The following is a 121,805-nucleotide window of genomic DNA, read 5'->3' on the forward strand; positions in this document are numbered from 1 at the left end:
AAAAAAATTTTTAATATTTTATTTTTAATTCTTTATTTATTTGATAGAGAAAGAGGGAGGGAGAGAGAGGATGGGCATGCCAGGGCCTCCAGCCACTGCAAACAAACTACAGACACGTGCGCCCCCTTGTGTATCTGGCTAATGTGGGTCCTGAGGAATTGAACCTGGGTCCTTTGGCTGTACAGGCAAACACATTAACTGCTATGCCAAACATCCAGCCCATTTTTTTTTTAATTTTTAATTTTGTTCTTTTGAGGTAGGGTCTCACTCTAGCCCAGGCTGACCTGGAATTCACTGTGTCGTCTCAGGTGGCCTCCAGCCCCACCTCTACCATTTTCTATCTTGTGCTCTATTTTCTTTTCCCTCCTCCTCTTTTTTTTTTTTTTTTTTGGTTTTTCTGCAATGAAAGGTGTGTGCCACCATGCCCAGCTTCCTCTTCTTCTTTTGACATATATGGATATGTGGTATATGCTTGAATATGTGCAGATGCATGCACCATGTGCACATGCATGTGGAGGCCAGAGGACATCAGGCATCGTCTGCTGTCACTCTGCTGCTGTATTTCCCTCAGACAGAGTCTCTCCCTAAAGCTGGGGCTCACTGTGCTCCTGTCCCCTCTAGACTGGCTGGCCAGTGGGCCCATCTTCCTTTCTCCACACTCCTCAGCACTGGGGTTACAGGTGTACATGGTCACGTCCAGCTTTTTGTTTTTTTAACATAGGGTCTCACTCTAGCCCAGGATGACCCGGAAATAGTCTTAGGCTGGCCTTGAACTCACAGTGATCCTCTTACCTCTGCTTCATGAATGCTGGCATTAAAGGCATGCACCATCATGCTTTTTATTTTTTTAATCTGAGACAGAGAGAGACAATGGGCACACCAGGGCCTCTAGCTGCAGGCCAACCTGGAATTCACTATGTAGTTTCAGGGTGGCCTCAAACTCACAGTGATCCTCCTACCTCTGCCTCTCAAATGCTGGGATTAAAGGCGTGATCCACCCTGAGACTATATAGTAAGTTACAGATCAGCTGGACTAGAGTGAGACCCTACCTCAAAAAAACTGAAAACAAAAAGAAAGAAACTTTTTAAAAAATCTTATTTATTTATTTGTAAGTAGACAGAGAGAGAGATACAGAAATGAGAGACAGACTGGATGGTCACGCCAGGGCCTCCAGCCACAGCAAATGAACTCCAGATGCATGTGCCACTTTGTGCATCTGACCTTACATGGTTCTGGGGAATTGAACCCAAGTTGTTTGGCTTTGCAGGCAAGCACCTTAACCATCTCTCCAGCACTCTCAAAACTTTTTATTGACAATTTACATGGCCGTATGTAATGTATTTTGATAATAAAGCCTTTGATTACTTTCTTCTGTCCCCACCCTCCAGTCTCCTGTCCCCCTTCCACTGAATCCCTTCTTCTGTCCAGTAGTTTCTCTTCCGGTTTCATGTCATTGTTTTTAGCTTTGCCGTCTTCCATCACGCTTTAGGAAATGTTGATGGGCCAGGTCCCAGGATTATTCCAGTCTCCTGCAAGTAACAATAGCCACTATGAGGCTACGAATGCAACAACCACTCTGTGTTTGGAAGACAGCATTTCAAAACACTCTGACTCTCTTCCCTTTCCGTTGGTTCTTCTTACATGCTTTTTCTTTTCTTTTCTTTTCTTTTTTTTTTTTTTTTTTTGAGGTAGGTTCTTGCCCTCACCCAGACTGACCTGGAACTCACTATGTAGTCTCAGGGTGGCCTCAAACTCACAGTGATCCTTCTACCTCAGCCTCCTGAATGCTGTGATTAAAAGCATGTGCCACCACGCCTGGCTGGCTCATACATTCTCCCCACCACCACTTCTGTAATGTTCCCTGGGTCTTGAAGGAGATGATAGACATGTCTCATTTAGTGCTGACCACTCAACTGTCACTTCTTCTTAGTACCATATTGATTGTTTATTTTATTTATTTATTTATTTATTTATTTATTTATTTATTTATTTATTTATTTTGAGAGACAGAGAGAGGGAATGCACACGCCAGGGCCTGTAGCCATCGCAAACGAACTCAAGATGCATGTGCCACCTTGTATATCAGGCTTACGTGGGTACTGGGGAATTGAACCTGGGTCCTTAGGCTTCACAGGCAAGTGCCTTAACCGCTAAGCCATCTCTCTAGCCCCACCTTACTTTTTGAGACAAGGTCTTTCACTGAGGAGAGCTAACTAATTCTGATAGACAAGCTAGCCAGCAGGCCCCAGAGATCCTACTGTCTCTGCCTCCCCAGCGCTGGGATCACAGGCACAGAGTAACGCCCAGCTTTCAGGTAGGTGCTGGGGAGCTGCGCGTAGGTGTTCCTGCTTGTGCAGCAAGCACTTCATCCGTGAATCAGTGTCTCCAGCCCCTCAAGTATTATTATCACTGTTGTCATTGTTTTCAAGGTAGGGTCTCTCTCTAACCCAGCCTGACCTGGAATTCACTTTGTAGTCGTCTCAGGCTGGCCTTGAACTCCCAAATGCTGGGATTAAAGGTGTGCATCACCACGCTCAGCTACCCTAAATTACTTTCTGAAGGCACTGTAGGCTCTGCCTAATTCAGTGGCTCTAGGAGGAGCCACTCAGGCGCGGGCAAGCATGTGGAAAACGTTTTGCTGCAAGTGATCCTTGCAGCCATCCCTAATTGCCCTCTCAAGGTGACCGCCTGCTTCGCCCACTGAGAGGTTAGTTTAGGATACCTCTGTAGATGTTTGCAACTGGGGAAGTCCCTAGGAAGCCTTACGTGCGATATAAGCGGAGTTACCATGTCAGGAAAGAACGACAGGGATAGATTGACATGGCTATTGTCATAGAATTCCCAGAGAGTTGGGGTGTTATTTTCTACCCCATCTTCTCAGCACAAGGCCCGAGACCTAGCAACAAAGAGTGACAAGTAGTCTTCATTCCATTGCCATCTCTGGCGATTAGCAGCAGCCAAAGGAGGGGAGTGTTAAGTAAGTCAAGGTCGATGGGAAGAACAGTGTCACCCATGAGCTGGATCTGTCCAGGATGAGAAAGAATTAACAGTCTATGAGTCACAAGTTCGCCATCCCAGGAGTGAAGCTGAATGAACTAATGGGCATCATATTACTGGTAGAAAACCTATTCTTTACGCTATTTTCTTTCTTTCTTTTCAAGGCAGTGTCTCACTCTAACTCAGGCTGACCTGGAATTCACTATGTAGTCTCAGGCTGGCCTCGAACTCATGGCAATCCTCCCACCTCTGCCTCCCGAGTGCTGGGATTAAAGGCGTGCGCCACCATGCCCGGCTCTCCTTTATCTTTTAATTTCCTAAAATTCTATTTTAGCCAGGATGGAAGAGGGTGCAGAGAAAATATCCATTTTGCACATGAAAGTACATCATTACACTATAATGAAAAGGTCATTGCAAATTGCCAAAATTAGACTTAGATTTTTTTTTTCTTTTTCTGGTACTGAAGATCAAAACAAGGGCTCTCACATGTTAGGCAAGTGTCCTACCATCGAGCTATATCCCCACTCCAATACCACACGTAATATTCTATAGTTACGTCATGGCTTTCACAATTGAACTTAAGTGTAAAGAATTTACTGAAATACTAATCTCTCAGGTCCTTATTTTCAATTTTAGAAAAACTTCATTCAGTTCCTATTTCTTTTATAATTGGTGGGTACTCTTTTTAGATCTTTAAAATAAATTGTATAAAATTATCAAATTCCGGCAATTTAGGAAAAAAAAAAAAATGCTGAGCTTTGAAGCTCTTAAGAAACCACTGTGCTATAACATAAGTTTGTTATTCCCCAGCCACGGTACAAGGTTTGTGCTATGACTTTTGACTTTTATTTCCTTACAGCATGCAGGACGAGGGCATAGAAGCTTCCATGTCCGTTTCCCAGCTTCTGAGAGAAAGCTACTTGGCTGAGACCAGACATCGGGGAGACAACGAGAGGAGCCGGGCCGAGCCTTCCTCCTCCAACCCCTTCCACTTTGGCAATCCTTCCAGGGCTGCAGAGGGCGGAGGAGGAGGCCAGGATGACCTTCCGGATCTTTCAGCCTTCCTGAGCCAAGAAGAGCTGGATCAGAGCGTCAACCTGGCCCGGCTGGCCATCAGTCACGACCCTCTGGAGAAAGGCGACGACGCGAAGGCCAGAAAGCGTCTGTCTGCCGACCCGATCCGGCCTTCGCCGGCACCGGGCTGTGAGCCCGGCTCGTGCCGCGATGGGCCCGGCGGCGGCGGCTGCAAAGAGCGTCCCGGGGAGGCGAAGGGGCCCCCGCGCAGCTGCGAAGCGCAGTCCAAGAAGGTGTTCCTGAACAAGGCGGCGGACTTCATCGAGGAGCTCTCCTCCCTGTTCAAGGCCCACAGCTCCAGGAGGCTCAGGCCTCGGGTCTGCAAGAACCACCGGGGCCAGGGGGAAGCCCGGCACAAAGAGGCGCGGGAAGGCAGCGCGGCCCTCTCCGAGCTGGCCGAGGGTCGCGAGCGGGCCTCGGCGCCCGTCCCCATCGCGGCCAGCGCGGCCAGCGCGGCCGACGCCAGGGACAACGAGGTCAACCACGCCCTGGAGCGGGCGGCCGGCGAGGCGGCGGCCGGCGAGGACGCCACGCCCGGCTCCTCCCCGTCGTCGTCCTCGCTGTACTTCGAGGAGCCGCTGGGGCAGCCTCCCCGCTTCTCGCAAAAGCTGCGCAGCCGAGAAGTGCCCGAGGGCACGCGGGTCCAGCTGGACTGCATAGTGGTAGGAATCCCACCGCCTCAAGTAAGGTAAAAACGCCCCACGGGTGACGTTTGCCAAGGCTGTCCGTCTCCCATACGTAGCCAAAGCACTTGCCTTTTTTAGGTTCGTGTTGCAAAATCACAGACTCCCTTCGAGCAAAGGCAGCCGTGATCAACAGAAACGTACCGTAGCTATGCACGCCGTTCAGAATTTTCTAGGGCTGAATGGGGGCAGCTGCCTCGCTACAGCGCTTGCCTAGCAAGGGTGAGGCTCTTGAGTTCAATGGCCAGCACTTCAATATATCATCAATCAATATGTAGGCAAATGCATAGAATAGATAAGTAATGAATGAACAAAGAAATAAATAAATAAAATTTCTGGAGCTGGGCTCAGCTGGTAATGCTTGCCTAACATGCATAAAACTCTGATGTTTGATCCACAGCACTGAAATAAAATCAGGTGGAGGGCTGGAGAGATGGCTTAGTGGTTAAGGTGCTTGCCTGCAAAACCAAAGGAACCAGGTTCGATTCCCCAGGACCAATGTAAGCCAGATGCACAGAGTGATGCATTCATCTGGAGTCCATTTGCAGAGGCTGAAGACCCCAATGAACCCATTCTCTTTCTCCCCCCCCCCACCTTTCTCTCTCTCTGAAATAAATAAAAATAAAAAGTATATACATATGAAAGCACTATTTAAAAAATTAAAAACCAGGTGTGGTGGCCCATGCCTGTAACTCCAGCACTCGGGAGGTGCAGGCAGGAAGATCAAATAGCAAAACCAGCCTGAGCTGCCTCAAAAAAAAATTTTTTTTTCTAAAGCTATATATTTAAAAAAAATAGTTTTACTTATCAAACAGAGAACGACAGAGAGAGAGAGAGAGAATAGAGATGAGCCAGGGTCTCTTGCTCCTGCAAACAAAACCCAGACGCCTGCCACTTTGTGCTCTGGCTTTTACATGGGTACTATGTAATCAAACCTAGGGCCGGCTGACTTTGCAAACAAGTGCCTTTAAGCACTCACTGAGCCTTGTTCCCAGCCCTAAGCTATATATATATTTTTTAAATTATTTATTTATTTATTTGAGAGCGACAGACACAGAGAGAAAGACAGATAGAGGAAGAGAGAGAGAATGGGCACGCCAGGGCCTCCAGCCTCTGCAAACGAACTCCAGACGCGTGCGCCCCCTTGTGCATCTGGCTAACGTGGGACCTGGGGAACCGAGCCTCGAACCGGGGTCCTTAGGCTTCACAGGCAAGCGCTTAACCGCTAAGCCATCTCTCCAGCCCTAAGCTATATTTTTTAAAAATAAAAAGGACTAAGTAAAACTTAGGTTAATAATCTACCTTATCTAGATGGCATATTAAAATTTTTATTTTTCTGGGCATGGTGGCCCATACCTTTAATCCCAGAAGTTCGAAGGCTGAGATAGGAGTATCGCTGTGAGTTCAAGGCCACCCTGAGATTACATACTGAGTTCCAGGTCTGCCTGGGCTAGAATGAGACCCTACCTCAAAGAGAGAGAGAGAGAGAGAGAGAATGGGTACACCAGGGCCTGTAGCCACTGTACACAAAGCTCCAGACACGCACGCCACCTTGTGCATCTGGTTTACGTGGGTTCTGGGGAGTTGAACTTGGGTCCGTAGGCTTCACAGGCAAGCACCTTAACCACTAAGCCATCTCTTCAGCCTCTCAAGGTCAATTTGAAAGACCCCTTTTACATGTACATTATAAACTTTTGTCAATAAAAACTCTTCTCCCTTGTTCCCAAGCCTTTCCTTTACATGTCTGATGAGTAGAGTGGATATTCATCCTTGACATGTCTGCCACAGTCAGATGTTCCATGAGGCAAATGGAGCATAGTTTCAGGGCTCCTGACTTACATAGATAGTACCTAGTTTTGTGTTCTAACTGTATGGGTTGAAGGATTTCTTCCATGTTTATGACCCTACCAAAATCTGTAATCTGCCTTAGCCTTCCAGATGAAAAGTACTACTTCTGATATTACAGTCTGATAATATGGGAATAATGTCATTGAAATATACCTTTGTAGAACATTGTTGGTATTTAGAGTCCTTTAGGAGTTATAGTTCTTGGGCCCTTGCAGAGATTGTTCAGTGGTTAAGGTGCTTGTCTGTAAAGCCTAAGGACCAGGGTTTCATTCCCCAGTACCCATGTAAAGCCAGATGCACAAGGTGACACCAGAAAAAAGAAAGTTACAGTGCTTACTTAATCACTTATTTACTAGACTATGACTTCATGACTACTTAACTCCTATACTTTATATCAATAGGGCCTATCTTCTTCTAAGATAGTATTCATATTACAGGAACATCATAGTATTAATATTAATAATGGTGTTGTATTTATAGTTGCATTCAAAGATATATTCATATACTGATTTTTTAAAATATCGTATTTATTTTTATTTACTTATAAGTAGAGAGAGACAGAAAAGAGAGACAATGGGCACACCAGGGCCTCTAGCCACAGCAAACAAACTGCAGATGCATGTGCCACTTTGTCCATCTGGCTTTATGTGGGTGTGGGGGAATTGAACCCAGATCGTTAGGCTTTGCAAGCAAGTGCCTTAATCACTGAGCCATCTCTCCAGCCCCACACATATTGAATTTTGTTTTAAAAGGCAACCTAAGGCATATGCATATTATTTTGCAATGACTATAAACATGTTACCAATGGACTGAGTGACTTTGAATCCTGAGCATTGGACACAGCTTCTGAATTCTTCTAGTCACTCAGAGAGGTTTTTTTGTTTGTTTGTTTTGTTTTTTTCCTAGGTAGGGTCTCACTCTGGCCCAAGCTAGCCTGGAATTAACTATGTAGTCTCAGGGTGGCCTTGAACTCACCACAATCCTCCTACCTCTGCCTCCCAAGTGCTAGGGGTTAAAGGTGTGTGCTACCACACCTGGTTAAGATGTTGAATGAATTTGTGAATAAGGAGATGGGGGGGGGGGGCTGGAGAGATGGCTTAGCAGTTAAGGGGCTTGCCTGCAAGGCCTAACTAAGGACCTATGTTGGATCTCCAGATCCCACGTAAGCCAGATGCACAAAGGTGAGGCAAGGGCAAGGTGGTACATGCCCATTAGTTGGCGCAAGCGTCTGGAGTTTGATTGCAGTAGCTGAGGTCCTGGCATACCAATTCTCTCTAACATTAAAAAAAATTTTAAAGAAAAAATAAATAAAATAAATTTAAAAAGAAAAAAATAAAGAAACTGGAAGGAGGAGACTATAGTTTCAAGGATCATTCCCATAGTTAAGAAGTTTCTCTGTAAGCGTAGAACACTGGGAACTTTGAGATGAAACCCTACTGCCTCTTCTGAGTATGAAGCCAGTTTCTGGTGTTATCTTACCTCAGCAACCATGAGCCATTGATGGTTACTCATGTGGGAGAGTTGGAGTGTTTTAAAAATTAAAAAAAAAAAAAAAAAAAAGAGGGAAAGAGAAAGGCAAGAAACTGACCTAAGATTTATTTTTTTTTTCTTTTCTTTTTCTTTTTCAAGGTAGGGTCTTACTCTAGCCCAAGCTGACCTGGAATTCACTATGGAGTCTCAGGGTGGCCTCAAAGTCACGGCGATCCTCCTACCTCTGCCTCCCGAGTGCTGGGATTAAAGGCGTGTGCCACCACGCCCGGCTGACCTAAGATTTAAATCAGGAGTGAGCCAGGCATGATGGTGCACGCCTTTAATCCCAGCACTCAGGAGGCAGAGGTAGGAAGATCATCGTGAGTTCAAGGCCATCCTGAGACTACGTGGTAAATTCCAGGTCAACCTGAGTTAGAGTGAGACTTTACCTTGAAAAACCAAAAAAATAAAAAAGAAATAAAAACAGAACTAAATCAGGAGCGAGCTAGTTGGCCTAAAATACGGGATGAGCTGGACAGCAGAGCACAGGGCAGTGCCTGACCTTCTGCTCTAAATATGACTGATGACACTCCAGGGACTCTGGGATAGTGAGATGTCATTCCAGGGGAAGAGAGATGCCAGCCCATGGCATCTGGTTGGTCTCAGTAAGCTGGTAAGCTCCCAGATGATAACACACACACAATTTATAAGTCATCTTGTCCCATCTATTGGTTTCCAGACACAGACTAGTTTAAAAATAAAAAGAACAGGGGCTGGAGAGATAGCTTAGCAGTTAAGGCGTTTGCCTGAAAAGCCAAAGGATCTCGGTTCAGATCTCCAGGATCCATGCATCTGACGTTAATTTGCAGTGGCTGGAGGCCCTGGTGTGCCCTTTCAACTCTGGCCAGAATAGTCCATCAAGCTGTACTTATAGCACTGCAAGGCATCTCTTAGGCCAAGGTTTCAAATCCTTCCACATTCCTCTTGAAAATCAGCTCCAAAAGGCCAAAGCCACATAGTCAGGTGTTTAGCAGCAACCCCACTCTCGGTACCGCTTTTCTGTTGTAGTCAGGTTCACATTGCTGGTAGAAATCACCTAACCAAGATCACCTTGTGGGAAAAGAGGTTTATTCTGGCTTACAGGCTTGAGGGGAATCTCCATGATGGCAGGGAAAACAATGGCATGAGCAGTGGGTGGACATCAGTCACCCCCTGGCCAACATAAGGGGGTCAATAGCAACAGGAGAGTGTACCAAACACTGGCAAGGAGAAACTGGCTATAATACCCATAAGCCCACCCCTAACAATAAGGAGGTGTTAATTCCCAAATATCCGTCAGCTGGGAACCTCGCATTTAGAACACCTAAGTTTATGGGGGACACCTGACTCAAACCCCCACATGCACTAAGTAGCCCATGCACCTGGAGTCAGTTTGCAGTGGCAAGAGGCCCTAGCTATGTCCATTCTCCCTTATGCACTTCTCTCTCTCTCCCAGTCTCTGCTTGCAAATAAATAAATAAATAATTTTTTGGTGTGCCGCCATGCTTGGCAATAAATAATATTTTTTTAATTTTTTTATTAACAACTTCCATGATTATAAAAAGTACTCCATGGTTAAATAATATTTTTATGCTTCTTTAAAAAATTTTTTATTAGCATTTTCCATGATTATAAAAAAAATCCCATGGTAATTCTTTCTCCCCCCCATTCTCCATCATATTACCTCCCCATCTCAATCATTGTACTTACATATATACAATATCAACCTATTAAAAAGGAAATTTTCTAGATAAAATTGGTATTGCTACATAGAAGTATATATTATTGTATTACTTTTAAGTTCATAGATTTGTGAACTCTATGAAAAGCCAAAAGAAAAAAGAAAGGAAAAGAAATAAGTAAGGCTGAGGACATAGCTCAGTTAGTAGAGAGCCTGCCCTAGCATACACAAAACCTGGTTCAAGTCCCAACATCATAAGCCCAGTGTGGTGCTTCTTGCCTGTCACTTCAGTTCTTGGAAAATAGAGGCACGTCGGGCAGGAAAGATGGGTTACCAGTTAAGGCACTTGCCTGCGAAGCCTGAGGACCCAGGTTTAATTCCCCAGTCCCCACCTAAGTCAGATATGCAAGGTGTCGCATTGTGTCTGGAGTTTGTTTGCAGTGGCTAGATGCCCTGGCATGCCAATTCTCTCTCTATCTGCCTCTTTCTATCTCAAATAAATAGATGAATAGATAATTTTTTTTAAATTTTTATTTATTTATTTGAGAGTGACAGACACAGAGAGAAAGACAGATAGAGGGGGAGAGAGAGAATGGGCGCGCCAGGGCTTCCAGCCTCTGCAAACGAACTCCAGACGCGTGCGCCCCCTTGTGCATCTGGCTAACGTGGGACCTGGGGAACCGAGCCTCGAACCAGGGTCCTTAGGCTTCACAGGCAAGCACTTAACCTCTAAGCCATCTCTCCAGCCCGATAAATTTTTTTTAAAAGAAGGAAAATAGAGGCAGGGGAATCAGAAGTTCAAAGTTATCCTCACTCCATAGCATGTTGGAGGTTAGCCTAGGCTACATAAGACCCTGTCTCCAAAAACAAAAAAAGACCAGGCATAGTGGTGCACACCTTTAATCCCAGCACTTGGGAGGCAGAGGTAGGGGGATCACCACGAGTTTGAGGCCACCCTGAGACTACATAGTGCATTCTAGGTCAGCCTGGGCTAGAAACTAGAGACCCTATCTCAAAAAAAAAAAAACAAAAAAAGTAACTGGCCATGGTGGCACACACCTTTAATCCCAGCATTTGAGAAGCAGAGGTAGGAAGCTCACTGAATTTGAAGCTAGCTTAAGACTACATAGTGAATTCCAGGTCAGCCTGGGCTAGAGTAAGACCCTACCTCAAAAAAACCAATGTATATAAGAAGTATATATTAGATGCCATGGAAGCTCAAAGGCAGGTGTGTTACTACGCCTGGAGCGCAGGATGAATACAGCAATATCTCAGGACTTAGAAGCTCAGAGGGGGAACCAAGTAGAGGCCCAGAGGCAGGTGTTTTCAGGGAATCACAAGCACCTGGTAGAGAACAGGAACAGGTGAGGAAAGATTAGGGTTGTGATTGAGGAGGTGGGTAGAAGGAGTGAGTTCTTTCAAGTCAATATGTTTATATAAGGCCATAGATGCTGGCATCGTAATTTTCTATGTGGCAGGGAGGAGACTGACCTGATTGGAATGGACAGCAGAGGCAGGTGTCTTTCAAGAGTCTTGAAACAAAGCAGAAGACTTCAGAGTTGGTTTCCACACAAAGTGGAAACCCTCTAAGGCTGTGAATAGGGAAGGAGCAAGATGAAAGAGAACAATTGGGGGAGAGTGATTCTGGAGTGATGGGTTAGATCAAAGGAGGACAGAGCCCCAAGGCTTCTTGGAGAACTGTGGAAGGTGTCCTGGGTGTGGGATGCTGTAGCGGGTCTGGGTTGGTGCAGTGAGAAACAGAAAATGTCAGTGACCTGTATTTAGATCAAGTTGAACTTGGTGGCTGACTACACGGGAAGAATGATTTAACAAATGACTCCAGGGGCCAAAGAGATAGCTCAGTGGTTAAAGGCATTTGCTTGCAAAGCCTGAAAGCCCAGGTTCCACTCCCTAGTCCTACATAGGCCACATGCACAAAGTGGCACATGCATCTGGATTTCACTTGCAGTGGTGAGAGACCCTGGCGTGCCAATTCCTCCCCCTACCTCTCTCCAAGTAAATAAATAAATAAGGCATGGCTCCACAGGTCTGAAGATTGGGTACCTGAAAAACCATTATGGGGGTCACTGGCTAGAACTAACAAAATGGAAGAGACAAGGTGATTTGTGGAGGATGTTGAGGGGCATTTGAGGTTGAAGGAATGGAGAAAGTATAGTAGGCAGTCAGAAATGCAGTATTGAGGGCTGGAGAGATGGCTTAGCAGTTAAGTGCAGTCAGAAATGCAGTATTGAGGGCTGGAGAGATGGCTTAGCAGTTAAGTGCTTGCCTGTGAAGCCTAAGAACCCCGGTTTGAGGCTCAATTCCCCAGGACCCACGTTAGCCAGATGCACAAGGGGGCGCACGCGTCTGGAGTTCGTTTGCAGTGCCTGGAAGCCCTGGCGTGCCCATTCCCCCCCTTCTCTCTCTGTCACTCTCAAATAAATAAATAAAAATAAACAAAAAAGAAAAAAATAAAAACAAAGAAATGCAGTATTGAGCCGGGCGTGGTGGTACACGCCTTTAATCACAGCACTTGGGAGGCAGAGGTAGGAGAATCACCATGAGTTCAAGGCCAGCCTGAGACTATATGGTGAATTCCAGGTCAGCCTGGGTTAGAGCGAGACCCTGCCTTGAAAAACTAAAAAAAAATTTTAATTCATTAAGGACTGGAGAGATGGCTTAGCAATTAAGCTGCTTGCCTGTGAAGCGAAAGTACTCACGTTCAGTTCCTCAGTACCCATGTAAGCCAGACAGGCACATGAGGTATGTGTCTGGAGTTCATCTGCAGTGGCTAGAGGCCCTGTGTGCCCATTCTCTCTCTCTCTCCGTGTGTGTGTGTGTGTGTGTGTGTGTGTGTGTGTATAAAATAAATAAAATATTTTTAAATTTGGTCTGGCGATGTAACTCAGTTGGTAGAGTGCTTGCCTGGCATGTACAAGCCCTGAGCTTGATCCCTGGTACCACCATAATGAGTCATTTTGGTTTGCTAAATAGAAACACCACAGTCAATAGGGAAATTAAGCTTGTTGCTCTTATAGCAAGACAATATAAGTGTATTGGAAACTATCTCCATACTCCAGTATGTAATCAATATATATAGTTTTTGATTTTTCAAAATAGAATCTCACTTTAGCCCAGGCTGGTCTGAAATTCACTATGTAGTCTCAGGCTGGCCTTGAACTCATGGTGATCCTCCTATCTCTGCCTCCCTCCTGAGTGGTGGGATTAAAGGCATGTACTTATAATCAGAATTTGATGGATGTTCTTGTAATTCTATTTCAGCAGATTGAGAAACATTTTTGTATGCATTATTTGTTTCCAAATAATGTATGAGAGAGGTAGGAGGATCTGTGAACTCAAGGTCAGCCTGAGACTACAGAGTGAATTCCAGGTCAACCTGGGCTGCAGCATGCCTCCACCTCAAAAAAAATTAAAAACATAAAATGAAAGTAGAAGTGAAATTGTCTACGGGAAGAAAAGAAACAAACAGGAAAGAGGAAGGGCAAGCAAAGAGTGGACAGAGGAGAGAAGGTGAGAACCGTGCTCAATGTACAATGTAGAATTTTTTTATTAGTAGAAGTGGGATCCCTTAAGGCTGAAACTGACATTTATGAAAGCCTGTTAGGCTTGGACATCATCTTAGTTCAAGTGGTCTTAGAATTTGGAATGCGCTCACACTGTGTCCACAGATGAAAGCGTCTACGGGAATTCACAGCAAATGGCTATGATCCCTTCTCTATCCTGACTCCAAATTCTTTCCCCAGGAATGTCCAGCTGGGTCACTCCGTGTTTGCCTGGCTGGACACAGCCTTCTGAGGCAGCACAAATTTACCTTTTTATAGCTGTCAATGTTTGCTATGGCAGTTAAATTCTGCTACTACTGTCCCTTTTGTCCATAAGTAATCTGCCAAGGAAAAACAGTTATAAAGAAAAAGGATTTAGGGGCTGGAGAGATGGCTTAGCGGTTAAGTGCTTGCCTGTGAAGCCTAAGGACCCCGGTTCGAGGCTCAGTTCCCCAGGTCCCACGTTAGCCAGATGCACAAGGGGGCGCATGCGTCTGGAATTCGTTTGCAGAGGCTGGAAGCCCTGGCGCGCCCATTCTCTCTCTCTCCCTCTACCTGTCTTTCTTTCTGTGTCTGTCGCTCTCAAATAAATAAGTAAAAATTAAAAAAAAAAAAGAAAAAGGATTTAAAAGGGGCAGGGGAGATAGCTTGCTGGGTGTGGGGTGGCTTAGGCCTGTAATCCCAGTTCTTCGGAGGCTGAGGCAAGAGGATTGCAGTGAGTTTGAGCTCAACATAGGTTATAGAGTAAGACTTTGAACAAAAGAAAAAGGGGGCAGGAGCCAGACATGGGGGTGTATGTCTTTAATTCTAACACTTGAGAGGCAGAGGTAGGTGGATCACTGTGAGATTGAGGCCAGCCTGGGACCACAGTGTGAATACCTCTGCCTCCTGAGTGGATTAAAGGTGTGCACTGCCACGTTTGTCTTGGTAAATAATTTCTATGTGGTTATAAAGGGCATATTTTAAAAGAATTATATGATATGTTTATTATGTATAGCAATGCATCTGACTTTGATATCCTTGCCAAATGCATGAAACAATTGTCTTTTGGGAAATTTTCCTCATTCAACAAACTGCAAAACCCATGGCAGTGTATTTACAAAGTTGTTTTTTCATGTTTTTCATTTTCTGACCCTCATTTTATACTTATTTTGTTACCTGTGTGAGCTGGCTAAGCCTTTGGTACAATGTTGAGGAGTGTTAATACTGTGTGCTCTAGTCTTACTTCTGATCTTAATACAAATGTCAGGGGCAGGCACGGTGACACATGATTTTAGACATGGTGCTTGGGAGGCAGAGGTAGGAGAGCTGTGAATTCGAGGCCAACCTGGGACTACAGCGTGAATTCCAGGTCAGCCGGGGCTAGAATGATACCCTATCTCAAGAAAACCAAAAAGAAAAAAAAGAACAAAAGAAAAATATCATTTTTTTTCTGTCATTTGTGGTTCCTGGATTTTATATAATCATATGTATATATAAATGAAAGTAGGACTGGAAAGATGGCTCAGCAGTGAAAGGCACTTGCTTGCAAATACTGACTGCCTGAGTTTGATTCCCCAGTACCCATGTAAAGCCAGATGCACAAAGTAGTGCATGCAGTTGGTGTTCATTTATAGTGGCAGGAGGACCTGGTGTGCCCATTCTCTCTCTCTCTCAAATAAATAAATATAAAAAATTAAAGCTGGGGCTGGAGAGATGGCTTAGCGGTTAACATTTGCCTGCAAAACCAAAGGATCCTGGTTTGATTCTCCAAGACCCACATAAGCCAGCTGCACAAGGTGGCGCATACTTCTGGAGTTCATTTTCAGTAGCTGGAGGCCCTGACAAACCCATTCTCTCTCTCTCTCTCTCAAATAAATAAATATAAAAATTAAAGCTAGGGCTGGAGAGATGGCTCTTTCTCTGTGAAATAAATAAATAATTTTTAAAAAATTAAAGCTGGTGCCAAGCATGGTGGTGCATGCCTTTAATCCCAGTGCTTGGGAGGCACTCTGTGAACTCAAGGCCTCCCTGAGACTACAGAGTGAATTTCAGGTCAACCTAGACTGCAGCATGCCTCTACCTAAAAAAAAAAAAAAAAATTAAAACATAAAATGAAAGTAGAAGTGCAATTGTCTAGAGGAAGAAAAGAAACAAACAGGAAGGAGCAAAGGCAAGAAAACAATGAACAGAGGAGTGCAGGGTGAGAACCATGCTCATATACCTGTAAGAATTTTTTTTTTAATTTAAGGGGATCAGCCGGGCATGGTGGCACACACTTTTAATCCCAGCACTTGGGAGGCAGAGGTAGGAGGAGCGCCATGAGTTCAAGGCCACCCTGACGCTACATGGTGAGTTCCAGGTGAGCCTGGGCTAGAGCAAAACCCTACCTCAAAAAAACAAACAAAAAATATTTAACGGGATCATATCAAAATGGTAAACTGATGGTATGAAACTATCTTACCTTCCATTAAATTTAAGGAGATTATATCAAAATAGTAGACTGAGGATATGAGCCTATCATCCCTTCCAATACCCCCAAAACCTAGTGAAAAAAAATAGCATAGAATGCCATCTATAGGGCGTGGTGGCACACAGGAGGCAGAGGTGGGAGGATTTCTTTGAGTTCAAGGCCAGCTTGAGACTATAGAGTGAATGCCAGGTCAGCCTGGGCTAGAGTGAGACCCTACCTGGACAAACAAAAAGAAAAAGAAATTCTATATGGAGCAATCAGATCTAAATTTTTGGATCTTGAAGTGCATATAACTGAGGAAGCCCTCTTTAAGATAAATAATACAAACTTGTAAATTAATATGGGCCTTGAAAGAAAGTCATGGAAGTCTGGTTTATTTTTATTTCTTTTTTTTTTTTTTTTTTTTTTTTTTGAGGTAGGGTCTCACTCTAGCCCAAGCTGTTTTGGAATTCACTATGTATTCTCAGGGTGGCCTTGAACTCACAGTGATCCTCCTACCTCTGCCTCCCAAGTGCTGGAATTAAAGGCCTGTGCCACCACATCTGGTCTCTCTCTCTCTCTCTATCCCAGATCTTCATTGGTCTCTTAGTAAATCTGAACCCTAAACAGAAGCAGCTTAAAACCCCAAATCCCAATCTTATCTCAGGAAAGGTAGCTGTGGATCAAGGAAGGATCTGGGCATGTTCCCAGCTCAGAGGCAAAGGACACAGGGAGTAGGAGAGCTCTGTGGGGCAGCCAGGGCTGTTCATCAGGGAACTACACTCAGGGCGGCTGGGTAGGTTCAGCCTCCAGCTTCCCTTTCCTGGGCTGAGCAAGAACAGCCCTATCCACTGGAGCCAAGAGCAGCCAGTGTGCTGGGAAGGCCAGGGTAGCCTTCCAGGGAGCGAACAACAGCCAGGATTACAGAGCTGCCTGTACGCAGGGTCCACCCACCTGAAAGCAGGGCCTGCCTCTCCCAGGTGGTCACCGGAAAGAAACAGAGCCCAGACTCCCAAGCCAGCAAGGCTTTCAAATCCTTAGGAAAAATCAACACCATGAAAGACTCCCACAGAAACAAAGAGAAGTTTTCTTTTTTGTTTGTTTGTTTTTTGGTTTTTTGAGGTAGGGTTTCACTTTAGTCAAGGCTGACCTGGAATTCACATGCGCCACCACGTCTGGCTCAAATAGAAGACTTAACAAAGGAAGAAATTATACTTTAAAACGTATAATGGAAAGATTCAGTGCCATTGGTGGCACATGCCTTTAATCCCAGGCAGAGGCAGGAGGATTGCTGTGAGTTAGAAGCCAGCCTGAGCCTGCAATAGTGACTTTGTTAAATTAGTAGCAAACAGGATGTCCAGTACACCAAACAGAGCCAGGGATGCAGATTACTTGGCAGAGTGCTTGCTTGGCATGACACCCTGGATTGACTCACCAGCGCCACATAAAACTGGGCATGGTGTTGCACACCTATAATCCCAGCCTTTAGGAGGTAGAGGCAGGAGTATAAGAAATTCAAGATCTGGCCGGGCATGGTGACGCACACCTTTAATCCAGGAGGCAGAGGTAGGAGGATCATTGTGAGTTCAAGGCAACCCAGAGAGTACATGGGGAAATCCAGGTTAGCCTGGGCTAGAGCAAGACCTTACCTCACAAAAACTAAGAAAGGAAGAAAGAAAGAAATCCAAGGTCTGGGGGATAAAGATGGCTCAGCGGTTAAAGGCGCTTGCTTATAAAGCCTAATGGCCCAGGTTCAATCCCTAGTACCCACATAAAGCCAGATGTATAAAGTGGGGCATCTGGAATTCATTTGCAGCAGCAGAAGGCCCTGATGCACCTATGTGCTCTCTCACTCTCTCTCAAATAAAATAAAAATAAGTAAAGTATAAAATAAAATTAATTAAAAAAAAAGAAATCCGGGCTGGAGAGATGGCTTAGTGTTTAAGTGTTTGCCTGTGAAGCTTAAGGACCCCGGTTCGAGGCTCGATACCCCAGGACCCACATTAGCCAGATGCACAAGGGGGCACATGCGCCTGGAGTTCGTTGGCAGTAGCTGGAGGGCCTGGTGTGCCCATTCTCTCTCTCTGTTGCAAAGAAAGAAAGAAAGGAAGGAAGGAAGGAAGGAAGGAAGGAAGGAAGGAAGGAAGGAAGGAAGGAAGGAAGGAAGGAAGGAAGGAAGGAAGGAAGGAAGGAAGGAAGGAAGGAAGAAATCCAAGGTCATCCTTGGCTATATAGCAAGTTAGAGGCCAGCCTGGAATACATGTGACCCTGTCTCTAAAAAAATATCATCGTGTCATAAAATCCAACACAACTTTGAGCTTGGTGTAGTGGCACACGCCTTTAATCCCAGCACTTGGGAGGCAGAGGCAGGAGGATCACCGTGAGCTTGAGGCCACCCTGAAACTACATAGTGAATTCGAGGTCAGCATGGGCTAGAGTGAGACCCTACCTCGAAAAACCAAAAACAAGAAACAAAACAACTTTTGAGTTAGCCATTGTGGTCTTCATGTGTAGTGAGGAGAGAGAGAGATCACACAACGAGCCTGCAAATAAATGCATAATTGTAAATTATAGTTTCTGTGAAAAAAGAACAGGGTGTAGGGAGAGAAAGTAATAGAAGGTGGGACTTTGGAAGGACTAGGGGCAAGGTTAAAAAAGGGCTCTGACTCGTCATTCTTTTAACAAGCATTATAACGTGAGTCAGAGTAGTGCTTCCAAATTACCTTTACACATGTCAATGTGCTAGACAGTGAGTCATAATAATAGTTACCCAAACCATATTTGAGATGGAATAATAACTGACCAGGAAAATGGTGACAGGCAGCCCCCCAAAAGTCTAGTGAAATCTGAAAAAGAAATGTGTCTTTTCAGTGACTGAAAGATACGGCCCTTTAAGTGTCTGGTCTTCATTGCTTGAGTGTCAGCCAAATCAGCAGATCGCGCAAATGACCTCAGTGCATCAGAGGTGGGTTTGGACCTGCCCAGCTTCCCCAGCCCAGTGACTCATTTCTGCTGAGCCATGTGCTTGAATCACATCGGGCACCTCCTGCCTGCCAGTCTGTAAGTGTCATGAGGGTTTGGCATCCTGAAACCATGGAGGTGATGAGCTTTCTATGAAAGCATGCCCTAACATGGAGACGCTCTGAGGAAAATATATTTTCTGCTTTCTCTCAGTGACATCTTCCGAGCAGCTGGGTAAATTTAATAGCCTTTCAGGATGCAGCCTGACTGGCATGTGATTCCTGAGTGGGTCCCAGGGCTGAAGTCAGAGACGTGGTTCCTGACTGTCCTCTGGGCTGGCGGAAGAAGCCACCCTGGCCCTTTGAGTCAGGACAAAAAGGCTGTGACAGACAACTCAGGCACGTGAGTCATTCCACTTAACCTCCTTCTGGCTGGCCAATTATACAAGGGCGATTCCACTCACATTTTGGACACTTTTTTTTTTGTTTGTTTGTTTCAAGGTAAGGTCTCACTCTACCTCAAGCTGACCTGGAATTCACTATGTAGTCCCAGGGTGGCCCCGAACTCACAGTGATTCTCCTACCTCTTCCTCCCCAGTGCTAGGATTAAAGGAATATGCCACCATGCCCAGCTGAGAATGCATTTTTAAAGAACCTATATAATCCTATAATGTTTTGTGAGGGAGGATATTTCTTTGTTTTGAAATAGCCATTTCCATTAATTTTAGCAAATAAAGTTACATTGCTCAAAAATCAAATATTAAGAACAGACTATTTTTGACCCTCCGTGGGCTTTCCTTATTATTACCCTCTAGATTTTTAAGTAATATTCCTATTATTCTCTCTTTCTTTCTCTTTGTTTTGGACCCTTTACAGTCTTAAACATCACTAAAGGAGGGGCCGGAGAGATGGTTCAGCAGTTAATGGCACCTGATGGCCTGGGTTCAAGTCCCCAGTACCCATTAAAATTATTTATTTATTTGAAAGAATGAGAGAGAGAGGCAGATACAGAGAATGGGTACACCAGGGCCTCCAGCCACTGCAGACGAACTCCATATGCATGTACCACCTTGTGCATCGGGCTTACACGGGCCCTGGGGAATTGAATGTGGGTCTTTTGCAGGCAAACACCTTAACTGCTAAGTCATCTTTTCAGTCCCCCAGTACCCATCTAAAACCAGATGCACATAGTGGTACATGCATCTGGAGTTTATTTGCAGTGGCAAGAGGCCCTGGCATGACCATATTCTCTCTCTTTTCGCCCTCTCATTATAAATAAAAATATTTTTAAAAATCACTGAAGGGGCTAGAGAGATGGTTCAGCAGCTAAAGGTACTCTCATGCAAACCTGACAGCCTGGATTCAGTTCTTCAGTATTCCACATAAAGCCAATGCACAAAGTGGCACATGCATGTAGAATTCATTTACAGTGGCTGGAGGAACTGGTGTGCTTACTCTTTCTCTCATGGTTTCCCTCTCTATATATGATTATGAATTTAAAAATGTATATATATATTTTAAAAATTAAAAAAAATCATTGCTTGGGAGGCAGAGGCAGGAGGATTGCCATGAATTTGAGGCCACCCTGGGACTAGTCTCAGATAGAAAGGAGACCCTGCCAAAAAAAAAAAAAAAAAAAAAAAGATTGAAGTCCAAACAAATAGTTTTGGGGGGCTTTTTTTTTTTTCTGGTTCGAGGTAGGATCTCACTCTGGCCCAGGCTGACCTGGAATTCACTATGTAGTCTCAGGCTGGCCTCAACCTCATGGCGATCCTCCTACCTCTGCCTCCCAAGTGCTGGGATTAAAGGCATGTGCCACCACTCCCGGCCAAAAAATTAGTTTTTTGTTTCACCTTGCATCATTTTTGCTTTTGTGCTGAGCCAGGAATTGAACTCAGGTCTTCACACATGCAAAGCAAGTGCTCTACTACTAAGCTATGGCCCCAGCCCAGAAATTTTCTTCAATGAAGTTAGAATGCCTCTTATTAGAAATTAAAGCTAAGACATGTTTCAAATATTCATTTTTATTAAAACAATAATAAACATGTTGGTATAAATAATTTTACAAAGGACTATTTTTAAAAATACTTTTATTTATTTGACAGAGAATGAGGGAGAGAGAGGTAATGGGGGTGCCAGGGCCTATAGCCACTGCAGACGAACTCTAGACGCGGCGCACCCCCTTGTGCATCTGGTCCTGGGGAATTGAACCTGGGTCCTTTGGCTTTGCAGGCAAACAATCCCTCGACCACTAAGCCATCCTTCCAGCCCAGGATAACTATTTATTTTAATTATTTATTTATTTGAGAGAGAGAGAGAGAATGGGCATGCCAGGGCCTCTTGCCATTGCAAACAAACTCCAAACAATGCATCACCTTGTGGATCTGGTTTACATGGGTCCTGGGGAATTGAACCTGGGTCCTTTGACTTTTCAGGCAGACACCTTAACCACTAAACCATCTCTCCAGCCCAAAAAGATTTTTTGTGTGTGTGTGTGTGTTTGTTTTTTTGAGGTAGGGTCTCACTCTAGCCCAGGCTGATCTTGACAGGCTTACCTCTGCCTCCCGAGTGCTGGGATTAAAAGCTTGCGCTACTACACCTGGCTGGGTACTATTTTTTTAAGCAAAACAAAAAGAAAAATTACTAAAAGGATAGCATTGTTTTATTACAATTATCATTACTCTTTTTAGGTTTTTTTTTTTTTTGGCTCAAAAGGTTGCTGAAGTTGCTTATTTTTGTTTATGAGAGAGAGAAGGGGAGGAAGGGAGAGAACTGGTGCTCCAGGGCCTCCAGGCACTGCAGTCTGACTCCAGACGTGTGCACCCCTTGCATGCATCACCTTGTGCATCTGGCTTGCATGGGTTCTGGGGGGGTCAAACCTGAGTCCTTAGGCTTCTCAGGTGAGCGCTTTAACCATTGAGCCGTCTCTCCAGCCCATGAGGTTGCTTTTTCAGCCTGTTGTAATATAGTATTTGAGTTGGAATCATTGAAGTAAATGGGGTCTTACAGCAACAGGTAGTTGGACTCAGAAGTATTGGTGTGTTTCGTAGCACGCAGGTGGGGGTTAGAGGACCACCTTGGGATGCTGCCCCTTACCTTCAGCCTTTTTCTGAGACAGTCTCCTTTGTTGTTGACTCCTACAAATGCCAGATGAGCTCCCCCCTCCCCTGAGCCTTGGGATTTTCCCAACTCTGCTTCCAGTTGTGTTAGGCTGGACCCCACCAGCCTTCAGACACGGGCACTGCTTGTGTCCCAGTGGTTTTAACCAGAGAGCCATCTCCTCAGCCCCCAGGAGAAATATGTTAACAGCCTTTTCAGATCAGGGTGGTGGTTATTTTTCTTTAATACCACCAAAATTAAGCTAGTATATATATATATTTTTTGAGGTAGGGTCTTACTCTGCAGTGCTGGGGTTAAAGGCATGCACCACCAGGCCTAGCAAGGAGTGGTTTTCTCAAGGTGAGTTGCAATGGGAAATTTGAACCCATACCAGCAAATTTTTGTCCCAGTAGTCTATTTTGAAATTTATCAGTAATATCATCCATTGGTCTTTTAGAAATTAAATAATACAGATCTTCCAAAAAGAAACACCTTTTATTATACAGTATCAAAAAAATGCCAGGTGCGGTGGGTTTAGCCCCACCACATTCAACCAGCACCACTCCTTTCCTCTCTTCACCTCAGTGTCTTCTCTCTTTTTTTAGTTTTTATTTTATTTTATTTAAATCTATGTTGTTTTTTTGTTTTGTTTTGTTTTTTATTTGAGAGCGACAGACACAGAGAGAAAGACAGAGGGAGAGAGAGAGAATGGGCGCGCCAGGGCTTCCAGCCTCTGCAAACGAACTCCAGACGCGTGCGCCCCCTTGTGCATCTGGCTAACATGGGACCTGGGGAACCGAACCTCGAACCGGGGTCCTTAGGCTTCACAGGCAAGCGCTTAACCACTAAGCCATCTCTCCAGCCCTTGTTTTGTTTTTTTGAGGTAGGGTCTCTAGCTCAGGCTGACCTGGAATTCACAATGGAATCTCAGGGCGGCCTTGAACTCACAGCGATCCTCCTACTTCTGCTTCCCGAGTGCTGGGATTAAAGGCGTGCGCCACCATGCCTGGCTTAAATCTATATTTTATTTTTATTTTATTTTGATGTTTTATCATTTCCTTGCTAACTTGTACAAGGACCCAAAAGTTGGGGTTCACAGGTCTGAGGGACCTCTAGACCTCAAAATCCTTCAGTAGTGCTCTATAACATCTCATATAGGTTACATAATACCTTGTCTCAAAAGGGAGGAGATATGGGGAGACTGCTCAGTGGGAAGCTTTTGCCATACAAGCATAAGGATCTGAGTCAGAACCCCAGAACTCACATAAAAGCTGGGCATGGCAGATAGCAGAGGAGGGTTGAAGGCAAGAAGACCCACAGTTTGCTAGCTTTCTGGTCCGAGTTCAGTAAAGGTCTATCAAAAAAATAAATAAATAAATCAGGGTTGGAGGAATGGCTTAGCAGTTAAGGCACTTGCTTCTAAAACCAAAGGACCCAGGTTCAATTCCCCAGGACCCATGTAAGCCAGATGCACAAGTGGCACATGCATCTGAAATTCATTTGCAGCAGCTGGAGGCCCTGGTGTGCCCATTATCTCTGTCTCTCTGTCTCAAGTAAATAAATAAAAGTTTAAAAATATTTCTAGGGCTGGAGTGATGGCTTAGCAGTTAAGTGCTTGCCTGTGAAGTCTAAGGATCCTGATTCGAGGCTCGATTCCCCAGGACCCACGTTAGCAGATGCACAGGGGGCACACGCATCTGGAGTTCATTTGCAGTGGCTGGAGGCCCTGGCATGCCCATTCTCTCTCTCTCTGCCACTTCCTCTCTCTGTCGCTCTCAAATAAATAAATAATAATTAATTAATTAATTTAAAAAAATTCTAGGGCTGGAGAGATGGCTTAGCGGTTAAGTGCTTGCCTGTGAAGCCTAAGGACCCCGGTTCGAGGCTCGGTTCCCCAGGTCCCACGTTAGCCAGATGCACAAGGGGGCGCACGCGTCTGGAGTTCGTTTGCAGAGGCTGGAAGCCCTGACGCTCCCATTCTCTCTCTCTCTCTCCCTCTACCTGGCTTTCTCTCTGTGTCTGTCGCTCTCAAATAAATAAAAATTAAAAAAAAAATTCTAAAACATCACTAGCACCTTCCGAGTGATAACATGAAAACGTAGTGCTCTTGAACACGGGCATTCATACTGGGTCAGGGGAAGGTTGGCCTCACCAGCATGGTCTACCAACAAACAAGTATGGATGCTCCCAGATTTAAGACATGCTTGTGTTTCAATAAACCCATCAAAAATTGAAAATGTAACTAGGCATGGTGGTATATACATCTGTAATCTCGGTTCTCAGGAGATTACAAATTTCAAGCCTGGGTTAGTTAGTTAGTTAGCTCTGGGTCACCAGCTGCTGGTATAGCTAGGTCATATGGTAGATCTAATTTCAGCTGTCTCAGGATTTCTACAATGGCTGGACTAGATTGCATTCCCACCAACAGTGTACAAGGGTTCCTCCTTTTCTTCACCCTCGCCAGCATTTATTGTTATTTGTTTTCATGATGGTAGCCATTCTGATAGGAGTGAAATGGAATCTCAACATAGTTTTAATCTCCATTTCCCTGATGGCTAGGGATATAGAACTTTTTTTTAGATGTTGATATGCCATCTGCATTTCTTCTTTTGAGAACTCTCTATTTAGTTCCATAGTCCACTTTTTAATTGGGTTGCTTGATTTCTTATTATTTAGTTTTTTGAGTTCTTTGTATATCCTGGATATTAATCCTCTGTCAGATGTATAGACAAAGATTTTCTCCCATTCTGTAGGTTGCCTCTTTGCTATATTCACAGTGTCTATGTCTTTGCTGTAAAAATGCTTTGTAATTTCATGAGGTTCCAGCAGTTGATTCATGGTTTTATTTCCTGAGCAATTGGGGCTATATTCAGAAAGTCTTTGCCAAGACCAATATGTTGAAGGATTTCCCCTACTTTTTCCTCCAGCAATTTTAGAGTTTCAGGTCTTATATTAAGATCTTTGATCCATTTGGACTTAATTCTTATGCATGGAGAGAGATAAGGATCTATTTTCATCCTTCTACAGATACATATCCAGTTTTCCCAGCACCATTTGCTGAAGAGGCTATCTTTTCTCCAATGAGTATTTTTTAACATTTTTGTCGAACATCAGGTGGATGTAGCTACCTGGATTTACATCTGGGTCCTGTATTTTGTTCCATTGATCAACATGTCTGTTTGTGTGCCAGTACCATGCTGTTTTTGTTACCATGGCTCTGTAATATAGCTTAAAATCAGGTATGGTGATACCACCAGCTTTATTTTTGTTGCTCAAAATTGTTTTAGATATTTGAGGGGTTTTTTTTTTGTGTGTGTGCTTCCAAATTAATTTTTGGATTGTTTCTTCTATTTCTGTGAAGAATGCCATTGGAATTTTGATAGGGGTTGCATTAAATGCATAGATTGCTTCTGGTAAGATTTCCATTTTCACAATATTGATTCTTCCAATCCAAGAACAAGGGATGTCTTTCCATTTCCTAGTGTCTCCTGCAATTCCTGTCTTGAGTGTTTTAAAGTTCTCATTGTAGAGATCCTTCACTTCCTTGGTTAGGTTTATTCCAAGGTACTTTAATTTTTTTGATGCAATTTTGAGTGGGAGTGATTCTATGATTTCTTCTTCTGTGTGTTTGTTGTTAACATATGGGAAAGCTACTGATTTCTATGTGTTTATTTTGTATCCTGCTACATTGATATAAGTGTTTATCAGCTCTAACAGTTTGCTGGTAGAGTCTCTAGGGTCCCTTATGTATAGAATCATATCATCTGAAAAAAATGATAATTTGATCTGTTCCTTTCCAATTTGTTACCCTTTTATGAGTGTCTCTTGCCTTATTGCTGTGGTTAAAACTTCCAATAGTATTTTAAATAAGAGTGGGGACAGTAGATACCCTTGTCTTGTTCCTGATTTTACTGGAAAAGCTTCAAATTTTTCTCCATTTAGTATTATGTTGGCTGTAGGTTTGTCATAAATAGCCTTTATTATGTTGAGATATGTTTCTTCTATTCACAGTTTCTGTAGAACTTTTATCATGAAGGGATGCTGGATTTTGTTAAATGCATTCTCTGCATCTATTGAGCTGATCATGTTATTTTTGTCCTTCAGTCCATTTATATGGTGTTGCAGTCAGGTTTGTATTGTTGGTAGAAATCACCAAACCAAGAGCAGCTTGTAGGGAAAAAAAAAAGAGGCTTATTTTGGCTTACAAGCTTGAGGGGGAAGCTCCATGATGGCAGGGGAAAATGATGGCATGAGCAGAGGCTGGACACCACCTCCTGGCCAAAATCAGGTGGACAACAGCAACAGGACAGTGTACCAAACACTGGCATAGGGACACTGGCTATAATACCTATAAGCCCACCCCGACAGGAAGCATTAATTCCAAAATCTCCATCAGCTAGGAACCTAGCATTCAGAGCACCTAAGTTTATGGGGTACACCTAAATCAAACCACTACAGGTGTATTACATTTATTGGTTTGCATATGTTGACTCATCCCTGCATCTCTGGGATAAAGCCTACTTGGTCAGGGTGAATGATCTTTCTGATAGATTTTTGTATTCTGTTTGCCAATATTTTGTTGAAAACTCTTGCATCTATGTTCATGAGGGACATTGGTCTGTAATTTTCTTTTTTTGTTCTGGTTTTGGTATCAGAGTGATGCTGGCTTCTTAGAAGGAGTCTGGTAGGATTCCTTCATTTTCTATTTTGTGGAAAAGTTTAAGAAGCATTGGTGTTAGTTCTTCCATGAAGGTCCAGTAAATTTCACCAGTGAATCCATCTGGGCCTGTACATTTTTTGGTTGGGAGATTTTTGATAACTGCTTGGATCTCCATACTTGTTATAGGTTTATTTAAGTGGTTAATCTCATTTTGATTTAATTTTGGTAGGTCATATAAATCAAGGAAATCATCCATTTCTTTCATATTTTCAAACTTAATAGAGTATATGTTCTTATAAAATGTCCCTGTGATTTTTTAAATTTCTATGGCATCTGTTGTGATGGTGTCTTTTTCATCTCTAATTTTATTAATTTGTGTCTCTTCTCTCATCCTTTTGGTCAGATTTTCTAAGGGCTTATCAATATTGTTTAACCTTTCAAAGAACAAGCTCTTTGTATCATTGATTCTTTGGATTTTTTTGTTTGTTTGTTTCTATTTCATTAATTTTTGCTGTAATCTTTATTATTTCTTCCTACTTACTGATTTTTGGTTTGCCTTGTTCTTTTTTTCCAAATCCTTAAGGTGAAGCATTAAGTTGTTTACTTGTGACCTTTCTAATTTCTTAATATAGACACTTAAAGCTATAAATTTCCCTTTTAGGACTGCCTTCATTGTGTCCCAAAGTTTTGGTATGTTGTGTTCTCATTATCATTTGATTCTATGAATTTTTTAAAACTTTTAAAAATTATTTATTTATTTATTTATTTATTTATTTGACAGCAACAGACAGAGAAAGAGGCAGATACAGAGAAATAGAATGGGCGTGCCAGGGCCTCCAGCCATTGCAAACGAACTCCAGACGCGTGCACCCCCTTGTGCATCTGGCTAATGTGGGTCCTGGGGAAATGAGCCTTGAACTGGGGTCCTTAGGCTTTACAGGCAAGCGCTTAACCGCTAAGCCATCTCTCCAGCCCTTAAAAACATTTTTTGAGGTAGGGTCTCATTCTAGCCCAGGCTGACCTGGAATTCACTATGTAATCTCATGATGGCCTTGAACTCAAGATGATCCTCTTACCTCTGCCTCCCAAGTGCTGGGATTACAGGCATACACCACCATGCCTGGCAAATTCTATAAATTTTTTTTTTTGTTCCTTTTTATTTATTTATTTGAGAGTGACAGAGAGAGAAAGAGGCAGATAGAGAGAGAAAGAGAGAATGGGCGCATTAGGGCTTCCAGCCACTGCAAACGAACTCCAGACGTGCGCCCCCTTGTGCATCTGGCTAACGTGGGTCCTGGAGAATTGAGCGTCGAACCAGGTTCCTTAGGCTTCACAGGCAAGCGCTTAACCAATAAGCCATCTTTCCAGCCCAAATTCTATGAATTTTAAAAAATATTTTATTTATTTAAGAAACCAAGAGAGAAAGAGTCAGAGAGAGAGAAAGACAATGGGCACACTGGGCCCTCCAGTCACTACACATTCCAGACACATCTGCCACCTTGTGCATCTGACACACGGGGGTCCTGGGGAACTGACCTGAGGTCCTTGGGCTTTGGTGGCAAGTGCTTTAACTGCTACGCCATCTCTCCAGCACTCTATGGATTCTCTAAATTTCCTTCTTGTTTTCATCATTGACCCATTCATCATTTAGTAATGTATTGTTTAGTTTCCATGATTTTATGTATGCTCTATAGCTTTTCTTGCTATTGATTTGTAGTTTAATCCCATTGTGATCAGATAGAATGCAAGGAATTATTTCAATTTTCCTGCATTTGTTAAGATTTGCTTTGTGTCCTAATATATGGTCTATTTTAGAGAATGTTCCATGTGCTGCTGAAAAGAATGTGTATTCTACAGCATTTGGGTGAAATGTTCTGTAGATATCTGTTAGACCCATTTATTCTATGACTTTATTTAATCCAAATATTTCTCTATTTTTTGCCAGGATGACCTGTCAATTGATGAGAGTGGGGTGATGAAATCATCCACTACAACTGTGTTTGGTGTTATCTGTGACCTTAGTTCTAATACTGTTTGATAAAATTTGGAGCCCCCATGTTAGGGGCATATATGTTTAGGATTGTAATATCCTCCTATTGGAGTGTGCCTTTAATCAATATAAAGTGACCTTCCTTATCTTTCGTAACTAATGTTGGACTGAAGTCTACCTTGTTAGATGTTAGGATAGCAACCCCTGCTTGTTTTCTAGGCCCATTTGCTTGAAACACTGTTTTCCAACCTTTCACCCTAAGATAGCATACATCTTTTGTAGAAAGGTGAGTTTCTTGGAGACAACAAATTAAAGGATCCTGCTTTTTAACCCAGTCTGCAAACTGGTATCTTTTGGTTGGGGCATTGAGGCCATTGATATTAACAGCTGTTGTTGAAAGATGGTTATTTATTTTTGCCACTTTCTGTGTTTTGTAGTTCCTCCGGTTTTACCTTTGCTCTCTTGTATTAACTAGTATTTGAGTATGGTTTGTTTTTCCCAGGTTCTTTGTATGTGTTCCCTTGGGATTCCTGCAGGAGTTGGTTTTCTTCTTTGATCCCTTTGATTTCTTTGAGTATAGATATAATCTTTTTTGGGGGGAGGGGAATCTTCATCAGGCATTTCATCTAAAGCAGTCTCACTGGAGGTCATTTCTGATGGCTTTATAATTTTTGGTGGGATTGTATTGTCTTGAGTTCTTATGTTTCTTGTATTATAATGTAGAGATTTTTGCATCTTGAGTTCATTTGTTGCTTGTTTTTTTTTTTTTAATTATTGCAGTGCTCTTAGTCACATGAATCCAATTTTATATATCTTCAGAGTAGGAGTTTAAGGTGTCAGGTGTGGCTTTTATTCACCAAGAGAAACAGCAGAAGTGGCCCTAGATGTTGAGTTTCCCTGCTCTTCAAGTGTTGCAGTAGACTGGGAGAAGCTAATTACTGGCACCTTCTAAAATTCAACTAAACGAAATAGACATCCAATCAAAACCAGCACAGAGTATTTATACAAGCGTGGGAATTAAACCAAACAGTTAATCTAGTAAAGCTAAAGTCCCTAAGGGTGTGTGTTTCCCCACACCCTTAATCCTGTCAACTAGGAGGTTGCAATTTCTAGTGTGGTTCCAAGTCAACCTGGGGCCAGTCAGCCCCTGGCCCCAATAGCGACTTAAGAAAAAGACAAAGGCCCTAAAAATCAGGAAATGTCAAAGGCAACAATAGTCAACACCGAAATACAGCTTATTTGAGAAGAGTAAAGCCAACCAAGAGTGTATCAGTCAAATGTCAGACATAACATTTCCTGACATGGAAATAGAGATTAACACTTCCTGTGCAGGCCTGTGTATCTGGCTTTGTATAAGCAGGCCCTGTTACCTTTTGGGATGGCTTCCAGTCTCACCGATGCTGAGTGCTCACTTCGGTCCCCCTCAGTGCTGGGCAGCTGGGGCGAATGAGTTCTCCCAACATTCACGGCCCTGACGTTTGGGGGGTGGGAGACTTTGCAGGGTGCTTGGGAGTTGTACCCGGGATGCTCCGCTGGACCTGTTTCTGTCTCCTCCAGCAGCTGACCAGCTGGTCTCTGGTGCCTTCCTTTCAGGTTTCTTGCCTTTGCGAGGAGGCTGGTGTAAGTCACGGTGTGTCTGCTCCTGACGCCTGTGCTGTCTGCCAGGTGGGCTAGCTGATCCGGGCTTCTGGTGCCTTGTAGGGATTATGGCTGGTTTCCTTCTTTCTGGGAGATCTTGGTCTCTCCTGCCTCTCTGCTGCAGTTGATAATAACTTATACACCTTCACTTCTCAGTAGAAGAGTGTATTTTGCTGTGTTTCTGTTTATGTCCCTCCCTAGGCTGCTTTGGTGTGGCTAGTATGCTGCCATCTTCCAGCTAGTTTTTATTTTGCAAAAGGATTTCTGTGATGGTTGGAATCCAGCATTTTTTAAAAAGAAAAAGAAAAGTTTAGCCTGGCGTGGTGGCCCACGTCTCTGAATCCCAGCACTCAGGAGGCTGAAGTAGGTGGATCGCCGTGAGTTCGAGGCTGGCCTGAGACTCCACAGTGAATTCCAGGTCAGCCTGGACTACGGTGAGACTCTACCTTAAAAGAATCCAAAAAAAAAAAAGGGTTGGAGAGATGACTTAGCGGTGAAGGCATTTGTCTGCAAATCCAAAGGACCTTGGTTGCTTCCCCAGGACCCACGAGAGCCAGACACACAGGGAACAAGCAGCGCTCAGGGTGCCCCGGCCCGTGCACCCCACAGGGGCTCTTCCACGTGCTTTACACCCCTTCCCGATAAGGAAAAGCAGTGACTTGCTTGCCCGGGCGTCGGCGCTGCATTGGCTTGTCTTTGGCTGCTCGCAGAGCCTGGCACGTTGGCCTGCCGCAGCCTCTGTCCCATCAGGGCGACTGTCCACGCAGCGGAAGGACAAAGAGAGTCGCTTTTGATCCCACAGAGAGTGACCTGCGCTGAAGCTCGTGGACAGCTGTAATGCGCTTAAGCTGTTTTCTGCGGGCTTTCTGTTCCGTAGGTTCAGCCCCACCCCACCCCACCCCACATTCAACCAGAGCCAGGCCTTTCCCTTCTTCACCCCAGTATCTTTTATTGTTTGTTTGGTTGGTTGTTTTTTTTCTGAGGTAGGGTCTCACTCTAGCCCAAGCTGACCTGGAACTCGGGAATTCACTGTGTAGTCTCAGGGTGCCCTCGAACTCATGGCTAGCCTCCTACCTCAGCATCCCTAATGCTGCGCTACCACATTTGGCTAGTGTCTTCTTTTTATTTTATATTTAATTTACTTATTTACTGGACACAGAGGGAAAGTGGCCTATAGCCACTACAAATTCCAGATGCCTGTACCACCTTGTGCATCTGGCTTACATGGGTCCTGGGTAATAGAACCTGGGTCCTTAGCCTTACTTAGCAGGGAAGCATCTTATCCACTTATCTTTTTTTTTTCTAGTTTTCAAACATATTTTATTTATTCATGAGGGAGAGAGAGAGAGAGAGAGAGACTAGAGAGAATATGTATGGACACACCAGAGCCTCTCACTGCTGCAAACAAAGTGTAGAGGCGTGCACTAACTTGTGCATCCTCATATCTTATCTTAAACACCTAGTATCCTAAAAAAAAAAAAAAAAAAAAAAAGCCAGGCTTGGTGCTGCATACTTTTAATTCCAGCCCTTGGGAGACAGAGGTAGAAGGCTTGCTTGGTGCGTGTGGTGGTGCACACCTTTGATCCCAGCACTTGGGGGACAGAGCTGGGAGGATCACCATGAGTTTGAGGCCACCCTGAAACTACATAGTGAATTCCACGTCAGCCTGGGCTACAGCAAGACCCTACCTTAAAAAACCAAAATAAGATTTCTTAAAGTTTATTTATAAAGAGGTAGATATACAGAGAAGTGAGAGAATGGGCACACCAGGGCCTCCAGCCACTGCAAATGAACCCTAGCTGTATGTACCACTTTGCATCTGGCTTTACGTGGGTCCTGGGGAATCAAACCTGGGTCCTTGGGTTTTGCAGGCAAGCACCTTAACCACTGAGCAATCCCCCCCCCATTGCTGTTTTAGAAAGTATTCAGGGGGTTAGAGAGATACCTCAGTGGTTCAATGTGCTTGCGAAGCCTGATGGCTCAGGTTTGATTCCCCAGCACCCACATAAAGCCACATTTACAAAGTGATGCGTGTGTTGAGCTCATTTGCAGGAGGCCCTGGCATTCTCTCCGTGTCTGCCTTTCTCTCTGCCTCTCTCTCTCAAATAAATAAATAAGTAGATAAAATATTTTTTAAAAAGTGTTCAGGCACTGGAGAGATAACTAAGCAGACACAGAGGTTAAGTTATGAAAGATTTATTTAGAGAGGATTACAGGTGCCTGGAGTGGTGGCACATGCCTTTAATCCCAGCATTTGGGAGGCAGAGGTAGGCGGTTCACTGTGAGCTCAAGGCCACCATGAGACTACCTAGTGAATTCTAGGTCAGACTGGGCAAGAGCGAGACTCTGCTTAGAAAACAAAAAAGAAAGAGAGAGAGAAGCGAGGAGGACAGGAAAGCTCCCAAGCCAAGAGGAATTCTGCCTGCGAGCTAAGGGGAGAGAGCAAACTGGGAAAAATCTCTCTTGTGTCGAGGCTTAGATCAGGTCCTTATTTATCATTAAGCATCCAATTAGAATGATCCGTGTTTATTTATTTGAGAAAGAGAGAGAAAGAGAATGGACATGGCAGGACCGCCTGCTACTGCAAATAAATTTCAGATGCATGCACCACTTTCTGCATCTAGCTTTATGAGGGTACTGGGGAGTCAAACCCTTGCTATCAGGCTGTGCAAGCAAGCTCCTTTACCGGATAAGCAGTCTCTCCAGCCTCAATATTCATTTTTCTTATCATGCACCTCCACATTTTAAATATTTTGTGTAGAATTTTATGTATTTTGTTTTTGTTTTTCAAAGTAGCATCCCCCTCTAGTCCAGGCTGACCTGGAATTCACTCTGTAGTCTCAGATGGCCTTCAACCCACAGTGATACTCCTACCTCTGCCTCCCGAGTGCTAGGATGAAAGAGGTCCACCACTGTGCCAGGCTTCTGTAAATTTTTGTTTAAAAAAAAATGGTCCTGGTGTGGTGGTGTACCTCTTTAATCCTAGCACTCGGGAGGCAGAGGTAGGAGGATCGCCATGAGTTCAAGGCCATGCTGAGACTACATAGTGAATTCCAGCTCAGCCTGAGCTAGAGTGAGGCCCTAACTTGAACCCCCCCAAAAAATGGGGGGACTGGGGAAATGGCTTAGCAGTTAAGGCCCTTTCCTGTAAAGCCTAAGAACTCAGGTTCAGCACATGCTTCTGGAATTTGTTTGCAGTAGCTGGAGGCCCTGGAACACATGCTTTTTTCTGTCTGTCTCTTTATCTCTCTCTCTCTCTCTCTCTCTCTCTCTGCTTGCAAATAAATAAATATAAAAAATTTATAAAGAAAAACTATAGAAACCTAATTACCTTAGATTATCTGCCAGAGTTAGGCCACTTCCAAAAGAACATGACCCAGTGCTCCAATGATCCAAGTAACAGAAGAAATTAATTTTCATGTAGTTGTGAGTGGCAACTTAAAAGCAGGAAATGAGCGCACCCATCTTAATAAACATTTAGCATCTCTGGTGTTTCCTCAACGTGTTCTGTGAGTAAAATGTCAGTGTGATGTGAATATTAGCAATGCTCATTGTTACAACCAGATACTACCATAATAATGGATTCTTTAATGTCATAATTTTGGGCTAGGGGTTGATTTTTTTTTTTTTTTTTTGAGGTAGGGTCTCGCTCCAGCCCAGGCTTACCTGGAATTCACTGTGTTGTCTCAGGGTGGGCTCGAACTCAAGGCGATCCTCCTGCCTCTGCCTCCCGAGTGCTGGGATTAAAGGCGTGCGCCACCACGCCCAGCATTTTCATATTTTTTTCCTCAGGTGCTGTCTTTTATGAAGTCATTTTATTTATTTATTTATCTCCTCATCTAGACGTCGGGTCTCGTATAGCTCAGGCTGGCTTGGAGCTCTTATGCTCCCGCCTCCACCTCCCAAGTGCTGGGGTCATAGGTGAGGGCCACCAGGCCCCATGGGTGTCACATTTTAGTCAGTGAGGGCGCCGAGTCCCGACCGCGAGCCCACCAGGGAAGGCTCATGTTTTCGTTCGGTTCGATGGCCATATTCTCTTCCCTGCAGGTGGTACTGTGAAGGCAAGGAGCTTGAAAATTCCCCAGATATTCACATTGTCCAGGCTGGAAATCTGCACTCGCTGACCATTGCAGAAGCCTTTGAGGAGGACACCGGGCGCTATTCCTGCTTTGCTTCCAACATCTATGGGACAGACTCAACTTCCGCTGAGATTTACATAGAAGGTAAAGCGAAACGCTCCTGAAACACGACGCACACTCGTGAGGCAGGTGCTGGTGACAGCCGCTCGCTGGAGGGCTGGCCCGCCCACACGCCTCGAGGCAGTGGGGAGATAGCAATGAGCCGAGGAGCAGTATAACAGTATAATTGCAGAGACAGGAAACAAAGGCAAAGGAATGGAAAAACTGGATAGAAACTATTTGTACATATATGTGTGTTTGTGTGTACTTGGGTGTGTTTTGGCTACAATTTTTGTTTTGTTTTGTTTGGCTTGGTTTCACTCTAGCCCAGGCTGACCTAGAATTCACTATGTAGTCTCAGGCTGGTATGGAACTCACGGCAATCCTCCTACCTCTGCCACCAGAGTGCTGGGATTAAAGGTGTGTGCCACCATGCCCAGCAATTTTTTTTTTTTTTCTTTTGAGATAGGGTCTCACTCTACCCCAGGCTGACCTGGAATTCACTATGTAGTCTCAGGGTGGCCTGGAACTCACAGTGATCCTCCTACCTCTGCCTCCTGAGCACTGGGAATAAAAGGTGCCTAGACCCCTATTTTTGTTTTTTAAAAAACAGCCGGGTGTGGTGGCGCAAAACTTTAACCCCAGCACTTGGGAGGCAGAGGTAAGAGGATCACCATGAGTTCAAAGCCACCCTGAGACGATGTAGTGAATTCCAGGTCAGCCTGGGCTAGAGCAAGACCCTACCTCGAAAACAACAACAACAACATATATATATGTGTGTGTGTGTGTGTGTGTGTGTGTGTGTGTGTGTGTGTATATATATATATACACACACATATATATATATATATATATATATATATATATATATATATATATATATATCACAAGGAATGGGACAGAGAGAGAGAGAAGAGAGAATGGGCATGCCAGGACCTCTTGCCACTGCAAACGAACTCCAGATGAATGAGCCTCTTTTTGTATCTGTCTTTGCGTGGGTACTGGGGAACTGAACCTGTGCCAGCAGGTCTTGCAATCAAGCACCTTTAACTGTTGAGCCACTGAAGTAGAGATGAGCCACTGTGACCAAGGTAGAGCAAGCAAGGAAGGAAGTCATAGCACGCCAAGTATTGAAGTTCCAAGATGGGGTTGAGGTGGAGGGAGGCAGGTGAGCTGATCATGTAAGTCCACGTAAGAACTCATCGTGGGCTGGAGAAATGGCTTAGCCCTTAAGGCGTTTACTGGTGAAGCCAAAGGACCCAAGACCCACGTAAGCCAGGTGCACAAGGGAGCACATGCATCTGGAGTTCGTTTACAGTGGCTAAAGACCCTGGCGCACTCATTCTTTCTCTCTCTCTCTCTTTGCAAATAAATAAATAAATAAAATTTAAAAATAAAAGAACTCATTGCAAGGACTTTATTCTGAGGGAGATGGAAACTTCTGGAAGGTTCTGAGCAGAAAGACATGGTATCCAACTCATTCTAGCTATTGTTTGAGATTTCACTGCAGTGAGTCAGTCAAGATCAGAGGAATGACGACCAGTTAAGAGCACTGGAGAAGTGTTTATGTTACATATTTATATGATTAATTTTAGAGAAGAAATCAACTTATATTTCTCTTCTATCTAAGCTTTTTTTGCTGTTTTGTTTTTGAGGTAGCGTCTTGTCCAGGCTGACCTGGAATTCACTCTCTAGTCTCAGGGTGGCCTCTAACTCACGTCAGTCCTCTTACCTCTGCCTCTCCAGTGCTGGGATTAGAGGTGTGTGCCACCACACTTGGTTTAATCTAAACTTTTGTTCCTTAATCTTTTGTACTTAATCTCTGAGTTTTGTCTGGGAACCTTGGCATGTTCCCACTAATAATACCTGTTTATACCTTGCATTGAACACTTACATATCTTACAATTATGGAATAAATGTCCCTTACCAAGAAGATTGAAGGGCCAGGACTGTCTCATTCTTATTTTTGTCTCCATTACTTTCCATAGTACCAAATATATAGTGGATACTTGATAAGCATTTGATGAGTTAATACAGGAATAGGAACGTGTTGTGTATTTTGACCTTGAGTTTTCCAAGGACAGTACATACCTCAGATTTAATCCTGGAAGTCACAATCTTGAGAAGTGAACCCAGGATCAAAACTCCGCTAGGAGTATGAGATTGGATTGCTATTATTTCCCTCTCTCTCTCTCTCTCTCTCTCTCTCTCTCTCTCTCTCTCCCCTTTATGGCATTGACTTCAAACGCCCCTGCTCCCAAGATGAACTATGGCTTGTTAATATTAGGACACGACGGAAGCACACCCACCCACGCTTACAATGTTTGGAATCCTGTGTAATCCCCTCTCTTATTCAATCTGGCTGGGCTTGGGTAAGCCAAGCCTCGGGAGGCCAAGAGCATAAGGACATAAGAACCCCAGAGAATGCCGAGAATGTTCTGTCAGACCAAGGACATCCGCAGGTATTCTATACACTGAAACAGGGTAGTTGGTTCCGTTCATTTGAACTCTACCACTAACTAGCCATGTGACCTTAAGTAAGGCCTGCAAATCTATTTCCTCATCTGCCAAATCAGATGTCAGTGCAGGGAGTCACTGACTTCACTTCTCCCTTCCAAGTACTGACCAGGCACCACCCAGCTTGGTTTCTTAGATCAGGTCTGGTCTATTCAGAGGAGTGCGGCAGAAGACCACTGAGATCATTTCTCTTTTTTCTTGTTGTTGCTCATTTTTAAAAATATTTTTAAATTTATTTTTATTTCAGAGAAAGAGAGAAAGAGGCAGAGAGAGAGAGAGACAGGACAGGAGGGAAGGCCTTCTACCACTGCAAATGAACTCCAGGTGCCTGTGCCACCTTGTGTAATTCAGGATCCATTGCAGAACAGGTGGTGGAAAGAATGTAAGAGCCAAAGGAAGGGTAGGACTCCTTACAGTGTGCTCCCTGCATACACAAAATGGTTTGGATATCTATGACCTCACAGTGCCTGACTCTACCTACACAAGACCATCATATTAGAAGGAAAAGATCATGACATCAAAATAAAAGACAGACTGATTGAGAGGGGGAAGGGATATGATGGAGAGTGAAGTTTCAAAGAGGAAAGTCGGGGGAGGGAGGACATTATCATGGGATATTGTTTACAATCATGGAAGTTGCTAAGAAAACACAAAAGGAAGATTTAGGGCTGGAGGGATGGCTTAGCAGTCAAGGCTCTGGCCTGCTAAGCCAAAGGACCCAGGCGCAATTCCCCAGGACCCACACAAGCCAAATGCACAAGGTGGTGATTGTGGCTGAAGGCCGTGGCATATCTATTCTCTCTGTCTCTTTCTTAAAAATAAAGAGAATTTTTAAAGAAAAATAAATTTCTTCTTTTATTTTTCCAGGAGTTTCTTCTTCTGACTCAGAAGGGGACCCTCACAAGGAAGAGATGAATCGGTAATTTTCTAATTTTCTGCCTTTTAATTTTAGTATCTTCATATTCAAAGAAAATTCCTAATTAATGAGAAGACCTTGACGAAGGTAGCTCCAAGGTGTGTGTGTGTGTGTGTGTGTGTGTGTGTGTGTGTGTGTGGTTTCTCACATTTTTGTGTGTCTGCCTTACAGTGGTAGTTTGCTTTTAGTCATGTATAGATATGAATGTTCATAAGCAGAGAAAGGGGCCCCTCCCTCATGCCCACCCTTTCTTATCACTCCCACGACCTCAGTTCACTTCTTTCCTTCTTCTCTATGCCAATCATTACTTGGAGGTCTTCCTATGGGCCCAGCTTCTTCTCTCTTACAGACTCCAAAGTGATATCAGTGACTCCTTAAAAGAGTCATGCTATGTAGAAGGATGAAAAATAGATTCTTTGTCTCCATGCACAAGAATTAAGTCCAAATGGATTAAAGACCTTAACATCAGACCTGAAACTCTGAAACTGCTAGAGGAAAAAGTAGGGGAAACCCTTCAACATATTGGTCTTGGCAAAGACTTTCTGAATACAACCCCAATTGCTCAGGCAATAAAACCACAGATTAATCACTGAGACCTCATGAAATTACAAAGATTTTGCACTGCAAAGGACACAGTGAATAAAGCAAAGAGGCAACCTATAGAATGGGAAAAAAGTCTTTGCCAGCTATATATCTGATAGAGGATTAATATCTAGGATATACAAAGAACTTAAAAAGTTAAATAATATGGAATCAAACAAGCCAATCAAAAAATGGGCTATGGAGCTAAATAGAGCATTCTCAAAGGAAGAAATATGAATGGCATATAAGCATCTAAAAAATGTGTTCTACATCACTAGTCATCAGAGAAATGCACATTAAAACTACATTGAGATTCCATCTCACTCCTGTCAGATTGGCCACCATCATGAAAACAAATGATCATAAATGTTGGCGGGGATGTGGAAAAACAGGAACCCTTCTACACTGCTGGTGGGAATGCAATCTGGTCCAGCCATTGTGGAAATCAGTGTGGAGGTTCCTAAAGCAGCTAAAGATTGATCTACCATATGACCCAGCTATAGCACTCCTAGGCATATATCCAAAGGAATCATCTCATTTCCTTAGAAGTACATGTTCAACCATGTTTATTGCTGCTCAATTTATAATAGCTGGGAAATGGAACCAGCCTAGCTGTCCCTCAACTGATGAGTGGATAATGAAGATGTGGCACATTTATACAATGGAGTTCTACTCAGTGGTAAAGAAAAATGAAGTTATGAAATTTGAAGAAAAATGAATGGATCTGGAAAGGATTATACTAAGTGAAGTAACCCAGGCCCAGAAAGCCAAGTGTCACATGTTCTCCCTCATATGTGGATACTAGCTACAGATGATTGGGCTTCTGCGTGAGAAGGAAAATACTTAGTAGCAGAGGCCAGTAAGTTAAAAAAGGAGATAAAAAGGGAAGAGAAAAGAAGGGAGGAGGGTACTTAATAGGTTGTATTGTATATATGTAAGTAGAAAGATTGAGATGGGGAGGTAATTTGAATGGAATTTCAAAGGGGAAAGTGCGGGGTGGAGGAGGGAGGGTATTACCATGGGATATTTTTTATAACCATGGAAAATGTTAATTAAAATTGTGAAAAGATAAAAAAAATAAAAATTTTTTTTAAAAGAGTCATGCTAAACCAGGCATGGTGGGCATGCCTTTCATCCCAGCACTTGGGAGGCAGAGGTAGGAATATCTCTGTGAGTTCAAGTCCACCCTCAGAGTATATAGTGAATTCCAGATCAGCCTGGGCTAAAGCAAACCCCTATCTGAAAAAAGGCCAAAAAAAAAAAAAAAATCATGCTGACTCTGCCATTTCCCAGGCCTAAAGAAAGATTATTAATGCAGAGGAGCACAGAAAGCAAGCGTGGCACACGTGACGTGTTACACGTGAAAGCGGCCTACAGACAGCGTACTCGACAGCTTCAGGGGTCTCCCACGTCCTCCTCCACCCAGGCTGTCCACACTGCTGCCTTGTCCCCGAGCCGTGTGTGGCCGTCTTTCCACTCTGCTAGGATCCTCTCACTCCTTGTGCCACGGGACTTCCCATTTGTGCCCCATATCCAGCCTGAATGTTCCCTCTCTCTCTCTCTCTTTCTCTCTCTGTCTTTCTCAGTCTCTTTCTCTTCCTCTGCGTTCTGTCATAAACTATCTCTCCATCCTCAAGGCTCCCATAACCTGCAACAAGACTAGCTTGTATGGATTTCTATGTACAAACTTACACAAGTGGGAAATATTCCATTTATTTATTTGTTCTGAATCTACTTGTTCCAGCTAAGAGCCCAGCTTCCATGTGTCTAACAGAACCCCAGGTTAACTATGGCTTAAATGAGGTGGATGTTTACTTCACATGTACATAAAAATGAGGATTTGTCTGGAAAAAGGGTTTCACTTTCCACTAGGTTTCCATATGGAGCCTACGGGTTCTCTGGCCAAATCCACTTTTGCTTCATTTCAAATATGCTCTTTAAGTTAAATTGTATGAATTTGAAGAGCTTGTTGACTTCAGGCTATTTCTACTTTCCACGAAACCATAATCCCAGAAGTAAAGATTTATAAAGCCTGGCCTCTTGCTTGAAATGGGAAAAGAAAGGAAATTATAGAAATCAACAGCAAAACAGATCTTTAAAAAATTCTCTTGGGTGCTGGAGAGATGACTCTGTGATTAAGGCACTTGCTTATGAAGCTTGACTCCCTGGGCTCAGTTCCCCAGTGACCATGTAAAGCCAGATGTACAAGGTGGTACGTGTGTCTGGAGTTCATTTGCAATAGCTGGAGGCCCTGGCACCCCCATTCTCTCTGGCCCTCAGTCTCCCTTTCTCTCTGTCCTTGCAAATAGTGTGTGTGTGTGTGTGTGTGTGTGTGTGTGTGTGTGTGTGTGTCTGTTTTGGTTTTTCGAGGTAGGGTTTCACTCTAGTCCAGGCTGACCTGGAATTCACTCTGTATTCTCAGGGTGGCCTTGAACTCACAGCGATCCTCCTACCTCTACCTCCTGAGTGCTGGGATGAATAAAAATATTCTTAAGGGGCTGGAAAGATAGCTTAGCATTTAAGGCACATGCCTACAAAGCCTAAGGACCTAGGTTCAATTCCCCAGTACCTATGTAAGCCAGATGCACAAGGTGGTGGTACATGTGTCTGGAGTTCATTTGCAGTGGCTAGAGGTGTCCTGGCACACCCATTCTCTCTCTCTCTCCATATGTGTGTGTGTGTGAATCTTCCTCTGTCTCTCTCAGATTAATAAATAAAATACTTTAAAAATATTTTTAAAAATTCACTTTAGCACATGCAGTGCCCCAGGACTTGACGTGGGTCTCACATCATTGCTAATATTCCCGATTCCTTGGCTGCCCCCAAGGACAGGAATGGTGTCTTATTTATCTTCAAGCTTGCATTGCCTAACAAGGGGTATTCCAAGAAAATGATTGGTAAATGTCTATAGAATATGGTCCAAAGCTGTATTACATATAACTGTGAGCAGTGGTAACACTACCAGTTTGGCTGAAAGACTTTTCACAGTCATAGTTCTGTTTAATAATCTACGTTTTAACAATTTCTCAGAGTCCAGAAGCCAAATGAGGTGCCGCCCCCTCCCACTACCTCTGCAGCCAGTCCTCCAGCCGTGCCCCACACCCAGCGTTTGGCGGCCGAGCCCAGAGTGTCCACCATCCAGCAGGTACGAGAATCATAGACAATGGTGGACATGCGCTGTGGCCATGACCGTCACGTGTGACATGATCACATTCTGTCATCATTCCATCCTCACACAATCACTTGGTCTTTCTGATGTGCTAGACCAGCGGTTCCCATTGCTTTGAGAACTGAATCTCTGCCTTCATGGGCAAATATAATAGGAAAAGAAACTCTCTACATGTTAGTCTCTGACATGCCAACTGTATAGGGTGTTGTGTGTGCAGTGACCCAATGGCTCCCAAACTGAATGAGGACAAATGCTACCTCACAAAGCTCAGTTTCATGAATCTGTAAATATTTCTACTTTCTAAGATAGAACAAGTAGGAAGTTTTTAAAAATTATTTATGTTTTCAAGCAGAGAGAGAGAATGACTACTCCAGGACCTCCAGCAGCTACAAAGGAACTCCAGATGCATATGCCACCTGCTTATTAGGTTCTTCAGGCAAGCACCTTAACCACTGAGCAATCTCTCCAGCCCCCAATTTTTTTAAAAACAAAACCATAAATAACCTTATCTCTCACTTTTCAAAAAAAAGGCAATAATATATGTTTACTGTAAAAAACAAATAGCTAAAGTATAAAAATATATTAAGTAAAAACATAGCCCGGCATGGTGGTGCATGCCTTTAAGCCCACCACTTGGGAGGCTGCGGTAGGAGGATCACTATGTGTTTGAGGTTAACCTGTGAGCACAAAGTGATTCAAGATCAGCCTGGGCTAGAGCCAGACCTTAGCTTGAAAAGCAAACAAACAAACAAATAACAACAGAAACATTGTTATATATGCATAGAAAGTACCTGGAAACTGAGGGAGTAGGGTGGGAAGAACTGTAGTTAACGGTCAGGATTTTTAAATCTTTTGGAGAAGAGAACTATCAATATAACGTCTAGACACTGCAAAAACATCCCTCAGGACCCAAGACAGTCATGGCTGGGCCTAAACACTTCCAAAAATTATCAAGACATTATTGCTTTTGCAAAAAGGGAATAGAGTATTGTGATTGGCAGTTGGAGTGGGGCAAAAGAAAAAAAAAAAACCTAACACAAAAATCCTGCCTCTAGTGTTTATGAAATGAAAGTAGCAAAAAAAAAAAAAAAAAAATCTGAATCTGTAAGTTATTGATAAGGAATTCAGAAACGTTGTGGATATGCAAGTGTCATAGCTATATGAGATATTTTTCCACAACTTGAGCTGAAGTATCTGTTAGGCAGCCTTATGCTCTGCCCTACACTTGTGAAGAATAAACATGTAGTACACGCAACACTATCAGGCAAGATGTGCCCACTGGTGCAGTAGCGGCATAACTGCTACGGGGGTAACCAACTGCCTCCTGATTGGATTGAGGCCCACTCCACCAGAAGAAATCCATGCCTGGTACTGTAAACCTAACCAATAGCTTACTACGGCTAGTGCGATCACAGGCCCTAGTAAGGAAGCTACTGATATTGTTTTACTAAATGGACATAATGTGCTTTTAAAATTGTCTTCTATGAGACTAGAGAGATGGCTCAGTGGTTAAGGTGCTTGCCTGCAAAGCCTAACGACCCCAGGTTCAATTCCCCAGTGCCCATGTAAAGCCAGATGTACAAAATGGCACATGCATCTGGAGTGACTTTGCAGTGGCAGGAGACCCTGGTGTGTCCATTCTCTCTCTCAAGTATATATTTAATTCTTTTTTTTTAAAGTTAAAAAGAAAGAAAGTACCTGGAACTATCTATAGAGACCATTAACTGGAGGTGCCTCTGGGGAATGAGGGTATAAGAATAAAACTTGATTAAGGTTTTGTTTTGTTTTGTATTTTGAGGTAGGGTCTCACTCTAGCTCAGGCTTTATTAAGTTTTTGTTTTTGGTTTGTTTGCACACACCTTTAATCCCAGCACTCAGAAGGCAGAGGTAGGAGGATTGCTGTGAGTCTGAGACTGTGAATTCCAGGTAAGCCTGGGCTAGAGTGAGACCCTACCTTGGGGGAAAAAAAAAGAATATTTGGGGCAGGAGAGATGGCTTAGTGGTTAAGGCACTTGCCTGCAAAACCTAAGGACCTAAGTTTGACACCCCAGAACCCATGTTAAGTAAGATTGCACATGGTGGCACATGCATCTGGAGTTCATTTGTAGTAGCTAGAGGCCCTGGCATGCCCATTCTTTCTCTTTTCCTCTAATAAGTAAATAAAAATAAAATATTTAAAATAGAGTATTTGGGGGCTGGAGGGATGGCTTAGCAGTTAAGGCATTTGTCTGCAAAGCCAAAGGACCTAGGTTTGATTCTCCAGGACCCACATTAGCCAGATGCACAAGGGGGTACATGCATCTGGAGTTCGTTTGCAGTGGCTGGAGGTCTGGCGCGTCCATTATCTATCTCTCTCTCTCTCTAGCTCTCTCTCTCTCTCTCCTTCTCTTTCTCCCTCTTTCTCTCTGTCAAATAAATAAATAAAAATAAAATATAAAAATTAGTATATTTGGGTATGCATAGAACATAAACATAAAATCAAGTATTATATAATTTATGATTTAAATTAATATATTTAAATGTATTGATTTATAGCTTATTTGTATCAAGATAGGTCTCACTCTAACTAACCCTGGCTGGCCTAGAACACTCTGCGGCCCCAGGCTGGTCTGAAACTCAAGGTGATCCTCTTACCTCAATCGAGTGTTGGGATTAAAAGCCTATATCACAGCCAGGCATGGTGGCACGCACCTTTAATGCCAGCATTCAGGAGGCAAAAGTAGGAGGATCACTGTGAATTCAAGGCAACCCTGAGACTACATTAGTTAAATCCAGGACAGCCTGGACCAGAGTGAGACCCCACCTCAAAAAACAAAACAACAACAAAAAAAAGGTTGTATCACCATACCTAGTCAGATCTATAACTTTTTAAAAATAAATTCAAAATTCTTTATGCAACCCATTTACTAATATAGATGGTGAAATTTTAGATCTAAAAATACTAGTTTTCAAACTGTGATTTGTGGATCCCCAGCTATTTAAATATTTTTCTTTATTTTTATTCATTTATGTGAGAGAGAGAGCGAGAGAGAGAGAGGCAGATAGAGAGAGGGAAAGAATGGGTATGCTAGGGCCTCCAGCCACTGCAAACAAGCTCCAGATGCATGCATCTTTGTGCATCTGTTCAAGACCACTCTGAGACTACATCGTGAATAGCCAGTCAGCCTGGACTAGAATGAAACCCTACCTTGGGGGGGAAAAAAAAATCAGCCTTTGATTTAGGATTAATTTCATACACCAAGTTCTGTAGATTGTTATATCTGTCTGTCCGTTCAAGAATTCCACTGACAATGAGTCTTTGTTGGCTTCCTTCCTCCAGTGTCAGAGTCCTGCCGACTATTTACAAGGACTGGACGGGAAACCCATCATTGCAGCTCCTGTGTTTACAAAGGTAATGAACTTTCTTCGGTCAGAGCTTTCAAAACCACACGGCAACTTAGAGATCCAAGGTTCACTGATTTTTGCCTCAGGATGCTGGTCTTTTTGTAAGCATAGTATAGGGCTCAGGGGTTTTGGTCTCTTTGTCTTTGCAGAACCACTTCAAATGCTAGATTCCTAGTAAAATTTCGTAATGAAGGAAGTATCTTCCTCGCTCTCCATGCAGATCTCTGGCCCTTCTAGGGTTGTTAAATAGCCACAGCGAGAGATCCGGCGGCAGGATTGGAGCCACGTGTTACTTCGCTGGACTTACAGGAGACTCTGGTTGCAGGGACCCGTCTTTGGTGCCCTGGGAAATGGAATTAAATACTCTTAGGAGGTTTAGTTATAAAGCCTCACTCAGGACAATGGGCATTCTTTTCTGTTCCATGGTATTAACTACTGTGGTATCACCAAATTCTGAGTCTCTGTATTTAGAACTGGAGAATTCAGCCAGGCATTTTCATGTACAAATGAAAAAAAAAAAAACAAAAACAAAGGAGAGTCAGAGAGATTAAACAATTTAACCAATGTCATAGGATTGGTTAATGGCAGAATTAGGACTACAAACAAATTCTCTCAATTCTTTGACATATGATTTTTTTTTTTTTGGTATAACATAGACAGGGCTTACATGTTGCCCAAAAATAGCTTCAAAGATGAATCTACTTGGTATTATGTAGACCAAGTGCCTGGATTTATAATTTTATTGTTTGTATGAGCTCCCATCATAGGCCCAAAGAGCTTTTATCCTCTAAGAAATACGCTTTGGTTTAGAGCACAGGTCATTAATCATGGTTGATTTTGCTCTTTTCCAAGGTCATTGGTAATGTCTGGATATAATTTGGTTGTCACATGGAAGGTATAGCAGTTACCTTCTCACTGCAAAGGACAAAGACACCCATTCAGAAACTGCTTGTGGGAGGAAAAGGTTTATTTCAGCTACAGTTTCTAGGAGAAACCCCATCATGCTGAAAAAGCAGGGCAAGTCTGAGCAGAAAGCCTGAGTCATGTATCTTCTCATCAGCAGGGAGGAAGCAAGAAGAGTGAGCTAGCTAGTGCTGGTGAGCAGTAGTGAGGGCGGGATCTAGAGTTTCCAGACATTCTGTGACGCACAGCATGACAGTCTCCCTGCACAACAAAGAGTCATCTAGCCCAGGGCTAGAGAGGTGGCTTGGCCATTAAGACATTTGCCTGCGAAGCCAAAGGACCCAGGTTTGATTCCCCAGGACCCATGTAAGGCAGATGCACAAGGGGCCGCATGCATCTGAAGTTCATTTACAGTGGCTGAAGGCCCTGGAGTGCCATTTTCTCTCTCTCAAATAAATAAGAATTATCCAGGGCTAGAGAGATGGCTTAGTGGTTAAGGCATTTGCCTGCAAAGCCTATGGGCCCATGTTCAGTCTCTTTCCAGATCCTGCATAAGCCAGTTGCACGAAGGTGATGCAAGTGCAAGGTCACACATCTGCACTTTGTGGCAAAAGCATCTGGAGTTCAATTGCAGTAGCCAAGACCAATGCTCTCGCTCTCTCTCTCTCTTGCTCACGCTCTCACTCTAAAAGAAAAGAAGAAGAAAAAAGAATTACCTAGCCCCAAATCTCACAGCACTGAAGTTAAAAAAACCCTGATTTCAAACAAAATGACAAACGTAGCTTTTTTCTACTGAGGACTGACAGGCTAAATCTATGGCTCTTGAAGAAGGAAAGCTGTGGCATATCAAATCAACTCTCCTTGAAAATTAATAAATAAAATATTTTTAACTTTTCAAATTTTTATTTATTAGAGAGGGAGGGAGGAAGGGAGAAAGTTGGTGCACCAGGGCCTCCGCCACTGTCATTAAACTCCAGGTGTGTCACCTTGTGCTCATGGGCGGCCTTGCATTTGTGTCTCCATGTGCATCTGGCTTATATGGGACCTGGAGAGTTGAACATGGGTCCTTAGGCTTTGCAGGCAAGTGCCTTAACCACTAAGCCATCTCTCCAGCCCAGTAAAATGTTTTAAAAGAGTTGGGGCCTGAGCCGGGCATGGTGCTACACGCCTTTAATCCCAGAACTCGGGAGGCAGAGGTAAGAGGATCATCATGAGTTCTAGGCCACCCTGAGACTACATAGTGAATTCCAGGTCAGCCTGGGCTAGAGTGAGACTCTACCTTGAACCCCCCCAAAAAACAAAGAGAGTTGGGGCTTGGAAGATGGTTCAGCTGTTAAAGGTGTATGCTTATAAAGCCTTATAGCCTGGGTTTGATTGCCTAGTATCCACATAAAGCCAGACTCTCATTTGTAGCATCAAGAGTCCCTGGAGAACACTCATATCTCAAATAAAAAAATAAATATATATTTTTTCAAGTTAGGGTTTCACTCTAGCTCAGGCTGACCTGGAATCCACTCTGTATTCTAAGGGCAGCCTCAAACTCACAGTGATCCTCTGCCTCCTGAGTTTTGAGATTAAAGGCATGTACCACCACACCCGGCTTCAAATAAATAAATAAAAATAATTTTAAAGTTTATAAGATAATAAAAATGTTAATAAGAGCTCTGAAGCTACTTTTATTATTTTAAAGTCTGGCGTTCAGAGGGCAGCTCAGTGGGAGAGTACTTGCTTAGAAAACGCAGGGCCCTAGGTTTAATTCCCAGCACCACCACATCACCAGCAAGAGAGAGAAAGAGAGAGAGCTAGAGCGAGCGAGCAGGGAGAGGTGGAGGGAAGAAGTCAGAGGGGAAAAAAAGAAAGAGACCAGTAGGAACTAAACATTTATTCTTCTCTGGTGGGGGGCTTCAGGTAGGGTCTCACTGTAGTGCAGATTGACCTGGAACTCATTCTGTAGTCCCAGACTGACCTCGAACTCATAGTGATGCTCCTGCCTCTACTTACTGAGTGCTGGGATTAAATGCCTGCACCACCACACCGGATTCTTCTTCTTCCTCCTTCTCCTCTTCCTCCTCTTCTTTTTTTTTTTTTTTCTTCTTTTTAGTGTGTTTATGTGTGCATGCTGGGATGGGGTACTCGTAAATGTGTGTGCATGTGGATGCTGGAGGACAACCTCAGATGTCATTTCTCAGGAATGCCAACCACGATTTTGTTGAGGCAGAGTTCCTCACTGGCTTGGAGCTCACCAATTAGGCTGGACTGGCTGGCCAGAGAGCCCCAGGGATCCTCTTGTCTCTGCCTCCTCAACGCTGGGATGACAGGCACCTGTCACCATCTCCAGCATATTCCCGTGATTTCTGGGGGTAGAATTCGGTTCCTCATGCTTGTGAGGCAAATAGTCTGCCCAGTGAGCCATGCGCCTGTCCCCAGCCCTAACCTTTCTTCTTCCTTCTCTTCTTCTTCTCCTCCTCCTCCTCTTTCTTCTTCCTCTTCTTCTTCTTCTCCTCCTCCTCCTCCCCCTCCCCCCTCCTCCTCCTCTTCCTCCTCCTCCCCCTCCCCCCTCTTCCTCCTCCTCCTCCTTCTTCTTCTTCTTTTCTGTGGTTATTGTTTATTGAAGTAGGCTCTTGCTATAACTCAGGCTGACCTAGAATTCACTATGTAGTCTCAGGGTGGCCTCAAACTCATGGTGATCCTCCTACCTCTGCCTCCTGAGTGCTGAGATTAAAGGCGTGCACCACCACACCCGTCCCCTAACCTCTATTCTTTACATTTAATTTTCACAGGTTAATCAGGGCATGATTTTTAGCTGGTTTTATGTGGTGACTAATTACCTGCTGTAATTGGAAATGAGATGCTCTGATTGGCAGATATGCATGCTTTGGATAAGTATAGGAAAATGAACCATTGGGCTGGGGAGATGGCTTAGTGGTTAAGGCACTTGACTGTGAAGCTTAAGGACTCATGTTCAACTCCCCAGATCCCATGTAAGCCGTTTAAACACACAAGGTGATGCAAGCATGCAAGGTCACACATGTGCACAAAATGGCACATGCATCTAGAGTTCATTTGTGGTGGCTGAGGCACTTGTGCACCAATTCTCACTCTGATAAAATAATAATAATAAAAAGCTGGACATGGTGGCGCACGCCTTTAATCCCAGCACTTAGGAGGCAGAGGTAGGAGAATTTCCATGAATTTGAGGCCACCCTGAGATTACATAATGAATTCCAGCTCAGCCTGGGCAAGAGTGAGACCCTACCTTAAAAAATCAAGAGAAAAGAAAAAAAGAAAAGGAAAGGAAAATGAGCCAGACATGGTGGCGCACCCCTTTAATCCCAGTACTCAGGAAGCAGAGGTAGGAGAATTGCCATGAGTTCAAGGTCAGCCTGAGACTACATAGTGAATTCCAGGTCAGCCTGAGCTAGAGTGAGACCCTACCTCGGAAAACCAAAAACAGGCGGGGGAGGGAGGGGACTAAATTGATCATACGCTATATACTTTTTTTCTTTTTGTTGGTTTCATCGAGGCAGGGTCTCACTCTAGTCCAGGCTGACCTGGAATTCACTATTTAGTCTCAGGGTGACCCGGAACTCATGGCGATCCTCCTACCTCTGCCTCCCAAGTGCTGGGATCAAAGGTGTGCGCCACCACACCCGGCTGGATCATTAGAGATGGTAAACACTATAAAAGCATTAACTCCCTAGTAGAAAATCTGCTCCTGAAACGCAAACTCAAACCCTGAGTCTCTCTCTGACCTCTGGATGTGGGCTTCCAGCTCCATAAAAGGATCCCTGGTCTTTCCGGTGACGTAGGGCCCTACAATCGGCTGGGCTCACATTCCATAGCGACGCGCCAGCACTGTGCTTGCGTTGGTTGCTCTCAGCGAGGGCAAGATTGAGGTCACAGTCGCTGCCAGTGTCATCAGCAGATTTCTGAGTCACAGCTACCAATGATGGCATTACGTGGCCTGCAGCAATGATAGCAGATCATTTGCATACATTTGTCCTGGTTATTCCTGGCTGTTTATCTCTTCAGGGAGGCCTGGTGTGCCGGCTCTCATGACTCCCTTTCAGTACAGCATTTCTTTGCCAATTATGACAAAAAGTCACTTTTCTTTTAAAGTAAAGATTAGAGAATCGTTTTATTTAACTCCTTTTCCCTTCTCTAGTAATAAAAAAGTACATATCTTCTTTTTTTTATATTTTTACATATTTTATTAATTTATCTGAGAGAGACAGTGAGGGGGAAAGAACGGGTGCTCCAGGGCCTCTAGCCACTGCAAAAGAAGTCCAGTCACATGTGCCACCTTGTACATCTGGCTTTGTGTGGGTCCTGAGAATCAAACCTAGGTTCTTTGGCTTTGCAGGCAAGCGCCTTAACTAAGCTATATCGCCAGCCCTTCTTTTTGAATAAGGGTAAGGTGAAAAGGAGAATTGTTCCATCCCCAGCCCTTCTCTGTGTTTTGAAACGCTCTTTCATCGTGCATGGAGATAGACCATCCTCCCTCCGCCAAACGCCGCCTTCCCTGTGCTTATGCGGGCCAGCACTCACGCTCCTGGAGTGCGGAGGGAGGAAGGTGATCGGATCAGACTCACGCTGCTGTCTCTGCTCCTGCTGTAGCAGCTGCTCTGGCCGGCTTTCAGGTCTACAGCAGCCCCGGCTCCAGCTGCTCCAGCAGGACTTTGAGGAGCTCAAGGGGGCAAGGCAAGGGACGGTTTGAAGACCACTTCATTACATGACAGCGCAGGCGGAAACCCTAAGATCACCAAGCCAAAAGCCAGGTCCAGATTGCTAAAGATTGCGTGGGTCCCTCTCTCTAATCCAATCCCAGACAGTTCTTTCTTTGTTTGTTTTGGAATGAGGTCTCACTCTAGCCCAGGCTGACCTGTAACTCACTCTGTAGTCCCAGGCTGGCCTCAAATGCACAGAGATCCTTCTTCCTCTGCTGGGCGTGGTGGCACTCGCCTTTAATCCCAGCACTGGGGAGGCAGAGGGAGGAGGATCACTGTGAGTTCAAGGCCACCCTGAGCTACAAAGTGAATTCCAAGTCAGCCTGAGGTAGAGTGAGACCCTCAAGAAAAAAGAGCTGTTTTGATTCCACTCCAGCATTAATACGCATTTTACACATTCCCTTGCATTATGCCCCAATATGCAAAAGTATCAACTGGATCTGAAATGACAAAATGAACCTTGGAAGCTAATCTATTTTACCCAGTAAGAACACTGCACTTTCTTTAAAAAAAAATTATTTGGGCTGAAGAGATGGCTTAGTGGTTAAGCACTTGCCTGTGAAGCCTAAGGACCCCGGTTCTAGGCTTGGTTCCCCAGGTCCCACGTTAGCCAGATGCACAAGGGGGCACACGCATCTGGAGTTCATTTGCAGAGGCTGGAAGCCTTGGCGCACCCATTCTTTCTCCCTCTATCTGTCTTTCTCTCTGTGCCTGTTGCTCTCAAATAAATAAATTAATTAATTTTAAAAAAAAAGAAAAAAATTATTTATGTATTTATTAGAGAGAGAGAATGGGCGTGCCAGGGCCTCTAGCCACTGCAAACAAACTCCAGATGCATGCTCCATCATGTGCATCCAGCTTATATGGGATCTGGAGAATCCAACCAGGATCCATAGGCTTCACAGGAAAGCGCCTTAACCGCTAAGCCATCCCTCCAGCCTGAGCACTGCACTTTCTCGAGAATATCCCTGCCTTTATTGTGAGCCAAGATCCCATTCGGCAGGGACTCACACTTATAGCAGCTGGCACAGTGCTTAACACAAAGCAAGCACATGGCACTATTCATTCTGCAGCAAATGTTTCCATGTCTGCTGAAAGGGAGTCTTTTGTGGTTTCGGTGGAAGAGCAGAGAAAATAAATACAGTGTCAGTTGGTCATTGAAGACATGCTTCCCAAGGCTGGGTGCTGGCAAGTCACCCTGTGAAACAGATGACCAGTATGATGACACATTAAGACATATTTGCACTTTGAACATTGCTTATGTCAGGAAGCTGTGGACCTTTGCTTACTGTGACTTTTAGTTCAGATCTGTATTTCCTAGTAATGATTAACTGAATCTTTGTCAGTTGGGGACAGTTTTGTTTGTCTTGTTCATCTTTAGTGAAGTTGAAATGAATATACACATGTGTATTTGTCTGTGCTCTGTTACTGTAATGAAATACCAGAGGCTGGGTCCTTTATAGAGAGAGGTTTATTTAGCTTTTACAGCTGGAGGTTCAAGGGTATAGCACTGGCATTCATTTAGCTCTGCTGAGGAACTCATGGAGGATTATAACACCAAGGTGATGGGGAGAGCATGAGGCAAGATAGGAAACTAGAGCAGGAGGTGGAGCCAATAATAACCTTTCACTAGGCTCCTCCTCTTAAAGATCCCACCACCTAGTAACAGCATCACACTGGGGCCAAGCATCCAACACATGAACCATTAGGGAGTCACACTTAAAGTACATCCAGCTCTTCTACACTGTTCCTTTCCTTTTTCTCTTCCTTCCTTCCTTCCTTCCCTCCCTTATCCTCCCTCCACCCTTCCTTCTTTCCTTTTGTTCTTTCTTGTTTTTTAAGCATTTTAAAAAAGATTTATTTTTTATTTATCTATTAGTAATAGAGAGAGGGAGAGAAAGAGAGAGTGTGTGAGAATAGGCATGCCAGGGCCTCGAGCCACTGCAAACAAACTCCAGACACATGAGCATCTGGCTTACGTGGGACCTGAAAAATCGAACCTGGGTCCTTAGGCTTCACAGGCAAGTGCCTTAACCACTAAGCCATCTCTCCAGCCCTTTCTTGTCTTTTTGGTTTTTAAAAATATTTTAATTTTATTTATTTACTTGAGAGAGAGAGGGACTAGGTGTGCCAGGGACTCTAGCTAACTTCAAACAGACTCCACACAGTCTTGTCACAAGCATATGTGGTTTCAGAGATGAGGAGCATCCAGATTTTCAATCAAGCGTGGTTCCCACCCTGAGTCACTTTTGCAAATAAGTTCAACTGCAGAAAGAACAAACGGGCTGGGAGGAGATGGCTCAGTGGTTAAAGGCACTCACTTGCAAAACCTGCTGGCTGAAGTTCAATTCCCCAGCACCCACATAAAGACAGATGAAAAGTGTCACGTGCACCAATGATCCCAAGGCTAATACAGCTGCAGGTGGCAGAGCCAGGACAATCAGAAGCTTGTGAGTAAGCTAGCTCATTGCTGTCTGGCAGTTTGTTTGCAGCAGCAAAACTTGTCTGTCTCTTGAAGGTGTCCTCAGATTGCCACATGTGCACCATGGCATGCAACACACACACACACACACACACACACACGCACACACATAAAAATAAATCAATGAATACAAGCACTAACCGTGAACTGCAGTGCCCCCTAGCTGTCATAATACCAATTTACATACATACATACATTCATATATATATATATACAGGTATATATATATACATGCATACATATACACACTCATATACACTCTCAGCAGAATGTTTGAATAAGTAGCCAATTTGGAGAAAACCCAAATGTGAAGGAGCAGATATCTTTTTCTAAAATTCAGCACTGATACTAGATCTAAAAAAAAGTATAGATTTTGTTATAACAATATTCCTCTCATTGTAGATGCTACAAAACCTGTCTGCCTCTGAAGGTCAGCTGGTGGTCTTTGAATGCAGGGTGAAGGGCGCTCCATCCCCTAAAGTGGAGTGGTACAGAGAAGGGACCTTAATAGAAGACTCTCCAGATTTCAGGATTTTACAGAAAAGTAAGTTGGTGCTTTAAAGCTGTCTTTCTGATCACTTAATTTTTTTTTATAAATTGATCTCCCAAGTCCTATTTTTTTTAATTTTTCTATAATGAACATGTATTATTTTTAATTAATTGTTTTCCTTTTATTAATGAATGTGTGTGTGTGCGCGCTCACGCATTGATGGCACTGGATGTGTGAAGGTCAAAGGGAAACCACAAGGTGTTGGTCCTTTGTTCGAGACAGGTTCTCTCTTATGGTTTGGCAACCAAGGCCGGGCTGCCTGGTGCACAAGCTCAGAGCTTCCCCTGGTTCGGCCTCCCATTGCTGGAGTCTCATTGGGATTACGGTTGTGGACACCACTTTGCATCCGGCTTTATAAGGTTGCTGGGGACCTGAATTCTAGTCATCAGGCTGGGAAAGAGAGTAGCTTGAAGCTCTGAGCATCTCCACAATCCCATCTTTTTGTTTGTTTTTTAAAGAATGGTCTCACTGTAGCCCAGGCTGATCTGAAGTTCACTATATAGTCTCAGGGTGGCTTAGAACTCAGGCCGATGCTCTTGCCTCTACCACCCAAGTGCTGGGATTAAAGGTGTGCGCCACCACGCCCGGCAATGCTGTGGGTTTTAGCAGTGGCAACAGCAGGAGCACAATATGAATATGTTTAAACGGCGGGGGGGGGGGGGAGACTTAGATAGTTCTGTCTGTGGAGAAAATTGGGACTAATTTTTTTTGTTTGATTTTTTGGGGGAACTAAATTTAACAGCTACTTACTGAGTACCTGCAATAAAATAAATGTTCATCTTTTTTTTTCTTTTAGAACCTCGATCTATGGCAGAGCCAGGTAAAGATCACCTCAGCTTTGATTTATTAATATATGGTGTGTATACACACACACATACACACACATGAACACATATGTGGAAATATGATGAAATTACACTGGTGTCAAGGAAAAGTGGATACAAGGTTTTCCAGAAAGATCCAACCTATCTGATGGAGCCATTGGCTCGACAACATAGATTCAGCCTGCTCATCAATCAGCTTGGTCAAATACTTTTTTGTTGCTTTCACTATGTGGACTCAGGCTGGCCTCAAACTGACAGCAATCCTCTGACCTCTGCCTCCCAAGTGCTTTTTTTATTTTGATGGAGAGAGAGAGAGGGAGAATTGGTGTATCAGGACCTCAGGCCTCAGCCACTGTAATCAAATGCCAAATGCTTGCACCACCTAATGGGCATGTGCCACCTTGTGCTTGCCTCACCTTTGCGCATCTGGCAAATGTGGGATCTGGAGAGTCAAAAACATAGATCCAGAGGCTTCGCAGGCAAGCGCCTTAACTGCTAAGCCATCTGTCTCTCCAGCCCCCAAGTGGTGTGTGTGTATATATATTTGAGTATGGGTATGGGCCAGTGCCACTGCAAACAAACTCCAGACTCATACACCACATTGTGTGTCTGGTTGATGTTGGTACTGGGGAACTGAACCCTGACTGACAGGCATTGCCAGCAGGTGCCTTAAGCTGTTGCTGAGTCATCTCTCCAGCCCCCATAATTCCGTTTTCACGAGTCAGTCAGTCACCACTATGTTCTACTGGCACACAGAAGAGATCTGCACTCTGGTCATTGCTGAGGTGTTTGCGGAAGATTCTGGATGCTTCACATGCACTGCAAGCAACAAATACGGCACAGTGTCCAGCATCGCACAGCTGGACGTGAAAGGTAAGGGATTTTAGGTGCCCAGCAGTTTAAACTATGACTGTCACCATGCAACGTGTGATCTTCCTTCCTGCTCCAATTTGAAATAAAAAAAAAAAATTGTCAAGAGAAAATATTCTTATCCAGGAGGGCATTGTGGCACATACCTTTCATCCCAGAATTCAGGAGGTAGAGGTAAGAGGATAGCCTTGAGTTCGAGACCAGCCTGAGACTGCACAGCGCATTCCAGGTCAGCGTGGGCTAGAGTGAGACTCTACCTTGAAAACCAAAAACAAAGAAAAATGTCTAGAATTCACTATGTAGTCTCAGGGTGGCCTCAAACTCATAGTAATCCTCCTACCTCTGCCTCCCGAGTGCTGGGCTTAAAGGCATGCGCCACACCCGGCTTTCCTTTTACTTTTTCCAATAAATTATATTTATTGAGGGAAGTACACAGCCAAGGAAAGACACCCACGTGCCCAGGACTCTGCCATTTTTGTTTATTTGCTTATTTATTTATTCATCGTTTCTTTGAGGTAGGGTCTCACTCTATCCCAGGCTGACCTGGAAGTCACTGTGTCGTCTCAGGGTGGCCTCGAACTCACGGCGATCCTCCTGCCTCTGCCTCCCTAGCGCTGGGATTAAAGGCGTGCGCCACCACGCCCGGCATCTGCTCTGTTTTTTAACAAGTGTTTTCCCACGTGTAAACTTAACTGGCTTGGACGTTTTCCCGCTTGAACAGATGCCCCAGCCCGAGGTAGCGAGTCCATCTCGGTCTCAGTCCCCGCGATCGTCCTTTTTCAGGCAACGACGACCTGGGCAGCAACGGGGCTCTTCTGGCGGCCGGCCCCACCGGCAGCTTGACGGTGACCGCGGCCCCGCGCGGCCCCGAGCCTGCGAGTGGCGAGCAGCCCCCCAGGCCCAAGCTGGAAGGGGTGCTGGTGAACCACAACGAGCCCCGCTCCAGCTCCAGGGCTGGGCTCCGCGTGCACTTCAACCTCCCCGAGGACGACGCGGAGAGCGCCGCCCGCGCCCGGCCCGACTCCTGCCCCGAGAGGCTCAACGGGCAGGCCAAGGCCCCGGAGCCCTCCTCGCCGGTCAAAGAGCCCCCTCCGGTTCTGGCCAAACCCAAGCTGTGAGTGAAAACTGGCAGGCATCGCGGGCCCGCGCCTTGACCACGAAGCCAGCTCTCCAACCCCGTGCCTAAGCTTTTTATATGAACTTCTGTGCATGCGTGTGTGTGCATGCGTGTGCGCGTGTGTGTGTAGCTGGCCACATTCCTCATGAACTCCGTCTACCTTTTCTTGAGAACAAGTCTCAGATTAGCCTGAAACTCACCAGTTAGGCTAAACCAGCTACCCCAACCTACCGGGGATCCTCCTATCTCCACCTCCCAGCGCCGGGGTTACATGTACATTCTACCACGCCTGGCTTTTTTTTTTTTGAGGGGTCATTTTGAGGTAGGGTCTCCCTCTAGTCCAGGCTGAGCTGGAATTCACTCTGTAGTCTCAGGATGGCCTTGGGATACCGTGACACTCCTACTTCTGCCTCCCCAGTGCTGGGATTAAAGGTGTGCACCAGTCTACCCAGCTCTAAAAATAGTTTCATTCATTTATTTGCAAGCACAGACAGAGAGAAAGAGACAGAAGGACAGAGTGGGCACACCTGGGATTCTAGGTGCTACAAATGAACTCCAGATGCATGTGCCACTTTGTGTATCTGGCTTTACATGGGTACTGGGGCATACAATGCAGGTTTTTAGGCTTTGCAAGCAAGTGCCTTAACTGCTGAGCCATCTCTCAAGCTCCTGGCATTTTTTAATTAATTAGGTTTTGTTTTTTTGAGGTACAGTCTCGATCTAGCTCAGGCTGACCTGGAATTCCCTATGTAGTCTCAGGGTGGCCTCGAACTCACAATGGTCCTCCTACCTCTGCCTCCCAAATGTGGGATTAAAGTTGTGCGCCACCACGCCCGGCGCTGGAGTCTCTTACCATCCTGGACTTGCTGTTTCTTCTGAAGCTTCCACAATCCCCAGGTCTCTCCTCCCCTGTGGGATGGAGTTCAGGCACATGTGCTCATGCCCAGCCGTTTAATGTGGCTTCTGGATTAGAACTCAGGATGTTTTAGGTTCCCTCAGGCTCTCATGCTTGCATAGAAAGTACACCTATTCACTCAACCATCTCTCACCCTTATGCTTTTTTAAATTTTTATTTATTTGTTTGTTTATTTGAGACAGAAAGAGGCAGAGAGAGCGCGCGCGAGAGAGAGAATGGGTGCATCAGGGCCTTGAGCTGCTGCAAAAAGAACTCCAGGCGCATGAGCCACCTTGTGCATCTGACTTTCGTGGGTATTGGAGAATTGAACCTGGGTCCTTTGGCTTTGCTGGCAAATACCTTAACAGCTAAGCCGTCTCTCCAGCCCTAGATTTTTTTTTTTTCTTTTTACTTATTTGAGCGAAAGAAAGCGGGGGAGAGGGAGAATATGGGTGCACCAGGACCTCCAGCCACTGCAAACAAACTAGACATACCCACCAACCTTACGCATGTGGCTCTACGTGGGTGCTGGGGACTCAAACCCACTCAGCCGCCTCTCCCACTCTTGTTTTGCGTGCAGAGACTCCTCTCGGTTACAGCAGCTTCACAACCAAGTGCTCCTGGAGCAGCAGCAGCTGCAGAACTCGTCTCCGCCGTCTCCTAAGGAGCCCCCTTTCAGCGCGGGCGGCTGGAGCCCCGCGGCGCCCCCGGGCCCCCCGGCGGCAGCGCCCGCGTCCAGCAAGCCGGCCCGGGCCCCTCCGTCGCAGGCGCCGGGCCCCGCGCGGCCGAAGCACTTCTTCTCCCCGGGCGGGCCTCCCGCGCCGGGCCTGCCGAGGACCGCGAGCCGGGAGAGCCTCCTGCCCGCCGCCGCCAGGGGCCCCGGCGCCGCCTCCCCGCCCGCCGAGCCCGGCGCCCCGGGCCCCGCCGAGCCCGCGCCGCCGCCCGCGCCCCTCGCCTTCCCCACGCCCGGCGGGAGCCAGTTCCAGCCCCGCTGCGTGTCCCCGACCCCGGTCTCCCCCACCGGCCGGATCCAGAACCCCGTGGCTTTCCTGAGCTCGGTCCTGCCTTCCCTGCCGGCCGTGCCGCCCACCAACGCCATGGGGCTGCCCCGGAGCGCGCCGTCCGCGTGAGTACCGGAGGGACCCCGAGGGGCAGCCGCGACCACCGCCTGCCAGACGTGCAGAGACGGACGCGGAGCGCCTCGGGACAGAGGGCGTGGTGGTTTCAACTGTGTGCCTTGTGCGTGCGTGTGCGTGTGTGTGCGTGTGCGTGTGTGTGCGTGTGTGTGTGTGTGGTGTTGATGTATATGTATGACTGTGTGAGTGTGCGCGTGTGTGTGCACGTGCGTGTGCGTGCGTGTGTGTGTGTGGTGTTGATGTATATGTATGACTGTGAGTGTGCGTGAGTGTGTGTGTGTGTGGTGTTGATGTGTATGTATGACTGTGTGCGTGTGTGCATGTGTGTGTGTGTGTGTCTGTGTGTGGTGTTGATGTATATGTATGACTGTGTGAGTGTGCGTGTGTGTGTGTGTCTGTGTGTGTGGTGTTGATGTATATGTATGACTGTGTGTGTGTGCGCGTGTGTGTGTGCACGTGCGTGTGCGTGCGTGTGTGTGTGGCGTTGATGTATATGTATGACTGTGAGTGTGCGTGTGTGTGTGTCTGTGTGTGTGGTGTTGATGTATATGTATGACTGTGAATGTGCGTGTGTGAGTGTGCATGTGTGTGTGGTGTTGATGTATATGACTGTGTGAGTGTGCGTGTGTGTGTGTGTGTGTGTGTGTCTGTGTGTGTGGTGTTGATGTATATGTATGACTGTGTGAGTGTGCGTGTGTGTGTGTGTGTGTCTGTGTGTGTGGTGTTGATATATATGTATGACTGTGTGCATGAGTGTGTGTGTGTGTATGTGTGGTGTTGATGTGTATGTATGACTATGTGTGCGTGTGCAGGCCAGAGGCTAACGTTGAGTGTTCTCAATGGCTCTCCACCTTAGTTCTTGAAAGAAAGAAAGAAAGAAAGAAGGAAGGAAGGGAGGGAGGGAGGGAGGGAGGAAGGAAGGAATTTTATTTTATTTTATTTTATTTTATTTATTTATTTTATTTCTCTCTGAAATAAATTTTAAAAAATGGTCTCTGTAAACTGTTTGATTCCAGTGGCACCTAATGATTACTGATGTTGAGTTTTCATTTGAACCACTCTGACTTGTGGCCTTTGTATTGCTGACTGGTGTGTTCATTGTATTTTGGGTGTGGATTTATTTTACAGACCATCACAGGGCCTGATGAAGAAAAACCACAAGCCTCCCCCAGCAGTGAGTGATGACTACATCCGGGAAACAAAGAATGCAGTGATTCTAGACTTGGGGAAGAAAATGAGTTTCAATGACGTTAGGTCAAATCAGCAGGTAAGACTTTCGGGCCCGGATGGTTTGATGGACTTTTATCGTAAGGAATATAATTTTGCTAAATACAGTCCTTGGGCTCTCGAGTCGTCCGACCACACGAGGCTGGCGCAGTGGCAGATGTGGAGCTGAAGGAACCCCAAGATGGGGACCCCACGTTCTGCCCGGATATGGCGACACCCCAAATCACTCACGAGAAGCGGTCTTGATGCAAACTGCAAGAGGATTTTATTCCAAGCGCGCTGGGGCCCACAGTCGTACACCGCGCAGGGGTAGAGGACTGCAGAGCCCCGAATGCAGGACGGGACAGTTTTTATAGGGTTTCTAACAAAGCCTGTGCATTAGACCAATCAATTTTTTTAACATCAGGAGCCTGCGGGGTGGGAGCCAGTCAGTTTGTGCCACTCCATAGTTTCTAAGCCAATTAGTTTAATTTGTTCAAGCCCCTCGTGGACCAATCAGTCTCCTATGACCTTGGTGGTCAGCATTTGCGCAGGTCCTTGGGTGGGGGTAGCAGAGTGTGGTATCAGTCTCCTATGACCTTAGAGGTCAGCATTTGCGGAGGTCCTTGGGTGGGGGTAGCAGAGTGTGGTATCAGTCTCCTATGACCTTGGAGGTCAGCATTTGCGCAGGTCCTTGGGTGGGAGTATCAGAGTGTGGTATCAGTCTCCTATGACCTTGGAGGTCAGCATTTGCGCAGGTCCTTGGGTGGGAGTATCAGAGTGTGGTATCAGTCTCCTATGACCTTGGTGGTCAGCATTTGCGCAGGTCCTTGGGTGGGGGTAGCAGAGTGTGGTATCAGTCTTCTATGTGGTCAGCATTTGCGCAGGTCCTTGGGTGGGGGTAGCAGAGTGTGGTATCAGTCTCCTATGACCTTGGTGGTCTGAGGCAGGCTGCTACGGCTTATGGTGCGGGCTACTAAGGCTTACGATGTGGGCTATTAAGGCTTATGGTGCAAGCTATTTACAGAAACCAAATAAGTGGTTCACTTCATTACTCATTTCCCATCCTTGAGGGCTATCTCATGCTCTTTTTACCTAGTTTTATATTAGGAGCGGGCTCTGATATAATGAGAAGAGGGATTCTTTACTTGCTTCCAACAGAGAGTAAAGCCTGGAGTTTGAGGTATGCAGGGGCCCGCTTAAGCTCCCTTTGGAGCATGATAGTATTTCTGGGCTTCTGAATTCTTGGGCCTTTCAGAGCCAGCCGACAGAGGGTCATGCACGAAGCTTGTCTGGGGAAAGCTGAGGTTCTGGATTGTCCCAGCGGATAATCCAGTTCCACAGGCCATGTGTCCTAAGACCCTCAATGCATATGTGCACTTGCTAGATGGTAATAAACACTATGTCTCCTGTGGTGTTTTTTGATATTTGTGTTTATTTACTTGAAGCAGAGAGAATAAGGCAGACAGAGAGTATGGGCCAGGGCCTTCTGCGGCTGAAAAGGAACTCCAGATGCATGGGCCACTTTGTGTATCTGGCTTTATGTGGGTACTGAGGAATCAAACCCAGGCCATCAGGCATTGCAAAAAAGCACCTTTAACCACTGAGCCATCTCTGCAGTCCCTGTGGGTTTTTCTATTCATACATGCCGATGATAAAACTTAATTTTAGATTGTGTGTAGGGAGGAGTGTGCTCATGTATGTGCCCTTGTGCCTGTGTGTGATGACTGGAGCACCATATCAGGTGTCTAGTGATTTTTGAGCCACAGTCTCTCTTATCTTTTTTTAACCTCTTTTCCCTACCCCTTTTTAAAATTTATTTGAAAGAAAGAAAGAGGCAGAAAAAGAGAGAGAAAGATAGGGAGAGAATGGACACACCAGGGCCTTTAGCTATTGCAAACCCCAGACACATGCATCACCTTGTGCAGCTGGCTTACGTGGGACCTGGGGAATCAAACCTGGGTCCTTTGGCTTTGTAGGCAAGCACCTTAGCTGCTAAGTTATCTCTCCAATACCCACGTAAAGCCAGCTGCACAAAGTGGCACATGTGTCTGGAGTTCGTTTGCAGTGGCTCAAGGCCCTGGTGAGCCCATTCTCTCTCTCTATCCATCTACTCTTTCTCTCTCACTCTCTCAAATAAGTAAATAAAAGCATGGAACATGCCAGGTGTGGTGTCACACGTCCTTAATTCCAGCACTCAGGAAGCAAAGGTAGGAGAGTCACTGTGAGTTTGAGGCCAGCCTGGGACTACAGAATTCCAGGTCAGTCTGGGCTAGAGTGAGACCCTGCCTCAAGAAACCAAAGAGGGCGGGGGGAGGGAGGGGACAACATAAGCAGGGTGTGATGGTTTATACCTTGGATTCCAGAACTTCAGAGGCTGATGTAGGAAAATTGCTATGAGTTCAAGGCCACCCTGAGACTACATAGTGAGTTACAAATCAGCCTGGATTAGAATGAGACCCTATCTCGAAAAATCATTAAAAAAAACAAAGTATCCGGGCATGCTAGCATCATGCCTTTAATCCCAGGATTTAGGAGGCAGAGGTAGGAGGCTTGCCGGGAGTTCAAGGTCACCCTGAAACTACATAGTGAATTCCATATCAAGCCTGGGCTAAAGTGGGACCCTACCTGGAAAAAACAAACCAAAAAAAAGAGCAACTTCTCAGTGGTTGGTCAGTCAGTATAATGGAACGTCCTCTTGTGTTATTAGTTCTTCGACTTGTGGATACCTTGGAGAGGCAGATGGGAAGGATGGCAGCTAGTCTCCCTTCCATCTCTCGGTATGAAACCAAACACCAGGGCCCTGGTCAGTGGGACAACTAGAACTCCAGAGCCCTGGTCAGCAGAACAGCTCACTTTTAAATGTTTTATAACAACAGTTACCTTCAAACTTCAGAAGCGTTGCACTGTTGAACACAGATTTATTTTCCAAGCACACTACCACTGTGCTTATATTTGTTAATCTTACCAAGTGTCCTTGCAGAGGGGAAGCAGCTCACACCAGCCCTGCACACAGACCGTTTGGTTTCACTTTTTTTTTTATTTATTTTTTGTTCATTTTTATTTAGTTATTTGAGAGTGACAGACACAGAGAGAAAGAGGCAGATAGAGAGAGAGAGAGAGAGAGAGAGAGAGGATGGGTGCACCAGGGCCTCCAGCCACTGCAAACAAACTCCAGACACATGCACCACCTTGTGCATCTGGCTTACATGGGCACTGGGGAATCGAAACTGGGTTCTTAGGCTTCACAGGCAAGTGTCTTAACCACTAAGCCATCTCTCCAGCCCTCTAAGCAAGTTTTTATTTTTTAAATTTTAGAGCGATAGAAAGAGGGAGAGAGAGAAAAAAAGAGAGAGAGAGAGAGAGAATAAGCACACCAGGGCCTTTATCAGCTGCAAATGAACTCCAGATGCATGTGCCCCCTTGTACGCATCTGACTTACATGGGATCTATTGATTCAAACATGAGCTCTTAGGCTTGACAGGCACTCGTCTTAACCGCTAAGCCATCTCTCCAGCCCTCTAAGCAAGTTTCAAGAAGTGAAATGAGCCAGGTGTGGTGGTGCACACCTTTAATCCCAGCACTCAAAAGGCAGAGGTAGGAGGATCACTGTGAGTTCAAGGCCAGTCTGAGAATTCATAGTGAATTCTAGGTCAATCTATGTTATAGTGCGACCCTATCTTGGAAAAAAAAACAAAACCTTTAGGACTGGGCATGGTGGCGCACAAATTTAATCCCAGCACTCGGGAGGCAGAGGTAGGAGGATCACTGTGAGTTTGAGGCCAGCCTGAGACTACATAGTGAATTCCAGGTCAGCCTGGGCTAGAATGAGACCCTACCTCAAAAAAAACAAAACAAAACAAAAGCCTTTAAGTCTAGGAAGTTATCTTCCATTTTCCACTGTTCTCAGTGAACATTCCAAAACGATGGTGTGACCTCGTTACTCTGAGCATGAAGATAAGTCAGAAACCCTAGGCTGATGGTTACTGAGGAGAGTGACTCCCTCCCTAGAACTCAGATTTATAAATTACCTTTCATGAAAGTGGGATTTCTATGATATAAATACCACCTTGCATTTCTCCAATGTACTATTATAATAAATATATTTTATTTGCCTAACTTGTTTTATATAAAATTTTCAACAAACAATGTTTGGTTTTTAGAGCCTTATGAAATGTACAGGTGTCACTCTCTCAAAGGTCTGTGCTTACTAAAGCCTTCAGTTTTCTTTAATTTATTTTTATTGACAACTTCCATAACTGCAGACAATATCCCGTGGCAATTCCCTCCCTCCCCCCACTTTCCCTTTGAAACTCCACTCTCCATCATATCCCCTCCCCCTCTCAATCAGTCTCTCTTATTTTGATGTCATCATCTTTTCCTCCCATATGATGGTCTTGTGTAGTAGTGTCGGGCACTGTGAGGTCATGGATGTCCAGGCCATTTTGTGTCTGGAGGAGCACATTGTAAGGAGTCCTACCCTTCCTTTGGCTCTTACATTCTTTCCGCCACCTCTTCCGCAATGCACCCTGAGACTTGGAAGGTGTGATAAAGATATCTCAGTGCTGAGCACTCCTCTGTCACTTCTCCTCAGCACCATGATACCTTCTGAGTCATCCCAAGGTCACTGCCATCTGAAAAGAAAAACTTCTCTAGCCAAAAGTGAGAGTAGCATTAATATATGGGTATGAACGCTAAGAGAAGTGCTTACTGGGCAGTTTGGTGAACATAGTATATGCATTTATCCAGACAGCAGCAGACATTACACCTAAGCCTTTAGTTTTGTAAACCAACAATGGTACATGTGTCTGGAGGGTTTTTTGTTGTTGTTGTTGTTTGTTTTTGTTTTTGTTTTTCAAGGTAGGGTTTCACTCTAGCTCAGGCTGACCTGTGATTCACTATGTAGTCTCAGGGTGGCCTCAAACTCACAGTGATCCTCCTATCTCTGCCTCCCAAGTGCTCAGATTAAAGGTGTGTACCACCACGCCCGGTTTATTTTATATTTATTTATGTATTTATGTGACAGAGAAAGAGGGAGAGAGAGAGAAAGAAAATGGGAATGCCAGGGCCTCCAACCACTGCAAACGAACTCCAGAGGCATGGCCCCTTGTGCATCTGGCTAACGTGGGTCCTGGGGAATGGAACCTAGGTCCTTTGGCTTTGCAGGCAAACTCCTTAACTGCTAAGCCATCCCTCCAGCTTTTTGTTTTTTCTAATATTTTATTGTTATTGGAGTTCGTTTGAGGTGACTAGAGACCCTGGCATGCACGTTATCTCTCTCTATCTTTCTCTCATAAATAAGTTAAAAAAATTTAAAAGTATATAAACACATAAACCAACAATGAAATGTCTTTGAGTTAAGGATGATCTGAAAGAAAGGTGGCCTGATTTCGAGATTTAAGATTTTAATGTTGTTTCTGGTTTCAACCCCAATGGATCATGATTGGACATCAATAAAATCTAAATGGTTTAGGTTAGGTGATGAATGTGAGAGAACAAAGAAACCCAGAATCACAAAATGTGATGGAGCCTTCACATGTGACCCAGCATGGTGTTTTGCACCCAGTAAATACCTGTTGAGTCCCATGCTGACTGTTAATTTCTAAATCTTTGCTTTTCTCTCTCCATCTTGTATCCTATTCCAACTTTGTGCTTTGACCTCATTTCTCTAGAAACCATTTCATCTCTTTATTCCATCTACCCTGACACATCACATGTTTTTGTTTTGGTTTTTGGTTTTCCTAGGTAGGGTCTTGCTCTAACCCAGGAATTCACTCTGCAGTCTCAGGTTGGCCTCCAACTCACAGCAATCTTCCTACCTCTGCCTCCCAAGGGCTGGGATTAAAAGTGTGCACCACCACGCCTGGCGAATAGTACATTTTGAAATAACCCATTGAGGCTGGGAAGATGGTTCAGCAGTTAAAGGTGCCTGTGTAAATAACTCATTGAATATTATTCTCATTGTTTCCCAATTTGTATCATTGGTTAAGAGAATAGACATGGAACTGAAATATAGACAATCTTATTACCACAAGAATAGAGATTTCAACATGCTTGTCATTTTGACAGGAGTACAAAATCTCGAGCTTCGAGCAGAGGCTGATGAATGAGATCGAGTTCCGCCTGGAGCGCACGCCGGTGGACGAGTCGGATGACGAAATCCAGCACGCTGAGATCCCCACGGGCAAGTGTATCGCCCCCATCTTCGACAAAAGACTCAAGCACTTCCGGGTCACAGAAGGCTCTCCAGTCACATTCACCTGCAAGATTGTTGGGATTCCTGTTCCAAAGGTAGGGGAAGGCGTCTGTCCCTTTACCACCAGCAGCATGGAATATAGATGGTGCCTCGTCTGGGCTGTGAAGCAGCTCTGTGGTACGCTCTTGTCCAGCATGCACAAGGCTCTGAGTCCTTCATACCAAAAAATGAAATAAAGTAAAATCAATCTCAGGTTGAGGGCATTGCTCAGTAAGGCTGGAGATCTAGAATTGCTTGCCTAGCATACACCAAGCCCTGGCTTTGATCCTCCGCAGAAACCCAGGCAGGGGGCCAAGGGATGCGGTTCAGTAATGAAGAGTCTAAAGAGAGAATTAAAAAAGAAGTACCAGGTTAGAAGGCTGGAGAGATGGCTTAGTGGTTAAGGCTCTTCCCTGTGAAACCTAAGGACCCATGTTCAACTCTCCAGATCCCACATAAGCCAGATGCACAAAGTGGCACATGTGTGCAAGGTCGCACATGGACACAAGGGGGCGCACTCATCTGGAGTTCAACTGCAGCAGCTGGAGGTCCTGGTGCACCAATTCTCTCTTTCCTATAAAGAAACAAAAAATATAATGGACTAGAGAGATGGCTTAGCAGTTAAGGTGCATGCCTGAGCAGCCTAAGGACCCAGGTTCGATTCTCCAGGTCCCAAGTAAGCCAAATGTACATGGTAGTGCATGCATTTGGAGTTTGTTTACAGTAGCTGGAGGCCCTGGCACACCCATTCTCACTCACTCACTCACTCTCTCTCTCTATCTCAACCTCCCTCTGTGTCTCTAATAAATAAATAAAAATAAGTCTTTTTTAAAAAATAATTAAAAAATACTAAAAAGTACCAAATTATTAGCAAAACCCAGATAATTTCACATTCTTTTAAAAATGTTTTATTTATTTGTTTATTTGAGAGAGAAAGAGGCAAAGAGTGAGAGTGAGAAAAAGAGAGATAATGGGCACACCAGGGCCTCCAGCCACTGCAAACAAACTCCAGACACATGCATCATCTTGTCCACCTGGCTCACGTGGGTACTGGGGAATTAAACCTGGGTCCTTAGGCTTCACAGGCAAACACTTAACCTCTGAACCATCTCTCCAGGTCCAAAACCAGATAATTTATCTTAAAGGGTAAAGGATCATTAGCCAAAAAGAAATCAGACTTATTAGGGCTTTCATAAAGGTTTAAGATGAATTTCCTAGTCATGCTAATTTATTTTGTGCTATTGAATTCTCTAAACCGTCAAACTCATCAGATTGAAATTTTTCGTCCTATGTAGTATGCGTTGCCTATCCACAGGGTGCCCGTTGTACCAAGTGAGCTATATCTGTGTCATGACTATCACGCTAGTAAATGCCAACAATGTCATATCATTACCACTGGCTGCTGAAAAATCTTATGAGTCACCATGTTTCTTGGCAGTCCGCTAAGGGAAGGATTTGCACCCGGTGTGGCCTTGGCAGGGGATCTCTCTGCTCTGCCTCCACAAACATGAGCCTGACATTGTCATGCATGGTTAGGTGACCGGGAAAAGCAGAGGAGGACAGTTACAACCAGTGCTCTCTCCTCCCAGCCTTGAGGAGATCACCTTGACATACACCAAACTGACCATGAAAATATGTACATTACACTTTTTTTTTTTTGAGGTAGGGTCTCACTCTAGTCCAGCCTGACCTGCAATTCACTATGTAGACCCAAGCTGGCCTTGAACTCACGGCAGTCCTCCTACCTCTGCCTCCTGAGTGCTGGGATTAAAGACATGTGCCACCACACCTGACTACTTATGTAGTTAAATGTTGTATTTTAAATTTTGGATAAGTGACAGATTTAGAAAATGAATTATAGCCTTATTCTACTTGATACCCTTTCAAGCAAGATGGGCTATTCCAAGTGCTCAGGTCTGCAACTGCAGGAAACGAGAGTTTGTCAACTGCATCGCAGGAAAGAATCCAGCCCCCTGGTTTTCATTATTTTTCTTCTGAAAACACTTCTGGTCCCTAGAGTGTCTTTAAACTACTTCTGAGACACAATAAAGCTTTATCTTAATGCAAAATTATATTGAATTTCTGATTTAAATATCATATAAGTACTGGTAGAAGAGCATATTTTAATGTCATTTTTTTGTGTTTTTATAAGGATTTTTTCCCTTTATATATATATATTTTTTTACTATTTATTTATTTATTTTGGTTTTTTGAGGTAGGGTCACACTCTAGCTCAGGCTGACCTGGAATTCACTATGTAGTCTCAGGGTGGCCTTGAATTCTTGGCGATCCTCCTTCCTCTGTCTCCTGAGTGTTCGGATTAAAAGCGTGTGCCACCATACCCGGCTCATTTTATATTTTTAAATTTTTATTTATTTATTATTAGAGAAAGAGAGAGAGTGGATACACTAGGGCCTCTAGCCACTGCAAACAAACTCCAGACGCATGCACCACTATGTACATCTGGCTTAAATGGGATCTGGGGAATTGAACCTGGGTCCTTAGGCTTCACAGGCAAGTGCCTTAACCACTAAGCCATTTCTCCAGCTCAGGAATTATTTATTTATTTATTTATTTAAGAGAGAATAGGCATGCCAGGGCCTCCAGCCACTGCAAATGAACTCCAGACGTATGTGCCACCATGTGCATCTGGGCATGTGGGTACTGGGGAATCAACTTGAGTCTTTCTGGTCCAGGCTGACCTGGGATTAACTATGTAGTCTCAGGGTGGCCTGGAACTCTCTTCAAACTATATCAGCGATCCTCCAACTTCTGCCTCCTCTCCAGCCCTTGTTTCTCTTTGTGTTTTTTTTTAAATATTTTATTTATTTATTTGACCTTCGTTATCTTTTTTTTTTTTAATTAACTTATTTATTTATTTGAGAGCAACAGAGATGGAGAGAAAGACAGATAGAGGGAGAGAGAGAGAATGGGCGCGCCAGGGCTTCCAGCCTCTGCAAACGAACTCCAGACGCGTGCGCCCCCTTGTGCATCTGGCTAACGTGGGACCTGGGGAAGCGAGCCTCGAACCGGGGTCCTTAGGCTTCACAGGCAAGCGCTTAACCGCTAAGCCATCTCTCCAGCCCGACCTTCGTTATCTTTCACTTCAGGTTTACTGGTTCAAAGACGGGAAGCAGATTTCTAAGCGAAACGAGCACTGCAAAATGAAGCGGGGAGGCGACGGGACATGCTCCCTGCACATCGACTCCACCACCAGCGACGACGACGGCAACTACACCATCATGGCCGCCAACCCCCAGGTGCTGGCCTGGGCCCCCAGCTGGGCCTCTGTGTGCCCAAGGAGCCGCTGGTGTCGTTGTGAATGACGCTGGGAGACGTGCGGGTGACTCAGCGCTGCTGAGGAGGACCAACCAGGGCCACAGTGGCCCGGTGAAACTAGAACACGGGTCACAGCTTCAAAGACTAGTTAGCTGGGCACGGTGAGGTAGGAGGATCATTGTGAGTTCGAGGCCAGCCTGGGACTACGGAGGGCGTGCCAGGCCAGCCTAGGCTGGAGTGTGATCCTACCTCGGGGGAAAAGGGAAAAAAATGACTAGTTAGCCACTTTGTCAAAACCCCGTTGGTGGGGTGAGAGATGTGGCCCAGTTGGTAGAATGTTTGTCTAGCGTGCATAAAGGGTTTGACCAAGTCCTACTTTGAACACCCCACTCCGGCAAAAACAAAAAAAGTCCCCTACCAGATGGGAGTGATAGAACTATTATTTCTGTTTTCATACACTCTCCCCATTGAATTGTTTATTTTTATAAACCTTTTTTTTTTTTTTCCTGGGGTAGAGTCTTGCTCTAGTCCAGGCTGATGAGGAATTCACTATGGAGCCTCAGGGTGGCCTCGAACTCACAGTGACCATTTTACCTCTGCCTCCTGAGTGCTGGAATTAAAGGCATGTGCTACCACATCCAGCCATTTTTATAAAGCTTTTTTTGTTTGCTTGGTTTTTATTTTTTTCTGGGTAGGCTCTCACTTTAGCTAAGGCTGACCTGGAACTCACTCTGTAGTCCCAGGCTGACCTCAAATTTACAGTGATCCTCCTACCTGTGCCTCCTGAGTGCTGGGATTAAAGGTGTGCGCCACCTTGCGTGGGTTGTTTTCATGACTCTTTACTGAAGAACATCTGAAAATATCTGAACATGTTTTATGCATTGGTGCTATAAGTCAATTCAAAAGAAGTAAAAAGAGCCGGGCGTGGTGGCGCACGCCTTTAATCCCAGCACTTGGGAGGCAGAGGTAGGAGGATCACTGTGAGTTCAGGGCCACCCTGAGACTACATAGTGAATTCCAGGTCAGCCTGGGCTAGAGTGAGACCCTACCTCAAAAAAAAAAAAAAAAAGAAGTAAAAACATATCCTTTAACATTTGTGCTCTGATAATTTCTTAGGTTAAAATGAAAACCCTCATAGTGCTATTTTACAAATCTCTCCTTGGAATATTAACAGTGACTTGAAAAGTCATAGTGGGGAACTGAGAGATGGCTTAGTGGTCAAGGTGCTTGCCTGCAAAGCCTAAGAACACATGTTTAGATCTCCAGGTCCCACATAACCAGACACACAGTGATGGAAGCCTGCAAGATCACACATGTGCACAGGGGGTCACACGCAGCTGGAATTCGTTCACAACAGGCTGAAGATCCTGGCGTGCCCATTCTCTCTCTCTTTCTCTCCCTCTTTCTCTCTCTCAAAAATAAAAATAAGTTTTGTTTTTTTTAAAATTTAAAAAAGAGGGTTGGAGAGATGGCTTAGTGGTTAAGGTGCATGCCTACAAAGCCTAAGGATCCAAGTTCGATTCACATAAGCCAGCTGTGCATGGTGGTGCCTGTGTCTGGAGTTCGGTTGCAGTGGCTGGAAACCCTGGCGTGCCCATCCTCACTCTCTCTCTCTCTCTGTCTCTAATAAATAATTAAAAATAAGTCTTAAAATTTTTTAAAGAAGTAGTGGGGCTGGAGAGATGTCTTAGTGGCTAAAGTGCTTGCCTGCAAATCCTAAGGACCCAGGTTTGATTCCCCAGTACCCACATAAGCCAGATACACAAAATGGCACATGCTTCTGGAGTTCATTTGCAGTGGCTGGAGGCCTTGGCATGCCCATTTTCTCTCTCTCTCTCATGTAAATAAATAAATATATATATATGTTTTAATATGAGAGAGAGAATGGGTGCACTGGGCCTCCAGCCACTGCACTAGAACTCCAGACGAGTGCGCCCCCTTGTGCGCATGTATGACATTGCGTGCTTGTGTCTCCTTGTGCATCTGGTTTATGTGGGACCTAAAGAGTCAAACATGAGTCCTTAGGCTTTGCAGGCAAGTTCCTTGACCACTAAACCATCTCTCTAGCCCTAAATAAAAATTTTTAAATAGAAAATAAAATAAAATAAAAAGTTATAGTGTTTTCATTCCTCTCCTCAAAAAAAAAAACCTCATCATTATTAGTGCAAAATTTCATAATGTTCTGGTGAAGAAAAAAAACGTAGATTTATTCTCATTTTAACCTGCTTCTTTTTCTGTTTCTCAGGGGAGAATCAGCTGTTCTGGCCACTTGATGGTACAGAGTTTGCCCATCCGCAGCCGATTAACCTCTGCCAGTCAGTCCCACAGGTAACCGGGAAGAATTCCTCTTCTCTGGGCCCTTGGTGGCCCCTAACCTCTATGAGTGTCACAGTCACTGGGTCTACACATGGCTGCTTAAACGCACATGCAGGCACGTGCAGGCACACACATCCAACATCATGGGAGTTTGTTGAAAATGTAGAACTCTGCCAGGTGTGGTGGCGCACGCCTTTAATCCCAGCACTCGGGAGCAGAGGTAGGAGGATCACCGTGAGTTTGAGGCCACCCTGAGACTACATAGTGAATTCCAGGTCAGCCTGAGCTAGAGCTAAACTGTACTTTGAAAAACAAAAACAAACAAAAAAAAAATTGTTTGGGGAACAATTTGTATGGTTCAGATCTTGTCACCAACAATAAGGCCTGTGCACATAATATATCAGTAAAACTCTTGGGATTAAATGACCAACTTTTCCATCACAAAATAGAGACATTTAATGGGTGGATATTTTTTTGGTTTTTTTTTTTTTTTTTGGGTGGATATTTTGTTTATAACAACTGCTCTTCTTCCTCGGTGATTTCACTAATCACTAAGAGCCTGGCTTTCCCCTGGAGTCTCCTGGTGCCACAAAGTCTTAGCAATGTGTTCCGTAGTCACTGACTGGTATGAATTAAATGTGACTGACCAAAGGAACAAAAATAGTGACCCATGTTTCAAATACAATGTCCAACTACCACTGCAACTAGACATCTCCTCCTCCTCCTTTTGTTCAAGAACAGCTGCTGTTGATGGTCACTGTCATCCAGTTCAAGTTCATGGCCATCTTTAATGGTCTGTTATAATTTACAGCCAGGTTAAATTTTATTGCTCAGAGACACAGAGATTACAGCTGCCTTGTTCTGGATAATAAACCGGCCTCTTTTGGCTCTCATTTGAAGTTCAGATTTAATACTGATCTATTTGTTTATTTTGATGAGTTTTCAACAACTGCTCAAGCCCACAGCAAGGAAAGTTGAGCCACTTAACCCTGGATGACTTCAGAGAGAAAGAAGCGGATCTCACAAAATAATCCTGCAGTACACTTGCCAGTGAGGGATTTTTGTAAAACATTAATCCCACACCGTTATTTCTTCATTATTTGTTGTTAATCTAGCAAGTCCTTTCCCTCTCAAAAAAAAGAGCTAGGAGGCTGAGGTAGGAGGATCATAGTGAACTCCCAGTCAGCCAGGGACTGGAGGGAGACCCTACTTTGAAAAACAAACAAACAAGAAAAGTAATCCAGGGCTGGAGAGTTGGATTAGTGGTTAAGGCGTTTGCCTACAAAGCCAAAAGGACCCAGCTTTGATTTCCCAGGACTCATGTTACCTGGATGCACAAGGGGGCACACATCTGGAGTTCGTTTTCAGTAGCTAGAGGTCCTGGCATGCTCATTCTCTCTTTCTCTCTCTCCCTCTTTCTCTGTCAAATAAATAAATAAAAATAAATATTTTAAGAAAGTAGTCCAAACACATCTGTCATTCTTCTGCAATGCAATAGACCCTGGCATGCACACACACACACACACAGGAACACACTTGTGCAAAAGAGTTTGTTTTTTTTTTCTCTTAAGCAGTCTATTTTCCCTATAGCTCTACAGACACACCCAAATGCATGTTGGTGTCCAAATTGGTTTCTATATTTGATGCTTGGATGTGCTTGTTACAGGGGAAGGTCCCGGGTTCAAGAGCGAGACAAAGAACCCCTCCAAGAACGCTTCTTCCGACCGCACTTCCTGCAGGCCCCTGGGGATATGGTAGCTCACGAGGGGCGCCTGTGCCGGCTGGACTGCAAGGTAAACTCTAAGCCCCTGTCCTTAGCTTCCAGTTTGTTTGGATTTCCTACTTGGTTGTTCGTTTGTATTATTTGTGTGCTATTGTTTTGTGGGGTTTTCATTTTTAGGAAAGAGAGAATGAGAATTGGCACAACACCAGCCGCTGCAATTGAACTTCAGACACAGGCGCTACCTCGCGCACGTGTGACCTTGCGAGCTTTTGTCACCTTGTGTGTCCGGCTTATGTGGGACCTGGAAAGTAAAACATGGGTCCTTAGGCTTCGCAGGCCACTAAGCCATCTCTCCAGCCTGCTTTTTCTTTTTAACAAAGAAGGCAGGCTTTAAAAAATAGTTAATTTCTTTATTTGAGAGAGAATAAAGAGGCCGATTAGAGAGAGAGAATGGCCACAGCAGGGCCTCCAGCCACTACAAATAAATTCCATATATATGCACCACCTACCTTGTGTATCTGCCATACATGGGTACTGGAGAATTGAACCTGGGTCCTTAGGCTTTGCAGGCAAACAAAGACTTCTCTCCAGCCCTTTTGCGGGGTTTTCTTCCAGATAAAGGAGTCCTAAGGAAGCAAAAACATCATCCCTTCATAGACCTTTTTAGAGATTTCAGTACTGGACAAAATGATGTAATAAAACTTTTTATTAATTGATTAATTAAAATTAATTTGAGAGATAGAGTTATGTGTACATCAGGACCTCTTACCACTGCAGACAAACTCCAGACACATGTGCCACCATGTGCATCTGGTTTACATGAGACCTGGAGAATCAAACAGGGTCCTTAGGCTTCATGAGCATGTGCCTTAACTGCTAAGCCATCTCTCCAGCCTTTTTCTTTTTCTTTTCTTTTTCTTTTTTTTTTTTTTTTTTTTTTTTTTTTTTTTTTTTTTTGTAGCACACACTTTTAATCCCAGCACTCAGGAGGCAGAGGTAGGAGGATCATGGTGAGTTCGAGGCCACTCTGAGGCTACATAGTGAATTCCGGGTCAGCCTGAGCTAGAGTGAGACCCTACCTTGAAAAACAAACAAACAAAGAAAAAGAGCCCCCTTCTAGAGTGGGAGCTCAGAGCTTAAAGGCACTTTCAGGCAGTCTGCTGTCCAGGGTGCCATTCCCCAGCACTCCCATAAAGCCAGATGCTCAAAGTGACACATGCATCTGGAGTTTGTTTGCAGCGGCAAGAACCCCTAGTGTTGGGCTGGAGAGATGGCTTAGCGGTTAAACGCTTGCCTGTGAAGCCTAAGGACCCCGGTTCGAGGCTTGGTTCCCCAGGTCCCACGTTAGCCAGATGCACAAGGGGGCGCACGCGTCTGGAGTTCGTTTGCAGAGGCTGGAAGCCCTGGCGCGCCCATTCTCTCTCTCTCCCTCTATCTGTCCTTCTCTCTGTGTCTGCACTCTCAAATAAATAAATAAAAATTAAAAAAAAAAGAACCCCTAGTGTTCCCATTCTACCTGCCCCCCCCATGTCACTGACCCTTTCCTTGCAAATAAACAACAACAAAAGGAGTCCCTTTCTTTTCTCCTACTGGCTTGCCTAATTGAACGTTTTCCCCCCTTCTTAAACTCTAAAAATAAAAAAATTAAAAGCAATGCCTGGGTCCCATCTCCCGAGATTCTGGTTTACATTGGACAGTGGGCTTTTTAAACATACCATGAGCAAACTTTGAGAGCTCTGGTTTAAAATTTGACCTTTTTGGATTATACTAAGTGAGGTAACCCAGGCCCAGAAAGCCAAGTGCCACATGTTTTCCCTCATATGTGGATCCTAGCTACAGATGATTGGGCTTCTGCATGAGAAGGAAAATACTTAGTAGCAGAGGCCAGTAAGTTAAAAAGGAGACATAAAGGGAAGAGAAAGGAAGGGAGGAGGGTACTTAATAGGTTGGTATTGTATATATGTAAGTAGAATGATTGAGATGGGGAGGTAATGTGATGGAGAATGGAATTTCAAAGGGGAAAGTGTGGGGAGGGAGGGAGGGTATTACCATGGGATATTTTTTATAATCATGGGAAATGTGAATAAAAATGGTGAAAAAAGGGCTGGGGAGATGGCTTAGCAGTTAAGCGCTTGCCTGTGAAGCCTCAGGACCCCTGTTCGAGGCTCAGTTCCCCAGGTCCCATGTTAGCCAGATGCACAAGGGGGCGCATGCGTCTGGAGTTCGTTTGCAGAGGCTGGAAGCCCTGGCGCGCCCATTCTCTCTCTCTCCCTTTATCTGTCTTTCTCTCTGTGTCTGTCGCTCTCAAATAAATAAATTTTAAAAAATGGTGAAAAAAAATTGACCTTTCTCTTAGCTCACTCCTGTCAGTGGCTAGTATGTTAGTTAGATCTTAGTCTGTCTCATCTCTGATGTGGTTGGGACAGGCCTAGCATATCTACTTAAGTTTCATTGTTATTCTGCTGTGGAGTGTAATCACCTAGAAGAAGCTTGCTCTGAAAGGGGTCAAGATACCTACCGCCCAGGACAAGTTCACCCAGGCCTTCATTCATGCCCCTTTTCTGCCATGGCCGTGGCCCAGAGAGGTCCTCACCACTCTTATGTTTTCTCTTACTATATATATTTGGTGCCAAACAAGGATAACAAATCCAGCCACCACATAAATCTGCCTGTCGTCAGCCGGCCTCAGCTGTTCTGTTGTTTATTAGGTGAGTGGCTTACCGCCCCCAGAACTCACGTGGCTGCTCAATGGCCAACCTGTGCTCCCAGATGCCTCCCACAAGATGCTGGTCAGGGAGACTGGAGTCCATTCTCTGCTCATTGACCCGCTCACCCAGCGCGACGCAGGGACCTATACATGTGTGGCCACCAACAAAACCGGGCAGAATTCTTTCAGTCTGGAACTCACTGTAGTAGGTAAGTTTTGCTGTGGGACCCCTACGCACAACTCCCTTTAAAGTCATTGCATGAATATGCAGAGGCTCTCTGACAGAATTCTGAAGTCCCTTGCACGACAAATATCAGTTTCCTCTTCATTGTAGTAAGGACCATATTTTCTACCTTGCTTTGAAAGATACATCATCATCTTCTCTTTAATATTTTAGTTGTATTTATTTATTTGAGAGAGAGAACGAGGCAGAGGACGAGAGAGAGAATGGGCATGCCAGGACCTCCCATCACTGCAAACGAACTTCAGATGCATATGCCACCTTGTGCATCTGGCTTACATGGGTCCTGGGGAATCAAACCAAGGTCCTTTGGCTTTGTAGTCAAGTGCCTTAACCACTAAGCCATCTCTCCAGCCCAAAAGATACATCATCATCTTAAAAATATAGTATGGTACCTTGTTCATTTTATACATGCAACAGATGGGAGCCAATTTATTGACATCATTGATTAGGTAATCAATTAATTGTCACTAAATTCTAGTCACTTACCATTCAGTCCCAGAACACACACACCTGATCCTTTTTTTTTTTTTACCAGGTAGGGTCTCACTCTAGTCCAGGCTAACCTGGAACTTGCTCTGTAGTCCCACGCTGTCCTTGAACTCATAGTGATCCTCCTACCTCTGCGTCCCAAGTGCTGGGATTTAAGGCATCCGCCACCATGCCTGGCTTCATTTTATTATTTATTTACACACTTGTGGGGGGGAGCACACAGTAGAGTCCCTTGCCACGGCAAACAAATGCCTGTCAAGCTTTTGGAGCTGAACAATCTCCCTCCTTTTCAAGGTGCTATGGAAATAGGAGGATGAGAATAGATGCTTTGTGAACCCACTGCTTGTGTGGTGACATTGGAGTTAGGCTTTGCTCATTTATTTTTTTGGTTGAGACGGGGCCTCATGCTTCTGGAATTACAGGTGTGTGCTACCACACCTGAATATTTTTTTTAATTTTTTTTTTATTTATTTTTATTTATTTCTTTGAAAGCGACAGAGAGAAGGAGGCAGAGAGAGAGAAGGAGAGAGAATGGGCGCGCCAGGGCTTCCAGCCACTGCAAACAAACTCCAGATGTGTGCGCCCCCTTGTGCATCTGGCTAACGTGGGTCCTGGGGAATCAAGCCTCGAACTGGGGTCCTTAAGCTTCACATGCAAACGCTTAACCGCTAAGCCATCTCTCCAGCCCTGAATTTTTTTTTTTTTAACGTTGTTCATGAGATCAAATCTCTGGCTTCATGTAGGCTAGGCATGCACTCTACCACCTGAGCTACAGCCCTGACCTTGGAGCTCACCTTTACAGAATGAATAGGAGGCTTCTAGGTAGAACATTCCAGGCAGAGGGACCAGTGATGGGATGCAAAGCCATGCAATTTACAGGGATAAAAAAGTCCTTTAATCTCTGGAGGCAGAGGTAGGAGGATCACCATGAGTTCGAGGCCACCCTGAGACTACAGAATGAATTCCAGGTCAGTCTGGGTTAGAGTGAGACCCTACCTCGAAAAAAAAAAAAAAAATCCTTTTAGACTCAGCACTTGGAAGGCAGAGATAGGGGGATCATTGTGAGTTTGAGGCCAGCTTGGTACTACAGAGTGAGATCCTATCTTGGAAAAAAAAAAAAAAAGAAAGGAAGGAAGGAAGGAAGGAAGAAAATGAGCAACCAATAGAGAACTGTGGATTTTTATGTAAATTCCTCTCCCCAGAAAAGGATCTCACACCCTCAGAATCATACTAGTAAAAACAAACACAAGTCAGGATGATGGTGCACACCTTTAATCCCAGTACCTGGGAGGCAGTGGTATGAGAATCTCCAATGAGTTCAAGGCCTCCCTGAGACTACATAGTGAATTCCAGGTCAGCCTGGGCTAGAGTGAAACCCTACCAAAAAATAAAAACATGGGCTGGAGAGATGGCTTAGTGGTTAAAGTGTTTGTCTGCAAAGCCAAAGGACCCAAGTTTGATTCCCCAGGACCCACATAAGCCAGATGCACAAGGTGGCACATGCATCTGGAGTTCGTTTATAGCAACTGAATGCCCTAGCATGCCTATTCTCTCTCTCTCTCTCTCTCTCTCTCTCTCTCTCTCTCTCTCTCTCTCATCTATCTATCTGCCTCTTTCTCTCTCTCATATAAAATAAAATGAAAAAACAATAAATAAATAAAAACAGTGGGCTGGAGAGATGGCTTAGTGATTAAGGGACTTGCCTGCAAAGCCAAAAACTCAGCTTTGATTCCCCAGGACCCACGTAAGCCATATGCACAAGTTCGTTTACAGTGGTGAAGACCTTGGCATGCCCAGTCTCTCTCAAGCAAATAAGGAAAAATAAAATAATCAAACACAATATATATATATATATATATGTATGTATGTATATATACACACACACACACTTTTTAACTCTCAAAAAAAAAAAAAAAAAGACTTCTTTTGGCCAGAACCTCATATATTGGGGCTCCAACATCTATGTTTTAGAAAACAGTGGGGAAAAGGTAAAAGCCTGCAGCCAATATATGCTTGTAAAATGAGTTTTTTTTCTTTTCTTTTTGTTTGTTTTTTTCAAGGTAGGATGCTGGGATTAAAGGCATGCGCCACCACACCTGGCTAGATGAGTTTTTTCTAATCCATTGGTGAGAAGAAATTGAGAAAAGGATTCATGGGGGAACTTCCACTGGCCTAGTGAGAGGAACGGCATGTAGAAGACTCTGTTTTCTTTTCCTTTGAGACAGAGTCTTATGTATCCCAGGCTGGCCTCAGTCTCTTTGTGTAGCTGAGAATGAACTCCTGATCCTCCTGCCTCCATCTTCCAAATTCTGGGGATTAAACTCCGGGCCCTGTTCATGCTAAGCCAGCACGGGTACACCAAGCTACATCACCAGTCCCTGATTTCCTGAGGGCTGGACATAGAGCTCCTTCATGGAGTACTTGCCCAGCAGGCACAATACCCTGTTTCCAGTTATTAATGCTGCATAAAACCACACACCTAAAATCTGAGAACTAAGCAAGTGGAGGCAGAAAGAGCAGAAGTTCGAGTTCATCTTCTGTTATACAGTGTGTCAGTTACCTTCTCATTGTGGGACTAAGTACTCAACCACAAGCCCCTGTGGAAGGAATTGTTTATTGTGGCTTACAGTTTTGAGGGGAAATCTAGCATGGCAGGAGCAGGCAGCCAGCACCACCCCCTCACATCAGAAAGGAGGAAGTAGAAAACACGAGCTGAGGGTAGCAAGCAAGGCTGGGCTGTAACACCCCAAGGGCTGCCTCCAGCAAGGCTCCATCTCCCAAAGGCTCCACAATCTTCCCAAACAGCACCACCCACTTTGGATTAAGAATTCAAACACATGAGGCTATGCTATGGGGGACATTTTACCTTCCAACTACATGTAGTGAGGCTTAACCCAGCCTGGGGTACATGAGACCTTGTTTCAGAAAGAAAGGAAAGGGAAGGAGGAGAAGGGAAGGGAGGGGAAGGGAAGGGAGGGGGAGGGGAAGGGAGAAGGGGGAGAGAAGGGAAGGGCAAAGGGAGAGAAGGGGAGGGAAGGGCAAAGGGAGGAAAGGGAAGGGAAGAAAAGGGGAGGGGAGGGGAGGGGAAGAAAAGCAAGGGAAGGAAAAATATTATGTGATAAAAGTCACTTTTGCTGTGCATGGTATAGGGTTATGCCTGTAACCTTAGCACTCAGAAGAATGGGGCAAGAGGATCACTGCAAGTTCCAGGCCAGCCTGGGCTACAAAGTGAAATCCTGTCTCAAAAACAAAGGGCTGGAGAGATGGCTTAGTGGTTGAGGCGCTTGCCTGCGAAGCCCTAAGGACCCATGTTTGACTCTCCAGATCCCATGTAAGCCAGACGCACAAAGGTGAGGCAAGTGCAAGGTCACACATGCCCACTAGGTGGTGTAAGCATCTGGAGTTTGATTTCAGTGGCTGAGACCCTAGCACACCAATTCTCTCTATCCCTCTTTCTCTCTCTCTCTAAAAAAATAAAACAAAACAAAAAAACCCAGTTACTCTTAAGCAATAAAAGAAACTCCTTTTATGCCACCATTCCTGACACTGACATCCATGTGTGTGGCCAGATCCTAGCATGTCATCTCTCATGGAATGTCCGTAGAGAGCTGGCCCATTTCTTTCTTTTTGGTTTTTGAGGTAGGGTCTCACTCTAGCCAGGCTGACCTGGAATTCACTGTGTAGTCTCAGGGTGGCCTCAAACTCACAGTGATCCTCCTGCCTCTGCCTCCCAAGTGCTGGGGTTAAAGGTGTGTGCCACCACACCCTGCCTTTAACTTATTTTTTTTACAACTTCCATAATTACAGATAATAAACCATGATATTTCCTTCCCCTCCCCCACTTTCCCCTTCACAAGTCTACTCTCCATCATATTGGCTCCCTCTCTCCATTTGTGTCTCTTTTACTTTGATGTCATCATCTTTTCTGTCTATTGTGAGGGTCTTGTGAAGGTATTGCTAGGCACTGTGAGGTCATGGATATTGAGGCCAGTTTCTGTGTGGACAGTTGCATTGTAAGGAGTTGTACTCTTCCTTTGGCTCTTACATTCTTTCCACTCTCTCTTCCGCAATGGACCCGGAATCTTGGAGGGTGTGATAGAGATGTTTCAGTGCTGAGCGCTCCTCTGACAGCACTATTGTGCCTCTTGGGTCACCCCAGTGGTCACTGCTATCTGAAAAGAGAAGCTTCTCTAACCAAAAGCAGGAGTAGCATTAATATATGAGTATGAATGTTAAGCAAAGTGCTTATAAGGCAGTTTGGTGACAAGAGCAGGCGTTACACTTCTAGGGCTCATGACCGCCCCCACCATAGGCTTTTGATTAGGTTTTCTGTTCCAGACATGTATTCCCTCCCGTAGAGTGGGCCTCCAGTCCAATTAGACAGCAGTTAGTTTCCCCCATAACAAACATGCCACTTTACACCCATTTGGTCACTTGGCCTGCCTGGCTAAACTTGAGGCTTGCAGTGTCCACTGTTTTCACCACTTATGACTTCAGTCTCCCATAAGGCCACATGCAGCGCAGCTTTTCCCAGCTTTCTGTCAGCTGGTCTCCAGGGAGGAGGTTTTCAGCTCAGCTCCAGCTTGATTTCTCAGTGACCATGCAGGGCACTGAGAAATTGTCTTCAGCAATAGGGTCTTACGATCTATTCCTGGTGGGAAACCAAAAGCCTTGGCAATGGCCTGTAATGTTTTAGGGGAATCAGGGACCTCCCTGACCAACAACTCACAGGCAGGTATCCCATCCCTGGCACTGAAATTTTTCTAGTAATAATCTATGGCTTTTGGGTGTGCCACTGTCCAAAAGAAGTAGGTTTCCATATGACTTCTTTACATCCTCTTAGATTTTGATTACCCCCCCCCCCACACACACACACACACCTGTCTTTTACTCAATCTCTTCTGACCTCACTTAGGCCATTGCAACCCCAGTGATCTGTTCTTCTAGTTACATATGTTCAATACCACCCCCTGAAGTCCTCCCCCCTGCCCCCTCCCTCATAACCCCTTTCTAGCTTACTGCCCTCTGCTACCAATTTTTACCCCAACTCCCATACAAGTCTAAACACTTATAGCTAGGATCCACCTATGAGAGAGAACATGCGACATTTGGCTTTCTGGGCCTGGGTGACCTCCCTTAGCCATTTCTTTCTTTCACCCTGCTTGGAGCTTTATTAAGGCGGGGATGCTCATTGGGGCGCAGCAAGTGTTCTGCCCTGGAGACGAGGTCGTGCACACCTTCTCGGGTAATATTTTGGGATAGAGTGAAGTTGAGATACAAACCTCAGGCATTGTTACTTAGGCAGGGGAAAAAGTGTTGTTCCTTCTCTTGTTCAGCCAAAGAAGTAAAGAGAGCACCTGTGATCCTGGAGAAGCTGCAGAACAGCGGGGTCCCCGAGGGCCACCCGGTGAGGCTGGAGTGCCGCGTGATAGGCATGCCCCCGCCCGTCTTCTACTGGAAGAAGGACAACGAGACCATTCCTTTCACCAGAGAGAGGATCAGGTATAACTGCCCCTCCGCATGGAGCTCCGTGCTCAGGGAGGATTGATGGGCCACATAACAAGTCTGCAGCCCTTTGAGCCTGGCTTCTTTCGTTTAGCATAGTGTTCTTGAGTTTCATTTATGTTATTGTGTGCACCAATAATATATTCCTTTTTTGTTTTTGTTTTTTTCATTTATTTATTTATTTATTTGAGAGTGACAGAGAGAAAGAGGCAGAGAGAGAGAATGGGCGTGCCAGGGCTTCCAGCCACTGCAAACGAACTCCAGATGCGTGCACCCCCTTGTGCATCTGGCTAACGTGGGTCCTGGGGAATCGAGCCTTGAACCAGGGTCCTTAGGCTTCACAGGCAAGTGCTTAACCGCTAAGCCATCTCTCCAACCCATGGTTTTTGTTTTTTTGAGGTAGGGTCTCACTCTAGCCCAAGCAGACCTGGAATTCACTATGTAGTCTCAGGCTGGCCTTGAACTCACGGCAATCCTCCTGCCTCTGACTCCTGAGTGCTGGGATTACAGGCGTGCGCCACCATGTCTGGCTTGTTTTTGTTTTTGTTTCTTTGTTTTGTTTTGGTTTTTGTGGATTTTTTGGATGTCGGGTTTTGCTCTAGTCCAGGTCAACCTGAAATTCACTATGTAGTCTCAGGGCGGCCTTCAACTCACAGTGCTCCTCCTACCTCTGCCTCCCAAGTGCTGGGATTAAAGGCGTGCACCACCATCCCTGGCTGATATATTCCTTTTTAAAAATTTTTTTTATTTATTTGAAAGCAGAGAGAGAGAGAGAGAGAGAGAGAGCAAGAGAGAATGGGCATGCCAGGGCCTCCTGCCACTGCAAACAAACTTCAGATACATGTATCCCCTTGTGCATCTGGGTTTATGTGAGTACTGGGGAATTGAACCCGAGTCTTTAGGCTTTGCGGGCAAACACCTTAAGTACTGAGCCATTTCTCCAGCCCCAAGAATGTATTCCTTTTTTGATGCTGGGCACTAGTCTGTCGTGTGGTTGTTTCAGAGTTTCATGTGGGTACTAGGGAATCGAACCTGAGTCCTTTGGCTCTGCTGGCAAGCACCTTAACCACTAAGACATCTCTCCAAACCCTGTTTCATGTTTTAAAACTTAAATTTAAGCCAGGCATGGTGGTGCAAGCCTTGAATTCAAGACTTTGGGAGGCAGAAGTAGAAGGATCACTGTGTTTGAGGCCAGCCTGAGACTACGTAGCAAATTCCAGATATATATATATATTGGTTTTTGCAGGTAGGGTCTTGCTCTAGCCCAGACTGACCTGGAATTATTCACTATATTTGTTTTGTTTTGTTTTTCGAGGTAGGGTCTCGCTCTAGCTCAGGCTGACCTGGAATTCACTACAAACTCTCGGGGTAGCCTCGAACGCATGGCAATCCTACTACTTCTGCCTCTCAAGTGCTGGGATTAAAGGTGTGCGTCACCATGCCAGGGTTGGAATTCACTATGTTATCAGTCTCAGGGTGGTCTCAAACTCACAGTGATCCTCCTATTTCTGCCTCCTGAGTGCTTGGATTAAAGGAGTGTGCCACCACGACTGACTCAAAAAAATTTTTTTTTTTTTGGTTTTGTGAGGTAGGGTCTCGCTGTAGCCTAGGCTGACCTGGAATTCACTATGTAGTCTCAGGGTGGCCTCAAACTCACAGCCCAAAAATATTTTTAAAGTGAGTGGAACTGGACTTGGTTGAGATGTGACCCCATGGCTCTTAGTCTTTGGTCACATATTGGAACCCCCTGGTGAAGTTCTAGAACTCCTAATACTTGGGTCTCCACCCAAGGTTCTGATGTCATTCTCTGGAAAGTGGCCTGGGATTCCAATGCACGGCCAAGGTTAAGAGCCATGGCTGTAGAGAAAAGAGGAGAAGGTGGCTGCTTTGCTCCTGAGCCACAGGAAGCCAGATGCTGCCCAGGGCCCCTTGCTTACTTTACGAAACGCTGTTTCCCTGTCTGCACTGTCGGGTAGTCTGCCTCTGGGCCCTCTTTGTGGTCCTCTTTCCCACAGCTCCCTAACAACGATCTTGTTAAAATTTCCAACTGTGTGGAAAAGAGATTTTTCAGGCCAGACATCATAGCGTTACTTCTTACACCTGTAACCCTCCTACTCAGAGAGCGGGAGGCCAGCCTACTAGTCTGCAGAGGGAGTTACATAATAAGACTCTGTCTTAAAACAAAAAAAATGAGAGGGCTGGAGAGATGGCTTAGCTATTAAGGCGCTTGCCTGCAAAGCCTGAGGACCCATGTTCAACTCTCCAGATCCCACGTAAGCCAGAGGCACAAAGGTGAGGCAAGGACAAGGTCTCACATGCCCACTAGGTGGCACAATCGTCTGGTGTTCAATTACAGTAGCTGAAGCCTCGGTGAGCCCATTCTCCCTCCCTCCCTCTGTCTCTCTTTCTCTAAATTAAAAAAATATATATTTAAAGAGCTAGAGAGACAGAGAGGGAGAGAGAATGGGCACACCAGGGCCTCTAGCCACTGAGAATAAACTCCAGACGCATGCACCACCATGTGCATCTGGCTTACGTGGGACCTGGGGAATCGAACCTGGGTCCTTGGGCTTCGTAGGCATGCACCTTAACCACTAAGCCATCTCTCCAGCCCTAAAAAAAAAAAAAAAAAAAAAAAGTATTTTTAATGAGAGAGAGAGCCAGGCATGGTGGTGCATACCTTTAATCCCAGCACTAATGAGTTAGAAGGATCACTATGAGTTCGAGTACATCCTGAGACTACATAGTGAATTCCAGGTCGACCTGGGCTATGGTGAGACTCTACCTCAAAAAACCAATAAATAAATAAATAAAATAAAAAGTGAGAGAGAAACTCTATATGCTAATGTAAAAATAAAAATGGCAGGAGAGGGCTGGAGAGATGGCTTAGCGGTTAAGCGCTTGCCTGTGAAGCCTAAGGACCCCGGTTCGAGGCTCGATTCCCCAGGACCCATGTTAGCCAGATGCACAAGGGGGTGCATGCATCTGGAGTTCGATTGCAGAGGCTGGAAGCCCTGGTGCACCTATTCGTTCTCTCCCTGCCTCTTTCTCTCTCTCTGTCTGTTGCTCTCAAATAAATAAATTAAATAAACAAAAAAAAAATGGCAGGAGAGATGGTGTTGCAGTCAGGTTTGCATTGCTGGCAAAAATCACCTGACCAAGAGCAGCTTGTGGGGGGAAAAGGGTTTATTTTAGCTCACAGACTTGAGGGGAAGCTCCATGATGACAGGTGAAATGACAGCATGAGCAGAGGGTGGGCATCACCTCCTGGCCAACATTGGGTGGAAAATAGAACAGGAAACTGTCTATAACACCCATAAGCCCACTGCCCAAAATACACTGCCTCCAGGAGGCATTAATTCCCAAATCTCCATTAACTGGGAACCTAGCATTCAGAACACCTGAGTTTATGGGGTACACCTGAATCAAACCACCACAGATAGTTTAGCAGTGAAGGCCCTTACCTGCAATGCCAAAGGACCTAGGTTCGATTCCCCAGTGTACCCACGTAAAGCGAGCTACACAAGGTGACACATGCATCTGAATTTGAGGCCAGGCTGAGCTCTAGCAAAAAAATACATTAAAATATTTTTAATTTTTTTTTTTTGAGAGATAGAGTGGCAAATAGAGAGACAGAATGGACGAGATAGGACCTATAGCCATTGCAAATGAACTCTTGATGCATGCACCACCTTGTGCATCTGGCTTATATGGGCACTGGGGAATCAAACCTGAGTCTTTTGGCTTTGCAAGCCCAGGCTGTTCTGGAATTCACTATGTAGTCTCAGGGTGGCCTCGAACTCACAGTGATCTTCCTACCTCTGCCTCCCAGTGCTGGGTTTAAAGGCGTGCAACCCCACACTCTGCTCACCTGTAAAAATATTTTTAAAAGAAAAAGAGAAGGCCAGAGAGATGGCTTAGCAGTTAAGGCACTTGCCTGAGAAGCCTAAGTACTCATGTTCGACTCTCCAGAACCCATGTAAGCCAGATACACGAGGTAGCACATGTCTGAAATTTGTTTGCAGTGGCTAGAGGCCCTGGCATGCCCACTCTGCCCCCCCCCCCCCGCTGTCCCTTTCTCTCTCTCTCTCTCTCACATAAATAAAAATAAAACAAGCCGGGCGTGGTGGCACACGCCTTTAATCCCAGCACTCAGGAGGCAGAGGTAGGAGGATTGCCATGAGTTCAAGGCCAACCTGAGACTCCATAGTGAATTCCAGGTCAGCCTGAGCCAGAGTGAGACCCTACTTCGAAAAACCAAAAAATAAAAATAAATAAATAAATAAAATAAAAATAAAACAAAATAAAAATTAAGGTCCAGAGAGATGGCCTAGCAGTAAAGGCACTTGTTTGCAAAGCCTAAGGACTCATGTTCGACTCTCCAGGTCCCACATAAGCCAGAGGCGCAGTAATGTAAGTGCACAAGGTCACACATGCATCTAGAGTTTGGTTGCAGTGACTGAGGCACTAGTACACCAATTCTCTCTCTTTCTCTTGCATTAAAAAAAGAAAAAGAAAAAGCCAGGTGTGGTGGCGCACGCCTTTAATCCCAGCACTCAAGAGGCAGAGGTAAGAGGATTGCCGTGAGTTCGAGGCCACCCTGAGACTACATAGTAAATTCCAGGTCAGCCTGAGCTACAGTGAGACACTACATTGAAAAACCAACAGAAAGAAAAGAAAAAGAAAGAAAGGATGAAAGAAATAAAGAAAGGAGGGAGGGGGAGGGAGAAAGGGAAGAAAGAAAAGAAAAGAAACAAGATACAAAGAAACAGTGATACAGAGAAAAAGATGCTTTAGGGAGGAAAAGCTCTAAGAACTTGCCTAAGCCATAAGGTTGATTGAGATGCTTCTGCACCTAAATTAAAAGCTGGTACAGGGGCTAGAGCGATGGCTTAGTGGTTAAGGTGCTTGCCTGAAAAACCTAATGCCCCAGGCTTGATTCCCCAGGACCCACATAAGCCAGATGCACAAGGTGGCACATGCATCTGGAGTTCGTTTGCAGTGGCTGGAGGCTCTGGAGTGCCCATTCTCTGTTTCTTTCTTTCTCTCTCTCTCTCCCTAAAAAAGAAAGAAAGGAAGGAAGGAAGGAAGGAAGGAAGGAAGGAAGGAAGGAAGGAAGGAAGGAAGGAAGGAAGGAAGGAAGGAAGGAAGGAAGGAAGGAAGGAAGGAAGGAAGGAAGGAAGAAACAAAGAAAGAAACAAAGGAAAAGAAAAAGAAAGAAACAGTATGGGTCGGGCATGATGGAGCACATCCTTAATCCCAGTGCTAGGGAGGCAGAGGTAGGAGAATCACTCTGAGTGTGTGGCCAGCCTGAGACTACATAATGAATTCCAGGTCAGCGTGGACTAGAATGAGACCCTGCCTCAATAAATAAATAAATAGATAAATAAAAGTAAAAAAACACTGCTATGTTCTCTCTTTCCTCCAGTATGCACCAGGACACAACAGGGTATGTCTGCCTCCTCATTCAGCCAGCCAAGAAGTCAGACGCTGGTTGGTACACACTGTCAGCCAAGAACGAAGCTGGCATCGTGTCGTGCACTGCCAGGCTGGATATCTATGGTGAGTTGTCATCGCCAGTGTGTGGTGGTCAGCTTTAAAACCATCTTAACGGCACTCAGGCAGAGGGAGGAGGATCGCAGTGAGTTCAAGGCCACTCTAAGACTACATAATGAGTTCCAGGTCAGCCTGGACTAGAGGGAGACCCTACTTCAAAAAACAAAAAAAAAAAATTTTTTTAATTTAAAAATTCATCAAAAAAATGTGCCCATAAAGAAATTGGATAGAGAGCTGGAGAGATGGCTTAGCAGTTAAGGCGCTTGCCTGCAAAGACAAAGGACCCAGGTTCAATTCCTCAGAACCCATGTAAGCCAGATGCACAAGGGGACGCATGCATCTGGACTTCATTTGCAGTGGCTGGAGGCCCTCGTGTGCCCATTCTCTCTCTCTCAAATAAACAAATAAAAATTTAAAAAAATGTTAAAGAAATTGAATAGATTACATAGCATTTTTGAGTACTTCTGAGATTTTTGTTTGTTTGTTTGGGCTTTTATTTTTTATTTATGTATTTGCAAGCAGAGAGAGAGAGAGAGAATGGGTACTCTAGGGCCTCAAGCCATTGCAAATGAACTCAAGATGCATATGCCACTGTGTGCATCTGGCTTTAATCTGGGCACTGGGAAATCAAAACCAGGCCTGTAGGCTACACAAGCAAGTGCTTTTAACCACTGCCATCTCCCCAGCCCCCTCCTTACATAGTGTTTTGTGTTGCTGAGTGTTGAATGAAGGGCCTCACACATGCTAGGCAAGCAGTTCCCCTTTGAATTACAGCTCCTTCTTACACTTTTTTGTTCATTTGTTTGTTTCTTGAGGTAAGGTCTAGCTCTCTTGTTTGACTCTCCAGATCCCACGTAAGCCAGACACACAAAGGTGACACATATGAACAAGGTCACACATCTGTGCTAGATAGTGCACGTCTGGAGTTTGATTGCAGTGGCTGGAGGCCCTGGTGTACCCATTCTCTCTCTCTCTCTCTCACTCACTCTGTCTCTCATAAAAAATAAATTTAGGGCTGGAGAGATGGCTTAGTGGTTAAGTGCTTGCCTGTGAAGCCTAAGGACCCCGGTTCAAGGCTCGATTCTCCAGGACCCATGTTACCCAGTGCGTCTGGAGTTCATTTGCAGTGGCTGGAAGCCCTGGCGTGCCCATTCTCTCTCTCTCTCTCTCTCTCTCTCTCTCTCTGTATCTATCTGCCTCTTTCTCTCTCTGTCGCTCTCAAATAAATAAATAAAAATGAACAAAAAAATAAAATAAAATAAATTTAATTTCAGAGCCAGGCATGGTGGCTCACACGTTTAATCCAAGCACTTGGGAGGCTGAGGTTGGAGGATTTCTGTGAGCTGTAGGTTAGCTTAGGCTACAGAGTAAGTTCCAGATCAGTCTGGACTACAGTGAGATCCTGCTTCAAAAAAATTTTAATTACAGAATCTAGTACCAAAATATATAAAGCTATACATTGGAGAAGCAAAGACCAGCTATAACTCTCTGAAAACATTTAACAAAATAAAGCTATTAAATAAAACTTTATAGATAACCCAAATAATTAATATTATAGAATATGTACATTTCAGAATATTTGGAATAAATAAGGGGAACTGGAGCTGGAAAGATAGTTCAACAATTAAAAGTGCTTGCTTGCAAAGCCTGGCAACCCAGGTTTGATTCCCAGTACCCACATAAAGCCAGATGCACATGTCTGGAGTTCATTTGTAGTTGCAAAAAGTCCATACTCACTCACTCACTCTGTCTGCCTTTTTCTCTTTGTCTTTCAAATAAATAAATAAATGTTAAAGAACAGCTGGTCATGGTGGCACACGCCTTTAATCCCAGCACTCAGGAGGCAGAGACTACATAGTGAGTTCCAGGTCAGACTGGGCTAGAGCGAGACCCTATCTCGAAAAAACAAAACAAAATAAAATAATAAAGAGAGGGGTGCTGGTGAGGCTGTAGCAAAGTGGTTGAGCACTTACCTAGCATATGCAATCCCCGGCACCACCAAAAAATCAATCAAGATGTTAGAGAGAACCAGGCACATGTGATCTCAGCTCTTGCGAGGTAGATACAGATGGATCAGGAGTTGAAGGTCACCGTTCTGCATAGCAAGTTGGAAGCCAGGCTGTGCTACATGAAACCCTGGAGACAGGCAAAGACGGGTATAGAGAGGGGTTAAGAGATGCCTGTTAGCCAGGCATGGTTGCACATGCCTTTAATCCCAGCACTCAGGAGGCAGAGGTAGAAGGATCGCTGTCAGTTCAAGGTCACCCTGAAAGTAAGTTCCGGGTTAGAGTGAGACCATACCTCTAAAAAACAAAAGAGAGAGAGAGAGAGAGAGAGAGAGAGAGAGAGAGAGAGATGTCTGTTAGTGGAATGGATATATAAATAAATTTTTATTTATTTATTTGCAAGCGGAGAGAGACGGAAGAGAGACAGAGAGAATGGGCACACCAGGGTCTCCAGCCAGCTCGGGAAAGAACCCAGGGCTTCATGCTTGCTAAGCAAGCATTGTATCAACTGAGCTGCATCTCCAGCCCTGGCGGGGGAAGTAAGTAAGTTAGTGAGTGAGTGAGTGAGTGAGTGAGTGAGTGAGTGAGTTAGTTAGTTTGTTAGTTAGAAAGAGAGTGAGAAAGAAGCAGTTAGAGAATGGGCCCGCTAGGACCTCCAGCCGCTGCAAACAAACTCCACACGCATGTGCCACCTTGTGCAGCTGGCTTAGGAGGGTGCTGGAGAATTGAACCCGGGTCGTCTTAACTGCAAAGCCACCTCTCCAGCCCCCACAGGGAAGGTTTCAGTGCTCCCTTTGATCAATGAGAGATACATTGCAAAGCTCTAGCAAGCCCATAGGAGCAGCGTGGGCAGAAGGGCAGAGCACCTCAGTTCCAGGCTCTATTGCTTTGATCTTAACACGTGATTTGTTCCACTTTCAGCTCAGTGGCACCAGCAGATCCCAGCGCCCATGTCCATCCGGCCCAGCGGCAGCCGCTACGGCTCTCTCACCAGCAAAGGACTTGACATATTTTCTGCCTTTTCCTCCGTGGAAAGCACAATGGTGTACTCAAGCTCTTCGCGGAGCGTGGTGGAGAGCGATGAACTCTGAGGGTGCGCGGGGTGCCTGCTGTGAGACAGGGCGCCCTGCGGAGGGGGCTGGAAGACAGGCCACAGCCCGTGGCTTCCAAGCGGCTGGATTTGAGGCGGTTCCCACCCCGCGGGACCTGCAGCAAGAAGGCCTTTGAATGAGTTGCCTGGGGACTCTGTAGTCTCTGCTGAGGGAAAGCTGTAGGGCTGGGCTTCTTGAACACTCCAGCCAAAGTATGAGCAGACAGCACAGTGAACCAAAGATGCCACACCACTGCCATCCTCCTCTAGGAGAAAATTTAGCATGTCCCCCTCCATGCCCCTACATTCTGTTAGGTATGTTTAAGCAATTAGGGGCCATGTGCCTGGGCTGAGAGAAGTTAGACAGAAATAACCTTAGGCTATAACTAACTCGTTTCACAGTGCCAAGGGTGAAGGGAAGGAAGTCACCGTCCCCTTTCATGAATGACATCCAATAGCAGTTGTTCTGGGTGACTTTATATGAGGTCGTCTTCCACTTAGCACTAGGCGAACACGTGACACACATCCTGGGTGCTGAGCCACATAATCAGGTGTCCAAGTGTGAGATGTGACATAAAAACCACCAGACACCCTATGTTGCCCGATGCCCTTATTCTGTGGCCACAACAGGGCTCTACCAATGTGTCGACACCACTTTTCTTGGAAATGGTTGGATTTTCTTTCTGTCTTTGCATATCCTTGGACTCTAGAACTACAGGGTCGTTAAGCCAATTAGAACTAAACACCTCATGAGGGCTCACTTTGAACCTGCCGGCTGCAATTGTCACTTGGAAGATGTCACTTGGAAATACCACCTACCGTGCAAAAAGGGCAGGAAGGAAGGGAGAGATGCACCCCAGGCGAGGGAGGGTTAGAAGAGCATTGGGTTCTCAGCATGGTGGGAGAAAGGTTTCCAAAACCTGCAAAATGATTTCAGCTCATTGATGAAATTGCTTTTCCCACATAAAAAATGCAATTCTGAACTGGGCATGGTGGCACACGCCTTTAATCCCAGCACGCAGGAAGCAGGGGTAAGAGTTCAGGGCCACCCTGAGACTCCATAGTGAATTCCAGGTCAGCCTGGGCTACAGTAAGACCTTACTTCAAACACCCCCCCAAAAAAAAAGTGAGAAAGAAAAAGAAAGAAAGAAAGAAAATACGATGCTGGGCTGGAGAGGTGGCTTAGTGGTTAAGGCACTTGCCTGCAAAGTCCAAGGACCCAGGTTCGATTCCTCAGAAGCCATATAAGCCAGATGCACATGGTGGCACATCAGACCCTGGCGCGCCTATTCTGTTCTTCTCTCTCTAATAAATATAAATAAATAAATACATAGAAATAAAATAATTAAAAAAAGAATACTATCCTCTGTGGGCAAGTGGAGGGAAGGGGACTATGCATCTTACTCTAGTCTACCTACTCAAGACCTGCCTCTCGGGAAATTTGAAGTGTAAATTCACATCAGTATCCATCCCCAGTTCCTAGACAAACTCTTGGCACAGAGTCCACACTCAATGCATATGTTCTGGTGGATGAATTTTACACTGGACACAGGTATCAATCTATAATTCACACTCCAGTCCAAAAGCACCCTGGGAATGGTGGCCACCTGTTTGCTGTAGACTCACCAGGGAAATGGACTGGAAATTTCTATTGTCAGTTCCCTTTGGTCAGATCTCTGGTGTTCTGTGTACCAGGCCCCCCTCAGCTGGCATCCTACTCAAGTGATTTAGCTAGAGATAGTAACTGCTTAGAAGAGCTTGAAATTTTCTTCGCTTCAAGGCAATGATTTCCAGTACAAAAATAAATTCATTCACTCCAAAAGGCATTTGTGTGTCTGACTCTGTATGAGAAGCTATGTGAGGACACTGTGGGAGACCCACCACCACAAATAAGACACAGACTCTGGTCTCCATAGCTTACAGGGTAATTAAGAAAAAGGTGGAGGGGTCTGGAGAAATGGTTTAGCAGTTAAGGCGCTTGTCTGTGAACCTAAGGACTCATGTTTTACTCTCTAGATCCCACGTAAGCCAGACGCACAGTGCCACAAGCACAAGGTCTCACAAGAACACAAAGGGGCACATGCGTCTGGAGTTAAACTGCAGTGGCTGGAGGCCCTGGCATGCCAATGCTCTCTCTCACTCTTATATTAAAAAGAGAGAGAGAAGCCAGGCGTGGTGGCACACGCCTTTAATCCCAGAACTCAGGAGGCAGAGGTAGGAGGATCACCATGAGTTCAAGGCCACCCTGAGACTACATAGTGAATTCCAGGTCATCCTGAGCCTGAGTGAGACCCTACCTCGAAAAATAAAAAAAAAAAGAAAGAAAGAAAGAAAGAAAGAGAGAGAGAGAGAAAGAAAGCAGGCAGGCAGGCAGGCAGAGAGAGAGAGGTGGAAGCAGGTATGGTGATGCACACCTTTAATCCCAGCACTCAGGAGTCAGAGGTAGGAGGATCAATGTGAATTCAAGGCCACCCTGAGCCGACATAGTTAATTCCAGGTCAGTGTGGGCTACAGTGAGACCCTACCTTGAAAAACCAAAAAGGAGGAGGTGCTGTTTAAGGAAGGTAGAATCCTGCTTTTGGAGTCAAAATCTGTTCTTTAACAAACAAGTTTCTACTGCCTTCCATTCTGTTTGCCTGTTTTGTTTTTCGAGATAGGGTCTCACTCTAGCCCACGCTGACCTGGCATTCACTCTGTAGTCTCTCAGGGTGGTCTTGAACTCATGACGATCCTCCTACCTCTGCCTCTCTACCAGTGCTGGCATTAAAGATGTGCGCCACACGGTGTAGGACACACGGCCCAGTTAGTGCCCTGAATTATCTCAAGACTGTCAACATTTCACTCTGCAGGACAATCACTGAAATGCGAGGCTCAGAAAGATGATTATAGCCAGGTGTGGTGGTGCAAGGCCTTTAATCTCGGCACTGAGGAGGCAGAGGTAGGAGGATCGCCATGAGTTTGAGGCCTCCCTGAGACTACATAGTGAATGCCAGGTCATTCTGGACTAGAATGAGACCCTACCTCAAACAACCAAAAAAAAAAAAAAAAAAAAAAGAAAGAAAGAAAAAGATGATTCAAGGGGCTGGAAAGATGGCTCAGTGGTTAAGGCACTTGCCTACAAAGCCCAACAACCCAGGTTCAATTCCCCAGTACCCATGTAAAGCCAGATGCATGCTGGCACACACATCTGGAGTTCATTTGCAATGGCTGGAGGCTTTGGGTTGCCTATTCTCTCTTCTTGCAAGTAAATATTAAAAAAATAAAGATGATTCCAACATAAAAAAAGATGTGTGCCATGCCCAGCCATTCATTTTTTTGGGGGGGGGAGAGATTTATTTTGGCTTGCAGGCTCGAGGAGAAGCTCCACTATGGCAGGGGGAAATGATGGCATGAGCAGAGAGTGGACATCACCCCCTAGACAACATAAGGTGGGCCACAGCAACAGGAGAGTGTGCCAAACACTGCCAAGGGGAAACTGGCTATAAAGCCCATAAACCCGCCCCCAACAATACACTCCCTCCAGGAGGCATTAATTCCCAAATCTCCATCAGCTGGGAACCTAGCATTCAGAACACCTAAGTTTATGGGGACACCTGAACCAAACCACCACATTCCGCCCCGGCCCCCATAAACTGATATCCATACATGATGTAAAATACAATGCATTCAGTCTGACTTTAAAAGTCCCCATAGTTTTGCCGGGCGTGGTGGCGCATGCCTTTAATCCCAGCACTTGGGAGGCAGAGATAGGAGGATCACCATGAGTTCAAGGCCACCTGAGACTACATGGTTAATTCCAGGTCAGCCTGGACCAGAGTGAGACCCTACCTAAAAAAAAAAAAAAAAAAAAAAAAAAAAAAAAAAAAAGTCCCCATAGTTTTTATCAATCCCAATGATGTGGGTCCCAGGGACTCCTAACTTTTTGGATTCATAGCAACAGGGCTCGGCTACATGCAGGCTGCGGGCATAGTGGATGAGAAAGTCTTTGATCTCCTTCTTGGTAGCTTCATGCACATAGTTCTGACAACAGGACTGTCGGATTATTAGATCTGGGCCACACGCAAACCACTCCTTGCTCAGAGGCAGAAAAGGCTCTAGAAACCCGCATAGCAGCACAGCTCGCCCACCTCCAGCGCCTCGCCTGTTGGCAGTGCGCCACGCCGCGTGGCTGTCTTCTTCCCTCTCCAAGACCCGAGCAGACCAAAGCGGACCCTTGGACAGCAAGGGGGACCGCGTAACAGATCAGAGCTCCTCACCGCGCGCTGCCGACACCGGAAAGACTCACTCTGGTTTTTGTTTTTGTTTTTGTTTTCATAACTTAAAACAAACTAAATGTGGCATGCACCCCTGTAATCCCAACACTTGAGAAGTGGAGGCAGGAGGATCAGGAGTTAGTTCAAGGCCAGCCTGGACTACACGAGACCCTGCCTATCTCAAAATACAAACAAAGGCTGGAGAGATGGCTAAGTGGTTAAGGCGCTTGCCTGAAAAGCCTAAGGACCCACGTCCGATTCCCCAGGACCCACGTAAGCCAGATGCACAAGGTGGCACGTGTGTCTGAAGTTCGTTTGCAGTGGCTGCAGGCTCTGGCCCATTCTCTCTCTTTCATAAGTTAAATAATTAATTTCTTTAAAAACACATTTCCGGGTGTGTTAGCACACGCCTTTAATCCCAGCTCTCAGGAGGCAGAGGCAGGAGGATCAAGGTAGTGTCTCAGTCTAGCCCAGGCTGACCTGGAATTCACTATCTGGTCTCAGGGCGGACTGGAACTCACGCGATCCTCCCACCTCTGCCTCCCGAGTGCTGGGACTAAAGATGTGCACCACCACCATGCCTGGCCCCAAATCTCTTATAACCAAGAAGCACCTTTCAGTTCTGAGACTGCGTCTGGAGTTTATATAAATGACATCATCATCATATCCGGTCTGTAAAGCATACACATTTCCCAACGAAAATAAATTATTTCTCTCTAAAATCAGCTTTTTGAGTATTTCTTTAATCTGTTGTATTCTGTGAAGAACTAGGATATGCTGTGATTAGACACTAGGTGGCGCTGTCTCACTCAAAATTTGACGGCTGGATAATTGTCCGCTCTGGGGACTGTCCTGTGCCTGATAGAATATTGAGCGTCCTTGACTTCTCTCCGCTGGATGCCTGGGGCAGCCCCTCCCAGGCTGTGGTAACGCCAGCCTGCAGACATCACTGTATGTTTACCGGGAGGCAGAGTCTTTGTTCAGAACTGTTGATAAACGTATCAGTGCTCCTTTTCAAGAATTCTATTAGGGCTGGGAAGATGATTTAGTAGTTAATGCACTTGTCTGAGAAGCCTAAGGACCCAGGTTCGATTCCCGAGGAACCACATAGGCCAGCTGTACATGGCACTGCATGCACCTAGAGTTCGTTTGCAGTGGCTGGAGGCCCCGGTGCACCCATTCCTCTCATTAAAAATGCTGGAAGCCCTGGCTCGTCCATTCTCTCTCTCTCCCTCTATCTGTCTTTCTCTCTATGTCTGTCTCTCTCAAATAAATAAATTAATAATAATAATAATAATAATAATAAAAGGCTGGAGAGATGACTTATGGCTTAGCGGTTAAGGCACTTGCCTGTAAAGTCCAAGGACCAAGGTTTGATTCCCCAGAACCCATGTGGGCCAGATGCACATGGCAGCACATGTGTCCGGGTTTCGTGTGCAGCAGCAGCTGCAGGTCCTGGTGCACCCATCCTCTCTCTCTCTCTCTCTCTATCTATCTATCTCTATCTGCCTTTCTCTCTCTCAAACAAATATAATAAAGTTAAAAAAAATTTTTTAAAGAATTCTATTAGAAGCCAGCCATGGTGTCATATGCTTTTAATCCCAGCAGTTGGGAAGCTGAGGTTGAGGAATCATTGTGAGTTCAAGACCAGCCTGGGCTACAGAGAGCCTTTCAGGTCAACCTGGACAACAATGAGACCTTGCCTCCAAAAAAAATTTTTTTTTTCGGGCTGGAGAGATGGCTTAGCGGTTAAGCGCTTGCCTGTGAAGCCTAAGGACCCCGGTTCGAGGCTCGGTTCCCCAGGTCCCACGTTAGCCAGATGCACAAGGGGGCGCACGCGTCTGGAGTTCGTTTGCAGAGGCTGGAAGCCCTGGCGCGCCCATTCTCTCTCTCTCCCTCTATCTGTCTTTCTCTCTGTGTCTGTCACTCTCAAATAAATAAATAAAAAATTTAAAAAAAAAATTTTTTTTTTCAAGGTAAAGTCTCACTCTAGCCCACGCTGACCTGGAATTCACTGTAGAATCAGGCTGGCCTCTCTCTCTCAAATAAATAAATAAATATTTCATTAAAAAATAAGGTAGATAATCCTAGCTCTCAGAAAGATGAGGTAGGAAGATCTCCATTAGTTGGAGGCCAGCCTGGGCTACAGAGTGAGTTCTAGGTCACCCTGGGGCTACAGTGACATTCTATCGCAATAATAATAATAAATAACAACATTGAAAGTGATTGAGGAAGACACCCAATGTTGACATCTGGCCTGTGTACACATGGCCATGTGTGCCCACACATGTATGAATATGAATATACACATGCAAAACACAATAAAATGGAAGCAATCACTTTCTTGTCTTCATATACATATACATATAAATTTTATTTATTTATTTTTTAGTTTTCCGAGGTAGGGTCTCGTTTCAGTCCGGGCTGACCTGGAATTCACTATGTAGTCTCAGGCTGTCCTCAAACTGACGTCAATCCTCCTACCTCAGCCTCCCAAATGCTGGGATTAAAGCTGTGCACCATCATACTGGCGATTTGTCTTTAAATCTGGCTGAGAGCCCATACAGGAAACTAAGTCACAACATTCCTGCTGATAGCAGCCTTCTCCTACGTTGCTTCTCCCTCACATTCCCCCAAAGTACCTTCCAAGCCGGGATCCTGGGCGGCCTGCCTGCCTATGAGCTATCTAAAAGTTGGTTCTAGACTGGGCATGGTGGGGCACGCCTTTAATCCCAGCACTCGGGAGGCAGAGGTAGGAAGATCGCTGTGAATTCGAAGCCACCTTGAGATGACATAGTGAATTCTTGGCCAGCCTGGGCTAGAGTGAGACCCTACAAAAAAAGAAAAACAAAAACAAAAAACATTTGGTTCTAAACACAAAACTGCCAGAGTATCCAGAAACATGAGCAAATTCACTCATAACGGCCTTTAGTCAAGGTCCCTTCCAAGGTCCACTAATGACTAGTTGAAAATCGCTGTGGGGCTGGAGGGATGGCTCAGTGATCATGTGCACTCTTCATGAGGGCCTGAGAGGGACTGAGACCTCCAGAGTTCCAACCTCCAGATCCCATGTAAGTAACTGAGCATAGCCACGCCGGCCTGTAACCCCAGTTCCACAAGGGAGCAGAGATGGGAGAATCCTCAGAGCCTGTAAGGTCCAAATCAGTAAGAGACTCAGGATCAAAACAAGATTGGGCGGTGGAGGTGGGGGGAACAGCTGGAGGGATTGCTTAATGGTTAAGGTGCTTGCCTGCAAAGCTAAAGGTCCTTGGTTCAGTTCCCCAGGACCCACGTAAGCCAGATGCACAAGGTGGTGCACACGTCTGGAGTTTGTTTGCAGTGGCTGCAGACCCTGACATACCCATTTTCTCTCTCTCTCTCTCTCTCTCTCACTCTTTCTGCCTCTCTCTCTCTCTCTTTCCTTACAAATAATTAAAAAAAAAAAAAAGTTGGGCATGGTGGTGCATGCCTTTAGTCCCAGCACTAGGGAGGCAGAAGTAGAAGGATCATTTGAGTTCAAGGCCATCCTGAGACAACAGGGTAAGTTCCAGGTCAGCCTGGGCTAGCATGAGACCTTGCCCCCTAAAAAATAAGAGCAAAAATCCATTTGGTTGAGGCTAGCTATGTAGCTCAGTGGTAGAGTGCTTGCTTAGCATGCACAGAGCTCTGGGTCCTATTCCCAGTACCACAGAAACCGGGTACGGTGACTCTTGAACCTGGGTGGTGGAGGCAGAAGGATGAGAAGTTCAAAGAAATTCTCAAAATGAAAGAAAGAGCCAGGCTTGGTGGCATCTGGCATTCGTTTGCAAGCGACCCTGCTCCCCGTCCCCACAAAATATGTGGACACACGCACAGGTGTGAATAAATAAATAAAGACAAAGTGAGTTATTGTTAAATAATGCTCAAATATTTTAATTTCTCTTATTAGGAAAACATGCGCCATCACACCTGGCAACCAAATGGACTTTTATTATTAAGTGTAACTTTAAAAGAAAGGAATTTTGATGGAGGCACTCTGTAGATAAACTGAAAATGTGAAGCTATGTCTGTAGTTACGCCTTGCAATCTATAATGAAAAGGTATCATTGCTGTCTTTATTGATTTGAGACAAAGTCCAAATGCACAGATGATAACTTAAGACTTACACTTTTCCTGTGAGCAAGCCACATCTGCAAACCCATGCAGTACTGTGTATTGCTGAGCCCCACACACGGAGGGCCCGTGTCTGTTCATGTCACACTTAAGCAAGTTTATAGAAAAGTAACTCAGGCCCGGCGTGGTGGCGCACGCCTTTAACCCCAGCACTCGGGAGGCAGAGGTAGGAAGATTACTGTGAGTTTGAGGCCAGTCTGAGACTACATAGTGAACTCCAGGTCAGCCTAGGCCAGAGGCAGACCCTACCTCAAAAGACCAACATAGAAATAAAATAATAAAAGGATTCAACCCGCAAACAACTTTAAAAAAATGTTTATTTTTATTTTTGATGAGAAACAGAGACAGGGAGAGAATTGGCACACCAGGGCTTCTAGCCACTGCACTTGAACTCCAGACATGTGTGCAAGCATCACCTTGTGCGTCTGACTTACGTGGGATCTAGGGGGTTGAACCTGGGTCCTTAAGTTTCGCAGGCAAGCTCCTTAGCCACTAAGCCATCTCTCCAGCCCACTAGAAACAACTTTTTAAAATTCTTCCCATCGCCTGTTGTAGAAATCAACACATTTCTCTATGCATGCACACGTCTGTGTGTCTATTAGTGTAAGAAATTCAGTAACTGGCTTAGTGAGGGAAACAAAATGGTATAGAACTACATATCACTACCAAAACCTAAATATTTCAGTTTAATTTCCTATCTTCTAAAATAGTCATCAAAAACATACCATACTTCCACATTGATAACAACCATTTTCATATGAATTGCTGTACTCTCTCCAACTTGTCTGTTTTGACTATTCCAGCACACGTGATCTCCTGAGATCTCTGTTTGTTTGGGCTTTTCTGGGACAGGGTCTTCATTCTGGCTGCCCTGACAACTGCTGAATTCCTCTAGGTGCTAGAGACACACGCGCGCACGTCTTGCTTGGCGGGATTAGCTCTAAGCATTCCGCAGTTACACTTGCAAAGACTCCATCCCCATCAGCCTCACATAGGCTTTCAGTCGTCAGGAAACTAGCAGGATAGTTAGCATGAAGAAACAAACTCACGTTATCTTTATATTTTTACAAAATCTATATTTTAATGACGTGTACACAGTTTAAAAAAATACAGAGCGCTCATACTCAAGGACTCTACGGGAGGGTGGCTTTACCAGGCGCATGCGCACGTCGTACCCGGAGCACCCGCGCATTTGCAGGACACGAAGGTGTGTTGAGCGCACCCGAGACACGCGTGGAGAGACTGCTTCGCCGGGTCGGCACAAAGTTACAAAGTTTAAGAAGGTGGTCATTGCTCTGGGGACCGAAACTTTGGCGTGGCCTAATGCAATCACTTCCCTGCAGGTAGTCCAGAAATGAGGGTAGGGCATGGTTTTCTCGGCGATCAAAGTCACTCTCGGGTTTCATCGAGGAGATCTACAAAATATACTAAGGGACAGGGGCAACGACCGGCGTCCTCGGGTGTTTTACCATTCCCCGCCCCCACCCTCCGCAGGCTCTCGGGCGAGGTCGGTGGGGGGGGGGGGCACCGGGAGGCGCGGCTAGCTGGCCATGGGGAAGGGCTCGTGCTGGAAGCCGAAGAGCCTCTGGCCGTAGGGCTCGGGCTCGCCGGGCAGCTTGGCAGCGGCGAGCGCGGGCAGGTAGCGATGGTCGCGGCCGAAGTGTTCACAGTGCGCGGCGGCCCAGTCGCGCTCGGAGCCCAGGCGCTCGGCCTCGGCCAGGATGCGCGTCAAGGCCATGATGTAGCTGAGCGCCATCTGCAGCGTCTCGTACTTGGACAGCTTCTTGTCCTGGCCCCACTGCGGCACCACCCTGCGCAGCCGGTCGAACGCCGTGTTCAGCCCCTGCATGCGCCGCCGCTCGCGCGCGTTGGCCGCCAGGCGCCGGCGCGCCGCGCTCTCCTGCCGGCCGGGCCCGGGGCACGAGCCTGCGCACGGCGCCGCGCCCGCGCACGGGGAGGAGGAGGCGGGGGAGGAGGAGGAGGAGGGAGGAGAGGAAGAGGAGGAGGAGGAGGATGCACAGTGCGCCGCGCCCGCGCACGAGGAGGAGGAGGAGGAGGAGGAGGAGGATGCTGCGCGCGCTTGCGGGCCGCTGGCTTTGCACGACTTCATCCCCGGCCTGCAGGGTGGAGGAGGGGACCTGCGCGCGGACCGGAGTGGCAAGCCGCTTCTCCAGCTCAGCGGAGCAACTCACGTGCAATCAATGAGTGTCGCTTCCTGGGATGGCTGGAGAACCAGGCTGTCTTCCAAATGTAGGGGAAAAGGAAACGGTCATGGGAAAGTCATTCCCCAACGTGAAAAGTTGGAAGAGAAGGAGCCCTGGCGGCACCAGTTTTGGTGTGGCCCTCCGGGGAAGCTCGAGCTCCGTTTTCAGGGGAGATGGGGTATCTTTGCAGGTTGGCTCGGCTAGGGAGGGAGGGAGGGAGGAAGCGCTCTGGCCGCTCGCTCGCAGTGGCGCTGGCTGAAGCTTTGCGGGAGCAGAATTTATAGCCGAGGGCTAAAAGAGTTAACAGGTGGCGGCAGGTGGGCGAGCGTCCCTCGGCTTCCATCTCAGCACCTTCCTACCCTGGGAACGGCGGGGGGGCGGGGCGACGCACAGCAGAATCCTAGCCTCGCCGCCTTCGTCTGTTGAAGTCTCTCCAAAGCAATGTCCAGCGATAACGCACCATCTGGAGTGGCCTGGCTGTCCCCGAAAGAATAACAAGGCGGGGGTGGGAAAAGAGTTTGGTTCATCTTTTCCCATACCACACAGAAGCCGAGGTTTCTAAACTATGCGAAGTCACTTGTGAAGATGTGAGAACTTTGACATTGTGAGAAACATCCGAAGTTTAGTACAAAGATTGTGCTTGGTTGAGAAGTGTGACGATTATGCATAATAGAGTCTAACTTGTTAACATTTTCATTTTATCTGCTAAGTGAATTGGGACAAATTAATAAGTCCATCATTTTAGACCTGGAATTTTCCTGTACGTTTGATTCTTTTTTTTTTTTTTTTAAGGTAGGGTCTCGCTGTAATTCAGGCTGACCTGGAATTCACTATGGCGTCTCAGGGTGGCCTCGAACTCATGGCGATCCTCCTACCTCTGCTGGGATTAAAGGTGTGTGCCACCACACCCGGCTCATTTGGTTATTTTCTGCAAGGTAATTTATAACATATCCAAAGATATGACTGTGTGTGTATTTAAAAGTTGGAGTTGTTCTAATTATGTAATTGGATTCCATGAGTTCAGAGGCCTAGGCAAATTCAATCTCTCTGCTTCATGTCCCTTGTCCATGAGTGTTTTTCGGACAGACACTGAAATCACGATTAATCACTTAAATCTAATAAAACATATAATGTACATATATGTGCAAGATGCAAACATCTAAATCATTTGTGAGGCTCTAAAATACAATGTTTACCCATCTCCTGGGGCAGAAACTATATTTCAAACAACTCCAGTGTTTCCACTGGCCAGCCTGTCCTCACAGATGATAACAAACCACAATTTCCACTCCTGATAGTTAGATGGTGTGTCCAAGGAACCATTCACTGGCTTCTCTCATCTCAACTTCTCTCTTGTTCTTAAGAGGCCTCAAGAGACAAAGAAACCAGCCCCAAACACTTTCAATCCAAAATTACTTCTGCAGGAAGACCAAGGAAGCTCTTTCTGCTTTTGAAACGTGGGCTTGTCAGCATTGTTCTCTGATGTTTTTGTGTAATTAAGTGATCAACAAGCTCTCACACATCAAGAGTCTTCTAACTGTGACTTGCTTCCCCACCATTGCCCAAGACCCTAGCCCCATCATAATTACCCTGAGTCCGGGTCCTGCCTTCCCATAAATAGTTGATTAATCCCCAGCTGACGCAGTGCCAGTGAAATGAAGTTGAGTAACATGAAGACAAAAGGATGTAAATGGACGTGGATGACCTTCAGCATGACAGATGTTGAGCATTGACCCCTGCGTGGAGCCGCTCAGCTCTGCTGACTCCGAGTCCTAACAGTCATCGTTGGGAACAGCAGCCCTGTGATGGGAAACACTATGTTATTTAGTCAACTAAATGCCAAATATATATCCTTTCAAGTCTGCGTGGGAAGGCCGTCCCAGTAATGCCACTGCTTCTTGTATTCATTTAGCCCATCCCTTTTCCCTAAGGCTCCACCAGCACTGCTTCATGGAATGGGTCTCTGATACAGTCCTTGTATTCCTGCTGGTCACTGTTGTCCAGAGTATTAATGAAATGTGTGGTTTGGGGCTGGAGAGATGGCTTGGTGGTTAAGGTTCTTGCCTGCAAAGCCTTAAGAACCCAGGTTCATTTCCCTAGGAACCATGTAAACCAAATGCCCAAGGTGATACATGCATCTGGAGTTTGTTTGCAGTGGCTGGAGGCCCTGACACAGCCAGTCTCTCTCTGTGTGTCAAACAAATAAATTAATTAAAATTTGGGGGGGGTCAATCAAAATTCAATATATTCTGAATAAGGCATATGAAAGCCTACTTTTTGGATAATGGCACACCCAGAAGCCATAGACTGTTACTAGAAAGTTTTCAGTGCCAGGAATGGGATACTTTCCAGTGAGTTGTTGGCCAGGGAGTCCCCTGTTGCCTCCAAAACATTACAGGCTATTGCCAAGGCCCTTGGTTTCCCACCAGAAACAGATGGTAAGACCCTATTGCTGAAGACTACACGTGCCTGGGCAGCAAGGTCACTGAGAAATAAAGCTGAGGCTGAGCTGAAAACCTCCCTGTAGACCAGCTGACCGAACGCTGGAAAAAGCTCACTGTGTGCAGCCCTGTGGAAGACAGTCGTCATCAGCGGTGAAAACAGGGAACACTGGAAGCCTCAGGGTTGGCCAGCCAGACCAAACGACTGAAAGGGTACAATAGTGGCATGTCTGTTCTGGGGGAAACCAAGTGCTCTCAAATTGGAATGAATCCTGCTCCCTGGGAGGGAATATATGCCTGGTACTGAAAACCTAATCAAAAGCCTATGGTGGGGGAGGTCATGAGCCCTAGGAATGTATTGCCTGCTCTTTGCTCACCGAACTGCCCTGTAAGCACTTCTCTTAATGTTCATATTCATATATTATTGCTACTCTCACTTTTGGTTAGAGAAACTTCTCTTTTCAGATGGTGGTGACCACTGGGATGACCCAAAAATGCAAAGTAGTGCTGAGAAGAAGTGACAGAGGAGTGCTCAGCACTGAAACATCTCTATCACACCGTCCAAGGCTCAGGGTCCATTGCAGAAGAGGTGGTGGAAAGAATGTAAGAGCCAAAGGAAGGGTAGGACTCCTTACAATGCAACTGTCCAGACAGAAATTGGCCTTGATACTCACGACCTTGCAGTGCCTAGCAATACCTTCATGAGACCCTCATAATAGTTGGAAAAAATGATGACACCAAAATAAACGAGTAATGGTGAGGGGGAGGAGATGTGATGGAGAGTGGAGTTGTGAAGGGGAGAGTGGGAGAGGGAATTATGGTGTTTTATCCTTGTTTTCTTTCTTTTTTATCTATATATCTTTTTAAAATTATTTTTTATTGATAACTTCCATAATTGTAGACAATAACTCATGGTAATTCCCTCCCTCCCCCCCCTTTCCCCTTTGAAACTCCACTCTCCATTATATCCCCTCCCCCACTCAATCAGTCTCTCTTTTATTTTGATGTCATCGTCTTTTCCACCTATTATGATGGCCTTGTGTAGGTAGTGTCAGGCACTGTGAGGTCATGGATATCCAGGCCATTTTGTGTCTGGGGGAGCACATTGTAAGGAGTCCTACCCTTCCTTTGGCTCTTACATTCTTTCTACCACCTCTTCAGCAATGGACCCTGAGCCATGGAAGGTGTGATAGAGATACTTCAGTGCTGAGCACTCCTTCTCAGCACCATGATGCCTTCTGAGTCATTCCAAGGTCATTGCCATCTGAAAAAAGAAGCTTCTCTGAATGATTTATTTTCTGTAAGTATAGAAGTTATCAATAAAAAGAAATGGAAAAAGGCTGGAGAGATGGCTTATCACTTAAGGCATCTGCCTGCAAAGCCAAAGAATCCCAGTACAATCCCCAGGACCCATGTAAGCCAGATGCACAAGGTGGTACATGCATCTTGAGTTCCTTTGCAGTGGCTGGAGGCCCTGGCGCACCCATTCTCTCTCTCTCTCTCTCAAATAAACAAATAAAAATTAAATTAGCCAGGTGTTGTAGCACATGCCTTTAATCCCAGCACTCGGGAGGCAGAGGTAGGAGGATTGCTGTGAGTTTGAGGCCACCCTAAGACTACATAGTTAATTCCAGGTTAGCTTGGACCAGAGTGAGACCCTACCTTGAAAAAACAACAATAATAATAATAATAACTTGATGAGAAAAAAGTGCATTAAGACCTAACTTCCATGGTGCACCCCCATACACACACACAGAGACACATACACACATGAAAAAAAAAGCATTTTAAAAACAAAAATAGGGGGCGGAAAGATGGCTTAGTGGTTAAGGCACTTGCCTACAAAGCCAAAGGACCTTGGTTCGATTTCCCAGGACCCACATAAGCCAGATGCACAAGGTGGCACATGCATCTGGAGTTTATTTGCAGTGGCTGGATGCCCTGGTGCATTCATTCTCTCTCTCTCATTGTCTCTCTCCCTGTCTCACTCTCTCTCTCAAATAAGTAAATAAAAATCTTTAAAAAGAAAGGAAGGAAGGACAAATAAATAACTGTTGAGAGAAAAGAGGGAAGGGGAGGAAGAAAGGAGGAGAAGGTGGATGGAAGGACTCCCGCACATGGAGAGCAGTCCCGCAGTCCCTTCCCCTGGCCACCAGTCCTTCTCCTCCCGCTAACCGCCCCTTGTGGGGAAATCGTCCTCCAAAAGCAATGACCATGGGCCCACTGCCTTTGTTGTTGCTCCGAAAATGTGACATCCACTGTTTTGCAGAGAGCAGGTGGCTTACATCCCCAAAGGGTGGCTCTCGTTCCCATCCAGGTTTCAGGCTGATCCTGAGTCAGCTCGGAGTGAAAGACCAGAGGCTTGGCTGCTCCAGCCAGCCACCGCTGATGTCTGCTCCCTGCCTGGGGAAGGGGAGATGGTCAGTGATTTCTGCTTATTTTTATTAGCAATGCTATTTTGTTCCCTGTACAACTAATTATACACCTTGGCTGGAGTTATTCTAAATGTCCAAACACTCTGGTCTTCTGAGACTCATGTTGCATGTCTGTCCCTCGTCACTCTGTGGCTCTCAGTCCCTCAGCTATGCCTCACTCACCCCTGTCCCCCCAGTAAAAAGGTGGGCTAGTGGGTCTTAAGGTTCCTAGGCTAAGTACAACCCAAAATTAGGAGTCGTATGAATGTATACCCTCCTCTGTTCACTGGACATCATAGGAAGCTGCTCCGCAGTGACTGGTGGTACTTCTACGTCCCAGGTTCTGTTCTGTTCTAGGCACTAAGAGACAAAACAGCAACCCGAGTGTTTGAAATTGCCACTGTTGGCATTCTCCTATGAGCTGATGTCCTGTTTCTTTATCTAGATTATAAGTACATGGAGGGAAGGGGAAAATTTTTAATGATTTAGGTCTCGCTAGAATATTCAATAAATGCATACATGTGGCTTGTTTGATTGAAGTTTCTAGTGAGGCTACTTAAGCTAAAGAGCCCAATACAATCACTATAAACACCTTCACCGTGAGTTCGAGGCCAACCTGAGACTATATAGTGAATTCCAAGTCAGCCTTGGCTAGAGTGAAACCCTACCTCAAAAAAAAAAAAAAGACACCTTCAGGGTCTGGGAATGTGGCTCAGCAGTTAAAGGCACTTGCTTTCAAAGCCTGCCGACCTGAGCTCTGTTTACCCATGTAAAGCCAAATGCAAAGACACCCGCGTGTCTGTGACCCCAACACTCCGTGAGAATCCAAAGCCCACGGGCCAGCTGGTTTGATGTTGCGTAACAGCAACAAGGGCCTCTGTCTCAAGACACCAGAAGATCACAAACACCTTGAGGTGGTCCTCTGACCGCCACACATATGCCATGGCACATAGATGCCCATACACTCACACACACACATACATAAGCACATACAAATAAATTTAAGCATAAATACAAATTAAAAAAAAAATCCCTCCAAGGTATAGGCCTCAAATCCCAGCAACTAAGGAGCCTGAAGCACTGGGATGGCCAGTTCAAGCCCAGCCTGGGCTGCTTAGTGAAACCCTGTCTCAAAATAAAAATTTTAAAAAGTGACCGGGCTTGGTGGCACACACAGAGATAGGAGGCTCACTGTGAGTTCCAGGCCAACCTGGGTTAGAGTGACACACTACCTTGAAAAGAAATAGTTTAAAGACTGGGGATGTCGCTCAATTATGTCTATCATGCATGTAGCCCTGGATTCAATCCCCAGCAGAGATAGAGAGAGAGAGAGAGAGAGAGAAAGGGTTGGAGAGATGGCTTAGCGGTTAAAGCACTTGCCTGTGAAGCCTAAGGTCCCAGGTTCCATTCCCCAGAACCCATGTAAGCCAGGTGCACATGGTGGCACATGCGTCTGAAGTTCATTTGTGGTGGCTGGAGGCCCTGATGTGCCCGTTCTCTCTTGCTGTCTTGCTAATAAATTAATAAATAGAAATACAATATTTTTTTAAAAAAGAAAGAGAGAGAGTGTGTATATTCAGGAAACACTTATCAAATGCATACCAGGTGTTAGCTTCTGTCTTCACATCTTTACTGAGTGCAGACTCATAATCCCCAGAGAGAGGGTATGGGCATTCTGGGACCTCCTGCCACTGCAATGAATGCCAAACTCATGTGCCACTTTGTTCATCTGGCTTTATGTGGGTACTAGGGAATCAAACCTGGGCCATCAGGCTTTGTAAATAAGAGCCTTTAACTGCTGAGCCATCTTTCCAGCCCAACAAAGTTTCTTGTTTGGAAGAATGTTGGTGGCAGGGACCAGGCCTGCTGGACATGGACCCAACTGCTTCCTTGTCCGGGTTCAGTCTTATTATCTACCGCATGGTTGGCAGAGGAGACTTAGAGACGATTGAAGGGTGCAAGAGTCTTCAAGGGGAGAGGGTACCAAAAGAAGCTATAACTACTAATTTGTAACATGGAAGCAAGAAAATTCCAGAAGCCTTAAGGAAGCTCAGGTGTATCATGAGGTGTTCACTGTAAGCGAAAGCAATGCCACTGGGGCTGAGGGTGTCGCTCAGTCAGTAGAGTGACCCCCTTACATTAGCAAGACACGGTGGTACACACCTGTAATCCCAGCATTCAGGAACTGGGGGCAGAAGGATTAGACATTCTAGGTCATCCTTGGCTGCATAGCAAGTTCAAAGCTAGCCTGGGATACCTGAGACCCTTCCTTTAAAAAAAATTTTTTTTTGTTTATTTTTATTTATTTATTTGAGAGAGACATAGAGAGAGAGAGAATGGGCGCGCCAGAGCTTCCAGCCACTGCAAACGAACTCCATAGGGCTGGAGAGATGGCTTAGCGGTTAAGCGCTTGCCTGTGAAGCCTAAGGACCCCGGTTCGAGGCTCCGTTCCCCAGGACCCACGTTAGCCAGATGCACAAGAGGGCGCATGCGTCTGGAGTTCGTTTGCAGTGGCTGGAAGCTCTGGCGCGCCCATTCTCTCTCTCTCCCTCTATCTGTCTTTCTCTCTGTGTCTGTTGCTCTCAAATAAATAAATAAATAATTAAAAAAAAACATGTATATATATTAGTAACTGATGTTCTTAGAATTGGGAACCAAAGCTAAGTCAAGGCAAACAAAGAAACTAGAATTCAGGGAGGGGACTGTGTCAGAAAACGGGGAGGAGTACCCAGCCAATGGGGAAAAGATGAAAGGAGTTGGGCTTAGAAAACTATTAAAAACTGCCTTATGTGTTCAGAGGGCGTACCTGCCTTTTGTTTTGGGGTTGGATCCCAACCCTGCAAAATCAACAATAAACTGCCTCACCTTCAAAAAAAAAAGTCCTGGATGAAAAAAATCTCAGTCATGATGTTGGCTATAGTAATTCTGTTTATTAATCAATAGTATTAACCAATCCAGTTGGTTTTGCAGTATTAAGTATAGGTTTTAGGTCAGATACAGTGTAATATGCTATGTTTTTCCCCATTTCATCTTCCAATATCACTGATATAAGAAAACTGAAGTTCATATAGTGCATAATTATAAGAACTGGGCTAGTTATTTAAGTAATCAGTTTAGAAATATATATATATATGTATGTATGTATGTATGGGCTGGAGAGATTGTTTAGTGGTTAAGGCACTTGCCTGCAAAGCCAAAGGACCCAGGTTCAATTCCCCAGGACCCACATAAGCCAGATGCACAAGGTGGCACATGCATCTGGAGTTCGTTTGCAGTGGCTGGAAGCCCTGGCACACTCATTCTCAATCTCTCTCTCTCTCTCTCTCTCACTCACTCACTCACTGTGCCTCTTTCCCTCTCTCAAATAAATAAATAAAAATAAAATATTTTTAAAAGATTTTAAAAATTCATAATTTGGCCAAGTGAATTCTAAAATATGTGTATATATATATATATATATATATATATATATATATATATGTATATATATATATACATACATACATACATACATACATATACATATGTGAAAATACAGTAATGCCACTAATGCTGGGTAGTGCCTACAGAAGTAAGGACGGGCTGTGCCAAAGGCCCAGACCTCCAGGCCCAGACCTGAGGTCGTGTGAGCGGGCAGGGGGATGCACTCTAAAACCAGAGGGACGACGAGAAGTTGAACTGACTTGTGTCTACCGGGAACTCGATCTTCAGCTCTCATGGAAAGGCACCCAGCCCTCGGTGCGGTGATGGACACTCTCCCCATGCGACACAGCTGGCAGGGAGATTGTTTTGCTGGTTTCAGGGCTGTCACAGATGAACGGACTCAACCTCACATGTATGTCTTAAAGGAAGAGGAAACTTTCTGTTTTTCTGAGGCAAGGTTTCACTCTAGCCCAGGCTGACCTGGAACTCATACTGATCCTTGTACCTCTGCCTCCTGAGTGCTGGACTTAAGGTGTGCACCACCACGCCCAGCAAGAGGAAACCTTTTGAAGAAGGTGAGGCCAGAGACATGCCAATCTGAATCCATGCCCAAAAGTGGATTAAGAGGGTACATACTAGCCGGGCATGGTGGTGCCCGCCTTTATTCCCAGCACTCAGGGGCACAGGTAGGAGGATCACAATGAGTTTGAGGCCACCCTGGGACTACATAGTGAATTCCAGGTCAGCCTGGGCCAGAGTGATCATGGTAGGAAATTCATGGCCCTCCTCATGGTATGATGTCTCTACAAGGTGCAGTGGTTTGAAACAGATGTCCCCCATAAATTCCTGTGTTCTGAATGCATGGTCCCCAGCTGGTGGCAGTTTGGGAGGTGATCCTTGGCAAAGGAGGTGTGTGGCAGGAGGGGTGCTTTTGTCAGAGCCTGGCTCGCTCCCCTGCTGCTATTTTCTGCCTGCTATGGCAGAGGCCATGTCCAGCCTCCACTCGTTCCAGGCTTTTCCTGCCATCACGAAGCTTCCCCCTTGAGGCCAAAATAAATCCCTTTCTCCCATGAGTTGCTTTCGGTTGGGTGTTTTGTCCCAGCAACACGGAGGCAACTAATGAAGAGCCCAAACCAAAGTATCGCCACGACAGACTTTAATTATATTAATAGGCCTAAGTTTCTGTCTCCCTGCAGGGCCCAAATTACTGACACAGCACTTTGCAGTTACTGGGAAAAACAACCACAAACTGCTCAGGACCCAAAATAATCCCTGTAACAGGCCAATCGAAAGGGAACAAGTAAATGTTATACATTCCTATGGCTCTTGTGACTATAGATAAGTTTGCTTAATGCTCCTCAGCTACTGTGTAACCAGTCAGCTTGCAACATATATGCTCTTGCTAAATGTCAACCAATCATGTAACTGCTACGTTGAAAATTCCCCTTTTCTTTGTTTAAACCTAATAAAAGCTCCTCCCAGACGCCATTCGGGGCTCTTGGACAGACCCACTGCCTTGGTGAAGTCTGGAGCCCAAGCTTAAGCCCAAAGTAAAGCTCTTTGCTGTTGCATACGTGCCCGACTCTCTTGTGGTTTTTGGGGACTCCATGATCTGGGCATACAACACAAGGCTATATTCCATGTCATCACCAGAAGTAATAAATACTGTGACTTGTAAAGGGACGGTGGACCATTGCCACCTGAAGACTTGATACTCCAGTGTCCTCTATTCCTCAGAAGGCTCACTTGGTCCTTTCATATGGACAGCCATCTCTCACACAGCTCATCACCTGACCTCAAACACCCATCTCTCTCCTGAGAAGAAAACATGGAGAAACACGGCAAAGCTTTGCTATGACTATTGCCAGTTCCCCAACTTCTGGCTCTGATAGGACCCAAAACGCAGCCCAGATTGCTTCTGAAACACAGGGTCCATGGGTCCTTGTCTCTCTGGGAGAAGCAAGAAAGAGTGTTAGAAGGTAGCTCAGCAGGTAACAGTGTTTGTTGAGCAAACGCGAGGACCTAGGTTCAACCCCCACAAATCACATACAGAGCACCGTGCACATCTGTAACCCAAGCACTAAGGGGCTGGAGGCGGGAGGATTGCGGGACCAACCTAACCAAAACACAGGGAACAGGAGGCTCAGTGAGACTCTCAGAGAAATGAAAAGGAATCTCAATAGAGAAAACCAGACAGCTTCCTCTGGCCTCTGTAGCATCTGCACATACACATGCATACACCACACACAGAGAGACCACATGCCACACACACACACACACACACACACACACACACAATATTAATGAGCTGGGCATGGTGGCGCATGCCTTTAATCCCAGCACTTGGGAGACAGAGGTAGGAGGATTACTGAGTTCAAGGCCACCCTGAGACTACACAGTGAATTCCACATCAGCCTAGACTAGAGTGAACCCCTCCCTTGAAAAAACAAATATATATATATGTATATATATATTTATACAGACCATGAAAGCATGTCCATGACAAAAATAGTAATAATGGTGATTCAGTATTGCCATGGGCAGAAGCATGTACGTGGCTCCCTCAGGCTGGGGACAGTGTGGTGAGGCTCCAGGGACTGACTGACATTGCATCAATGCACAAATTTGCAAGTCCTGGATAAATAGTGGCTAATTCCATCAACTGTCAGATTTTAGCAAGACAGCCAGGCACTAATGCTAGCCTGTAGGAAATCCATCTTACCGATAAGACTACCAAGACATCGAACTCCACCGGACCCATCCTAGGAGGATGTTCACTCTGACTTGCCTCGAGGGGCTGTAAGTTTGTGCACATGACCATAAAATCAGACCCGCCCAGGGGGGCCATCGATTTCCGATTGGCATAATTTGACAGATGCTGTTTGGTCTAAGAACTGCCTTGCCTTCTCCTAGTGATGAGACCCCTGCCCTTGGCTTGGCAGGGTGTATTCCCAGCAGGGTATCCCCTCCACTGACACTTGCTGCTTGAACTTTGGGCTGAAGGCGTGGTGGGCTCCCCATATGTTACAGGGGGAGGCTAGCTGTGCCCCACATTGGATTCATCCTCTTATCCAACTCTGGAGCCCGGAAGCCAGCCTCCAGGAGATTACAGATGCTCCCACCCTCGACTAATTAACAAGGTGGCCTCCTGCTGCTAAAAGGGAATGAGGGCGGAAAAACAGAGAATGCCTGATTTAACTGGGACCCTGGTACTAAGTAGCTCACCAGGCAGACCCAGAAATCACCGAGGCGTGCCTAAATCATCTCTAATGGGTCACGAGGGGTTCTGCACCCAAGACCTCAAGCCCTGTTTACTCTCAGTTCCTTTGTGGTTTCAAATCTTATAGCCACTCTACACATAATTAACATACTATGTATTGGATGAGTATATCTTATCAGTGACTATTCAAACATATTTTTTTTCTCACCATTCTTTTGGTATCTTTTTGTTTGTGTTTTTTTTGTTGTTGTTGTTGTTTGGCTGGTTTTGTTTTTGTTTGAAGTGCTAGACATTGGACCTGGGGTTTTGTACATGCTAGGCAAGTAACTGCTACCACTGAGCTACACTCCCCAAGCCCCCAAGATAGACACATGTACAGGTACAGAACAGAACAAGTTTCTGGACTCAGAGTTCCATGTATGTGTGCATTATCAGTGCTGAATGTAAGTGTCAACAACTGTAAGTTTACATAAGAAATCAACATGATGGCTTTTATTCAAGAAAGGGACTTTAAAAAAAATTTTCTTTGGAGGTCAGTCTAACAAGATGGACACTTGTCTCTGGGTTTTTGTTGCACATCATTTAGAAAGAAAAGGGACCTGAGTTATGAGGAAGACAGCGGTGATCATGGAAAATTGCACTAAATTAAAATGACCTTAAGTCAAAGGACAACAAGGCCTCTTTGCCACCAACTTTTGACATTCTAATTAGGGTAAATGTGTATGCAAATCAAGCCAGTCACTCTTCTCCCCTTCAGCCAAGTGCCTGCGATTGTTCAAGTGAGGACTGTTGGTGGCACAATTAAAGCTCCCCTAAAAATTAAATGAGGATTGGAAGGGAGTCTCCTGAGATGCCCTAATTTGCTGGTAGCCTGGCACAGCTGTCCTTTTGTCCTTCCTGCCACCAGGATGCCGAGAGCTTCCCCGTCAAATAAAATAGAATGTGACACTGGAGGTGTTCCCAAGCTTTAGTCCTTGGGCGTGCAGAGGAAGGCAGCAGTGGCCTACCGCCCAGGCCGGCTCCCTTCTGCTGTGATCGGCCCAAGACCTGGAGCGGCTGGATGAGGCCAGCATGGCACACGGAACCCCTGACTTTGGACATTCCTGAAACAAACGTGCTCAAGGGGTGATGAATATTGAAACTGCGTAGTGGAAACATGGCTGAGGGAGGGGTACACGAATTTCATAATAAAAGTTTTAAAAGGTTGGGGGGCTGGAGGGATGGTTTAGTGGTAAAGGCATTTGCCTGTGAAGCCTAAGGACTCATGTTCAACTCTCCAGGTCCCACATAAGCCAGACACACCAGGTGACGCAAGTGCACAAGTTTGCACATGCACACAAAGTGGAACACGCACCTGGAGTTTGAGTGCAATGGCTGGAGGCCCAGGAGAGCCAATTCTCTCTCTTGCACACGCTCATGCTCTCACACTCTCGCATTAAATTTTTTTTAAAAAAGCTGGGCATGGTGGTGCATGCCTTTAAACCCAGCATTTAGGAGGCAGAGGTAGGAGGATTGCTATGAGTTCAAGGCCACCCTGAGACTACATAGTGCATTCCAGGTCAGCCTGAACTAGAGTGAGACCCTACCTCAGAAAAGAAAAAGAAAAAAAGCCAGTCTACTGGGCTTGCCTCAAAAAGCAAAGTCAATTTTGGAGCTGGGCATGGTGGCGCCCGCCTTTGATGCCAGCACTCGGGAGATAGAGGTAAAAGGATCGCCATAAGTTTGAGGCCACCCTGAGACAACAAAGTGAATTCCAGGTCAGTCTGGGCTAGAGCAAGACCCTACTTTGAAATGATCCCCCAAAAAATCAATTTGGGGGATTTTGTTGCTGGTTTTAGTCATGGTAGCCAAGGTTAGCTTTGAAGTTGAAACCTTCATGCCTCTGCCGTCTTTTCTTTTTTGTTTTGTTTTGTCTGTCAAGGTACAATTTCACTCTAGACAGGCTGACCTGGAACTCTCTCGATTGTCCCCAAGCTGGCTTGAACTCACAGGGATTCTCCTACCTCTGCCTTCCCTCCCAAGTGCTGGAATTAAAAGCATGCATCGCTACACCCAACCAGCCTCTGCTTTCTGAGTGCTGGGGATACGGGCATAGGATATTGTGCCCAGCTCCCTTGGAGCATGACTGATTAAAATACCTGATATCAGCCTCTGGCATACACACACACTCACCTGCAAACATATGAACATGCACATACACATTTATGCACACCACATGCATACATATGCTAAACAAACAAACAAACAAAAAAAACACCTGGGCATGGTGGTGCATGCCTTCAATCCCAGCACTTAGGAGGCTGAGGTTAGGAGTATTGCCATGAGTTTGAGGCCAGCCTGGGCTACTGAGTAAATTCTAAGTTGGCCTGGGCTAGAGAGAGACCCTGCCTCAAATAAGAAAGAATAAGATCAAGAGAGGGAGAGAGGGAGGGAGGATCACATAGTCAAGGGGCTGCCCTCCTTGGCAACCAGGGGTAAAGATGGAAGTGGAGAAGCAGTTGGGAGTTCTTAAGTGTGGCTAGCCTTTTGGCTGTAGCAGTGAGCACAGGAGAGCCTCAGGCCTTGGAGGTCATCAGTTCTCCATGGGGAAGTGATGCTTTTTTCCTTTAGTTCCTAGGAGTATCCATGTCTGGCCTGATGGTCACTAAAGAGCTCCTATAAGAGCTTCCCCAGCCCCCCTGCACCCAGCATCTCCCAGCATTGTTAGAAAAACTTAAGAGGCTCGGTGTGGGCTAATTAACTGGTCTTCAGGTAGTAACTAAATCAAAACCACCGTGGGTACCCTGGGAAGCCGGCGTCTCTTCTTTGCTGAGAATCAATCAGCTCAAGATTGATGAAGGGCTGCTAAGGTCAGGCTTAGAAACACACCACCATCTGCCACCTCTCTGGGGCCAGTACCTGCGCTAGAGCAATTTTAGAAGAACAGGTGTTCGCTTTTAACTTACCTCTTCTTTTCTTTTATGCTGAAATCATGAGTTTAGCTAGAAAGAGCCTTCCGTGGGTTGATGAAATTCACAAACTGTCTGTGAGAACTTAAAATAACCTGGCCCAAAGGTATTGCGATAACCTCAACTGGCTACAGCACAAAGTCACAGACCACACGTCCCTGACCACAGCCACTCTGTCTTCTCAGGAAACAGTGACCTCAAGGCACTGCCCCAGAATGCGGACACCCAAGAAGCTGTGGTCCCCGTTCAGGGATGCAGGCTTGGAAGACAGAGCAAAGTAGGAGCAGCTGTCTTGTGCTTCGTACTTGAGAAACAGCCCACAAGTCCTTGGAAGCCGACCATCTCTCACACGGCTCTGATGCCTTCTCAGTTTCTTCTGGTTCGATAGGCTAAGAACATTTTCAAAAGCTTCTTTGATGGTAATCTGTAAGCACATCCATGTGTTTGGTGATAATGGTTCAATGACATCTTTGCTCCATGAAAGAAAGAAAGAAAGAAAGGAAGGAAGGAAGGAAGGAAGGAAGGAAGGAAGGAAGGAAGGAAGGAAGGAAGGGGAAAGAAAAGAAAAGAAAAGAAAAGAAAAGAAAAGAAAAGAAAAGAAAAGAAAAGAAAAGAAAAGAAAAGAAAAGAAAGGAAAGGAAAGGAAAGGAAAAGAAAGGAAGAAAGAAAGAAAGACTCGGGAGGCAGAGGTAGGAGGATCACCGTGAGTTTGAGGACACCCTGAGACTACACTGTGAATTCCAGGCCAGCCTGGACTAGAGTGAAACCTTACCTCAAAAAGCCTAAATAGACAAACATACAAAAAACAAAACAAAACAAAAACAGGGCTGGAGAGATGGCTTGGTGGCTAAGGGACTTTCCTGAGAAGCGTTCAATTCCCCAGGACCCACTTAAGCCAGATACACAGGGTGACACATATGTCTGGAGTTTGTTTGCAGTGGCTAGAGGCCCTGGCATACTCACATACTCATGTTCTCTCTCTCTCTCTCTCAAATACACACACACACACACACACACACACACACACACACACATATGGCTGGAAGCTGGGTGTGGTGGTGCAAGCCTTTAATCCCAGCTCTTAGGAGGCAGAGGTAGAAGGATCACCATGAGTTCAAGGCCATCCTGAGACTACATAATGAATTCCAGGTCAGCCTGAGCTAGAGTGAGACCCTACCTCGAAAAGAAAAAAGAAAAAAAGGACAGGCAGGAGAGATGGCTCAACAGTTAAGGCGCTTGCCCACACAACCTAACAAGCCATATTCAGTCCCCTAGTTCCCACACAAAGCCAGATGCGCAAAGTGGTGTATGCGTCTAGCATTTGTTTGCCACAGCTAGAGGTCCTGGTGCACCCATTCTCTCTGCCTTTCTCTGCTTGCAAATAAATAAATAAAAATATTTTAAAACCATGGAGGGCGGAAGGCGAGGAGATGGCTCAGGAGATAACGCCCTTGCCATGCAAGCGTGAGTAGGTGAGTTTGGGTCCCCAGAACCCGTGTAAAAGCCAGACACTGTAACACTGGTGTCAGTAATCCCAGCATGCCTAAGGCAAGAAAGGAGGCAGAGATGGGAGAATCTGAGTTCAGATCCCCAGAGCCCTTATAAACTGGAGGCACGTGGTAGCACGTGTGTCAGTAATCCCGGCGCTCCTACAGCAAAATGGAGCAAAGACAGGAGAATCCCTGCAAGACCGCGGGCCAGCTAGCCTGGCGTGTGCAGCAGTGAGTAACACAAGACCTGTCCTCGAGCCGCGGGGACAGCAAAGACTGACACCCCAGGGCTGTCCTCTGACCTCCACATACATGCTGTGGTGTGAGCACACTCATATTCACGCACATGAACACACACTCGATTATACACACACATACACAAAGATTTAGAAACAGAGCTGGTACACGGTGGCGCACGCCTTTAATGCCAGCACTTGGAAGGCAGAGGTAGGAGGACCCCTGTGAGTTCAGGGCCACCCTGAGACTACATAGTGAATTCCAGGTCAGCCTGGGCAAGAGCAAAACCCCAGCTCGAAAAGCAAAAAAAAAAAAAATTAGAAATATATATTAGCGGAGCATGGTGGTACATGCCTTTATTTATTTATTTATTTATTTATTTATTTATTTATTTATTTATTTGAGGAAGAGAGAGTGAATTGGCACACCAGAAGCTCTAGCCACTGCAAACCAACTCCAGACCATGTACAACCTTGTACATCTGGATTATGTGGGTCCTGGGGAATTAAACCTGGGTCCTTTGGCTTTGCAGGCAAGTGCCTTAACCACTAACCCATGCCTCCAGCCCAGCACATGCCTTTAGCTCCAGCACTCAGGAGGCTACTAGGAAGACTGCAGTGAGTTCAAAGCCAGCCTAGACTACAAAGTGAGTTCCAGTTTCGCCTGGGTTAAAATAAGACCCTACATTTAAAAAAAAAAAAAAAAAGGCTGGAGGGATGTCTTATGGTTAAGGCACTTGCCTGCAAAGCCAAAGGACCCAGGTTCAATTCCCCAGGACCCACATTAGCCAGATGCACAAGGGGGTGCACAAGTCTAGAGTTTGTTTGTAGTGGCTGGAGGCCCTGGTGCGCCCATTCATTCTCACTTTCTCTCTCTCCACCCCCCCTTTTTCTCTGTCAAAGAACTTTTTAAAAAAATTTTTAAAAAATTAAAACTGGGCAAAGTGGTACATACCTTTAATCCTTCCCAACACTCTGGAGGCAGATAGGAGGATCGCTGTGAATGTGAAGCCAGCCTGAGACTGCATAGTGAATTCCAGGTCAGCCTGGGCCACAGTGAGACCTACCTTGAAAGAAAAAAAAGAAAAGAAAAAAATGCATATCTTGCAAAAATCAGTAGCTTTTAAAAATATTTATTTATTTATTTACTTGTTTGTTTATTTATTTATTTGTGAAGCCGGGCGTGGTGGCGCACGCCTTTAATCCCAGCACTCAGGAGGCAGAGGTAGGAGGATCGCTGAGAGTTCGAGGTCACTCTGAGACTCCATAGTGAATTCCAGGTCAGCCTGAGCCAGAGTGAGACCCTAACTTGAAAAACCAAAAAAAAAAAAAAAAAAAAAAAAAAAAATATATATATATATATATATATATATATATATATATATATATATATATATATTTGTGAGAGAAGGAGAGAGTGAGAATGCCAAGCCCTCTAGCTACTGCAAATGAACTCCAGACACATATGCCACCTTGTACATCTGGCTTTACATAAGTACTGGGAAATTGAACCTGGGTCTTCTCTCTCCCTATAAGCTTCCTTCTCTCTCCCTTTCTCAAATAAATAAAAATAAATATAAAATTATAAAACATCTTCAAATGGAAAAGTTTGTGGGTGGGGAGGGAGGGAATTACCATGGAAAATGTTAATAAAAATTAAAAAATAAAAATAAAATAAAATAAAATAAAAAATTATAAAACATCAAGGAAAGAAATTGAAGAGGGCATACACAAAACAATGGAAAAACATCCCATGTTAATATTGTTAAAATCAATATTGCTAAAATGTCTATAGCACCCAAAATGTTCTCCAAATTCAATACATTTCTGTTTTTAAAAGTTTTTTGTTGTTATTTATTGAGAGAGAGAGAATGGGCAAGCCAGGGCCTCCAGCCACCACAAACTCTAGACACGTGTGCCAACTTGTGCATCTGGCTTACATGGGTTCTGGGTTGTTGAACCTTGGTCCTTGGGCTTCACAGGCAAGTGCCTTAACCGCTAAGCCATCTCTCCAGCCTCAATTCTCGTAAAGGTATCAAGTACAGGGCTGGGGGGAAAAAAAAAAAAAAAAAAAAAAAGAACAGGACTGGAGAGATGGCTTAGCGGTTAAGCACTTGCCTGTGAAGCCTAAGGACCCCGGTTCAAGACTTGATTCCCCAGGACCCATGTTAGCCAGATGCACAAGGGGGTGCATGCATCTGGAGTTCGTTTGTGGTGGCTGGAGGCCCTGGCCTGCCCATTCTCTCTCTCTCTCTCTCTCTCTCTCTCTCTCTCTTTCTTTGCCTCTATCTGTCTGTTGCTCTCAAATAAATAAATAAACAAAAACAATTTAAAGATATCAAGAGCATTTTTTCACAGAACTAGAAAAGACAATCACAAAAGACCTCTTATTGTCAAAGAAATCATAAGCAAAACAGAGTGAAGCTGGAGGCATTACTGTACCTGACTTCGGGGTGGGGCTGTAGCCCTCTTGCCTAGCACTCAGGAAGCTCTGGTTTGATTCCCAGCAGCATGTAAACCAAATGTTGCTGTGCATACTGTGCGTACACCAGCAGTGTGGAGGTACACACCGCACACACCCAAACTATTCCTCCGCAAACACACTCTGAGGTGGGCTACCCCATGTCAATACGTATACACATCTACCAAAAGACAAGTGCAGCCTGGTTGTACCAATTCTACACTCAGCCAAGGAGAAGGAAAGCATGGAAAAAAACATCAACAGCAGGACAAACTAGAGTGGGGGGACCAAACGCGCTACCCCTCAGCAGACCCTCCCTAGAGGTGGGTACGCATTGATGAATGGGATCAGCTCCTGACAGAAATGGCCACTATACAGCTAGATTAACGCACAGTGATTAATTAACATTGCCAAAGGAACTCCTTAATATTGCATAAAACAAAGTTTGTTTGGGTTCCCCTAAAAAATGGTGATTTCTCATTCTTGTAGGTCTCAGCAGCCCTGCTTGTTTTGCATACGGCTGCATATTTAATTAGCGGTCCTTCTGTGCCTGCAATTAGCACTGTGGTGATCAATAAAACAACTCCTCTAAAGCTCCATCTAGCTAGCAGAAGGGCACCATCAGGTGTAATTAATTCATCATTAATAAATCATGGCTGATTAACTGATCGGTTTGTTACCTACACATTACTGAGCTGTTCCCACAGGAGCACAGCTGATTTTTCTATGCGGAACAGAACTGGAAGCTAATAAAAAAAAAAAAAATTGAAAGGCCGGGTGTGGTGGTGCACGCCTTTAATCCCAGCACTCGGGAGGCAGAGGTAGGAGGATCGCCGTGAGTTCGAGGCCACCCTGAGACTACATAGTGAATTCCAGGTCAGCCTGAGCCAGAGTGAGACCCTGCCTCGAAAAACCAAAAAAAAAAAAATTGAAATAAACAAAACAACTCCTATAAAAGTGCAGTAAGCAGCAAGTCTATAGGTCTAGTTGGGGAGACTTTGAGACAATGCACGTTTAGAAGGCAGTGAGCTGCACAAGCTATTGTCACCCAGAAGGGATGCAAATGGTGGCCACATCTGGAAACCTGAATGCTAAGCAGTTCTCAAACTTAGACATATGTTAAAGGACGTGATCTAACTCAAAGTGCCTGCCCCAGCCCCAGAGTTTTAGAGTGGGGCCTGTGACTCTGCATTTCCAGCATGTTCTCAGCAGCATATCCAGAAAATCCCGTTCCATCTGCTCTCATATACTATAGGAAGGGCTCGCAACTGCTGATTTCCAAATCCTTTCTTTTTGGGTTTTTTGTTTGTTTCTGTAGGGTCTTGCTCTAGCCCAGGCTGACCTGGAATTTACTATGCAATCTCAGAGTGGCCTCAAACTCGCAATCCTTTTACCTCTGCCTCCCGAATGCTGGGATTAAAGGAGTGCACCAACATGTCTGACTTAATATTTGTTTATTTATTTATTGTTGTTTATTTATTTCAGAGAGAGAGAGAGAAAGAGGCAGATACAGAGAATGGGCACACCAGGTCCTCCAGCCACTGCAAACTCCAGGCATATGCGCCACTTTGTGCATCTGGCTTTACATGGGTCCTAGGGAATCAAACCTGGGTCTTTTGCTTTGCTGGCAAGCTCCTTAATCACTAAGCCATCTCTCCAGCCCTATTCTTTCTATACGTATTATTGGGATTCACACAGGTGGAGTAAGGAACCAAAGTTTATTTTTAGTTGGCAAGTAAGTGAAAGCAAAGAACAAAAACACACTGTCCAGAGGGGAGAGCAGACCGAGTTGAGGCGTGATGGTGGCGGAATCTCAGTAAACC

The 121,805-nt window shown here is 45.3% G+C and overlaps 2 protein-coding genes and 1 pseudogene across 2 annotated transcripts; 2 read left to right on the forward strand and 1 right to left on the reverse strand.

Moving 5' to 3' along the window:
* The first annotated feature begins 3,601 nt into the window (after positions 1-3,601).
* Mypn (myopalladin) lies at positions 3,602-91,836 on the forward strand. The gene is made up of 20 exons (XM_045137793.1): positions 3,602-3,670; positions 3,858-4,760; positions 34,182-34,357; positions 37,697-37,748; positions 41,358-41,472; positions 44,816-44,887; positions 53,395-53,536; positions 54,339-54,362; positions 55,123-55,239; positions 56,020-56,350; positions 57,829-58,374; positions 59,513-59,651; positions 65,660-65,881; positions 68,936-69,085; positions 71,350-71,432; positions 73,087-73,213; positions 75,852-76,059; positions 81,920-82,085; positions 87,517-87,650; positions 90,572-91,836. The coding sequence occupies exons 2-20, from the start codon at positions 3,859-3,861 to the stop codon at positions 90,739-90,741; spliced, it is 3,876 nt and encodes a 1,291-aa protein (XP_044993728.1). The 5' UTR covers positions 3,602-3,670; position 3,858; the 3' UTR covers positions 90,742-91,836.
* On the forward strand, positions 7,955-8,143 carry LOC123455913 (annotated as a pseudogene).
* An 8,101-nt stretch (positions 91,837-99,937) lies between the features above and the next one.
* On the reverse strand, positions 99,938-101,255 carry Atoh7 (atonal bHLH transcription factor 7). The gene is made up of 2 exons (XM_004657875.2): positions 101,228-101,255; positions 99,938-101,122 (listed from the first exon to the last, which is right to left on the reverse strand). The coding sequence occupies exons 1-2, from the start codon at positions 101,253-101,255 to the stop codon at positions 100,686-100,688; spliced, it is 465 nt and encodes a 154-aa protein (XP_004657932.2). The 3' UTR covers positions 99,938-100,685.
* Positions 101,256-121,805: the final 20,550 nt, after the last annotated feature.

The sequence above is a fragment of the Jaculus jaculus genome, chromosome 18 (assembly GCF_020740685.1).
Source record: "Jaculus jaculus isolate mJacJac1 chromosome 18, mJacJac1.mat.Y.cur, whole genome shotgun sequence".
Taxonomy (NCBI): domain Eukaryota; kingdom Metazoa; phylum Chordata; class Mammalia; order Rodentia; family Dipodidae; genus Jaculus; species Jaculus jaculus.

What these genes read in the sequence shown, in the direction of transcription:
- Mypn (XM_045137793.1), top strand. Translation starts at nt 3,859, where the DNA reads ATGCAGGACGAGGGCATAGAAGCTTCCATGTCCGTTTCCCAGCTTCTG. An exon ending in GAGTGTCCACCATCCAGCAG is followed by an intron (nt 41,473 to 44,815) that starts GTACGAGAATCA and finishes TCCTTCCTCCAG; the next exon opens with TGTCAGAGTCCTGCCGACTA. An exon ending in CGCACAGCTGGACGTGAAAG is followed by an intron (nt 55,240 to 56,019) that starts GTAAGGGATTTT and finishes GTCCTTTTTCAG; the next exon opens with GCAACGACGACCTGGGCAGC.
- Atoh7 (XM_004657875.2), bottom strand. Translation starts at nt 101,255, where the DNA reads ATGAAGTCGTGCAAAGCCAGCGGCCCGC. An exon ending in GTGCAAAGCCAGCGGCCCGC is followed by an intron (nt 101,123 to 101,227) that starts AAGCGCGCGCAG and finishes CTCCCTCCTCCT; the next exon opens with CCTCCTCCCCCGCCTCCTCC.